Source organism: Haemaphysalis longicornis, unplaced genomic scaffold (genome assembly GCF_048455015.1).
Source record: "Haemaphysalis longicornis isolate Haplotype H1 unplaced genomic scaffold, Haemaphysalis longicornis Haplotype H1 scaffold_7, whole genome shotgun sequence".
Lineage (NCBI taxonomy): Eukaryota > Metazoa > Arthropoda > Arachnida > Ixodida > Ixodidae > Haemaphysalis > Haemaphysalis longicornis.
The window spans coordinates 135,977,066-136,121,244 of record NW_027526422.1 but is presented as its reverse complement, the minus strand read 5'-3'; the positions used below and the strand labels follow the sequence as shown (position 1 = coordinate 136,121,244).

General features: G+C 47.3%; 3 protein-coding genes across 3 annotated transcripts; all 3 read right to left on the bottom strand.

Annotated features, from left to right (window-relative positions):
* Nucleotides 1-24,239: 24,239 nt before the first annotated feature.
* LOC144147045 (uncharacterized) lies at nt 24,240-27,277 on the bottom strand. The gene is made up of 3 exons (XM_077679074.1): nt 27,226-27,277; nt 24,790-25,561; nt 24,240-24,374 (listed from the first exon to the last, which is right to left on the bottom strand). The coding sequence occupies exons 1-2, from the start codon at nt 27,226-27,228 to the stop codon at nt 25,265-25,267; spliced, it is 300 nt and encodes a 99-aa protein (XP_077535200.1). The 5' UTR covers nt 27,229-27,277; the 3' UTR covers nt 24,240-24,374; nt 24,790-25,264.
* Nucleotides 27,278-44,756: 17,479 nt separating this feature from the next.
* Nucleotides 44,757-47,923, bottom strand: LOC144147042 (uncharacterized). Its single transcript, XM_077679070.1, has 3 exons — nt 47,906-47,923; nt 45,229-45,877; nt 44,757-44,882 (listed from the first exon to the last, which is right to left on the bottom strand). Coding segments are annotated over exons 1-3 (654 nt in total). The 5' UTR covers nt 47,909-47,923; the 3' UTR covers nt 44,757-44,880.
* A 21,331-nt stretch (nt 47,924-69,254) lies between these two features.
* LOC144146556 (uncharacterized) lies at nt 69,255-117,944 on the bottom strand. The gene is made up of 7 exons (XM_077678500.1): nt 117,816-117,944; nt 114,105-114,859; nt 97,372-97,429; nt 94,566-95,427; nt 92,349-92,667; nt 71,899-71,938; nt 69,255-69,962 (listed from the first exon to the last, which is right to left on the bottom strand). The coding sequence occupies exons 1-7, from the start codon at nt 117,855-117,857 to the stop codon at nt 69,255-69,257; spliced, it is 2,784 nt and encodes a 927-aa protein (XP_077534626.1). The 5' UTR covers nt 117,858-117,944.
* Between the last annotated feature and the right edge of the window lie 26,235 nt (nt 117,945-144,179).

Sequence of the window (144,179 nt, the reverse complement as noted above, 5' to 3'; positions counted from 1 at the left end):
AGCTAGCGCTGAACGGACATCGAGAACGGGTTTTTGACTTTTCCGAAGGTTAGTCCTTTCTCCAGTGAAATTCAGCCTTACTTTCCACCTAACCATGCTCTAAGCGCTGCTCTCAACCTTGAATAGCAACTCAACGTCCTGCACAATACCTGTGTTGTCACTTAACATGAAGTCATTTTCGTTTTACCGTTGAGACCTTTGCGTGACCCTTTCTTATACTTCCGTTTCCGGAAGAATCAGTTTATTAACCTCAGGTTATTTCTCTCCTCAAATAGCACCTGTGTATCCCCTCGACTGTTGCGAATCCCTATTCCAAGCTTGAAATGCCAGTGGATGCTGAAAGGAACTACGGGTTCATTGACCGCTGTTTGATAGGGCGAAGACACCAGGCATTCGCGCACGGGGCATTCCTGTTTAAAAAATGGCAATAAATTATATTCACCCTCTCTCTCTCTCTCTCTCTCTCTCTCTCTCTCTCTCTCTCTCTCTCTCTCTCTCTCTCTCTCTCTCTCTCCACTGACCTTTCTACCGTTTTCTTCTCGTCTACTTTTGCGTAAAGGTTGCCTATTAAATTAGATAACAGCATTACGTCACGTACCCGCCGCGGTGGCTCAGTGGCGATGGCGTTGTGCTGCTGACCTAACAGACGCGTTTCGATTCCCAGCCATGCCAGCCACTTTTCTGATGGAGGCAAAAACCGAAAACGGCCGTGTGTTCAAAATTTCGGAGGACGTAAAAGATCCTCTGGTGTGTACAATTAATCCGGAGTACTCCACTACAGCGCGTTTTGTCGCCTCTGCAGTGTCGATGCGCTAATCCTCATAATCACCGAATTAATGACGTCATGTTTAGTGAAGCGCGTTGCAGTTGCGAACGGGCGCTAAGTCGAGGACATCCAAGGTTAGTGTGGGTTAGGGCGGTTAGTGCGGTTAGTCAAAGTGCGGTTAGTCTAAGGACAATGCGGGTCACCATCACCATCGAGTCGGCGGACGTTATTACAGCAATTCTGAGGGCTTATCGTTAGCTCCTCGGCAAAGACATTGCGTCGCAGCTCGGAACCCTAATAACATAAATGTTAGATGGCAGCTAAACAGCCAATACTGCAAATAAGACATTGACAAAGGACGGACCCCGCCGGGAACGGACAGCACTCCGGCGATAAAAGCAAAATATGGATGCAGTTCCACTCAACGCGAAAGCTGTCGGAAGTATAGCAGTGATTTGCCAATGTGTTTCCCTAGCGTTATTGGGGTGAGTACCTTGTGTTTATCTTCTGTTTATTTGTGCTTTGGTTTTACTTTTTGGATTTTTTTTGTAACATGGGAACTGTTTAAGCATGAGCGCTGTCCGTGCGGTTCATTAGCAGCAACCTAGCACAAATTTAAATCAGATGGTGTGATAAGATGCCACACTCTTGTAGCTCCACCCATAACGTTTGTGAACTGCCTATCTTTTACTTCACAAAATGCGTTCACCCAGTGCCCAGCTGTTCGTTGATATCAAAAAACATGGGGAAACTGAAGACCCAGCTTGCGTGTGTGAGTACTAAAACGTTCATTCCTTTATTTTCTTTTGGCTTAGGACAAACCATATTTAGGCGTCCCCGTCCCCCCCCCCCCCCCCTCCCCTATCTTCAGAAGAACAGCAGTGAATTCCGCATCTAGTTGGGCATGGTGCGTCCTACATAGCTTACGTTTAGACGACCGTCCTTATCGTTTCCAAATTGCACACCGTTTATTATTCCGTGTACAAAGGTATTCTGTTTCTTTCCGAATTGCACTCCATTCATAATTCCGTGGTTTTATTAAATTTCCTTGCTTTCTGCTATGAGGCATGAGTGTGCATATATTTAACTACGCAGAGCCTTGCAGTATGCTTAACATTTTCGAGAGGGTTACGTTCCCTTTAAAGGCACGAGGCTTTGTCCGTTATTGGGATAATCACCTCCCCGAAGCACATTTTCTATGACTTATATATTTGAAACGAAGCCGCATTCGCTGACCCCGCTGCATGAGGAAACCAAACTATAACTGCGCCAGTATCACGTTTAAACAAGGGTAAAATAAAATTCACTGTGCCTCGAGTGTTCGGAGGGGACAGTGGTGATATGCTGCGGCCGTCGTTAACAACCATCAGAGTGTTCAGGATGCGCGCCGAATCGCGTCCTCGGGAAGCTTTTGCTGGCGTTGGAGCACTCTACCAAGCCGCAGCTGCTCCTTGAAATTACCGAAAGGTAGGATTTGCTTACAGACATGGCCATAAAAAGTTGCTCAGGACGCGGAAAGCCAAAAAGAAGTGTACGAGAATCCAAACTTTGCATGAGCCTCTATCAGCCACCCAACGCTCGTCCCGTAAACGCGGCGGTGAAGGTGTGGCAGGCCCCGCAGCCATCGCGAAGCTCGAGGCGTATACGATCGGGCTATCATCGCTTTCTGTGAGTACACCATGTCCTGTGGGTTTGTAGAGCGGGCTTTGGCTTTGGCTGTCGTTTGAGTTGAAGGGGACTTTGGCTTCGCATTTCGGCAATTTGTATGTGGGTCTTTTGGAGCCTGGATTTGGGATTTTCATTTACCTCAGCTTTCTGGAGAAATCTTCGCTTAAATCAATCTTTCTCTTCGGAAAGGTGCGCACCTAAGAAAGGCCAAGTTAAATCTAGTCAAGACCCCATGGATTCGCCGTTTCCTCAGTCTCTCCATGCCAATTGCGAAGGTCGCCGAATTTTGCTGTGTTTTGATGTTCTTTCTGTCTGTGCTGCTCTTTATTTCTGTGTTTTGCTTTTGTTTAACGGTTTTAATCAACCGGGTACAATTGCCCCTCATGTATCGCACATACGTATACGACGCTAATAGAGGAACGACAGCAGTAATCGGAGAAGGCTGCTGGAAACTCGCCTGCGACGCCTGGGGCTGCCATGGTCTCTTCCAGTGATTTTGTCTTTCTGGGGAACAGGGAACCTGGCCGACTGCCGCGGAAATGTGTGTCACGCCGTCGACTCATTCGTTGCAGAGGCGGCTAGGATCAGATTGACTTTTCTGATCAGGTTGACTTTTCTGATCAGGTTGACTTTATTTTCGTTTTCTCCTTTCTGGTTCTTTTTTTTTTCTCTTTTGAGCTCACTGACTGACTGATATTTCATCTGCTACCAAATTTTGTCTTATCTAATTAGTGTCAGGACTAAAAAATTATTCTTGGTCAATCCTCCTAAGTTGGTATGCGGCATTTGACTTGCGGGATGCCCAACGGCATAGGAGGGACGACATCGCGGCAATACTCGCCTCATCAACCACATGGACTGCGCAGATGTCTATCTGGACTGATGCAAGGCAGCAATACGCACCTCTTCATGAGATTGATCCCAAGTGCACCTTCAGAATGCCACCTGGACTTAGCAAGCACGAGGAAGCCATTCTGCATAGGGTGCGCTTGAATGTGGCCTACACGGGACATTACCTGTACAAAATCCAGCAGGCATCTTCACCTCTTTGCTCCAAATGTGACTCACGAGAAGACATCCATCATGTTATATGCGTGTGTCCAAAGTACACCGTGCACAGACAGAAACTCATATTATCTTTGTGCAGGCAGCTTCGTGCGGGACTTGAGCTGAGGGCTGTTTTGGTTCCGTGGTCAGGTCCCAGTCAGGCTGCGCGTGCAATCAAAGTTCTTTTGGAGTTTCTTCGGAGCACAGAACTGGACAGAGTTTTGTGATTGACAATTTTGGCCGCATCAAATGACATCCTTTCGTTTTCACATTTTTTTTAATCTTTTTTTTTCATTTTTTTGTCTTCTCTCAACTAGCGTAGCAAGCCAGCCCGACGGCTCGGCTAACATCGCTGGTTTTCATTAAAGTTGTTCTCTCTCTCTCTATCCCGGGCCCCTAAAGTGCGCCGCACTTAAAACAACGTGATGATTTCTATGACAGCTTCACTATAATACATTGCAGGCAGAACATTGACAAGGCGCTCTCAACGATTGATTAGTTACCATCGGCGACAAAAGCAACAACCTGATTTTGTTGCTAACAGCCCCAGAGAGCAGTGCGAACCCGGATTTAAAAAGAAAGACTGTGCATTAAGGCACCAATGAAGAACGATGAAAAACGCTTAGAAATTTACTAATGCTCCCCCGGTTCTGTCGGCTAGAACTGTAGCGTTATTGTGCTGTTTTTTTAATCTACTGTGTGCACGGAATAGCGCAGCTGTGCGTCCTTGTGGTCAGTTCAAGGAAACGCGTCCCCCGACTGCGTGCAAGCCATGCGCGGAACGGATGGAGGCGTAGAAATTCTTGAAGTGCACACGGGAGCTACGTGGCCTGCATCCTGGAGCAGCCCATGAGATTTTCAACGCAAGTCACGCACCGGGGGTGTCAGCGATGTTTACGCTGAAAAGAAAAATGTACTCGGTGGAGTTCATTCACGGTCGTTACCGGTCGTTACACACGTTTCTGTGCTCCACCCGATTTCTATGATTGTAGGGTTTAACGCGCCGACCGAACGCAGGCGATGAGGCGCGCCGTAGTGGAGGGCTCCGGATTAATTTTGACCACCTGGAGATCTTTAACGTGCGCCGAAATCTCGTACACACGGGCGTTTTTGCTTTTCGCCTCCATCAGAAAAGCGGCCGCCGCGGCCGGGAATCGAACCCGCGAACTCGTGCTCAGCGGCCTCAGCAACTGAGCCACCGCGGCGGGTTTCTATGTATGCGCTGCGATCGGCGTATGCCATCAGCTGAAGGTCTTGTGGCTCCGCAGCAGACGCCGCCTAATAAAGGCGAAGCTGCAATTGTTTCTCTCGTTTGGTGCTAAAATTGGCGCTGTCAAACATCCACGAACCATAAGGGGTTAGAATGGCAAATTTGAGCACGCGATAGAGACCGAGGAGAAGTACGTTGAGCTATGTAACTCTTTCTTTCTGATGATTGAACAGACAATATGCGGCGCACTTTTTTTTTATTGACACGTTGACAATTGAGTTTCAAAGAAAAAACACTGTCCCTTCTTCAGTGCATCCTCTGGAAGATCTGCAACTGTTGCCCAGTTTGTTCACATTCACTGTACTGCCCTTAAATGGTTTTTTTTTTTAAACTCAAGAACACTACACAAGAACTGAATACTATCACCTTCCAATAATCTGTAAGGCCTCGCCCGCCCCCCCCCCCCCCCGTTATTCCTTTTTCCCCGCCAGGGCTTCTTGCCTCTTTCTGATTAAAGTCTATCAATAAATCGATCATCATTGACACGTCTACCCAAAGATAACGGGAGTGAATTAGTAAAGGTAATGATTGGGGCTCCGTTGCGCAATTTCAATGACGTAGTCTGCTGTTGTTGGCTTAGGTTATTATTGAGGCGAACAACAAAAAAACACATTTCCTTAGGTCTGCTAAATCTGTGCTTTCAAGGGGAAAGCCTGGTGATACTCACGAAGAATCCGTTGCTTCTCTGTTGCTCTTTAGTCTCACGTTTACCTTTGGTTTCATGGGCTTTTGGCGCGAATTACCATATTTGCATGATTTTACGGCGCCCCAGGTTGTAACGCACAGGTCTGTTTGCCTAAGAAAATTTGAAAAAAAGTTATTTTACGCTGATTCTACCGCGTTTATTTAGAACAGGGTTTTCGGAGGAGTTCGTGTACTTGGCAACGCGGCTGTCCGAATTGAAACCGATTTCGGCTTTAAGCCCGATTATAACACACATAGTCCTGATAGCTAATTGTAGCCAAAATGGTGCAGGTTAGAACCTGCACATACGGTAATTTCACATCTCCCTTTGCAGCTGTATGAAGGTTGCATTCATGTCTTCGGTTTCGTTTCTTTATCTCATGGCGCGAAATTATTAAACAAATTAACTGGTAACACGAGAGAGCCTCCATGGAGTCAGAGTTGCAGTGTGCCGTTGTTCTACTCAAGCGCCATCACATATTACGCGGCACGCACTAATATTAATTTTGGTTCCACTGCTGTGAACGTGCGCAGATAGCGCAATGGTTATGCATTTGGCTCCTGCCGTGATGACCGGGTTCAAATCCCGTACGTGTTTTACTTTTATCCCCAAGGGTGGCCGTTTTCAACAGCGAAGCTGTTAAGCAAGTCGCAATTTTTCGTGTCCGCAGTTAAAAATACCAAGAAATTGCCGAACGCGCGCTCTTGTGTGCGTGCCTCGGGGCGATCGTCCAGCGTCCCCGGCACACGTTTGTCAAGCCAAGTATACCCACTTTCGGCGATTGGCCAAAATTGGCCAAAAAAGAACTCCAGCGTTTTCCGTATCGCGGCAACACTTGCTCGGAACGAGAAAGACACGTGACAGCGTACGCCCCTCCAAGGTGATGTCCAATGATTATCACTTCCGAAAAAATTAATTAAGCTCACACTTATAGCAACAATGATAGAGTAAAAGTTGTTGCCGCGGTGAAGAAGAAGCAAATCGACTGCAATCGTAGACTTAAACCGACTCGATGGTCGGGAAGGTTGTGTACAGCTTCACTAGCTTCAAGTCTTACGCGTTAGGGTGAGCTCCCCTGATCTTTTTTTTTTTGTCGTTGTTTTCAAAAGCAGCAACCTCACCTTTTCGCAGGAAGGGGTACTTAGAGCTTTCGACCTAACATATCTGCTAAACAGTGCTCCGATTGGTGGCACAAGGGCAAGGTTGCCAGCTTAACAGGGCGCTGAATGCATACTAATTGCCTTGCTGCGGAGTCGTATGATGACACCACTGGGAATGCTTCCGATGAAAATGTGGCTTCTGATGCGCATTTTTTTTCCAGATGCAAGGCCGTGATTTCGGCTTTGTGGAAACTAAAGAAGGAGAGAGGCTTATCCACTGTTGTGAAACGCGAGTACTCTCGATCGCATGCTGTGAATAACATTACGCCAGCAATGCATTTGCTCACAACAATCACTTCAAGTGTATATGAGAACAGTTTACTCCCTACAATTACCTTCTTGCTCCATCCAATAGTTCGGACGCAGTTAATACATGCAAATGTACGCGGTATGGTGTCTTCAGGCATTGATGCTGCTAAATGTTTCTCCTGTTACTCAGCAGCACACAAGCAACAGTATTCGGCATTCTTGCTTAATCTGGAACATCGCTGCCGAAAACAAATGAGCAGTACTGGTTGAAAGGTGCGTGAAATAAACGTATTTACCTCAATAAATGTTGGAACGATCTGAAACGCATGTCGGATTCCCACGCTGCAAGTGAAGTTTTCTCCGTAAAGGAGTTGATGCAAATAGTGTGGCTGGGGCTAAAAAGGCTACAATGATTTCAAAGAGAGATAGCAATTTTGAGCCCCGAAAGTAGAAAGAAAGAAAGTTTACGAATTTGCACATTCTATAACGGCTCAGTTATGCTCGCTGGATGCCGTGCTCCCTCCGCAATAAGAGTTCCTGATCCATGTAATTGCTTTCGGGAACTTTTTGTTATTTTTACAATTCAAGTCATGAATGGTACATGGGCGTCAGTTATACAACCCTCGAAACTTCGTACTAATTCCATTTTCTATCATCAGAGCTTTTTCTAAGCTATACAAAAGCAGATGTGAAGTTATACCACAAAATTTGTACAGAAATATTTTCAGAACAAACACCAGCCCACGTCCCCCATATAGTTCCGGTGTAAACATTGAGCTACAAGTCGGCCATGATATTCACATCGGTGGAGAATATTAACAAGGGGGAGGATATGAAAAATCGGAAGAGATAGGAAATTCCGGAATCAGAAATGGTTTCAGTGAGAAACAGTTGGGGAAAGGGGTAAAAGAGAGAGGGGAGGCAGCGAGAGAGGGAGATGAGTGAAGTGCGAAGCAGAAGGGGGGGAGGGTGCTGGAGAAGGGAGATAGAAAGAGTGCAGTTTAATTATTCTGGCGAGGTTTGTTCAGCGAAAGGCCTAACAGCATTCTCCTGGCCTACAGGAAACGATGTAGAACCCCATCGCCATGCCGCAGAGGGGGCGTGAATTTCGCATATCATTCCTTTCCTCCAGCTTTGCAACTTCTCCATTTCCGTTCTTTTTCCCTGTGGCGACATGTCCTAGTGATTTTGGAGTCATTGCGATTCCAGAGAGGCAGCTCCGCAAACCAACGAGTGAACCCAACATTGCACCATCGCGAATGCGCCAGGAACGATGTACGTGACATATACTTCCGCTTCTTTAGGGTGACAGTTGTATGGCATTTTTCTTATGTAGGGATCGTGCGCTGGAGCTTTGACTGACAGGTAGCGCCACCCAAGTGGGAGCGCCATTTTATTTTTGGTAGTACCTGCAGCAGACCCTTAAAACTAAAGTGGCTGCGAGCGCTAGCGCCAGCGGCGGTGGTCGTGACGTTCCCCGCAGAAAGCCATGTAAAGGAAGGTACTCCTGTGTCTACCAGTGCCACAATCAGGAAGGATTCGATGCGAATATTACGTTCTACTTCTCTCTGTCGAAACCGCACGAGTTCGAGCGGCGATAGCGCTGGATTCAGGTGGTCCGACGGGCGAGGCAAGCAATCGGACTTCTCGTTGCAGCGAATCTTGACGTTGCGAGCTTTTGCGCGGATAAGCGCGGATAACAACGAGCGTACGAATATTTATTAAATCCGTACCACCATGGCAGCCCACATTGAACACCAGGATATGCAGTGCCCTTTTGGAGGACAACGCGAGGGATAAAGGGGTGACCATATGCGCCGGCGAGTGATGCAAAAATCCCAACTAATCAGGTACAGCTAGCAGATAGTGCGCGCGACTGCGACAGGCTAAAAAAATTCCCGCGCCTTCCCGCGAGGGGAACAAGAGTAAATGCAGAGCATTGGGGCCTCAGTACTGTAAACCAGTGTTGCTTCCATCGCTTCTTCCGTGATGCTGGAGTACCAGACACGAGTAAACGTGGGAGCGAGCGTCAACAAAGGAAGGAAGGAGCAATGCAGTGACTGAAGCACGAGCGACCGCTAGCCGCTTTATATTTGCAGCGCCCGCAGTAGAGGGAGAGCAGTACGGGGGGAGAGCGCACATGCGCAAGCAGCGCGCGCCCTTCCACGCCCCACCGCGCTTCTATCACGCACCTGTTACGCCGAGACCGCGACGGAGCGAACGGGCTGACTACGACGCATGCGCGCGCCAGCTGCTGTTGAGAGAGAGGAAGGAAGGAGGAGAGGTGCACCTGCGGCGGACGCGGCGCTCTGGACGACGTCCGACGCAGGAAGAGGCGAGGCTAAGAAATGCTCTGCATTTAAAATTATACACAGGCCCCCGGGGTCGACGACAGCGGCAGGCGACGGGCCGTCGCTGTCGCTCGTTTTTTGCCGGTCTGGAGCGGCCCACATGCGAGCGGCAGTGACGAGCGATGAGGACGAAAAGCATTGGCGGCAGTCTGATAACTTTTTTTCGCTTGTCACTTTCGCCCACTCCCATCATAAGCAAATTACCCCAATCCCGCATCTCCGCCTTGGCACGCATTTTATCTACCCTTCAGATTACACCACATTCCTAGGAGTGGTCCTCGATAAACATTAAAAATTTCACTTGCACATCAAGTCACTTATTAGTAAAGTTGCGTTTGGTATTCGTGTACTAATTAGAACTCGCTCATATTTTCCTCTACCTGTTCTCCGTTCTCTTTACAACTGTTTTGTACACAGTCATTTAACATATTGTTTAGGTTCGTGGGGAAGCACCTATGATGTTCATCTATCACCGCTTGTTTCTTTGCAAAACCGAGCCATCCGAATCATTAATTACAGCCATCCGAGAGACAGTGCTCCGAATTTATATTTTTACCTTCGAATCCTATCCCTTCCATTTGAATGTAAAATGAAAATGTGCATTTTCTTCCTTCGCGCTAGAAATAATGAATCCATGCACAGCTGCATCGACTAGTCGTTACTTTTTAACGTCAACAACACCCGCTTTTCAGAACACAATAACCTAATTCTACTAAAAATTCGCTCTAACTACGGCAAACAAACTGCCGTATTCGCAGCTATTTCAATGTGGAATGAATTACCGACCCCCTCAAATCAATTCACTCTCCCAATTTTTCCCGAAACCAATTAAAACTTTTCAATTATCTACCTTGGCCTAATGTATAAACGTGTTTTTGTTGTAGCGCCATTTTTTTTTCCTGTGCTACTGTTCTTCCGTCGAATCGTTTTTACTGCAATTTTTATGTGCATATGTTTGTATTCTTACAAATGAATGTATATGTGTACGTATGTATGTATATACATATATGCATTGCTTTCTGCCTGTTTTTGCTCATTTTCGTTTAATGTGTTTTTTACTTGTTGCCTACTTTGCCTACTCTACGCTGTTCCGTTGTACACTTTGTCACAGGAGGTCCCCCCGAATAAACTTCAAACTTCTACTGTGTGTTGTACACATTGAGTTGCGTACGTTTTTCACGTCGCTTCTCACCGTAACTGCATATGGTTACCCGTCCAAAATAAGCACCGTCCGGCATACGTTTCATTGTTTTCCTCATCGGCGCACCACTGTGTGATGCTTGATCGTCGGTGGAGCGATTCGACAGGTCAGCCCTCAGTGCGCTAAATGAAGTCGTTGTGTTCGCAATCTGCTCGACCTTTGTAGTGTACCCACTGCTGTGCGAAACCCCCTCCTCTTTTTTTCAGGATCTCCCCATCGTGACTACAATGTGCGGTGAGTGGCCGAACGATGGCGCTACCTGCGCGGAAGAATCAAAACAGGCCACGGCAGCTGCCTTAGTCACCGATCGCCTCAAAGGGCAGTTCTTGCGAAAATAAAGCTCTACATGCGGGAAAGGGGATGATAGATTAGTAAAAAGTTGTGTTAGGGTTTGGCATTCGCAACTGTATAGATAGCGGCGATCAAATATCCCAACACCCGAGCCGACCCGAGCAACGTAGGCTGATTGCGGGTTCTTGGGGAAAACTCACCGCGCGCAAGCCCGTTGCGTTTGGTGCCGGATTGCCCTATTCTAAAACTGCCTATTAACGCATTTAGCCGCTTATTTCGCTCGGCCAGATGCGAAGGCTGCACCCTCAAAATCATTCTATGGTTGTTTATTGCGCTTGATACCATATTTGTTTTTTCTTCGCTTTTTTTGGAGAGGAGGGGCTTTTTGCGTTTGAAGGAGCTCCTTTCTGTCTACTTGCAGAGGTGGGCAACAAGAACTCGGAGCTGCGCAATCCCAGCGGAGCTCCACGTCGTACACGTACCTTGCTGTACACTGCTTCCGCCCTTCATCCGTCAAACGTTCTTGTAGAAAGTCTGAGGGTAATGGTAACAATTCGCATATCCATACCGCGAAGCGACCGGTGCCATTCTCCACTGGGAAACACGACACAAAATATGTTAAAAAATTCCCCCGCATTTCCCCGAGGGGGAGAATGTGAAAGTGCGAATGCACGGTTGTCGGCCCGCTTGCGGCGCTTGCGCTCGGCCCCCGCAGCCCACCGCCTCGCCGCCTTCTCTTGCATCTCTTCCATCGGGTTTGTAGTATCACGTCTACACCACGCAGTTATCAAGCCGCTATAACGCCGCTGAGTCGCCAACGCACGCCGCTGACGACGTAGTTTGAATGCGTTAAAGATATAAGGCGCGTTACTCACACTGATATCAGCGTGGCGTCCGTGGCTTAGTCGGTAGAGCGTCGCGCTGCGGCCGCAAAGTCCTCGGATCGAAACCTGGCGCCGGATGCTGTTTCTTTTTTAAATATAGAGGAGCACTGCGGACGCCGCCACCGCCGACGCCGCCGCCGCCGCCGGCGGTGGATGGTGTGGGGTCGCTTATAAAGTGCATTCGCACTTAAAAAAGCACATGCGGAACCCGCGCGCAGACCGATACACGCATGGGCACGGGCGGATCGTCTGCTTTCGAACTACGGAATGTTTCTGCACCGCTCCCCTAGGCGGCGCTCAGTGTACGTTGTTCAGACGCCTCCTACCCAGCGCAGGTTCCCTATACTCCACCAGCGGTAAACCTAACCAGAACCTTCGCTCTCCTCGTTCTGCGATCAGGGCACGGAGGAGTAGCCTGTCAAATGGGATGCCAACGCATCCTCTCTTACCAGGAGCGGCTTATGCTTCCATACTGGTTAGGAGGGCGCCGTAAGGGTGATAACGAGGCGTTATTATGTATGTACACGCTAATTCTTGCGGGGAGCCGTGCACGCATTATATGAGTTGAGACAAGAAGAATTGCAATTACTGTGCAGGCACATAGTCAAGATAAACGGTTCTGCGCCTTCCAAAAACCAGCAAGGCGCGTTACGCAGTGTGAGTGTTTTCCTATGTAAAAGGCGTCAAAGAGTCTTTGACCTTATTTATTGTTGGGCTACTAGCAAACATTTGGGTTATATAAAGGCTTAAAGGCTCTAATCGTCCAATGGTAAGACTAGCCCCTAAGTAGGAGGTGGAGGACGAGCAGATTGATTGATTGGCTGTTTATTGAATGAGGTCATAAGACAATGAAGGGGGTGGGGGATAGCGAGAAAAGGGAAGAGGCATATGAATAAAAGTTATCAAACACACATTTGCACTTCTTGTCACATTATAGGGCCAGTTCGCACTTGTCACAGAATCGCTGACCCGTGCTGGGCAAGGAGAAAACTTTATTTCATTAACAGTGAGATAGAGCTGGTAAGCGGGCAGGGACCTCAGTCCAGGCCTCCGCTGGTGCGGCCTGCCGTCTTCGCCCTTTCAGCTAGCCAGAGCTGCTTACTTAAGAACGACCTTTTAAGTTTACCCTCTCACTGCTCGTATGAAGGTCTGGGCGTAAATGGCCTGGGTCTGGGTTTAAATGGCATGTCCATACCATATGGTACAGCGTTGCTAGGCTGCCTGCGCAGGAGGTAGTATAAACGAGGGTGAATGGCGTGTAGCCGTGTGGGGTGTGGAAAAGTTGTCGGACGGCGAACTTTTTCTGTTGGTGGCGGGAAGGTGCTTCGTGGGAACATGTAGTGGTGGGTGATATCATTTATTAAATTAGTGAGAGCCTGACCCTCTCGCTGTCCTCTTGTGTTGCCCGGTGAGCACGACCTCGGGCGAGAGCGTGAATCGCTGCATTGCCGCGAAGGGAGTAGAGGGCAGGCGTCCAAACTATTCTGATTGTTCTTTCAGCAGAGGTTTGGTCTAGGAGTCGTAAGGCTTTCACTGAAGTTCTTCCGGCTTGTCGTTTCGACACGACGCTTGCACGTCTGTGATAATGATCTTGGCCTGGGTATAGCCCATGACTAGTGCGAGCGCCGCTTCTTCCACTTCGAGGAAGCCTCGCGAAGGGTGATATACTTGTAATAAGAGCAGTGGGGTGGCGCCAACCGGTGTTTTAGTATTTGCACGTGGGTAGTCTGCTGCGTCTGTGAATACTGTTGTTCTCTGTCACAGTACATCCTTTTTATGGTTTAATGGTTTGTGCCTCTGTTCGTCTTCCTTCATAGTGCTGAGTGCTCATATTTCATGGGAGTGTGGTAATTTTTATCTTTGATCTAATTTTCAGCGGTATGCCTTCAGCAGTCTCCATTTCCATTAAAGAGGCGTATCCAAGGTTATTTAGTACTTGCTGGCTTCTTGGGGTAGTGCTTAGTCGCCCTTTCTTGGCGTTCAGGTGAGCCTCTGTCAGCTCGTTTATAATATTGTGCACTCCTAGCGCCATCAAGCAAGAAGTAGAAGTGCTTGTTGGAAGTCCGAAGCCTTGTTTAAAGGCTTTTCGTATAATGGTGCCGACCTTCATCCTTCTGGGGTCAGTAGGTTGGCGTAGGGGGTGACACGTACGTAATTCGTGAAATGATGAAAGCGTGGACTAGACTCAGCATGTCCTGTTCCTTCGTTCCGTGTTTTTGGCTGGCATTGCGCCCGAGCATCCTGACGATTTGAACGGTTGATAAGTCCAATTTCTCGTTTATTTGCGGATTTTTACAATTTTACTTTGAGACGATTCCCAGAAGTTTGATTTTTGGAGGGAGGGAAGTGTTGATGACGTCCAGCTTCAGGTGAATGTCCGTGATGGGATCGCAGTGACGTTTTTGCACCAAGAGAAGCTCCGCTTTGTGACGCGTGTAGGTGAGGCCGCATGGCTTAGCCTTAGCATGGACTGATCTGCGGCCTGTTGGAGGCGGTCCTGCATGGTTCCAATAGACCACTCACTCACCTAAATCATTGTATCGTCGGCGTAATTGCCGTGCTTGATGTCTGGAAGTTTGTTCAGTTCTTTCGAAGGTTAATCAGGGCTATGCTGAACAGTACTGGGGATAGAACCGCATTTTGCGGCGTACCCATACTTCCGCACGAGAACACGTCTGATCGTACGCCTCCCATCTTGGCGAAAGCTAGGTGGTCTGTCAGAAAACAGCGGACGTATCCGTACATTCTTTCGGCGTAGCCGAGGTCGTTGAGGTTCTTCAGAATGGCGCTGTCAGCAACGTTCTCGAAGGCCCATTGAGGTCTAAGGGGAGGACGGTCTTCGGCGTGGTCGTACTGGCTGCTTCGAAGTCGGTTTTAAGTTGAGGTAGGACATCTTGGGTGGATAGGTGCGGGTGAACTCTGAACATTGTAGGCGTTACTTTTTCTGTAGATTCTGAGTACCTTGGCAACCTGTATAGAACAACGTGTTCTATGACCTTCCCGATGCAGGAGGTGAGGGAAATTGCGCGGAGGTTGTCGGCCATTGGCATCTTGCCCGGTTTGGGAAGAAATCTCACCTCTACGTCGTTCCATGCAGTCAGGAGAAAGCTAGTCATCCAGCAATCGGTCATGTAGGCGGCCAAAACCACGATGAAAGCGTCGTACAGGTTTGCCAGGGCTGTGTTAGTGATTTTATTCAAGCCCGAAGACGTGTTCCGGAGAATCTTGGCCAGGGCCACGCGCACCTCAACCGGTGTTACTGGCTGATCTATTGTGGCATTAAGTAGTCCACTGTATGTTGTTACAGCTTCCTTGAGGGCGTCCTGGAAATACTTGTTCTTGAGGGTACACATGAGGTGCTCTCAAAAGTCTTGGTATTGGTGTATTATAGTCTGCATTGTCCTTAAGTTTCTCCTTTGCTCTTCCTGGGGTCTATCAGATATCTAAAAATGTGTCATCAATTCGAAAGGCTGCGTCTTCCATGTAGGATGTTTCATATATGTAGCCAATTTCTGGCGGCTAAGCGGCGCCGCATACTGGGCTGCTTCTATGTTGAGTTTGACAATACTTAAGGGGAACTTTCAGTTGTGCCTCTGAGTCTTCTGTCTCCGCAGTAAGCTGAGCCGAGCTTCACACATGTGGAGTCAGCGATTTTCCTCCGCTGGTGTTTGATTAGAAATTTAATTTTCTTCGTGTTTCATAAAGCGGCATTGCAGAGGTCCTAGGTCCATGCGCGTCTTCTATTGTGTTGGTCGGCTCTTGATTTCTGTTTTTTCTTACCACATCCCAGTTCATAAGTTTCGCTTCTCCTATTTCTCTTCTGTAATACGGGCCATACACTTTCGTCTCAATAATCATGGGATCACTTCTTAAACTTTCCTCCAGATTCCTCCAATTCAGGTTGGAGATGTTCGCTTTTAGGGTGAGTTCCGCACAGGTATCTCTCGTCGTGGTGGTGCCGACTCCAGTAGGCGTGGATGGGTCTGTGATGAGGGCGAGGCTCTATTCGTTTATAATGTTGGAGAGCTGTCTTCCTTGTTTGACTTGATACTTCTAACGCCAGGCTTGGTGTACGCGCTAAGGTTCACCGCGATGACAAAGGGATTAGAGCGTGCTTTTCTTTTTGCCCGTCGACCGATAGCCGCATGTTCAGGGGCTTTATTTTTCGGCCGGCAGTAGATGTTGAGGATCAAAATGGTTCATCTCCTTTGTTTTTTGAGGAACTAGTTCAGTTAGAATATTATCGTGAGTGTTTTTTCTCAAGGAGTGCTGAATCCCAATGATATCTTCCGTAATTAGCGTGTAGGATTCCCTTCCGTCATGAGTGATGTGGGTAGCGTAGCCGTGAATTTTCGTGGGCAGAGTCGCTTCTTGCAGAGCTATTACATAGCGGGGGGGGGGGTCAGATTGGTTAGCTATACATTGTTGTTGTTCACCTTTCCTGAGTTTAAAACATCGGCAATTCCACTGCCAGATTCGTAGCGGGGATGACAGACTGTTTGAAGTGAGACTTCATTTTTCCTAGTGCAGCTCTCGGCAGTCGTGCCTGTCTGTCCTGGACAAAGGTACGGTTTCTTGCTTCTCGAGTGGCGGGCGGTGCTTGTCGACTCCTGAAGTTCTAGGCACTCGATTCTGGTCTGGGTGCCCTACATTTGTCCCGATAGCTGTGTTACGTGACCCCAAACGTGTCCTAGGTGGGCGGAGATCGGTCTTTAGCTGGTACTGACCGAGAGTGGTGAGTTGCTCGGGACTTCGGGACTGCTTTGGAATTGTTATTGGTTTATGTAACTTAAGGTACTTTCGTCCTCCATTGGTGACGCTTGTTCCCGCCTTCGTTTTTTCCCATTACGGGTTTTCTTAGAGGTGTCGCAGTGGGTTCTACTGAGGCAGCCTCGGGGAGTGTTCCCGGCTGTGTTTTGGGGCGTGTGCGGGTGTTTTTTTTTAGTTTTTGTATTATGACGGCTTTAAGTGATAAAATTTCGGCACAGAGTGCCTTGATTTCTTGTTGTATTTTATCCCATTCGTTACACTGTGGGCCGGAGGGAGGAACAGTGGGAGAGAGAAAGGATGCCCAGCTCACATTGTCGCGCTCTGCATTTGTGGTTGTCCTGCCGCTCTTGCTTCCCCTAGGGTTGTCTGGTCTTTGGTCGGCACCCTGAGCGGCTCCCCTGGAATCGGACGGCTCGTCTGGAATTTGAGCGGCCGGCTAGCCCACTGTTTCCCCGGGTGGCACTGCTGGACCGGGGGAGATTCCGTCTGAGTGGAGGGGAGGTCGGATTCCGGTTTCTTCCGTCGGAAGACGTACAGATTCTGGAACCGCATCCTGCGTTCCTTGCTGGGGGTGAGACGGTCCCCATGGCACAACTCACATTTGGGGTTGCGCAGGTGGTTACGCTGTGGCTCACGGGCACCACTATACTCACATGCTACATCTGACGTGGGGCACACAGTGGGGCGGTGACCTCTCTTGAAGCACTTGCACCAACACAGAAGGGTTGTTGTATAGATAACGAGTTTCTAATCTTTATAGTAGACATAGTAGGGGACTAGTAGACCCAGAATGTAATCAGCACCGAGCCCGATGGTCCAAGTTGTCGGCATTCCGCGAATTGGTATCTGGGCCTCCGTAAATCTTCGATAATTTCTTGTGGGGTGTAGTCAATTAGTATGTCCTGGAAGACGCCTTTACTTACATCCTGGGGGAAGAGGCCATAATTATTAATTTTGAAACACTTGCCGTGGATGTTTAGCGGTGAGTTGTCAAGTTTCCTTGCTGTGAGTTCGTGAGGTGTGCTGGCAGTTGCGATGTTTTAGTCTTAGTGTATTATGATCCTGATGCTTGCTTGCTTCCATGAGAGGTAAGCGGCTTTGAGTATGCAGTCGGAGATGTTTGCCGCTGGGTATCTCCGAAAGTCGTGACCCTCCGTGGGTCTGGTAACCTCTTTAAAGCCATCTTTCGGCAGTGGTAGTGGCTTCGATGAGACGCGAGGCTTGGCTGCTGTTGCTTCCTGGGCTGTAGTTGTGGTGGGACGAAGCTCTGCTCTGTCTTCCTGCAGTCCCTTCTTGCTCTTCTTTCTGTTAGACTTACCAATTACATCTATCCAGTTCCCTAGGGAAGCGCCCTCGTCCTCATTTTCGTAGTTTTGCTGATTCATCTCCATGCGCGTGTCTTGTAGTCGATGGGTCTCCGCCGCCGTGGAAGCTACTTAGTCCATGACAGGAGCTGTCAGCGCCCTCGGGAGCCATGCCTCGGCCGGCCGGTTCCGTAGTAGGCTTAGCTCCTGAACTCCCGCTTTGAAAGTTCAGATGGTCAGGTCATGAAATCTTGGCATACAGCAACAATGTTGGATTACGCGAGGTCTTCGTGGTATTGGCGGATTGTCACAGTGTTTTTCGGGGGATTTCAGGATTTTTCCAGGATGATGATGCGTTATTTGCAGAATATGAACGAAGCCAGGCTCATCGGTGACGACGATAATGATGTATCCCCGAAGCTCCGAGTCGGCGCTGAGCTGTCCGCGGCCCTCTTCCGGAAATACATTATTATTTTGAAGTCCTTACCAATTTAAATATGATTTAGCCCTGGCCAATCTGCCCTTGCGGTTACATGCCAGAAACTTTGAGGGTATCATCATCATCATCACGTCCGTCGAGAGAACGAGCTCCTGCTTCTTCTTCAAAGAGGTTGGTATGCGGCTGCCACGAGTTCTTGCCTTTTCTTTTAGTTCTCTCGCACTGCCTATTCTGTGGTCCAGACCATAGAGTTATGTTCTGCTGTGAGCTACTGCTATAAGGACTACGCTTGTCGGCTTCCGTGACGCAGTGATAGAGCCATGGGTTTTTGGCGCTGATGCCTCCGTTCCGAGGCAGAGCAGTTAATTTTTTTTTCTGTAACGTCTTCTCATAAGTCAATTCTACACATTATTTATGCACATAAGTGTGGATTAGTGTCTTTTAGGTGCTTTTGAGCCGGGGGTTGGAAGCATTCGGCCCCCAGGCCACATGAGTCCTACCGGTCAGTATATGCGACATCCAGCACGTCGTTAAAACCCCCCCCTTCCCACTTTGGCATCCAATCTCAAGGCCAACTCGGAGGTTTTCACCTACGGTCAGACAGCAGACAATAAGAAAGAACTGATCTTCAAACTTAGCCAGGTTTTCGTGGATTAATGTCCAATATTGTTAATTTGCTGAACATTATCTCTTTGCCTGCAAAGCACCCACGCACCCTCCCCCCCCCTTATTTACCGTTTACACACGGCTGTTTCGGCTTCATGCAACCCGGCACTACACCTCAAAACGCTGCCTACCCCTGCTTTAGACGAATAAAGATCAACGTTACCGTGTTACGGTCCCAGAGAAAACCTGAACATTACCCTGTGATATGGTCCACAGCATAGTTCAGCACATTATCCTGAGTTCATGATCATCATCATCCACTGTTCCATAAAATAGGCACTGCATTTTGTGTGACCGTGCTGCTGATGCCTTGTTCGGCACACACGTATTCATAGCGAATAACCTGCGCTTTCTCAAGTTCTCGATTCTTTAAATAATAATGGTGCTGGCGACGGTCTTTGTTACAGTGGACATAAAAAGACTGAGTACATCAATGCTTCTGTGGGTATTGGTGCGGCTGAGAGAGCGAGCTTCTGCGGTGTGTTGCTGAGTCAGTGATTGTGCGAGTAAATCTTTATTCCCAATGGACTGTTGTCACGGTCCCCGGAGTAAGATGAGCATCTTTATATGGGCTTATCTTGGCGTGTGTTGGCAGTCCTCACCCGCGTCTCCAAAGTCTGCAGGATTTCAGTATTGGAAGGCGTCAAAATGCTTCACATTAAGTGTTTATTCTGTGCGGGTCCCCGGGGGCCGTCGCTTTCTTACCTGGCGCCATCCATCGCATGTCAGAAAGAGTGTTCTGTGGTAACTGGGGGCAAAAAATTTAGAATGGTATCCTAAAGTGTATTTATCCATACATAGACGGTTTCGCTTATTATTATTGTTTTCGCTCGTTTGTGTTGGTAGTCAAGACGGTGCCTCTTTTTTTTTAGAGTTTACTTTTCATGAAGGACCACTTTCCTGCGACTGATTGTAGCTGCAGGCGAGAACCTTCCTTTCCGACGGCGTCTTGGTCATTACCTGTTGACAGTGATGACTTGTTTTCCCGAACTCCTAATAAGCATGGCTGGGGACCCCGGAAGCTGCGGTAGATTGGTGTCCACACAAAACCGCTCAATGAGCCTATCAATGTTCTCGGATTAAAAATGTGCCAGTGATTTTGCAGCACAGAGAAGTGCGTAGCTCGTATTGACATGTGTCCCTCAAACATACTTGGAAGTAATCTTTACCTGGAGCCCTGGTATCAGGGATGAATAACAAAATAGAACGGATCCATAAAACAAGCTCACTAGGTATTTGTACCCTTGTCGATGAGCCTTAGGCGGTTGAAGCGCGTGTGCATTTAAGACGAAGACAAGTTACCTGTCCGTAGCACTTGCAACATCAAACCAAAAATTTTGCAAAAAAACGGCCAATACCCTTAACTTAACTAACTTCACTCCTGTATCCTGGAACGTATCGGCAGAAGCATGCCTTTTTTCTACCGCAAAGGCTACTAGCACCTGCAAATATTTCCAGTCTGCCCCGGGTATTCTTTTAGGCGGCTATAATAACTTAATCCAAGCGCGGAGCCCTGTAGATCCTGCGTGTCACCGCTTGAACATTGTAAGGCTAGCTAGGCTGACTGCCTATGGCCAAAAAAAATTACTCCCACCTCCCCTCGCGGGAACCCCCGTGTAGATGCGACGCATAGGGAGTTCCGTTGTTGTTTCCGTTAGGTTGCTTCTCCCATCCGTGAAACGTGCCGTGAACCCCCTGCCGCGGCTATGACGCAACGTGGCGCGGCTATGACGCAACACAATCCAACACAATCCACTATAACCCACTCCAATCCAATCCAAATCCAATCCAAGCCAAGCCAAGCCAAGCCAATCCAATCGAATCCAATCCAATGCCCCTCGCGAGAGAGCTCGCTATCGGAGAGGAGAGGGAGTGAGCGGCGGAGAGCGCAGCTCGCGCGGCGAGGAGAATGGGGGAGGGGTGTGGACGGACAACGACAACGCCGCATGGAGGGACAAGGCGAGTGAATGAGATGCCGTCGCATCTAAAACACCGTCTCTTCCCACTTGGTATCAATATCGCATCGTCCCTATACGCCTCGAGCTTCGCGATCGCTGTGCCGCCTGCCGCCGCTTCTCCGCAGCGCTTACGGGATGTCCGCTGGGCAGCTGATAGCGGCTCATGCAGTGTTTTGGTTCTCTTTCGCTTATTGTTGCCTTTCCGTGCAATAAACAACTTGTTATGGTCATGTGTGTAAGCAAATAGTACGTTTAGGGCACTTCAAAAAACAGCTTCATCCTGATTAGAGTGCTCCAACGCCAACAAGAGCTAACCGGGGACGCGGTACTGCCGCTTCTTCGCCGCTCTTACGGGCGTCGGTGACGGCAGCGGCGTATCACCACTGTCACCTCCGAATATCTCAGGCGCAAGGTAATTCTATTGACGCCTCGTTTAGACCTGATATTGGCACAGTGAGAGGTTGGTTTCGTTTTGCAGCGCTGACCACGAATTCGGCTTTGTTTTGAATGTATACGCCGTAGAAAAATATTCGGGGATGTGATTACCTAATACCTGATAATAACTTGTGCCTTTCATAGAACTAGAGGCCACACGAGCATGTTAAGTGTATTCCAAGTCTGTGGGTGAAATATGTGCCCACTTCTGCCTGATAGCATGGACCGAGGAGAGAAACCACGGAAAAATAAATGGTCTGCCAAGTCCGGAAGCAATGTAGTAGCGCGTGCGGGAATGGAAAAAACCCACTGTAGCTTCGGAAACCCTAGGGACGTTCGTCTTTACTTAAGCAAGGTTGAACTCACTAGACGAACGAGATGCCAAATGCACTGATATTTTTCAAGACAGGGAGGAGGAGGAGGAGGGGGCGCTTAACTATCGTTGTGTACAAATGCGGAGCGAAGTTTAAAAAAAATGACCGTTTTGGTAATCACACACACACACAAGCTGCACTTTCACCTTTATTTTCTTTTTCTACTGTAAGGAACAGCTGATCAGTCGGCGGACACATTTCTGAAGTATACAGTAAGGAAGTTCACAAACCATAAAAAGTGTCGTTGGAAGAGTGTGGTATCTGAAAAAGGCCCTCTGGTTTCACTTTTGTGCGAAATTCTGCGGGCTCCCTGTGTCATATGATGGATGTTTCGAAGAAGCGTTTAGTCACGGCCGCGGATATAAATAACCAATGGCTGTTTGGGAAAGCTCACCTCGCGGCAAGACGACCCAGCCGTAAATTTTTTGTGCTGAATCCCGCGTGTAAGTTTGCATTATCCATCGTACTTATTGGGTAGAATGTCCGTGAAATGTAGGCCACATTGGCTTGTTCAGGGTAGTGATAAACGTCTGAGATTTGAAGCGTAACTGGCGGGCTGTCAGGTATGAGTGCTCTGGTTGATTATGAAACCACACGAAACCGATTTGCATCGTAGTGTATAGCTGTAGCATGAGCATCTGAACGAACGCTGCTTATGGAGGTACTGTTAGTAAATTTCAGGGCAGTGGAATTACAATGAGCTCCATGCCGGTTTCGCTACGCCGGCTTGCGACACACACCAGGCGCTTATGCGGACCGAATGTACCACAGTAAGATCGCGTGAGAACCATTTACACTTTTGTAAATACACCACATTTCCGAACAGAGTGACTGCTCCACCTAAATATGTATTTCCAACGCATACAAACGAAAAAAATTGGGCCCATCTCCCCGCGAGGGGGACTCGAGTAAATGCGTAGCATAAGGGGTGGGTGTATTGCGTTAACGTTTAGTGTTTGGGGAGTTGGTGGTAGTGAATACGTTGTATCAGCAGCTTCTTGACGTAGTTTGAATGAGTCAAGGATATAAGGCGCGTTCGTAGCCTCTGATTCTGTGTTGGTTTTGTGGCGCAGTGGGAAGAGCACCATGTACCTCGCGTTCCGCCCACAGGTAGTGAATGCGTTGTATCAGCAGCTTCTTGACGTAGTTTGAATGAGTCAAGGATATAAGGCGCGTTCGTAGCCTTTGATTCTGCGTCGGCTTTGTGGCGTTGGGAAGAGCACCATGTACCATGCGTTCCGCCCGCAGGGTCGTGGGATCGAAACCAGGCGCCGATAACTATTATTTTTTTTTTATAGTGTAGGGGGAGGGGTGCGGACCTGCGCCTCGCCGGCTGGCTGCGGACAACGCCGAGGGACGACGGGTGACAGTGCGAGTTAAAGAAATGCTCTGCATTTAAAATATCAGTCGCGACCGTGCCTCAAAAGCAACGGCGACAGTGGTGAGCGAGCCGGCGACTCCCGCGACTGCTTTCGAAACGGCCCGCTAGGGGGATTTCAGTGGCGCCCCTACAGGCAGCGCTCGAGGTGTATTCCCTGCTGTTCAACCCACTTACTCACTCACTCACTCACTCACTCACTCACTCACTCACTCACTCACTCATTCACTCGCTCACTCACTCGCTTACTCACTCACTCACTCACTCACTCACTCACTCACTCACTCACTCACTCACTCACTCACTCACTCAATCATTCACTCGCTTACTCACTCGTGTTAAAAGCAGAACGAGGAGGCGAAAAGCGAGAACGCCCTTGTTTTGAGGCATTGGCGAAAGCAAACATCCACAAATTGTCAAAATCAATCCAGGGACATTCATTAAGACGGGCGTCATAGCCTAGGTGTACATTCGGTACGTCAAGCCCCACAACCAAATCAACTTAAAACGGAACGAACCATTACCCTAAACGTCTAAGTACTGCGTGATCTTTATGTGCGGCAAATATCTGCAGCTTACCAAAGAAGTAGAATAAAAACTGAATAAATTGTCCCAACATCTCGATCATAGAATTGTAGCTATATCTATGTTCTCGGTCCATAAATAAGCATGTCATACTTGGATTTCCTCCTCCCTTCTTCTTTCTTTTTATTATGAAGATGACAACGTTACGAACTGAAGTGAGTCATGTCCTACTGTACCCGAAAATCCTCTGTGATGTGTAAGCCCCGGAGATGGCACTGAAATGGCCAGCTGAAGCGGCGGCCAATAACAGTCGCGAGGAGTCGCATGCGAAAGTAAGATGGACCACTTTTTTCGTGGGCAGTCATGCATCTGGCTCTTCAAGCAGTAAAGTGGCAAAATGGCTACCCCTCTCGGGCTCATTCGCCTTAATATTTTAGCTACACTCCTTTATGATGGTCAACCCTTGATAGAAAAAGAAGCGATGGCATCATTTTTGTAATCGAAACAACATTTTGGCAAAAGTTTTTCGAAAACGTTTGTCCTGCCTACGTGCGTTACATTTACATTTTCCTACGTAATATATTTATGCAGAAAAGCACTTAAACAAGCCCTACCAATCCCGTTTGCCGTTCGCAGTTACTAACGGCCCAAACTCAATTGCAGAAACATTCATAAGATGTTTAGCTAATTTTGATGGAATTAAACACATGCCACCGCGAAAACTCGCAATTTCAATTCTGGAAATGCAATGGACCTACGCTGGACAACCGGGTGGAACATTCACAAGTAGGTGGGAATCAGAAACACAATGTACGAGCCAATTCAACATCGTAATTTTTATTTTCGCCACTCCTTCATCTCGCGGTAACTCCGGCGATGTCGGTGCTCCGGTTAAACTGCTTAAATATCGTAGTTCTTGAGGATGCTTGAGCCCCTTCTTTGAAAAACGATTTCTGAAAAACACAACAAAAACTTTGTATTAGCCTTCTTTAGACGTTCTGCCGTGGCTGGAATATCTCGTCAGTAGCTTGCATAGTATGTAGCTTGCACAGTAGCTTCCACAGCATAGACGAAACATTGTATTTTATGTTCTCAGCATCTACAGTCTTCATGCTTAGATCTGTAGGTACACGTCCAGCTACAACCAAAGCAAACGGGTGATAGGAAACAATGCCGGCCTCAATTTATCTACGTATACATTGGAAGCTGGAAAGTGAAGTCACCCTTACACGATGGGCGACAGGCAGAAATACACATGTGAAGAGAAGCCTCTAATATTGCAGGCTTTTGTTCACAATCAATGCATAGAGAATACCCCCTCTGTCTTGGGGAACTGCCGAAAAAACTCACTACTGAAAAAACACTTACACTTCTTCTTGCGGAGGAGGGCGGTGTAGTGGAAGGGAGAGCCAAGACCATAGCCGTAGTTCAGGCCATAGGCACCGAGACCATGTCCGAATCCGTAGTGGCCAACACCATAGCCGACGTGGCCAACACCATAGCCGTAGACTGGGGCAGCGTGACCGACACCGTAGGCGCCAACAACTGGGGCAGCGTGGGCGAAGCCATAGGAACCGACGACTGGGGAGGCGTGGGCAACGGTGGCCACAGCTGGAGCGTGGTGGACAGCAGTGGTGGTGGTGACAGCTGGGGCAGCAGCCACGACTTGAGCAGGGCGGACAACACTGGTCACGGCGGGATACGTTGGGTAGCCAGCGGCGTAAGTGGCCACGGCTGGAGCATGGTGGACAGCGGTGGTGGTGGTGACAGCTGGGGCAGCAGCCACAACTGGGGCAGGGCGGACAACACTGGTCACGGCGGGATAGGTTGGGTAGCCAGCAGCTTAGGTGGCAACTGGGGCAGCGTGAGCGACAGCGGTAACGGCTGGAGCAGCGGTGTAGGTAGACACGGTCTTGGAGACAGCTGGAGTGGCGACAAGGTAGCCGACGGCTGGGGCATAGCCGTAGCCGAGGCCGAGACCAGAGTATCCGACGCCATGGGCAAGGCCATAGTGGGACAGGCCATAGCCAGCGTAGCCGAGGCCACCGTAGCCAAAGCCGTGGCCGAGGCCGTAGCTAGGGTATCCGGTGTAGCCAGCGAGGGCGCTGGTGGCCAGGGCAAGGACAATGCATGTACGGATCTGTAAATCAAATAGAGGAGGAGACATCTTGGATTATATCAAGATGAGGAAGGTATTTTTAAATTAAGATTCGTGTGATCCGTTGAGTACTAGGTTTTTTTTTTAATGTAGTGGGACTTATCATAACAATAACAATGAAGACTAGGACTGTGAGCGCTATGCTCCCAATAAAATGCCCCACGAAAGCTTTTATTCGTCCTTGGATTCAAAAGTCCAGTTGCGATATTGTCTATGACAATTGTTTTTCAGAAGCGGTGCTTCGAAAAGTAAGTTTATTGCTGTGACATTAACAGAAAGTACGTTTCCGAACTTACTCGACTTCTGAAATCTACGGAACTATAACATTGGGTTAGAAGTTTTGATGCCATTTATAACATTATTCCAGTATACTTCACTTCAATAGTATACTTCACAGTATACTATTTAAATTGAATTTTGAGAAGAATAAATATTTAGTAAACAAATGGCATCCGTCTGGGTAACCTCTAAAACTATAATTAACAACGACTTGCAGTTCATAAAACGACGGCACTGCCAAACTGTTTGGCGGTTGATCAATTATGAGGCGAAATTAGAATTTTTTTCAGATGTTTTCGGCTCGAATTTTTTCCTTTGCATATTGTCCGATCATTTAGCAGTATTTAAATGTTCAGTGTGGAGCACAGTGCCATGCAAATAATCTATACTTTCGCAACAAGCAGATCATTCACTCGAATTACAAATGTCAGAGACTGCAAACAAACTCACGCGTTGTACTCCAAAAACCAGACGGCAATCATACCGCAGTGTCTGGCGGCTGCAGGGACTGGTATAAGTCGAACCACATTTTGAAGCAAGTAAAATAAAGATTCATATAATGTACACATAGAAATCGTAGAGCACTGCAAGAATGATAAATATTGCGGCAATACCCAATAGTTCAAATGATGCAGGAACGGTGCTTGCAAATACTAGCCTTGTCTTTGTTAACAATTTACTCTATAGATGTTATTCTACTTGAAAAATTCGTACCTGAGGTTTGTACTTGTTCAATTGAGGATGCGCACAATAGGACCGTTCTAGATTGGCCCCAAGAAAGAGTTTAGGCCTAGTTCCGGCCGTCTCCATATAGGACATATCTAGATAGTTGGTATTCCAGTACGATTATTCTTGAGCTCCGCTTTTAAGGCACACTCGCACCAAATGTTACCTCTTATGCGCTTTGTGGCACTAAACACGTCCCCTTAGATGATTGAACTACCCTTTTGCAGGAGTCAGAGTAGCTCTTCGGGAATCATGGTACTTGACCGTTGCACGCTGATGGACATCCGGAAGTCAAACTGTATAACACTAACCGCGTGTTTCAATTCCCTTTAAAAATACGTTAAGGTTATTTGGTAACGAGTTAGTTCTCCTACTATAACAGTATTTTTTGCTTAGCCGCGGCAAGTTAGTTTTATGGTTTCTAACTATTCAATGAAGCAGATTACAATTCAATTAGGCTTTCGAAATTGTGAGTTGATAAGATACTGGGAATAATAATGAACTTTCCTAGTGCTAACTCTGCCAGCGGTCATATTTTAGAAGCTTCGCAAAAAAGGCACTGTGGCTGTACTGCTTGTGAAGCTAACAACAGGTTTCATGATATCTAAGCGGACTAGGGTATCGTCAGCAGGAGTTCTTACCATGGTCTCTTTTCAGCTGCTGTTGGTCCAACTGCTGCTTTCTTAGGCGTTTGACCAGCCTTTTATACAAAACAGCCTCCATGGGGTGCAATGGTGATTTCAGAGGGAGCCGAGAGGAAAAAAACAAGACTGAGGGAAAGAATTCGCAGCCAGCCAGAAATAGCAATAACAACTAAGGCACGCTACAGTGCCGGTACCACCCTGTGCTTCATTAACATAGAAAATCAGCGGCAATATGTCAGCGGCCGGAGGCCTATTTACTGCCCAGAAACAAGCGAAGCTCCACACTGACCTTCACAGCTTTACGTGCAGCTATGTGCACCCTCGTACCTCTCGGCAGCTGATTCACTCTTGCGAGGACAAACTTCTTCTCACGCCGAGCAATAAAACGGGAGAAAACCCCGCAACAACTACATTCTGGGCCAGAAAAACATCGCACATTATGTCATCAATTCACTAGTGTTAACAGAATCCAGTTAACTTGGCAAATCGGTTAATGAGCCTAATATACGTTTGAGTCGGACAAATTCGTTTGGTATCGCATTAGAGCCAAGTGGGGGTCTATATGACGAACTTACCATTAAATTAAACATGCCCCACCTTTACGAAAGGAGATAAAATGTTCAAACGCGTCCCTTCTCTTTTGAAGGCCAATACCACTGATATTCCATGAAAATTGATCATACGGGTTAAGGGACATGCAATTGCTACAATTGCCAGCCATATCGTTGCTGCCATTACAGGTCGCAGTTGAGCGTACTGCACATAATTGGGATTTTGTCGCGGATGTTCGAAATAGGCTCTGTGTAATGTTCTTGGCTGGGCGTAAATTGCAATACAGTATGCTGTGCTCGCGACAAATCCCAATTTAATGTTTTTTTAAGTGGTATACCAAAGTGTATTTACCATATGTGCTTCAAAGCGATAAAAAGTGATAACAAGCACAGGTACTTCAATGTACCATTTCCTCAGTGTTTTCGTGATTCTCCTCAAAATTTAAGAGGCGCTTCACTGGAAAAAGAAAACTGTCTCAGAGCTTCATACGAGTGAAGGGACTATTACAGAGGATTAAGAGATTTCAGAGGCATTCAATAAATTCTTTACAGGTGTTTTCACACAAGATGATGGTTCACAAACAGAACTTAGCATTACGTGGGAAATTTGTTTTGCTGCTGATTAGGCGTTCTCAGAGCAGGGTACCTTCCTACTTCTTAATCTTAAAACCACATCCGCGATCGGCCCAGACGACATTTCTTATTAATTCCTCAAAAGATACACAGAAAGGTGGCTAACTACCATTATTATACCACGGTGCGTTTTGCGGTGTTTTACGGCTAACTGCAATCGACTTCGCGAACTCCGCCTCTGTAGCACGAGCTTTCCTGTGCTTTCCACTTGAGACGCAAATGCACGTGAACTGGCGAGAACAAGAGCAAGCGAGATATCACGCCACAAATGCTGGCAAATTGTTCTCAAAGGTTGAGCAGTTGTGACTCGCGCGACGGTGTGATCGCTCGGTGAGGTTTTCCTGCGAATATTTGCAGGCCCAGTACCAGCTTAGACAGCATCGCCCTAACAGAAATTTCTCAGCGATTCTACGGCGTAAATGGGGATGATCAACGAAGCTTGAGTCGGGACTATAGGTGACGTCGCCATTGCGATGAAGGAAGAGAACTGGAATTCAGAGTGGAGGACGCAACTTCTCTTGAAGATGTAACTAATGGGTCCAGTGTTCCGAGGCAGCGGTGCCTTCGGCGGTGTAGGAGCCGGGCAGATGGATGGGTGGTCCTACATGTAGGCGCTCCCTTCGTTACCGGAATGGGTCGCCGCATTGGATTACGCAGCCTTTCGTTGTTTTCGTCGTCTTTGTTTGGCTGTTTTTAATGTTTAGGTGTGGTTAAGTTTTTAGATGCAGGTGTAGTTCATAAGTTTTTAGATGCACTAACGACGACGGAAAGTGGTCAGACGCTTATAAGGTTGGACATTGGCGCTTTTGCGGCGCCGTGCGCCTGGCTCTACTCGATTGGAGTACGACTAAATTATTTGTATCAGTAATAATTTCCACCGGTTTGAACTATTTTCACTGAATTCAGGGACTACAGTCTCCACGCCAGCCTTAACGGTGGGATACCTCGATGAGTGGGCTTTGAAGAGAAAGGCACTTACGTACTAGATCGATTACCATGTGGCCGTGGAAACGTCGCGCCAGTTTGCAGTTTCGTTCTGTAACCGTGAACTTTGTGGCTTAGGTTTCGATGAGTGACAGCACAGGAACCTGAGAGGTGGAGCGGAACTGACACGTTTGTAGTGGCTGTTTTATCGAGAACCACAGAAATATAGGTTGAGGCGAAGCAAAATAACATAAAATAACTAACTCTGCCCGCACCACTATGTATCGCAGGCTTAACCCAATAATAATATAAAAGAATAAGCCTAGGGGCAAAAGGTGTTTTTAACCACCGAAGGGGAAATAAATAAAAGTGGGAAAGAACTACTCAGCGACACCACAGCCAGGAAAGCGGGCCCGGGGAGACTCTCCTGATCTCCCCTGGGAAAGTAGCCGGGGGGGTTGGGATGAAAAGGTAGGGAAATTGGTGAATAGGAATGGGTTATGGGAGTTTTGGTGGGAATAGGGACAGCAAGATTTTTTATCTAATCCTTCGAAGTCTTACTCCTATAAAAGGCCTGATTGCTCAGGGTGGGCATCAGACAGCCAATTAGAATTTGGCAGACCCCACAGTAGGTTCCGTATTAGCTAAGCCCCGACCATCGAGGACAGGGAGAACCTACAAAGGAGTGGCGACACTATTTCCTCCAGATCCATTTCGAAACCAGCTGCTCGACGAACACCCGCCAGATCACCCGATTCATCAAGGAGACGCCCCACTTACCTCAGGTACTAATCCTCCTCGTTTTTTCTCGGTTTCGGGAACCGGTGATCTTGTCCTTCAGAAATGGTAAGCTGTACCTTAGAATAGCGGTCGATTACTATGAACACCTGAATCACTTGTCTCCGAAGGAAAGGCCTTCGGGACTTAGGCGAGGTAACCCAGGTATGGGCGGACGTGTTATGTTCTCTTGGTGCCAACTGCTCACCCACCAGCGAGCCACCCACTCCCCATACGGGCCGCAGTCATCAGGCATCTCTAAGAGGAAAGAAACCGACCCGACTTCCAATACTAAGAACGAGACGCTTCCCCAAGGAGCGGACTAATCCCCTCTTTCCTCGGTCCTAACAAGTGCGTGCTTACTAGACTGGTCGCTACTAAAGGCCAGAGAAAGTGGCCACCTTAAGCACCTGTTGAAGGCCCTCAATCCTGTTAGTCCAGGATCCTTCGTGGCGGCAGCGAGCAGTCGTGCCCGCGTGGGGTGAATGCGGCGTTCCCTTTATTAAAGGAACTTTTGCACCGCTTTTTGAAAAGCTCCAAGAGCCACCCTCGGTAGCCACCCAGGCTGCCCGGGCATGCCTCCGCGTCCAGCATCGGCTCTGGTCAGGAACTGGCCCATACAGTTCCAGGGAGTCGCTGCCACTCCCTTTGGGTTTTGCATCCCGGGGTGAAACCTGGCTCTCACCCACCGCTGCCGTTAGCAACCGACCAAAGCTAGGCAGCCGAAACTGCCTTTGCCCAGCTAGCTGGCAGGAGGGACCACGAGCAGGTGGCAGTCCGATTTCCGCCCCATCGAGAGCCGCAGTAATTCAACAACCCAGTAGCCCAAGCTACAAGCTCTCCCCCCTCTCTTCCCTATTTTACCACCTGTGTGAAATAAAAGCTCGCTCCAATATACGGTCAAGGCGTTGAAAATGTGGAGGAGTGTTAACGTCAGCCTGTGTTTTTAATCCATAAGCATTCGTTGCTGAGTACGTCACCGGAAACCGCGTAATGCCTTGTCAATAGAGTTATGGTTATAAAAGTAACCGTAAATCACTCAAAGAAAAAAACCAAAATATAACCAAACAAAACAAGTCGCCCAATTTGTATAGTGACAGCGAAATTTGGCTACTACCGTGTCTCACAATAAACATACAAAAATAAAATATAATAATAAGTCGCAGTTCTACGTAATCGTGTGCTTTCATGCTTGTTTCAAAACAAAAAAAAAGAGAACTGAGAACGAAACGACGATATCCACGTGTATTCCGATCCCGCGCTCTGACGTGATTAGCTGTCTGGCCTCAGGCACTTAATGCCTAGGAGAAGACCAAAGGTTGGGGAAACGGAAAAACAGCATAAGATTTTTTACGCTTTAATAGACGTTCTCAAAATTTCTGCAATTTTGTATGGCGTTTTGCTTGTTTGGTCCTACAACTTCGGACAGCGGGTCAGTGCACCGCGAGCAACGCAGTTTTTGTTTATTCAAGCGTTGATGGCAACTTCTGCTTTAACGCGACCACAGCATTCAGTTGCAAAACGGCGCACAGGCTTTTCGCACCCTCATGTCTCTCGTCTTACACAAGCACGCAGCAATTGTTCTTTGAAAAACCATTAATCAAGGCATAAAGCGATGCTTTTCCATGTCAAGCAATAATCTAGGGAACGCAGCGCAAAAAAAGACAAGGACAGTGAGATATACACCACAGGCACTGCACCCAATTTCAGCGCAGTCCCTGTCGTGTATGTCTCTCTGTCATTGTATTTGTTTGCGCTGTTTTGCCTAGATTATGTACCAACACGCCCAGTTTTTTTACGTTAGCCAAGCAATAACTTTCTACTATCATGCGCTATTTACTCTGGATACAGTTGCTGATGGCTGTTGTAGACGTATTTCTGCGAAATTAACCACGCTTCTGCCGTAAATAACCAAGTTACGTAGCGTCGTCCCTAAGCCTTTTTGTTTTGAGGTAAATCACTGAAATACCCCCTCCCCCCTTTGTCTTTCGCTCGAGCACGACGCCGTTTCTTCATCAACTGCACAAGGCGAGCGCCGCAGCATACCTGCATAGGCGGTGCATGCTGGCTTTGACAAAACATTTGGCTGCAATATATTCGTCGATGCACCAAACACTGCGCAGGCAAAAATACTGCGTAACAAATTACACCATCTCCCCGAAGGGAACTATGTGGTGATGCAAAGCACAATTGTTGGCGTCCGTTCAGCTCATCGTACGGTACAGCGTGTCTCAACCGAAGCCGCAACTGAGAAAGCGGCGCGCGGACCGGGTTTATTATGTACAGCAGATAGAGTGGAGAGGAGGAGATGAGAGAGCAGACGCGCATGCGCGCTTATCACGCAGCTGGCGTGTTGCCGTTATGTTGAGTGATCTGGTGTTTAGTAGCGCCAGAGGGAATTCCACGTCCGGGTCCACACCGGTGGCAAAGGCACGCAAGTACTGTTGTGTTAGGGTGAGTAGGCGGTGGAGCTCGAGGCGCCGAAACCCGTCCATCATGTTCTTGTCGATGTTGTCGTCTCTGTGGTAAAATCGGTAGTCTCTGTCAGCGTTTGTGAGGTAAAGGTTGTTGACGTTGGTGCACCGGCTGAGAGCAACGTACACGCCCTCCTCTTCGCAGCTTTGTCTTCTTCTCCTTCTTCTCCTTCAATGGTTCCCCTACGGGAAGATGGCGAGGCTGTTTTAACGGGAAGCTATCTCGTGATGGATTCTTTGGTTGGCCAATCCCTATTGGCATCCTGCCGAAATCATCATCAGAAGAGCTGCGGACGGGGTGAGAGCAACGTACGCGCCCTCCTCTTCGCAGCTTTGTCTTCTTCTCCTTCTTAGTCTTCAGCGGTTCCCCTACGGGAAGATGACGATGGTGGTTGAACGCGAAGCTATCTCGTGATGGATTCTTTGGTTGGCCAGTCCCTAGGGGCATCCTGCAACAATCATCATCAGAGGCGCTGCGGACGGGGCACGGACACGGGACATCCCCCCGAGCAAGAGACGTTAACATCCTCCTGTAAACTTTTTAAGTTCGTCGTTTCTATTGACGTTCAGCTTCGCGTGCCTTCGTTGTATCAGTAGCTTCTTGACGTAGTTTGAATGAGTCAAGGACATGAAGCGCGTCCGTAGCACTTGCTCCTGTCTCGGTTTTGTAGCGCAGTGGGAAGAGCGCCGCGTACCTCCCGTTGCGGCCAGAGAGTCGTGGGATCGAAACCGGGCGCCGCTAACTATTTATTTTTATAGTGTAGGGGGAGAGGTGCGGACAACGGATGGACGCGGACATAGCCCCCAGAAAGAGATGATTTGCATCTAAAACGTTTTCACGGAGGAACGGACTTCCATTTCCAGCTCGACTTTCAGCTTGGCGCATTGGGTGCCGTCTGCGATTTGCAATTACGGAGTATGGGCATAAATCATACATATGGCATGCCTCGTAAAGGTCGCCTCCTCCTTCACGATTTACTGACCTGAAAAAGTCCTTGTGATTATCTACGCTTTGCAAGGCACACCTCATCAGAACGACGGAAAGCCATGCACAAATACGCTGCGTGGACCGCCACCGGCATTCCACAGACAAGCGGTTCGCCACACGCGGCGCTGTTCGTTGAAGCGACGGTGCTGCCATACAACGGTCGCGCGGTCCCATACGGTTGCTTCGTGGTGCGCGTTGGCTTTCTTGATTCGCTCTATCACCCTGCCTTTTTAGGGGAAAGCTAGTGTCACTAAATAAGCTACAGAGTACCGTCACTGAGGCACGCAAGTAAGCAACGGTGGCCATTTTTTTGTTTATCAGTGTTGCCAGATTGCCGCTTCAGCGGCCTCACCGCTCACTTTGACGAGGTCATTTGTATACAACCCTGCCGAAGACGCAGAAACACGGCATCTTCAGACACACTTCTGCAGTTGAAATGCTCTGAAGCGCGTTATCTTTGATTCACGTTCAGAATGACGCCAGTTGCGCGCCGCCGCACAGCTGGGAGTACAAGCTGAGAGTACCACAGTTGACCGACAGAAAACACACAAGAAACAAAATGGCGGTGCTCATGAACCATCGCAGTGTAAACAAATGTCACGTGATGTGAACTGACCAATGATCATTGCGGCGGCACGGAACAATAGGAGAAAAGAGTGCCGATACTCTGTAACCTTATCTAGTGACACTAGGGAAAGCTTACGATCGACACGAGCGGCAGTATGCGTTTGCGTTGCCAAAGGGATACGCGTTTGGTTTTGTTTTTGCCTCATGCTCGCTCACTTGGCTCTTTCACTGTCTTTTTAAGGGAAAGCTTTTTCGCGCGGGATCATAAAAATCCCATGTGTTCGCTGAAGCGAGCTTCGCGGTGGAATGGTCATTTGCAAACGAACCCTATGAGGCTTCCATCCTATAGATTTTTATGTCCTATGAGCAAAATGTCCAGCACCCAAAAATAAAATAAGAAGACACGCCTTGCTCTGGGTGGGAATTGAAACTGGGTCACTATAGATTAGAAGCCGAGTGCCTTCCCACGGTTATAACCCTGCCCAATGTCCGTGTTGGAATTACAGTTAACCTACTTTGTGCACCGTGACGAATAAACGTGATGGCACGTGACTGAAACAAGTCTACTCCAGCCACAGGGAGTACTGACTCTTGAGACGCTGTCGCTGGAAGTGTATTCACTCGGTATGTGCGTGAAATTCGCACCAAAACACGATGAAAGGAAAGCGAACACAGAAACGCAAGCACGATGTAGTTGTTAAAGAACACTTTAATAACTATCGCTAGAGGCGTTGTTTTTCCGAATCACGTAAGCAGACCGAAGTGACCGAGTAGTAAAGCAACGGGAGGGAAGGAGGATATCAGAAACAAGGGCACCGAAGTACAAATAAAAGGATTTACTTCGGAAGGCACCTGGGTAGGGAAAGAGAATAAGACACAAATAAAAAAAGAATAGGAAATCAAATAAACTATCCCTTTCGGAAACAAGTGCACCTATGGCCTGCTAACACTTGCGCCTGCGCGTTCCTCCAAAGAGAACGCATCGAACATCACGCGTGTTCGGCGGACACTGTAGAGCTTCTGTACATGACACCGCTCAAACAAGAGCCTGAACGCGATGAAGTAACACCGGCGGCAAGGGCGGTGCCAGTAACCACTTGATAGCACACGCATGCTCACGAAGCCGGATCTCCACTTCAACATACAAGTCGCCGCAGGAGAAGGGACTCTCTTAGAATAATCCTTATCGTGGACTACCTGAAACGCCTTATTGTTGCTCGTATTGCGGTATGGATCCCCGGAGTTCACCTTCTTGCACAGACTAAAAAGCCTGCTTGACTCTGGATCACACTCACTCCAACACGCTCAACAATCCTTTTGAGTTTGTGCATGACGTCGAGAACGTGTAGGAGGACCATCGTCCCCCTCAAGCACTCGCTTACTACAGGGCGCGTTCCTACCATACCTTCTGGCAGTGACTTGATGGAAAAGCAGCGTGTGAGGTAACCAAGGTATCCCGACACTGGATGAGCGAATCAGTGTATCCCGACACTATAAGGCGTTGTAGTTGGCTATGTAACATGACATCAACCTGGTTGTTGCTCGCCGTGAACGGAGGTTCTTCAGAATGTCTGCGCCAGCTTACAGTGGTCCGATGACTACGACATTAGAGCCTTCCGAGATCCTGGAGCATGCCCCCCACACAGATGCTCCTGAGTCATCTCCAGCTTCTGGTTAAGAAACTTCAGATATCCATCTACTCGCAGCTCTCTGGTGGGAGAACATTCTTGAAGAACAGGGGAGAAGGTTCCAAACAAATCCGGAGTGTCAGGATTGACGACGTCATGGAAGTAGACAAAATGTTCGTGGGCGAGCGTTCCCACGACTTACTAGGGTCTGCGAGTGGGCGTAGAAAATACGCCCGCAAATGTCGAATGAAGTTGGCGGTGGTCTACTCTCAAGTGTATGGCTCTGGTAGTCTTTAGATTATCGCCACCACACGGCTGGTGGATTTTCGAAGTTTTTGTCAAGATTCTTCTACGTCGTGTGAAAGTGGCAGATAACACAGAAATTTGTTCTGTGGTTATCTTTTTGTTCAGTATTTGTACCTAATTTTTGGGACCATTCATCAAAGTGGAGAAAGATGTGTGTATGAAAAAATGCACGAAGGTCAGTAATTCAACATTCCTCACGAGCCATCATTTTCAACTCAGGGCCACAATCAAGACGTTTTATTACTTCCTACAAACAATTTCACCAAACGTATTTGCAGCAAGAGTTTGGTGACGCCTTTTAAGAGGTCTTTCTTTCGTAACAAGCGGAGACTGTGTACAACTTCGCTTCTCTAGACTCCCGCTCATTTCTGAGCAGGGTGTTGTTCAGTCTCGATTTTTGGGAGTGCTGCAGGGCCTTGTTGTGTTATCCTAGCTTGTACAAAGATTTGAAATTTAGATATGGCCGTTGCTAAATGGTTCGCAGTGGCTTCAGCGAGCTCTCTTGAGTGCCACGTGATCGCCGCGTTACAAGGCGCATTGCCCCAGGGCGGGAAATACTTTTTATTGCGTTAGTGCACTGTGCGGGATAATCTGCATTATGTTAATTAGGGATGCCTCCACAGCGGTTACATAAAAAAATTCACCATCTTCCCGTAGGGGAGCCCTGAGTAGTATGCGAAGCAGCCATGGGGTCGACTCAAGTTCCCATTAGTTTTCAGTTCGATCACGGCGTTGCGGGAGAATGAGGGGAGCGGAGCGCGCGCGCGCGTCATTTATACCGCGGAGCTACACTGTCACCCCCAGCGGAATATGCAGCGGCTACCGTTGCGTCTCCAACCCTAAGCTGCTTCGATACTCTTGGCGATAGAAGGCTCGGACATGTTCCCAAGACGAAGGTCAAGGTGTACTCCTGTAGCGGGTACTGTCGGAGAAACACATCCGCGGAGCTCGCGTCCTTTGAGGTAACCTAGTTCCTGGCGTTAAACCGGTGCCCAAGCGAATTCTTCGAGGCCTTAACTCCTCGTGGCGGGCAAAGCTGGGCCCCGAATACCGTACACACGCGGCGGAAGAAGGCCACGCATCGAAAACCGAAAAAAAAAGTCTTGCGAAAGCGAGAGTATCGCGAGAGTATTCTGAATCACTCGTAAGAGGGAGAGAGAGAGTGTGTGAGAGAAAACTTTATACGAGTTGAAGTCAGCTTTCTCTAGGTCGAGGTCCTCCATCTGAAACTCCGTAATTGCGGCCGGTCGCCCCCGCCCTGTCCGCTCGCAATAGCGGCCTGTTGGGGCAACAGCTGGCCAGCGTACTCTCTCACACCAAATACGCTAGCGATGCAGCGACCTCGCGATGACTTTGAGGTTGCCTTCTACTTTGGTAACTCCAGGACCGCACACAGTAAACAGGGCCTCCTCAGTTACGGACGCACAACCAACGGTGGGAAAGTTACATCCTGGATGTTACCATCCACAAGCGGCGACAGAAGTCATTGTCAGATTTTGTCGCTCCTTCTCTGGCCGAAGAGTGTGGAAGGTGCCCGGCGGTAGGTAGCTAATACAAACAAAGTCCAAGCACGGACAGGAAGCAAGCGAGTGAACACAAAGCCCTGAGTAAGGAAAACTGTCTTCCCCGGTTTTCTTGGTGTATCCCGTTTCTCCATAGTTATCGCATTTATATGAATTCTGCGCACGCACGAACGCCCCTGTCGGTACTTGTTGAGATTTCAAGGAAACCGAGCTCTGCCTTTCTGTACATTCGATGCCACCATCCCTTGCAGAGATAAACTGGAGGAAATTACTTAACGTCACGCGGGTACTACACGCCATGCATTCATAACTATCGGTGAGGTGTTGAACGGCAATCACATATGACGTACTTTCAGCGGTGTGCACGCCCGAAAGAAAAAAAAACAACTACTCGACGGAATTCACTCCCCGTTGCTGTCCGTATGAATAGTGACCCGTTTATCACAACAAAAGAACTGATACCAATTATTATGCCCGGCGTACGCTGCCTTTACCTGCAGAAATGTGGAGCCTGAATAGAAAGTACGGAGAAAGCAGCCGAGCAAAAATGTAGGAAGCTCACACTACCACGTAGGAATCGAAGGTAGCGAAGCTTTACGCAATCTTCATGAACATCACGACGATTGCACCCATCTGCGTGTTCCTTGCTGCAGCGACCTTTGCTTCATCTTTCTACTGAGAGAAACGCAAGTTGAACCGAGCGTCGGCTCTCGTTACCGACGGACCTTCCAGCTGCTGTCGAGCGGCATCGGCTGGACGTTGCCGGTACCGCTACCACACATTCGCCTGGTTGCGTTGAACGGATACGGTGATTTCGGCCCCCGACGTCTCTTGGTAGTATTACTGTGCGCACGTGGTCCACGTTGGCTTTCTGGACTCGCTTCCGTTCTCGATCCCCAGCGCGATGACCCTCGATGTGAGCGGTCTCCTCACTGGGCATGCGGACGACCCGTGGGTGACCCAACCCTCCGCCTCAGCCGGCGCACTTCTAAGACGCATGCGAATGACGATCACAAAGCCATATATATTGTGAGCGGTGCCATCGAGTGACGCGAGCAGTGTGATTGGGATAGCGAAATTGTTGCCGCGATTGCGCTGGAGTTTCCTTTTTGGCCAATCTCGGTCAGTCTCTCAAAGTGGATATGTTTCGCATGAAAAACGTGCGCCGTGGTTTGAACTGTGGGCGGTCGTCGCGAGGCCCGAGTTCACGTGCACGCGCCGGGCAATTTCTTGGTGTTTTTAACAGCGGCCACAAAAACTTACGATTTTCTGAAGAGCTTCGCTCATAAAATAAGGACGCCGGTTTAATGCAATTTATGTTTACGATTATTTATGATATACGATCAGTTATTCCGGGCCATCGCCACGATATGTGGCTAAGAAATTACCCATTTCTAGCAAAGATTGAAGAAGAAGGCCGTGTGCGGTAGTCAACAACGCAAAAAGAATGACATTGTTCATGGTAACGCAGTCTGGGTGGTGCGAAATTTTAGTGTTGCTGGGAAAAACATTTTATACATCCCTCGTGTGCGACGTCTACACAGCCCTTCCTGGGGCACTGCGCCCAGATTTCACGGATTTTCTCGAGATAACAGCGGCCGATAAGTTTCCAGCCGTTCACTGTGGAAGCAATGCTCCAGGATGGGCACTATCAAGAGACGTTAGCTATGTATGGACGTATGCACGCGCAGCAAGGCTTTGCACACTTACCGACAGGATCGTTATTGAAAATGGGTTCACGGCTTGTTTAATCAATGCTATCTCGAAACAAATTTTATCATAGCCGGTAAGGTGAGTCTAACGGTACGCCGATTATCATTATCGTTTTGTATAATTTTTTAGTTCGGGGGGAATTCGTAAGTGTTGTAAAATTGCGGTCTGATTTTCATACCTGCGCTCCTACGGCAAAAGACGGGCATCCCCATGGTTGTCCGCTACTATAAAACTCTACTTCTACGAAGTTTATTCCGCTAGTCAAGTAGGAAGTACGCCCAATCAGTAGTTGCAACAAATGTGTTTTGTTTCGTGCACTCCGTAGACTGCGCCCACCTGCGCCGGTCATCCTTTTTACACATTAGAAGGGCACCCTTTTTTTACGACTGGCTTTCTAAGGCAGCAGCCGGACCTATTCTTTTACATTTGCACGTTCCCTTCTTACTGGCCTTTTGAAAAAAAATCCCTACGCAAACACCACAAATACAAAGATAAGCACATGAGCTTGTTTTTCCTGCAGCTGTCTTGTATGTGTTTTCTATTTACACCTCCACCCCCTAGAAGGCCGGGCCGACCTTATCGAGAATGCTCTGCACAAGTGCTCGTACGTTGAAGTGGCGGTACGTAATAACCCAGAAAGATGCGATGGCTGCGACGCTCCCAGCGACCCACCGTACCCCTTCCCGTACTGCAAGTTCTCCTCATTCAAGCAGGATATCAGGCACATCCTGTGGGGCTGTGGGGGCATCCGTCAACTCCGGGCCCGACACACCAAGCAGGGGCCACCCTATGAAGAGTGGACGACGCCCACGAATCCCAGTCACTCCAAGGCGACGTTACTCTCCCCGTAGGAATTGGAAAAGAATCAGGCGCAGCCCGAGCAATTTAGGGGCTAGAGGAGTTCAACACCCCCCACCCCCCCAAAAAAAAAAAAAAAATTCCTCCTTAGGACACGACCAACAGACGTCTATACATGCATACATTTACCCCCCCCCCCCCTTCCTACGTTCTCTTGGTACTTCTTTACATGTACTTACTTCGCCATTCTTCTTGCTATGTTTTCGATATCACTGTACTTTTTTTCTTTTGGAGACTTCTTGCCACCTGATTGCGCAACTTTTTATTCTTCGTCACATTTTTATGTGTTGGCTTCGTCATTTAGGATTTCTGTGCCTCAGTTTGTAATAGACTGTCCTTTATTAACTAACATTTACTAAACGTCTGTTGTCGCAGGAGCCGTTGTGAGAGTATTTGTCATCGGTGTACTACATTGTGGCTTGTTACTTTTGCATTTTTTTTTCAAGAATAACCGTAACCAGCTTTTTACACGCGCGCGTGTTGCTACACTGCATATTAAAACCTTTCTTTGTGTTTAATTGTCGAGGGACGCGTCGCAGTCTGGAGCTTCCGACCACGTCTCCGATACCGTACCTCTTGTTGTTTCCTGCCGAAGGATAATAAGCTTGATACGATTTAGTTTGAGATTAAATCCACTTTCTCCATTAAAAATTTCGTGGGCCACAAACAGAAAAGTGGAAATAGGTATCATGAGGTCATAACAAAGTTCGGGGTGTTGCCATTCTTGGCGTTAATTTGCAACTTATATAGCCTCGAGTGGTATACAGCAAAAGCCCGTTAGTTAGAACTTCTATATTTACAGTTCAGTAACAGATTGTACTGTACGATTTCTTTCATCCAAGTTTCCACCGAAGTCTATATACTACAAAGAAGCCGCTTAATTCGAACTGAAGTAAGTCCCCCCTCGGAGAATGCAGAGCCACTGAGCCAACGCGTTCGGGCTTAGCACACGGCCAGAAAAACGCACCTTGTGCCTAGGAACCAGGCTGTGTAGAACCAAAACGAAAAAAATACGGCAAAGCCAACCTTATACCAAATAGCGGACGGTTTAGAAGATCCATTCTCTGCGGACAACGTTGATGTGGACGCAGTAGCGGGAGTGGTGGGCTGACATATGAGGGAATCAGATCTATGGCCGGAAGCGCGGAACGTGCTTTGCCAATGAGAAGAAGGCGGATGGGGACGAAGTATCGGGCCGCCGTCTGCACATAATTCATTGCCGGCAGTAATGCCACCCGTATCTTTTTCAATTTTCAAGAAGGCAGTGATGAGAATTTCCGCTACATTCGTGTTGTCGAGCCCGCATTGTTGATTGTCGCCGTTAAGAACAAAAGGCAGACCATAATCACGTGCTTTTCCAAACGTCAAAGCGTTGAAATGCCCTACACTATCTTAATTTTTTTAGGAATAGTATTCTTATTGTGCACGTTCATTAGTTAGAACTTGCAATAACTGAAACTGAGACGGTGTTCGCTTGCTGTTGGAATAGGGTGCTTGAATAATGTCAATCACGGATGTAATTCCAGAAGGCCTGAGATTGAGCGGAACTCGGGAAACACGAGCTCAAGCGACGCCCCTGTAATGTAATGATAATATTTCAATTGCGAGTTCAACCGCTTTAAAAAGGCAATTTATGGTATTTGCTGATTATTGGGGTCACGTAACCGCTCCAGAGCGGCGCGTTCCAAGGGGGCGTGACTAAGGCGTGGCGCGTTTTTCACATCGTTCTCTCTCTCCACTGCTGCACTGGTGGCTACTGGGGGCAAGCAAATCCAGCTACATTACTTCATTGTGGTCCTATTTTATCAATCAGTATTTCACTACATAGTTCATTAGTTCGTTTTTTTTTTTTCATTTTAGGCGTTCTTATGAGCTTTTTCTTTGAAATTTGCCATCCTAGGAAGCAGTTTTTGCCCATTCCTACCGTGGGGTTCGACAATACAGTCACGTGACTAAGGCCGACTGGCAAAAAAAAGTGGGCGATGGAAATGCGCCACATTCAAAGTAATTGCTGATAGGTATTATCGAAACCATCCGTCCGCTTTCAGATACAAAATTTCCTCTAGGCACTTAAGTCTGCTCGCGCGATTTGAAGGCGAAAGCTTGGCGATACTTAACAACAACAGATACATTGTACTTGCGATACTTACAACAACTTATAATTGTACTTGCGATAATTCTTAACTGATATATTGCCCTTGCGTATTTTTCCTCGCTTTCAGTTCGCTGTCTTTCGGCATTAATTTTAATGTTGGCATTACTTCGACCGGCTTCCTTTCTACTATACCATGTTTGCGTCAGTTTCTTCTCTTTCATTTGGTAGGGACCTCGTCAGCAAGAAGACTGGCACACACCACGGTATCCCTATAATCGGGGTTCTGAGCGGCTGGTCTACAGCAAGCAGTCCGTCTCATGTGTTGTCGCGTTCACGTCTCACGCCGCTCGAATTATTCTACAAATTTTACTTTTCCGATTCACAGATTAGCGAATTTTCAAAAACCGAGGACATTCGCTCTTCAAAGGAGTGAAAATTTCATTCGCTCCTCAAAGTTCATTCGCTCCTCAAAGGGGCGAATGACCGCAAAGCTATTGCGGTCAATTCACCCAATTGGGCATGTGCTACGAAGATAGGAATAGCTGCAATCACAGGTTGTCAAATTTGCTTCCTTTATTTCACTTGCCCTTCACAGCTCTTGTTCGACGAAGCTCGCTACAGTCGTTTTTGTATGGACTATACTTTCACCCTCCTTCTGGTACCACTGTGTTTCTTTCAGTCTCAGTCATTCCCTTCGAAAGCTCTGCGTACCTCGCTTCCTGCCAGACGGCAAAGACGCTGGAATAAACCTGTTCAAATGCGTAAATATCACCTCTGATAAGAGACACGCTCCGTTGATTACATACGATCCTGCGAGTACAGTTTTCGCAAGAATGGTGTGACAGGCAACGCTTCAAGAGAAACAGTCTACCGCGCTGACGATAAATGAATCGCACAGTCATGCAATGCCACATTCGAAAGTTTTGCTAGCAGACGATAACTTAAAGCACACCCACTCGATGGAAATCTTTCCATCGAGCGGTCGCCAGTGAAGCGTACGCTCCGGCTGCAGACGGATAAACGCAAGGTAGAACCGGAGAAACCATGTCCGACGAACCACTTAAAAAAAGGCGAAAAATATGTCTGTAGTAATATAATTGCGCACACCGGCTGAATTTACACTGGGGGTGGTCGCTAGTGCGGTAGCTACCAACGAGGGCCTCCGTGGAAGGTGTCCGTGACGTAAAACCGCAGCCCACACATACGACACTCGCTTCTCGGCAGTCATGGAGGGAAAGCGTCCCCACCCAAAAAGTCGTCGCAACGGTTGCTGGGCGCCAGATCGATGCATAGCCAATGCATAGTACTTTCGAGAGACGAAAATGACCTAAATTTCTTCCTCCGCTAAAGAACAAAACTCTGTCGGGATAGTTATATGCCTGCCACGGCGACCGTAAACAATGAACCACGCCGCAGCCGCCGCCAACACGAGCGCCACGTGTTCAACTCGGCCGTGTAATGTATATCCCGAGTGTCATCCGAGTCCTCGTGTCAATCACACACACACAGCCCATTCGTGGGCGTGGCGTAGCGACCGAAGCCCGACCCAAACATTGTCATGGTGTCCACTTCACCGGTTAAGGTAGCGCCGCAGCCACTCAGTCACTTGCATTTGATGTTCCGGTAAAAAAGCTTAGCCGCAAACAATGAACGGACGAAGTCCCCAGCCCAGCGTCAGTCAAATGCTGCCACAGTAACCGGGTGGGTTTCGGTCCGGTCAAGGAGTTCGCTCAAGGCGGAACGATAGGAAGGGCCAAGACGACGAGATTTTCCCATGACGGCGTATTCAGACACTGCAAAAATACAATCGACGAAAGATGACACACTGTCAACGTCTAAAGCGCACTCATAAAATGTTGAAATACGCTCATGACAGGCCAAATTGGGGTGATGTCTGCTACTACACCCGCCGTCCGCTCGTAAATGAAGCCGGTCACGTTAGACAGTGGGGAGAAGGACGCGTTCCTTACGCAACAGTGAACTGCTTCGCCGGCTTGGTTTGTTATTGCTCTGGGTTGCACTGGAGCCATCCTCAAACCATGTAGCAAACACATTTCAGTGGAAGAATAAAACACGGAGAAAATCGGAGCCGCCCCGCGGCGCTTTTAGAGGGCGGAGCTTTAAAAGACGGCTGGGTCCAGGCCGGAGTTTTGAAAGGAATAGCTGGGTTATCTTCTTTACGACACGGAGTGCATATTGCAACTCGATTCTAGATGGCGCTGTACGCGGATTTTCTTACAAGCTGTGCTTTCTCAACGTGAGCGGCCTCCTCTGGGCGCGCTGATAATGCCAAGCGTGTTTCCCGCGATTGCGCGGGTGTCGCTTGAGGTTTATCGAATGCTGTACTATCACTACTTTGTTAACTCCAGCGGCTGGAGACTTGGCAGTGAGCTACCTCCGGCCTTCTGGAATAGCGCCCCATACCAATATTCTCAAATGTCAGTGTTCAGTTAATACGAAGAAATAATCAACCAACGACAGCAATTCGGGATGGTAATGTTTTATTTTCTCTGCATTTCTGGGTGTTTGTAACGGTAGTGACAACGGCGCTCGAGATGAGCGGTCTACACCTCCTAGTTCCTGCAGATGATCGTGGTCGATAGAGGAAAAGAAATTTCTGGAAAAAAGATACAAGGAAACATAATTATTACTCATCGGTAATCTGTGCATAGTATGGTTGAGCTGCTGAGATCCAGATAAAGTGTTTTTTTGGAACAAACATTTGCTGTGCGCGTTCACATTATTTGGCATTGTCGCTGCTTCATTCTCTTAGGCCAATCAGACACAGTGGCGCAAAGGAACAATCCTATTGAAATACGTTTTTGCCATCAGATGGCATCGAGTTATCGAAGAGCTTCTGCACTGGATAGCGACAACGTAGAATTAAAGGTGACAAAGTTGTCCCTAACTTGGTTTCGTTTTTTGTCATTGGTCATAACAAAACCAAGACTTCAATTACTTACACTTCTTCTTGCGGAGGAGGGCGTTGTAGTGGAAGGGAGAGCCAAGGCCATAGCCGTAGTTCAGACCATAGGCGCCAAGCCCATGGCCGAAACCGTAGTGTCCGACACCGTAGCCGACGTGGCCAACACCGTAGCCGTAGACTGGGGCAGCGTGGCCGACACCGTAGGCGCCGACAACTGGGGCAGCGTGGGCGAAGCCATAGGAACCGACGACTGGGGCGGCGTGGGCTACGGTGGCCACAGCTGGAGCGTGATGGACAGCGGTGGTGGTGGTGACAGCTGGGGCAGCAGCCACGACTGGGGCAGGGCGGACAACACTGGTCACGGCGGGATAGGTTGGGTAGCCAGCAGCGTAGGTGGCGACTGGGGCAGCGTGAGCGACAGCGGTCACGGCTGGAGCAGCGGTGTAGGTAGACACGGTCTTGGAGACAGCTGGAGTGGCGACGGGGTAGCCGACGGCTGGGGCATAGCCGTAGCCGAGGCCGAGACCAGAGTAACCGACGCCATGGGCAAGGCCATAGTGGGACAGGCCATAGCCAGCGTAGCCGAGGCCACCGTAGCCAAAGCCGTGGCCGAGGCCGTAGCTAGGGTATCCGGTGTAGCCAGCGAGGGCACTGGTGGCCAGGGCGAGGAGAATGCAAGCACGGATCTGCGAGGCAATATAGCGAGAAAAAGCTTGACCTTGTGCCACGAAAAATTTATAGTTCGGTTAAAAATAATGCTAGCCGTTTAGTATTGAGGCGGTTCTTGTAATGTCTGCCAACCGAGTATTGCAAAACCAATAAAGGAAATACCATGGCTAACGTAATGCTTCTTATAAATTCCTTGCGAAGGCAATTGCGCCGTCGATTTTTATCATCTAATCTAAACTACGTCTTGATAAATTGTCTATGACTGTGATTTACCCTAAACTCTGTGTAAATAGGGAAAGTGTTTCCCTGACATGAACAGAAACTACGCTTAGCAGTTTACTTCATTGTGGAAATCACCGTACATAATGCTATTGTGCTATGAGCAGCAATGCCCCACAAACAATGCACATAGCAGCTGCCACCGTGGACTGCCCACTCCTGAAATGCGTATTTAAGAGGTATAAACCATAAACTGAAACTCCTCGGTCTAAAGGCGGCGTTGGTTGAAACGCGAACGTTTCATGTGGGTGGAACTCAAATGGCGAAGTGCCACCGTCCAGGCTGCCTTAATCAAAATCAAAGCGTCCACAATCAAAGTGCAGTCCTTCTGAGAATCAAAGTGGAAGCGTCACCAATGAAATTGCAAAGTTCTTGCGAGGCAAATCCACAACTCAGACGACATCAAACGTATCTTTTACGGGAAAGCTTAGCGTTCGTCCACTACCAACCCGTGACTGCAGTTCGATAAAGGCCGTCATCCAACATCCAAAGTGCCTAAGTCGAAAGCCAACGAGCGCAGTGAACCGAAATGAAATGCTAAGTGACGCGAATGCTGTGATGGTGTAATCGGATATACTTTGGCTTCATAACACGACGGACCCAGGTTCGATTGTACCCAGGAGAATCTTCATCATCATCACAATGCTCCATTTCATTGTCTAAGCTTGGCTTTCCTAAAGGTAGTGTTGTGTAACGACACCGCCATCGGTGAGACCAAGAAACGATCGCTATAAATAGCATTGAAATGGAATAAACCTGCACAACCCCTAAAGCTGCAATTGACAACGATTCGAAGCTGATAAAGCGAGTTCCTGCAATGCAGTGCTTCGCTCGACTCCACTGTGTAACAAAATTAGTATTTTTGTCACTATGTTGCGATTCGAAATTTTTACTTTACACCTGTTCCTGCCGAGAGGTGGTGCCTATGAAACAAAACAGGAGAAAAAGATAATATAATCAGGTAAAAAGACCCATTTTCACCTCACATTATGGTCCCAGGTCACTCACGAGCGAATATGTTGTATTAAAATAACAGACGCCATTCTGGGGCAGTGTCTGGTGGTTGCCGCAGCTGGTATCTGTCCCACCTCATTTGAAATCAGAGGGAGGATGGTATATGAGATGATGAAGAAAATGTAGATTACCGCAATGACAATAAATACTGGTGCATACCCCGAGAAGGTCAAATAATGTCTAATGGTACACGAACTAAGCTTCAGCAATGCTGGCTGCAGCTTTACTTTTCAAAGTTGCTTGTGAGATTTATTATTCTATTGACACAACAAGTCGCACTAGATTTAGTGATACCCCAAATGAGGACTCCTAATATCTGCTTTACTCTGAACAACCGTGAATTTACAGCAGTCGCAATGTAAGTTGGGCTTACTGTGCTATCATTCTTGGGATCTGCTATTGCGGCGCATTCGCCCTCAATGTTCTGGAATGACCGCATGACCGTCAAATGAACTTTGCTAATTCACACGCCCCGTGACCCCCCCCCCCCCCCCCCCGTTAGATGTTTGACGTACCCCCAAGCGTGTGTACGAGCGCTTCTTCAAGGAAACTATATATAGCAGCAGTATCTAGGGCTAGTACGCTGGTATGCACTATATTCTGAAACTTCCTTCTGCCAACTCGGCTAGCAGTCACACTTTTCTAACTGAGCAAATTAGGCCTTTCCATGCGGTCGCCTATTCAGCTAACACCTATTGCAGCGTTCATGACACCTAAGTGGACTAGAGCACAGTCAGTAGAAGCTTGCTTACCATGGTCTCTTTCAGCTGTCCAACTGCTGATTTCGTGGGCGTTTGAGCAGCCTTTTATACCACGCGGCACGTGTGTGACGCTACGGGGATTTGACAGCGAAACGAGGAAAAAAAAAGCAAGAGTGAGGGGAGGAATTCTCCGCTTGCAAAAAAACAAGTAGCGCATGCCACAGTGCTTGTGCCGCCCCGTGCTTCATCCGCATAGCGAATGAGCTGCGATGTGTCAGTGTCCGAGGGATTATTTACTGCGAAGAATTAATCAGGGCTCCACACTGACCTTCAGGACTTTTCGAGCTGGGTGTATGCTTGTAACGGTTGACGCCCGATTCCTCATTGCGAAGACGACATTTTTCTCACGCACAGCAATGAAATTGGGGAACACTTCTCAGCTGGTACGTGCTGGGCCAAAAAGTGTGTTTTCGCACACAACGTTATTGAATATTTGATGCAAATGTAGCCTTATGTACGGTCTATTCGCATAGAATGTTACAGAAACTCTTAAGTGAGAGGGATGTTACTGTTCCCACAAAGGTACAACTGAGAGACTTTCTATCAAGCCTACGGATTAACTAAACGTGGCCCTACTTTCCCAAAGGCGGAAAAATGTCCCATTGCGTGAATGCTTATTTCAATGGTAATATTTTCGGTGATATTTTCTGAAAAAGAAATACGAGCTACGTAACATTCAATTGCCTGACTCGCTAGCGATATCTTAGCTGCCATTAGATATCTCAGGTGAGAACACTGCGCAATATTTCGATCTTGGGGGGAATTTTCGAGGCAGCCTGTGTTCAGTGTTGTTGACTGGGTTTGATACTGCACATCAATATGCCGTACTGGACACGTTAATTATATGTCCCAGTCCAATTTGTCCTTAGTGATACCGAAGTGTAATCGCAAGTTTTTTAAACCAGGTGTATCACAGGAAATACCGAAGGCAGAACGATATAGCTCGCGCATCTCACCACAACCAAAAACAGAAAATTAAAAAAAAATCCGAATGTCACTCTTATTCCAGAGCCATGCCCCCGCACACTGGGCACATGTGTACACAGCGGATGTACGAAATATAGTAACCTCAATTCCTAGCTCGGTTTAAATAAAGAAGAACAGGCCAGCCCGTGTGCAAGACGCCGGCATTGGCTCACTACAAACGTGATTGTTCCCCGCCTATAGGGGTCAAATAAATGGCGCTGCTTAGATTGCTTACAAAATTCTGAGATTTTTGTGCCCAAGTAGGAACACCTGCCACTCTCCGAATTAAGCGGGGGTGACCGCTTTTGAAGGTTGTTTTATTTGAGGCGAGTGACCAGAGTGGCCCTTTCTGCAAAAAAAATATGGATACTGTCTCTATTTTCGGGTGCCGAAAATGACTGCCGCTGTAAAGAGTAAATAAAAAAAGACATTTCAACTCTTAATAAAATCTAACCCGGGTCCCCCAAGCGCAAGTCGACAGCGTTACGATGATGTTCGTCAGCACATTTCTAGTTTCGTTTTTTTTATTGCGATAGTATGCCCGTTTCTGAACAAGAGTTATCCCAGTGCGTGTGTCGCTAACGTCATATCGCATGACCACCAAAGCAAGGGAGGATCCTGATTGAGGAAAATCTGTGGGAGGAGGTTCTTGCAGACCGCCATATCAAGGTGGCTCTCGCCAACAAGACGAAGAAACAAAAAAGAAAAAGGTCACAATCATCATGTAGGTTTAAAGTAAGTGTCGGAAACGTTGCGCCATGGGCACCCATATTGCTTTTATATTCAAAACAGGTGAGCATACTTACGGTCCCGCAGAACAAACTGGACATCCCGATTAGTTATACGTACAAAACTGCCATAGGCCTCCCATCCACCAAATAGTTGATGGCCTTAAAGCTAGTAGTCTTCATCAGGTCATCTGAACTCTATGCGTCACCTTGCACATCTCATACGCGGTGTCGCGCCTTCCCGACCACTCAACGCCGACTGCTTACATAACTCGGTTATCAGCCTCAAGTCAAGCAAGACATCAAAATCACTCCCGCCCCACTTTTGTTTAAAACTCCCAATAACCCCAATTCAGCGTGAAATATACTCCACTATATAAGCTGCTTGCCAAGTAGCCCGCAAAGGACACCTTCAAGGAACATACAGCCACGAAGACGCCACTAGAGTCACCGACGCCTCCCCCTGCAATGCAACGCAACTGATGTTGCCACAGTGACAGACCTCCAGGAACGAAAAAAAAACACAGCTGCCGCTATCTTAACTCCACACTCCGAGAGACCAACAGTCGTTATAGTCATCCGTGTCACCACACATCACAAGTGCATCACAAACGTCCCAGACTATAAAAGAGACTGCAGTAACTACCTCTTTAGCCGCTTATCAACGCAATCACTCCCTATTGCCCGACACCTTCACAGCCCCCCACCCTCCCCCCGACATCTCATGGACCCGTGACCACACCGACTTGCAACGGAGCGGCCCATGCTGCGTGCTGATAACACGTCCACCGTGCAGTTAACACCCCGAGCTACACCTAACGTTTTTCCTCGTAGCTACTGCTTCCTTCCGCACCTACATAGACTTCCTGTCGCCCTAACGGCTACCCCACCTAACATTCTTGCTACATGATCCAAAAGCGTCTCCGTTTGACGGGCATATTCTTGTCAACACTTTTTTGCGTTCCAGCCAGGTGCATTTTTTCGGACTCCTGCCGCAGTGCGCGCTTTCGCCAAGATAGCGAAGTAAGGCTTTCGTGCGAAAAATGTACAGAAATTGAGAGGAGCGGGTATTTTTGCGTAAACGCTCCTGTGTAGCTTTTTTCAATTTCTCTATGCACTTTCTACTAGCGATTACTAAAACTGCCGCAGTGATCAGTAAAGACCTTGGAAATTATACACTTTTTTCAGAAACATAGAGCCAGTACGTTGGTTGCCTTTAAGCGCGAAGCCCCCTAGGGCTGGGGATGTCGGTGTCTCCTGTCGTCGTCGTCGTAACCGTCTTTCATGTAGTCGCAGTACCAAAACACCAGGACATCCGTTTGCGCCTCGCGCTACAACGTAACGCGCACTAAAAAAAACACCGGGACACTGGTTTGCGCTTCGCGCTAGAACGCTTTGTTCTTCAAAGACACGAGACTTGTCCAGCAATGCGGTGTAGATGTAACCCCAATGGTTTCATCTCCGTTGGATAAAACGCCCAGGTGCCGAGAATACACCTATAGACTGCATGCTTCGCCCATTCCCTGGTATCACGTTCGTGGAGAAACCCGGGATTTTTTAGGGGCGAAGCTCCTTAAGTCATGGGTCTGTCCATCCCTTGTGTCTCGTGGTACGTGACCGCCGCATGCTTTCGGAGATCTCGCAAAGTGGGCCGCGTTGCACGCGCAAGAACCGGCTGCAACCGGCAGCGCAAACTCGGCACCGGGAGCGTGAGCTTGTCTGTGTTCGCCAACGGAGGCGCGAGCGCACGTGCACTGCGAGGGGGAGATCACGCAAGAGATCACGCCACGAACGCAGGCAGTCGTTCTCGGAGATCGAACGAGACGCAAGGACCTTTGCTCGTTTCCTCTCCTCTTGTTCGGGCACAAGTTCGCCCTAAATAAAAGTTCTTTCTTTACCGTTGTGTCCCTTCCTACGTGACAAATTGTGGTGAGGGTGCGGGGTAGTCCTCGATGGCGCGGGGTCTTTCACCAGGTCTGGGCTTGGGAGCACTGACTCCGAAAATAAAAGTTGATTTGTACAATGTACGCACACAGTCTTACGTCTTTCTTAATGATGTAATGGGCGAACTTTCACGGGAAAGTTACGGTTACCGATGATCTCCCCCTCTCGAGCTTCGCCCCACTTATCATCATTCATTCCGTGGATATGGCGTGATTTTTTTTTAATATTGCTGTAGGCTGAATATTGTTTTGTTGTAACTGAAAGGTATTGCGTTTCGCAGTTATCTCGAGCTGTTCTTCACTACAAACGATGTCTTGTTCGCTGACGAATAAGAAAAATTAGGTTCAGGTTGTCTCGGGGTTCAGTGTAGTTTTTTTTTTGGAGGTTAAAGAGCATGTCACGAAACGCCAGCGTTCGCTGGTACCCTATTCTCAACCTCAGCCGAACGTTTTCATCTTACTGAGAGCATGCTCGAATCAGCTTTCCTTTTCGTCGCGCAGTGGAAAGCCAATAAAGTATGATGAGACATTTCACTCTGCGAAAATGGCTGACCAACGAAGCTTGAGCATGGACTATATGCGGCGTCGCCATTACGATAAAAGAAGAGAAAAGAATGTCTTAGCTGAGGGCGCAGCTTGTCTTGCAGCAGCGGTTCACGGGTCCACCGCACTGAGGCAGCGGTGATAAGCGCTCGGTGATAAACGCTCACTTAGGCGGCAGGCGTTTTGCTTGTGTAGTTTCGTTTTTTCACTGTCACTTTTTAGGGGGTAACCTACGCTCCGGCACTAGCGGCACTACGCGTTGGTTTGGGTGATATGTGCTTGGTTTTGTTGCTCGCTGTTTCTGTATGATTTGGCTCTTTCACTTAGTGAAAGCTTGAGTTCCAATCATCTCGAGCATAACACAAAAATCGGCACAGCAAAGTGGGGCGACGGAAAATGCTAGGCAGAGAAATGTAAGGGGTTTGGCGAGGAGGTAGCAAGGCGACGAGCAGGTGTGACACTTAAGTTCGCAGCGCAGATGTTCGAATTTGGAGGTGCGCGTCGGTGATTGGCGGCGCCCAGAGTTACGTGTTCGCGCGGCGCTACCATGTGCTCCCGCAAGACAAGTTTAGTGCAGTACGGGGAAGTTTTTCTGTGTTGCAGCGAAGCCCACCCTCCTCAAACAAGTTACGACAAGCCGAAGCGTGTCTGCCGCGCAGACCCTCGCAGGCAGCGATTCACGCCCGCAGCAGTTGCAAAATACAGAGCAAACTGGTTGTAGCGGGCTCATGTTGAGACTTAACCCTATGAACAGGTACCGCTCGCCGAGATTTTCCTTCCCCCTTCTCTGAGGCTAAACGGGCGCCCTCTATCACGAGATCACGAAAGGGTGTTCACGTGTGTTTGTACTCTGCTGGGAACGTGTGTAAAGCGCTGGGAGGCCGTGGAGCTATTGGCGCTGTTGTGCATAAACTCCCCTCTTTGGGTGACCCCATCTAAGAACGCTTCGGGCTCCCGCAAGGACTGTTGCTCTGCCCAAGTAAATGCTGTAAGCTCGTTAGCATCGTCGCTGTTCATCACTCGCGATGAACTAAACCAGTTAAGTTTTGCTCTCGGCTTTTTGGCGTCAACACCGATTCTGCACGTCTTCTGCTGGGCGCTCGTCCACCACGCTACCATTACATGACGGAGGCAACGTAACCCGCTACGGGAACGGCTAGACGATGTAACACTAGTGATGACGTGAGCCCTAACTTGCAGTTATTCTTCTAGTTTAGAGCGACGGCGTGCGCTTGGCGGCATCAGTGTCCCATCTACCGATATGATGGGCCGACAAGAGAAGGCCACCAGCTTCGCTGTTTCCTCAGTCTTTACATTTCAATTGTGAAGGGGGACGAATTTTGAGGGGGTAATTTTCGGTGTGGCCAGAAAAAATCCCTGATATAGAAATAGACTACTTCGCTATAAAATGGTCCTTCGCGCTGGAGCCGTACTATGCAACCTCCCAATATTTTTTTCATGTTCGTAGCCCAAATGTCCCCGCGATTAATAATGAAATAAAACACCGATAAGTTCGACTGAGAATTGAACATGGATTTCTATAGATTAGATGCGGAGTACTTTACTACCGCGCTTTCTCAGGTGGTTGGGAGTGGTGGTACGAGTGGCTACCGCGTGCCGCACACAAAATGAACGCGAGGGCACATGAGTGAAGTAACTGTACGCCATCAACATGGCGCTCTGATCCTTGAGAAGCTGCCGATTGAAGTGTCGTCACTTGGCCTGTGGAGGTCATTCACACAAAAAGACGAAGAAACAAAAGCGAACACAGAAACGCGAACACTCTATAGCTGTAACAGAGGAGTCTGTGATAGCTATTTATAGGATTTCGCTTTGAGAGTTATGTCACAAGATTTTAGTGACAAGGTCGTAAGCCATAAAGCTTAGCTGGTCGATCAAAATCTCGGAGAAAAACAGCTCAAAGACCGTGACGCTGGAACGATGAAGAGACAAACACAGGCGCTGCTTTGCAAATAATGAATTTATGGCGCGCTGGCAATAAAAAAACAAGCGGAGAGAACACAAATGGAAGGAATTAAGTTCAGAGATAAACTATCCTTTTCGACGACAGGTACACGGATGGCCTGCTGACCCATGCACTTGCGCGCTCATGCATAGAACAGGCTTCAAAATCTCGCCTGTTGTTTGGTCGTTGTAGTTCTCGAATGATCGCACGGGCATAACGTAACACGTCCCATAATGGCATTGGCAGTAGCAGATTTCATGTTACACGCGTGCTCGCAATGCCGGGCGTTTACGGAGCGTCCGGTACGTTCCACGCGACATGTTCCTACACTCAATTCCGTAAGTTACTTGTACAAGATGAGGATGGGGACATCACCGTATCCGAACACTAGCAGGCGATGTACGTCGTGCTGGAACATGGCATCAACCTGGTGGTGGCACGCCCTGATCAAGGCCTAATTCGAAACGGCTGTGGCCGACCTGCGCTGCATGAGAGTGGGCCGATAAATGCGGTAGTGGTGCCTTCCGAGATCTTGGCGCGTATGGAATACCCATAGCATATCTCCTCCTTTATTCACATCCTAAGTCGAGAACCTCAGCTGGCCATCTAGTACTCGCAGATCCCTGATTGGAATAATTTTTGAGAGAAGAGAGAGAGAGCGAAACTTTAGTACAGAAGACCTCCAAGCGAAAGAGGGGGAAGAGGGTGGCTGGCAGCCGGAGCTGTGCAGTGACCTTCGTATACGGCCCAGAGTTCCTCGATGCGTTTCTTGTCACAAAACCTCCGTAACGCTAAGGGACACCTTCATATGTTGACCAAAGCTTCTGCATAGCGGAGCTGGAATCCGGTGCAGGTTGGTGCAGGAGGCTTGGACGGCGGCGGCCGCTTTGGCAGTGCGTTTGGTCACGATCTTGCTGTGGGTTTTTTAAAGACGATAGTCATTCTTAGGCTATTTGAACGGGAAAATTTTTGTCTGTCTGTCTGTCTGTCTGTCTGTCTGTCTGTCTGTCTGTCATTCGATTCAGCAAGCCGGCCTTATATATCTTATATATATATATATATATATATATATATATATATATATAAGAGTCATATATCCACGCCCAAATCATAATCGTCGAAGTCCGGTCGCAATGTTCCCACTTGGCAACATCGTTGAACAAGAACAAAACATTACGCACATATGAGGCAGAAAATCGATACACAAGGGATATTTGCAGCGTTCCTTTATGGATGATTGATTTTTGCAATAGCAAATGAAGTAATATGCCCACTGCAGAAAAACGTATTCACTACGTCGCCTGCGGTCTCCCGTGCCACTATGAAGTCAGGCGGTAATTTAAGAAAGAAATGGAAATACTTACGAAAGGTTCCACTAAAAATGGTCTACGTTCCGCTTGGAAAGCACGTGAAGTAAAGAAATGTGCTTGTATAAATGCTGAAGTAGGGCACCTCGATCCACGCGCGTCTCCGCCGTACGGCAGCGCTGGCATAGAGGCATCCGCCCTGGAGAAGTCGAACGCTGTAAATTTAAACTCACTTGAGCAAACCTCTAGCGTGTTTAGTTAGGGAGTACTATGACGGGAGAAAAACAGCATCAGCGGTGAGCGGGAAAGCAAAGGGAGGAGCAGGTAGAAGGCTAATTTTTGTGCTACATACCTTTGTTTTACTCATCGAGAAATGCAAGGCATCTAAAGCCGAATGCATCAGATGTTCTGCGTATGGTCGCCGCTCTGGCTGTCAAAGTGCTTAGGAAAAAACTTCGCTGTTCTTTTTCTGTAGCGACCACTTCAAATATACCACCCAATTTTCTGCAAGGCGTAATCCCAAGACGTCAACCAAGCACTTTTATTTTTTCAAATGAAGAGCGGCACAAAGCCAGTGATTTGTGTAGCGTAAATGAGAGAACAGCTTAAAAGATAGCTTTACTAAAAAAATTAGTGCCTTTCCACTCTGTGAAGAAGAAAGACCTGCAAAGCTGGACGCAGTCCACGGAGGGGACTGTTTATCGCAAACACGTTTACACGTTTATCGAATTTGCGATGGAGCATATTTCCTAGGCGATTAGCTGAATGAATCTCAGAAGGATCCAAGCATTGTTGTTGCAGATAAACATGCAACTGCCTGTGTCTCTCTCACGTCGTAAGCATCTTACTGTTTGTCTAGGCCAGGTTCAGACGGTTGCCGCAACAGTCGTAATAACCTTAAAGAATGAGGTCAGTTCACGTCTCACACAACTGAACTGCGTGACATGGAATTTTTTACGTCCATAATCCGCGGTACAGTTTTGACGTCGGTAATCTGAACATAGCCCAACACACAAACCCTAGCCGCACTACACTAAGGACTCCGGACAGGTTCCATTGGGCCCTTTAGCGTTCATGTTTAGATCTCTGTCCAGCATAAGGGACATGCCATTGATCAGGACGGGCATGAAACCTATAGCTGCGCGTGCACGCCTCTGCTCCTCCCTCCCACTATTCTCCACTACAAACCTGCGCACGCATAAACAGGCAATCGGTCCTGTGCGCGTTCTTAGAAGTGACAGAGGCCGTCGAAAATATTCCATGAAAGCCTTTTGAAGAAGTGATATTGGCTCACGCCGGCATTGGCTCACGCCGGCGTTCCACGCGGGAAAGTTGCTCTTCATCCGGGAGAGATTCGCTGCTACTCGACGAGCTCAACTTCAGGCGTTAACGGCGGCGCCTGCAGTTTACCGTTGTTTTTGCGCCAATAGACCTTATGCGAAATTGCTTGGTGATCTAGCAACACGGATGTTAACGAGACCGTCGGCCATAATGGTACGGGCGCCGATCGGGAAGTCTCGTATTGTTTACTGTGGAACAGTAGGTGATGGTAACGCGGTATGGCTCAAACTGGATGGCATTTTCCGGCTTCCGACCGCGGATTGTGGACGAAGTACTTGTCTGCGCTTCCTACTGTGTCTGAAAACTCATACCACTCGGGTCGCCGCGCCAAAGACCCGTCGGAGCGGCAGCGGAGCAGGGCATGCCGCCTAGCCACCGAGGCGCATTGCTCGCCTTCATCGGTGCGGACAAACACGTGCGACTCGCAGTAAGTAAATTCTTCTCCTTGACACGAGTTAACCGACAGGAGCAGTTGTATAGCACTTTGTTCACCGTTGTTTACCATGCCAATGCGTAGCGGCGACCCTGTTGCAATAACCCTGAAGGAGGAAAGCGACAATCGCCAGACCGTGCCGCTAGTGGGTGCATTAGGTATTTTCAAATGCTGTACATCGAATATAGGGGATGATTTTTGGCGAAGATGTTTACGGAAAGGTTGCGGCCGTTTTCCGTGACGGTCGTCCGCCCGCGCGTTTGCCGCAAAGCAATTGTGCCTTGCGGCGAAGTCAACTACAAAAGCGCACATACGTCTTGAATTTTCTTTTTTTGTGTGTTTTATTATTTATTGCGCATGTTCTGCCGCAAAAATCTGTTTCTGTGTCTTTTTTCTCTTTTTTTGGTGGTGGGGTGGTTGTGTTTGTTTCTAAAGCGCATGTTTTTGGTGTGCACGAACAGATAAATTACAGTAAAACCTCGTTAGCTCGAACTCATTCAACTAGAAGATTTTTTTAATTCTATGGGTCATCGGTATAGCCCGAACGTTTACCTGTTTATCTCGAAAGGTTCTGGAAGTGAGTGCCAGATAATCATAATATTGCTTGCTTTAGTTATGACGAACGCGATTATGCGGGTACTGGTATCATTACCAACGGCGAGGTTTTTAAATGTTAAACTTCCTTCTCTTGAAAATGCATTAACAAAGCATGCAGAGATACTTGCACGCTCGAACTTGAAAAACAATTTTGACATCATTGCTGTTTGAGGTGTAGATTATTGCACTTGCAACAGTGTTAAGCAAGACACAAAATCTCGTCATTTTGAGTCTGTTCCTTGCGGCCACTGGTTTCTGCTCTGTCCCTTCACCATAAACTGTAGCGGACTAGTCCTGTTCTTCCCTGAAGGCTATTTACTGTTACTGTCTCTGTTCTTGCAGGTTGGGCCTCATCCATGCGCTCAGCAGCTGCTTTCGCTCCCAGAAGAAAAATGGCCGGCCCTATGTTGTGTGCCTCACCTTTGAGACGGACAGTGTGGCAATTGTGGAGGCAGCGTGCGAGTGCTTGGCGGGTTGCAGTGGAGCATGGAGTCACATCCTGGCTGTTGTGCACCTAGTCGCCCTCTTGCAAGCCGAAGGTTTTAAGAGGCGCCACCGGATCTTGCGTGCAATGAGCTGCCTTAACAGTGGGTACGTCCGAGACAGCAGAGCATTAAGCCAGCGACGCAGCAAACGACTAACATCTCTGCGACGTCCCAAAAAGATCCGAACGTCTATGTCCCAGCAGTATCTCTATTAGACATCCGTACAACGGGCAACATTTTAATGAAAATTGTTGGATGTTGACATGGCGTTGCTGGTAGCTTAATGTCGGACGTTCTTTCAACTTTGCTAAAGACGTACTCTCGATGTTCCTGCTGCTTCATTTGGGGACGGTATTTAGACATATTTTGCTGACGTTGTTCAGATGTTGCTGGTATGTCCGTTTTTTCCTTCGAACATGTCTATCACAGTTACATTTATTTTACCTATATCTGCTATACTTTATTTTCAAACTCTCCGCAGGCGTACTGTATTGAAGTTACCGAGGGGTTTTGTATATGTTTTGTAAGGGTTTTGTAACGAGGGGTTTGTGCAAGTATTGTAATCCACCACTGTTGCTTTGAACCTTTGACCTTCAAAACAGTAGCCCAATACGGAACCTCACGGAAAGAGGCAGGGACTTAGTGCAGAATTCGTTTACGAGCGACGTTGCCAACGAGCCTTGTAAGGTTTTTTTTTTTTTTTTTTGGGGGGGGGGGGGGTCATTAACGTCAAATCTGAACAAAATAAGATAGGAGGATGAACGAAGACGCAATTAGCACAACTTTACTTGCTACTTGATTTAACCTTGATGTTACGTACCGGCTGCAGCTTCATGAATTCAAAGTGTGAGCAAAGCAAATTTCGGGGCTGCCTTGATACAGAGGTTACCGTCAAACGTCACTTGTAGGTTAAACGGCAAGGTACTGTGCCTTTTTTGCCTTGAAAAAAATTGGATGACAGCCTCATTGCAAAAAAAAAAAAACTAAAAAAATCCGTGAGGTCTTGCCAATATTCGAACCATAGACTTTCAAAACACAACACCAGCACCTAAGCTCCAATCCACACGACCACGTCGGAAAACTTGGCGTGGACCCAAGAATTTGGTACCCTAACAGAGGCTGCCAGCGAATATTGTCGGGTGATATCTTTTGGTCGTATTTGACAAATTTCGGCAGTGCTAACGCTTGTTTCTTCCACACCGATCTTGGAGGCGAGGTCAATTATGCTAATACTGCAAGTGATGTAACCAAAGCTCCCTTACTTAAGCCAAGAAAAGTTATCGCGCTTCATCGTTCCCCCTGTGCAAGCTACGGTAGCCGCGAATGAAATTGAATGCACCGCTAGATTTTTGGCGTTGATAAACTTTGTTCGTTACGCACCGATCTTGCAGACAAGCCCATCATGCTAACACTACAAGCGATATAGCCAGAGCTCCCGTATTTAACTCGCAAAAACTCTCCCAAACCCCCGATCTCCCCGATGAAAGCCAAGCTAGCCACGAAGGAATGCTCACTTTCGAACAGAAATAGCTTGTAATTTGCCGCAAGGCACCAAATTACCGCACGTTAAAAAAATGGTTGTTTTCTGCGAACGTAATGACCCCAAACCAGGAGATGGACATGGAATCCGGACGATGTCGCCGGCTTTCGGATGCTTTCTGGCGCTGCGTCGACGCTGATATCTGGCGAACAGCATAGACACCGGCGTAGCTACATAGGAGCAGTGGGAGAGTGAACTTGCCAGCTCGGATATAAGTAAGCAGCTTTGGCTCGCTGAAAGGGCGAAGACAGCAGTCCGCACCAACGGAGTCCTGGACTGAGGACCCCGCCCACTTCGAAGTTCGATCTACCTCTTCAATAAAGTTTTCTCCTCCTCCTCCTCCTCCTCCCGCGTCGGCTCACGTCGCCGTACATTGTTGCCGACGCCGTCAACGGTAAAGGACGAATTCATGCCGTTCATTTGGAAAAAGGGCAAGAATTGAAGCGTTGGCCTGAACACAAACGCGAATATACCCTATGCAAAATGCGCCCCGCCATCTCACGCCGACTCCAGTAACTAGGTCCGCCATTTTGGTACGGTCCTTTGAAACCGAAACCAATTATCAAAACATAGAAGGCGGGCATTGACCGCTCTTGGTGATGGACTACAATGCCGGAGCATTGCTTTGTGCCGCCATGCACGCAATGCGGAAATACCGGTCCAAATAGAGAAAAGGTACGTGAAGTTCCACGCTTTTGAACGAACTTTCTGACGCGAACTATGCCGGCGCGAGCAACCTTTGTGACACGTTGGGCGCGGTGCGCTGGGAGTGAATATTTGTCGTTGGTTCGCTAAGCGCGGGATTCTGTAGTCGCTGTCCGGAGGAAAAATACAGCTGCGTTGGAGTTCTGTGGTCCAGCCTTTGTATTCTAAATGAAGCCTGAGCGTGCGCCACCTATTTATGTGACTGACAGCGGCGCTCGACCGGGAAAACAGTACCACACGTTGCCAAAATTAGGCTGTTTCTTCACTCGTCCCTGTGGCTCTGCGCCCGCTTCATTTCATTGTTAAATGGTACCGCTTAGCCCCTACACGAGCCTTTATCTTACCTAGGGCTGTAAACAAACTTTTCTTGCCGCACAACGCCGTCACGGCGCCGTTGAAAATTTCCTCTGTGGCGGGCGCGCACGGTATGGGAGTGTGTTGTTGGTTTCTTTTACGTTCTGTTTAGCCGCGTGTCGTTGCAGTAGTGGCGTACGCTGTTTTATGATGATCTAACGGTGGAAAGTTCGAGCTTTTGCACTTGGTTCCCGATTTGCCGGGCTGGAAGGTTTGTTGTTACGTCAAGTTAACTTGGTGCCTACTGCCATTTCAGCCACGATGTATTTACTGCCGAAAATTTTGCAACTAAAATACACACTCACTACTCCAGTTTGTTACATGTTGCATGCATGCCTCCGACGTAATGATGTAGGTAGCCGAAACAATTTTGAAGTTTTATTTAAAAAAAAGAAAACGGTCACAGTTGCATCAGCCCGCTACGCATCAGCTTGAGTGCTTTTGCTTTTTTTTGTATCCACAGTGAAAATCCCAGTAAATTAAACTACTTCGCTGATTTATAGCGCATGTAGTATAGCAAACTGTGGATATAAATGGAACAAAGGGAAGCATTCGCGCACCCCTGCATGCCACGGTCTAGTAAACACGACGTTTCCCAGCCTCTGCGTGCTCGCGAGATGCCCACGGCGAAACGTGGCATGAATGCTTGCTGGTAGCTCATAGGTGACCCTTCAGGTGCCATGCCAGTCACTGTCGGGACAGTCACTGTCATGACAGTCATTCTGTCACTGTGGGGGGTGAGGCCAGCACAACTGGGGCAAAAAACCCATCCCCAAGGCTATCACGTTTTCTCCCAAGCGCCTGCACGGAACTTTGTTGCTGCTCGCATTGCTCCTGTACTCGACGTGCATCGAACAGATGCATCGGCAAGGGAAGGGAGGGGCCATTTTCTTGCGGGCTTCTCCAGTCAATGCCTTGGACACTTGGTGGATTACAAAACTTGCACAAAACCCCTCAGTACAAAACCCATAGAAAACACATACAAAACCCCTCGGTAACTTCAAAGCAGTACGGCCGTAGAGAGTTTGAAAATAAAGTATAGCAGATATAGCTAAAATAAATGTAACTGCAATATACATTTACGAAGTAAAAAACCGACATCCCAGCAACATCTGAACAACGTCAACAAAATACAGTAGAATCTCGATAAACGGAAATCGCTTAACCGGAATTACCACTTAAACGGAACATTAGCCTGTAGGTTTGTTGGTTTTGTATTCAGGTAACATAAAAAAAACTCTGGGTAATTGGAACTAAAATTTCCGCGTCACCCTATAAACGGAGCTTGAAATTGAACTTCTTGTGAAACCCATTGTCATGAGAATCAGCTTTTTACGGCTCCGGCTGTTTCGTTTTTGTATTGTTTTTCTTCCTCCATGTTTTGTTTAGCCTTGTTTAGAGGCCGCCATAGCACTGGCGCTAACGCAACCTGGTACAGCCACAATTCTCACGGACTCGAAGAAAGCCTACAACAGATACAGAACCGGATCGATCTCAGAAAGTGCCGCCAAAATTCTGACAAGCGGGACACCCCAGGAAACAAGAATTCAACTCATTTTGGTCCATGCGCATTCCTCGATCGAGGGAAACGAATTATCCCATCGACAGGTCCGAGACGTAAACTCCGGGCGACAGAGCAAACGGAAGAAGGGATGCATCCAATAACGAAATATGCAGAAATCCCCAAACATTACAGGGAGAACAGAAGAAGCCTTCCGCGCCCTCATCCTAAACTATCCAGTGAAGAACAATCATGTGTCTACAGATACAGGCAGCCTCGTTCCCACACCCTTTACCCCTCAACCGCATTTTCCCAATTAGATACGCAAAAGAATGTTCCCTATGCTCAAAACCAGGCACCCTAAAACACACCATCGGAGAATGCACAAAACTCAAGTCCCCTCCTCCCCCCCCCCCCCCTATTCTTATTGACTCCGTCAGCATAGAGGGTGAGCGATGGGAGATCTTGCTGAGAAGCCCCGCCCTGGAAGACCAACTTCGGCTGATCCACAGGGGCCAGGAGGCTCGGGAAGCATATGGGAACGTGTGAATAAGGAACCACTCCGACTTAGCTAAAATAGCTCCATCGTAACCCTTTTGCTAACAATAAAGTTTATTCTCTCTGTCTCTCTTTGTTGGCCTCGTAAGCCTCGTCTCGTTAGTGGTCAGGAGTGCAACAAATGCAACATCGCAGTTGTTCTAGTCGTTCGGTCTCGATTCAAGACGCCGAGGTTACAAGGCTCAGCTCCTGCCATCTCGTTCGTGCCATCGTAGTGCTATTCGCACTTCATTACCACGTTTCCGTCTTCGAAATTCGGTGGCTCGTAAGCACTCGCGAAGTTGAGGTCTCTAGCCTCCGTGGATATGCAGTTGCAAGGGCCCGAACAAAAATAATTGATGTATTTAGAGTGAACAGCGACTCATTGTTGCCAAATCAACTTTGTGAGTGCTGTGCCTGAACCTCTTGTAGTTTTCTTGCTTTCTGAAAAACGATCAGCTACATTCACCTTCTAGTGCTTAGAGTTTCATGAAATGGCATTAAGAGTGTGTACGCACATAAATTTGTACTTTTAGACATATATATCTCAGTAACCGAAACTCCTGTTAAATGGAACTAACTTTTTCGGTCCTCTGAAGTTCCGTTTATCGAGAGTCGACTGTATGTCTGAATACCGTCCACAAACGAAGCAGCAGCAACATCGAGAGTACGTCTTTAGCATAGTTGAAAGAACGGCTGACATTAAGGTACCAGCAATCTTATTTCAACATCCAAAAATTTTCATAAAAATATTGCACGTTGCACGAATGTCTAACAGAGATACTTCTGGGACATAGACGTTCGGATCTTTTTGGGACGTCGCAGAGATGTTAGTGGTTTGCTGGGCTCTGTGTCTACTGGCGAAAATGTGGCGCCCCAGGTTGTACTCGAGGCCCCTCATGGGGAACTCGTGGCGACAGAAGGCTCCGTCATATTCTCAATAGGCAGGCCAAGGTCTCTTCCAGTAGCGCGTACTGTACGAGAAACAAATCCGTGGAGCTCGTGTTCTTTGAATTGCCGTAGTTTCTGGGGTAAAAGCCGCGCCCACACAGATTATTCGAAGATCCTCGCGGCGGGTAAAGCCGGGCCAGGAATACCATACACGCGAGGCGGAAGAAGGCCACACGTCAAAAACAAAAAACAAAGTTCTTGTGAAGTTGCAGAGTATCTTCCGAGCACGCCGTATTCGTGTTAAACGAGACATAGATAACCGCAATTAGAGATAAATCAGCTTTTATCGAGGTTGGGGTATTCCTCCTTAAACTCCATAATTGCGGCCTGCCGCCTGCATCCTTTCCACTCGGAAAAGCTGCCTGTTGGGGCAACAGCCGGCAAGCGTCGTCTCCCAAATCAAATCCACTAGAGATGCAGCGTCCTCGCAAGGGTTTTGAAATTGCCTGTTAGATTGATAACTCCAGGACCGCACACACCGAACAGGGCGTCTTCAGTTACGGACACACAACCAGAGGTGCGAAAGCTACATCGGTGAGTGAAGAAACAAGAGCGGTACACCGTTAGAGTCACGCAGACGGGCATGATTGCAACATGCCTTCAACTAAGTAAAGAGGAGGACAAAACGGCGCTTGGCGTAAGCACGCACTATAAAATGGCCGAATTCGTTCGATCTTGCAGCAAAGTTTTCAGCCTCTTCAGTGTCTGTAGAAGGATAGTTTATAGTTCAATTGCCTGCTAATAAGTCCTTGCGTAGGCAGACAAAGTGGCATGACACTGTGACTTTCCATGACGTTTAGCCGAAAAAGAAGGTGAAGGTGTCTGTTGCATATGACAAATCGGACAGACCAGAGAAAAAATCGCAAACTATTCAAACAAAAATCCACGGAATGAATCCTGTAACATCTTTGTCCTTGAAAGTCACCGGCGCAGCTTTTAGAACAGGCCCCCACGAAACATTTGGCTAGCAGCGGCTATAGAAACCGTCGTCAGATTTTGTCACTAAAATCTCTACAGACCAGTGTGAAAGGTGCCCAGCGTTTGGTAGCTAGTACAAGATGTAAAATCCACGCACGAACGGAACAAAGCGAGTAACACAATGCCTTCAGTGAGGAAAATGGTCTTCGTCATATTTCTGGGTATATCCCACTTCTTCTCAGTTATTGAGTTTGTATCAACGCTGCGCACAAACGAGAGCCCGGTTCACGCGTGCTGGGAGTTCAAAGAAGCCATGGCTTGCCTGTGTGTAGTACATTCGATCCCACCCTCCCCGAAGAGATGAACATGCGGAAATTACCTAACGTCAGGAGTGTGCTACAGGCCCTGCATTTATAACAGTCTATGATGTGTTGAACGCCAATCGCGTACCACATACTTTCAGCAATGTTTACGCAGGAAAAAAACATTCAGGGAAGCACATTCACCATTGCTGTCTGTATTAATAATGAAAAGGTTATAATAACCACCCTATCGCTACGTGTAGGGTGCTGTACAGCTATTATTGCCAGTGTACGCTGCCCTTACCTGCACAAACGTGGCGGCTGAATCGAAACTGCACAGAAAGCAGCCGAGCAAAAAGAAAGACGCAGGTTTAACAAGATATATGATATCCGATCAGTTATTCCAGGTCATCGCCTTAAGTTCTGGCCGAGAAACGCACCATTTCTAGCAAAAAGTGACCAAAAAGGCCATCTGCTGGGGTTAACACCCCAATAAGAATTACATTATCGAAGGGAATGCAAACTGGATGATCGCCAATGTTGCTGAAAAAAAAATTACACATAGCTTGCATGTGACGTTTCCACAGCCCTTTCTGAAGTACTGCTATCAGCTTTCACGACGCTTCTCGAAATAACAGCGGCAGGTAAGTTTACGGCCTTTCACCGTGAAAACAATGCTGCAGGATGGCCGCTATCAAGTGACGTCTGTGCACGCTATGTACACACGTATGCACGCGCAGCTAGGCTTTGCACACCTACGTATTGAATCTAATCGCGAAACAAATTTTATCCCAGCCGGTAAAGCGACTCTAACACTACGCCGATTATCATTATCGTTTCCTAATTACATAGTTCGGAGGGAAGTCGTAAGTATTCTAAAATTACTGTCCTCTTTTCATACATGTGCTTTTGTAACAGAAAACGGACAGCCCCATGTTTGTCCGCTACAAAAATAACTCTACTCCTTCCAAATTCATTCACGAAGTCAAGTAGCAAGTACGCTCAATCGGTAGTTGCAACAAATGTGTTTTGTTTCGTGCACTCCGTGGACTACGCCCAGCTGTGCTGGTCATCCTTTTTACAGATTAGAAATGCACTCCTTTTTTACGACTGGTTTTGTAAGACAGCAGGCAGACCTATTCGTTTACATTTCCACGTTTCCTGCAAATGGCCTTTTGCAAAAAATCCTTACGTGAGCTCCAGAAATACAATGACCAACACATGAGCTTGTATTTCCTTCAGCTGTAGTATATGTCTTTTTATTTAAACCACCGCCCTCTGCAAAACCCGAATAGCCGCCGCCCTGACCTAGGATGTTCTCCTCAACTGGTGCTCATACGTTCAAGTGGCGCCACGTAATAACTCATAAAGACGCGATGGCCGCACCCCTCCCTCCGACCCACCGTACCCCTTCCCGTACTGCAAGGACTCCATAGTTAAGCTGATCCGACACCTCATGTGAGACTGTGGGGGCATCGCTCAACTCCGGTTCCGACACACCAAATTAGTGCCATCATATGAATAGTTAACAAGGCCCACAAATCCCAGTAATTTCAATGAGACATTCCTGTCTCCTTAGGAGTTTGGAAAAGAATCAAGCGTAGCCTGAAGAATTTAGGGCCTAGAGGAGCTCGGCTCCCCTCCAAAGAAAAGCCGTCCTTTCTTAGGCGACTGCAACCCCTTTGACCAATAAAGATTTATACATGCATACATATAACCCCCCCCCCCCCCATGTTCTTTTGGCATTTGTTTTCATCTACTTACTTCACTAGGATTTTTACTTCATCTTGGAGAACAGCGCGAAATAACAGGGACCCAAAAAAGGAAGAAGTGAACAGTACAGCGCTGTCCTGTTTCCTTCTTTTTTATTTGTGTCCCTGTTAGTTCGCGCTGTTCCTCAAGATGCAACTACACCACCTAGCCCAACTCGCCACCCTTTACTTTGTATTTTCGATATCACGGGTACTTTTTTTGGGACTCTGTCAGCTTATTGGATAACGTTTTGTGCTTACTAACATTTTCGGTGTTGTATTCCTGATTTAGGATGTTTTCACGAAGCCAAAGACGACGCAGCTGTCTTCAAGGAAAACATGTTTATTGGAGCTAACTCGTGCTCCACCAACAACTCAAAGAGTACACTGGTCGCGAAGCAGCAGTCAACAAAGTCGCGCGCACAGGCAAGCGTCGGTCAGTCGAAGGTCGCGGCGTCTGCTCTGCGGGCATTTATCTCTGGGCGCGAGGGTTTCTCGAACAGTCGAATTGCATCCAGACCACTGTAGATCAAAAAAGAATATTCGAGCTTGGAGAGGTTAGCTCGAAACACTCTCCCTATCAAAGGAGATAATACGTGCTGCATAAAGAATGGGACATGCGCTTCACTTGGGCCACGGATAACACCGATAACATAGACCGGAGCAGCCGGTCGGCAAAAACAAAGCATAAATAAAGAAACCCAAAACTTGGTTCATGGAAATATTTCTCTCTCACGTTCTAATACTCTGTCCCTTATTACCTAACATTTACTAAACGTCACTTGTCGCACGAGCTTGTTTGAGTATTTGTCATCGGTGCATAACATTGTGAGCTGGTACTTTTACATTTTTCCGATTACTAGATTACCTCTTTTTAAACCCGCATATCTTGCTACCGTGCATATTAAAACCTTTCTTTGTGTTCAATTGTCGAGGGTCTGGTCGAAGTACGGAGTTTGCGAACACGTCTCCGAAACCATACCCCTTGTAGTTTCCTGCTGAAGGATAATGAGCTTGATACGATTTGGTTTGAGTTTAGATCAAGTTTCTTCATTGAAAAATTTGTGGTCTCACAAACAGAAAAGCGGAAATTGGTACAAGGACTTCATAACAAAGATCATGGTTTTGTCATAGTTGACATTGATTTGAAACTTACAGAGCCTCGACTGGTATACAGCGAATGCCCGTTAATCCGAACCTCTATATTCAAAATTTAGTTACAGATTGTACTGTACGATTTGGTTTATCCAAGCCTCCATCTGAACCTATGTACTATAAAGAAGCTGCTAATTCGAACTCAAGTGAGTCCCACAGCAGAGAATGCAGCGCCACTGCGCAAGCGCCTTGGCGCTTAGTACAGGGCCATAAAAACGCACTTTGTGCCTAGAAACTAGGCTGTGTAGAATGAAAAAGAAAAAAATAGGGCAAAGCCAACTTAATACCACAAGGCGGACGTTTTAGAATACGCATTCTTTGCGGACTATGTCGTTGAGGAAGCAGTAGTGGGAGTGGTGTGCCGACATATGAGGGCATCAAATCGCAGTCCGAAGGCGCAAAACCTGTTTGTGCCATGAGGACAAGGCAGATGGAGACGAGGTATAATGGCGCCATTCGCGTATAAGGTATGGCCGGAAGTAATGCCAACCGCATCTTTTTCAATTTTCAAGAAGGCGACGATAAGGCTTTCCACTGCCTTCGTTCTTTTTCAAGCAAAAACTGCTGATTTCCGGCATTAAAAACAAAAAGCATGCCGTGATCACGTGGTTTTATAAACATCGAAGGGTTGAAATGTCTTACAGCGTCCGGATATCAAGGTAGTGCTGTCATTCTCCACTTTCATTAGTTCGTACTATCAATAATCGAAACGGAGACGGCGTTCGCTTGCGGCTCGAATTGTGTACTTGAATAATCCCAATCAGACAAAATCCTCAAATGTCAGCGTTCAGATAAAATTAAGAAATCATCAACAAATAATAGCAATTCCAGATGGTAATGTTTTATTTTCTCTGCATTTCTGGGTGTTGGTAAAGGCAGTGACAACGGGGCTCCAGATAAGCGGCCTACGCCTCCTAGTTCTTGCAGATGATCGTGCTCGATGGAGAAAAAGAAATTTCTGAAAAAAAGAAACAAGGAAACGTAATTACTACTCATCGCTAATCTGTGCATAGAATGGTTGGACTGCTGAGGTACACACTAAAATGGGTTTTGGAACAAACATTGGTTGTATGCAATCACATGATTTCGCATTTTCTTTGGTGAAATAGATTCTCTTTAGAGTCAGTCACACACAGTGGGGCAAGTGGGGCAAGGAAGCAATCATGACGTAATTTATCGCCATCAGGTGGCATGCAGTTATCTGAGAACGGCTGTACTGGATAGCAACAACGTAGAATTGAAGGTGACAAAGTTGCCCATAACATGTTTTCGTTTTCGTAAATGCTCACAAAAACACTCGAAAAACCACAACTTCAATTACTTACACTTCTTCTTGCGGAGGAGGGCGTTGTAGTGGAAGGGAGAACCAAGGCCATAGCCGTAGTTCAGACCGTACGCGCCGAGGCCATGGCCGAAACCGTAGTGGCCGACACCATAGCCGACGTGGCCAACACCGTAGCCGTAGACTGGGGCAGCGTGGCCGACACCGTAGGCGCCGACAACTGGGGCAGCGTGGGTGAAGCCATAGGAACCGACGACTGGGGCGGCGTGGGCAACGGTGGCCACGGCTGGGGCGTGGTGGACGGCGGTAGTGGTGGTGACAGCTGGGGCAGCAGCCACGACTGGGGCGGGGCGGACAACACTGGTCACGGCGGGGTAAGTGGGGTAGCCGGTGGCGTAGGTGGCGACTGGTGCAGCGTGAGTGACAGTGGCCACAGCTGGAGCGTGGTGGACCGCAGTCACGGCTGGAGCAGCGGTGTAGGTGGAAACGGTCTTGGAGACAGCTGGAGTGGCGACTGGATAACCGACGGCTGGGGCATAGCCGTAGCCGAGGCCAAGACCAGAGTAACCGACACCGTGGGCGAGGCCGTAGTGGGACAGGCCATAGCCGGCGTAGCCGAGGCCGCCATAGCCGGCGTAGCCGAGGCCGCTGTAGCCAAGGCCGTAGCCGAGGCCGTAGCCGTGGTATCCCGTGTAGCCAGAGAGGGCGCTGGTGGCCAGGGCAAGGACAATGCAGGCGCGGATCTGCGACGCAATGTAACGAGCAAATTTTGAGCTTGTGCCAAGAATAATACATTCTTAGGATTAGATTAATGTTAGCCCTTTCGTGCTGAGTTTGTTCTTTAAGGTATGCTACTCGAGTCTAACCAAAACAACAAAGAAAAAACAAAGGAGAACAACAAAAGAAGACAGTTACGCGGTGTATTTTTATCATATAATCTAAACTTCATCTTGCTGAAGTCTATGAGTGTGATTTTTCCTAAATATTGTGTGAAAAGGGAATGGGTTTATCTCACATGAATAGACAGTCCACTTAGCAGTTTACCTTACTGTGGAAATAGCCGTACACAATGCTATAGTGCTAGGCGCTGCAGTGCCCCACAAACAATGCCTATAGTAGCTATCGGCGTGCACTACATATTTCTGAACTGCGTATTTGAGAGGTATAAAAAATAAACAGAAGCCCCTACGCTTACAGACAACGATGGTTGAAACGCGACAATTTGCTGTGTGCGAAAATCAAAGGCGAAGCGCCACCGTCGAAGCTTCTGTAATCAAAGTCAAATGTCAACGATGAAAAAGCAACCGTCCTGGGGAGTCAGAGCTGAGGCGTCTGCGATCAAAGAGCAGAGTGCGTGCGAGTGAGAGCTTCAGCTCAGATGACAGCAAGCGTATCCTTCACAAGAAAGCTTCGCCGTCCTCCACTACCCACGCGTCACTCTAGTTAGATAATGGCCGCTTTCCAACATCCAAAGTGCCTAAGTGGAAAGCCAACGCCCGCGCAACGAACCTAAAGAAAATACTGAGCAACCCGAATGCTGTGATGGTGCAATCGGATATGCGGCGGCTCATAACGCGAGAGATCCAGGTTGAATTGTTGCCAGGTGAAGCGTCATCATCATTATGGTGCTCACTTTCATTGTGTATGCTTGCAACGTGTATCATGAAGTTAGTGGGAGGTAACTACTCCGCCACTGGTAAAACCAAGCACGGTTCTCTTGAATTAGCAAATAAATTTCTAAAGCTGTAATTCAAAACCATTTCGATCTGATAAAACAATTGACCTGCCAAAATGTCTTGGCTCTGCTCCCTCTGTGACAAGATTAGTATTTTTTCTTGGGAGTTTTCGACTCTAAATTGATTACTTTACACCTGGTCGTATCAAGAGGTGTTGTCTAAGCGATGGTTCCGAAACAACGCGGCAAAAAGACAAGAATTTAATAAGGTAAGAAGACTCATCTTCAGCTGAAATTATAGTCCCATATCACTCACGAGCGAATGTGTTGTAAGGAAATAGCAGACGCCATTCTAGCGCAGTGTCTGGCGGTTGGCGTGGCTGGTATCAGTCACAAACCATTTTAAATCAAAGAGGGAGGAAGGGTGACCTGACAGGCTAGAAAATGTAGAATATCATAATGATAATAAATACCGGTGCACATCCTAAGCGGATCAAATATTGCCTAATGATACAGGAACTTGTGCTTGCACAATGCTAGCATTCGCTTTAATTTTTCAAGGTTTCTTTTGAGAGCTATCCTTCTACTTGCAGAACGAGCTCTTTCAAGTTTCGTACTAGTCGGAATAAAGGGGCTTGAAATCTGGCTTAAACGAAACAGCAGGGCATTTTCAGCCACTTTAGCATTATTCCTGGGCTCTGCTAATATCGCACGTGCGCCCTGCATGTTTTGTTTCAGCACCTTTTGCGTTTTAACGCCTCCTTCCATATGTTTAAGATACCCGCTTGGATATGTAAGAACGGCTCTTCAACAAAAGACTACCGTAGCACCTAGTGCTTGTACGGTGCTATCTAGTAAAACTTCCCTCTGCTTACTCGGCTAGCACTCATGCTTTACAAACTCAGCAAATTGCGTCCGAGCAGGCAGTAACTTATCGAGCTTGCTCCGATTCAATGGTTCATCATACCTAAGGGAACTAGAGCACAGTCAGTAGAAGTGCTTACCATGGTCTCTTTCAGCTGCTGTTTGTCCAACTGCTGATTTCTTGGGCGTTTGAACAGCCTTTTATACAAAGCGGCGGGTGTGTGGCGTGACGGAGATTCCAGAGCGACACGAGGGAAAAAAAGTTAGACTGAGGGAACGAATTCACCGTTTGCAAAAAACAAGTAGGCATGACACAGTGCTTGTACCGCCCTGCGCTTTCTCCGCATAGAAAATAAGCAGCGATGGGTCAGTGGCCGAGGGATTACTTACTGCCAAGAATCAAGCGGGGATCCTCACTGACCTTCAGAGCGTCACGTGTATGCGTCATATGTATGTTTGTAACGGTTGGCGCCTGATTCCTTCTTGCGAAGATATTCTTGCGAAGCAATAAAATAGGAAAACACTTCTCAACAGGTACGTGTGGTGCCTAGAAAATATTCTCGCACACAATAACATTGAAAAATTGGTGCCAACGATAGCCTGATGTGGGGCCATTGGGCTAACGATTCCCACATAATTTTGAGTCAGTGGGATAGGATTGGTGCACAAAAAGATACAAATAGGAGGCTATCTAAGAGGAGAACCGGTAAATAAGGTGGGCCACCTTTACAAAGGCGTAATAATGTCCTACCTTGTCGGTTCTGTTTTGAAAGAAACAAATATCACTGATATTCGACAAAACCTGGTAATATCGGATAGTTAACATGCGCTTGATATTGGCAGATCGGACGACAAGAATGACCGCCAAGAACGGCGTATCATAGGTAAGCAGCCTGCTGAGGGTGGCTAGGCTTGGATTTGGAATAACGACAACCTCAGCATGTTCCTATCAGCTAATAGTAAAAAACTACGCCGAAAGGCGCACTCTTCCGAATTGTAAATGGAGAACACGAGCGCTGTTTTTGTTCGCCTCGTTTTTTGGCTTCTATAGCCAGGAGGAATGCCTAATTATAATGTCCGCAATTAAGGTAACCCACAGCGTCAAAAGAGTGGGCAAATTTCGCGGTAGCAGGATAATCTCAAAGTTTTATCTAACGCGCGGCGGTTATACCGATAAGTACTGTCATTTTGAGGGTTCGTTGTGTCTGTTTTTCCTACTGTCAGATTCCATGAAAAATTGATGTTGCGTACACCGGGAAGACTTGATACGAAGAGCTGTGCGTAAAAATCTGATTTTGAGGGAATACAAGGCAAAAAAAGCTTCGTGGCAACAATGTTGTTGATACCATAATGTAAGGAACGCTTTATTGCCGCCTCGGTACTCTCCACCCGCAGGAAAGCTACTTACGAACAATTTGTAATGAAGTTAAGAGAAAAAAAACGAAAATTTTCTCACATACACATTATTGGCAGGTGAAGCTGTGTGCGCTGAACGCACAAAATACCGCCAAGTTCACTCTCTTGGTTCACTCTCTCTTTCACCGCACGACCACTAGCTTCTGGGCCATGGTTGCATCAATACATTGAATTCATGTCACGGCACTGGGGATGGCACCTGCGAAGGTAGGCCTAATATCACGACCGGAAGTGTGCCCGATTCCTGCCATAATATTACCGGTAGTGTACTGTCCACCATTAGGTATTCGTGTTAGCCATTTCGACCGAAGTGAACACCACCTAATGCAGTGAGAGACAGACCAAAAGAGACAGAGAAAAAAGCAAGAAACTTTATTTAGAGTTGAAGGCGGCGTATTTGTGGCCGGGATATCCAGAAGAAAACTTTGCATGGGCGGCCGGCCGCCTTCTCCCATACCGCGAGCAATAACAGCGCGTCGGGGCAAGATCTGGCCAGCATACTCTGCCACATCCCAGCCACTAAGCATACACCGTCCTGCCGAGAACTTTGAAGTTGACTTGTAAATGACTAACTGCACGTACACACGCGGAGAACAGAGTCTTGTCAGTTGCGGGCGCGAAACCAAAGATGTGCAAGTTGCATTGGCGAATCAAAGGATAATGAGTGTCACCGTTACAACCACGTAGACGAATATGATTTCAGCAATAGGGTAGTTAGAGTAAAAAAATTTCGTTCTACTAAGCACCTTTGTAGGCGTACAAAAACGCCGTGACAGTGGTATTTCTTAACGTCAAATCGACCAAAACGGTGACGATGTTTGTAGCACACGACAGACCGGACAGACAACTGAAACAAAACGCAAACAATAGAAAAAATTCTTCAGAAATTCAGACAGTTTTCTACTAATGCATACCATTGTTATGCTGCTTGTCTTGAGTGTGAGTTTTTTACAGCGAAATTTTTTGGTTTTTCTAAATCCTGTCCGACCAATTATCTCTATGTACGCTATAATAATGAATAAAAATGGAACTTTCGCGAAATATGCATTATTGTGGAAATGCAAAACCTTCCACGGTTCGCCATTTTCCGTAATTACTTTATATTTTTTTATGTTCGGAATTTTAAAAATTTTGTTCGATCAATTATAGCCATCTACGCTACTTTAACGATTTCAGGAGGAACTTTTACGAAATCTGCATTATTGTGAAAATGTAAGGGGTTTCATATTTCGCCATTTGCCGTAATTTTAGTTTTTGTTTTCTTATTCATAACTTTTTGAAATTTTCGAGCGACAAGTTATCTTCATTTACGCTATTATAGCGATTACAGGTGGAACTTTCGTGATATCTGCATTTTTGTGGAAATGCAAGGCGTTACATGGTACTGGCGGGAGGCGGGTATTCCGCAAAGAATGCTACGCCTTCAAAAAATCTACGGAGTAAACACTGCGACAGCCACGCTGTAGATGTCACCAACGCAGCATTCACAGCACTGAAGCACTGCGAAACGAGCTACTAGCGGCGACAGACGACGTCGTCAGATGTATTCACCAAAATTCCTGCAACCTGCACCACAAGGTGCCCGACGCTTGGCACATGATTAAAAGCGTAATATTTACCACACACAAAAGAAGACAAGGGAACACCAAATGCTCGGTGAGGCGTAAAGCCCTGCCAGTGTTCAGAGTCTACCCCGTTCTTTCACAGTTCTTGCGTTCACATTAACTTCATGCACGAACGAGCGCCGCCGTCGTTATACTGATGATGAATTCGAGGAATCCGAATTCAGCCTCTGTGTACATTGGAGCCCTCACTGGAAGAGATAAACTCGCGGAAATTATTTAACGTAGTGCGGCTGCTACACGGTCTGAATCCATAACTATCCATGAGATCTTCGACTCCAATCACGTACCACGCAGCTTCAGACATGTTTACGCCCGAAAAAAAAAAGCGCGTCGAAGGAGTTCATTCCTGGTCGCTGGCTCTACAAACGAAGAAACGCATATGAGAACAATGGAATTGCTAGTGTACCATGGGAACCGCGTAAGATGTCTTTCCTGGTGTACGCTGCCTTTATCTAATAAAACGGACCAGGCTAACTATCGCCCCATATCAGTTTTGCCTGCTTTCTCTAAAGGGTTAGAAAAATTTATACTTAAACGTCTGTCACCATTTATCGACAGCCAATAAATTCTAATTCGTGTTTAGTATGATTTACGCTTACATAAATCTACTGAATTGACACTTCTTGCTCAAGAAGTATTTTTATTACATAATTTTTCGTCGACCAAATGGATCGGGATTGTTTCTCGATTTCTCAAAGGCATTTGATGTTATCAATCACAAAAGTTTACAATAAAAGCTCAAATATTACAGTATTATAGGCGTCACTCATGCTTTTATTTTTTCCTATTTGAAACATTGGCGCAATTTGTAGCCATTGAAAATGAATCTTTGAATGTAGAGGCACTTAAATTAGCTGTTCCCAAACAAGGCACAATAGGACCTTTTCCTTTATACTTTACATAATGGCGTAGTGTACATTGACAAAACTCCAAAATATAGGAGGTGCCCTAGCTATCATTTATCAAGATTTAAAAAAAATAACAATGGTGCTACTCGAAGAAAATTCAATGCGTAATGCTTCCAGTACAGCCTGGTAACAGTAAGTGAGTAGTTTTTTGGTAATGAGATTATTTAGATACTTTTTATATCAAACTCGAGAAGTGCGGTCCCAATTATTAACGTGCCAGTGAGGAATTCGTAGGTATCTACGAGAGACATCAAACCGCGGTGTCTTCAGCGATGAACTAATTGCGTAGTAATTTATTCTGACTGGTAAGGAAACGCCGCGCTATATGAAAAATACCGCGTGGCGGAGCTCGCACCCGCTTCAAAAAACCGGCGCCCTCAAATGAGCGACTTGAGAGCAACTGCTTTGTCTGTCACAGGACCGAAGAGACAACGCATCACCTTGATAACGGCATGCCTTGAAGGAGCAGCAACACCAAGTTTCGCAAGGCGCTAGTGGCAGATAAAGCACAAACTCGGTCGCAATTTCTTGTTTCTTTTATTTTTTTTTATTTCAACCTGGCCAACTCAGAGGAAGCCTGATCAAGGGCATTGCTTCATGGTACGAGAGGGATCACCTTTACGTGCCATTTTTTTCAAATTCGTGGTTTTTTTATCAGTCAGCATAAATGAGTACTTGAATGGTACGTCGCTGAACATACCGCAGTTATGTGCCTCTCGTGGGTAACTACAAGTGTCTCATTGACATTTTATTGATCGGGAGAGTACTTCTTGAGTTAGACATATAATTAAAATGATATAATTAAATCTCATTGTGAAAAATACTGGCCGATACACCAGTGTGCTAGAAACATTGTGCACCATGTTTTCATGGAGTAACGCCATTGCTCTTCTCTAAATCTTGGTGCACAATCGCTGGGACAACCTGTGTAATATATGCGGATGATAGCAGTGTCTTCCTTCAATGTAGCTCTAGTACCGCTCTCGCAACGAGCGCAAATGAAACGCTAACCAAAATTCATCATTGGGCCGCCGATGATTGTTTCAGAAAACTGTCACTAAAACTAAGGATATTCGATTTCACTCAGGTAACAAAAGCCTCGAGTCACTTCTTGTTAATTGGAGCGAAACAGAAATATAAGTATTAGGATATTGTAAAGCAGCTGGGACGTACTTTAACGAAAAAATGATCTGGGAGAACCATATATAATATCCGTAATAGCCATATTACAAGTGATTGGGGAGCTTAGAGTAAAAGCAAAATCGCTTGACAGAGCTCCCACCAACCTTCCAGCTGAAAGCGACAGCAACCCGCTATGTAGAGCAGATTTTGGCATTCTACTATGTCGATAATATATTACATATAGTATGGGCAAATTGTTTAAAACAACCGGAATTATACGCCGCCACTGTTTGAATCTTCCAATTTCAATCAACGTGCTTCTGTATAATTCAATTTTTTTGTCTTTGATTAACTATTTTTGTTTGGAGGACTACCACGAATAAAAACTTGCACAAGCTCACTATTTTGCAAAAACGAGTATTCGTTTGTGTTGTAAAGCTCATTATTTTTGTCTTTGATTAACCATTTTTATTTGGAGGACTACCACGAATAAAAACTTGCACAAGCTCACTATTTTGCAGAAACGAGCCATTCGTTTGTGTTGTAAACTCCCTTATCTCTCACATACGGCTGATGCTTTTGAAAAAAAATTACACCATTTTCCCGTAGAGGAACCCTGAGTAGTACGCGAAGTAGGCATGAGGTCCATTCGGGTGCCCTTTGTTTTCAGTTCATCGTTTCCATGAGGTTGAGGTACGTAGCTAGCGTTATATTTACCGTTTGGTTTCCATGGTAACTACCACACGTTTTACTTACCGTAACTACGAAATGGCAAATTGCGTTGACCAAATGGCTGTTTCGCATACTCTTCAGAGTGAAGCCAGGTATGTAGGGCAATACAGCAATTTTCGCGCGTTATTTTTCAGAGGATGTGAGCTGGGTTGTACCACCTTTCCTAATGTTCTGAACTTGCTGCCCGTCTCGTAGTGTTTGATCGCACGTGATGACTTATGTGTGGTGTGTGGACTTGTCCGTGTAGCCCCAGTACCCAAATGGCTTCGCGGAGGCATATTCTGCGTCCAAAATGCAATCACAACGGCACCAGGAGCGCAGTGACAAGTTTGCCAACGAATTGTATATTTGCCTGCCGATCATGAAGACGAAGCGGTGCAGAGGGTAAGTACGCTTGCTTCGTTGTTTTTTGTACGTGCTTTTAGTTGGAGCAAAAGTTCTTATACGGTGCCTAGAATGCATTACATCAACTCCTGCCCTAAAACTTACCCAGCCATCGACGCCGCCGCTTGCCAATCGAAGTTTTCAAAGATCAGTCGCGTGGGCAACCGCAACACGCGCGTTTCTTTTCACTTTATGTGCGTTTCTAGTTTAATGCAAAAAAATATTTGGATTATGGCTCTTGTGTGTTCAAGTCGCGCAGGAGGTATCGCGGATTGGCAACAGTGTGTTGCATCTCCCGCATAAAAGAGAGAAAAAAAATCGACACGTCCTCGCTCTTTCACGATTCAACTTTGCGCTTGTTCTTTTAACCGCTATATTTGGTAGTTCGCAAAAAAAGAGAAACGAAATCCTCTGTTGTCTAACAAGAAAAATAGCACTACAGTGCCGCACCCAAGTGCAGAGGGAATTGCCAATTGCAAATCGCTTTGCAAGAAAAAAACGAAGGAATTCTTGCCCTGATACTGAATGAAATACCTAGGCGCAGAGTACAAACGATCGAGCGCCATTGGTATAGAATTCAAACTGGTTTTCATCGAAATATCGCGAAGGACTGTGTGTTGGCTCTGTCCCAGAAAAATATATTTCCGTACGTCTCATGCGCAGGCGAACTGTTTGTGCCAGGGACATTAGTTGTCATGCAAAGCTGTTACTGAAAGTTCAGTTTTATAATCGTGACAAGTGATTCAACCACCTGCCAACCTGTTTATTCCCAAGGATTTGCATTAAATGCCATGTTACAATGTAGCAAAATTAGAAGCTCTGAATTCGCGCTCTGCTCCCTGCTCTTAATTTTAAGCGCTTATGTAGTTTTTAAACAGGTAATGCTTCTGTCTCTGTATTTAATTTACGGGTTTGTTCCTTGGTTTTAGTGGCTCTGGTCCTACTGTTGCTGCGCGTTGTGCCCGTTACCGGAGCCGGAAAAAGAATGCAGACCTGTACACTGTGAACGTAACCTTCACAATGACCCAAAAAGTGGAGCAAGCTTCTTTTAACAGCGTTATTTTTTTGCGCTCGGCGTGCTTTCTGTGCTCTTCTTGTCTGACTCTACGAGATAATCGCCATTCATTGCAAGAACAATCCCACATGAAGCGATGGGTAGGGTTTGGCATGGAGTTTGTTTACGCGACCGCTCGACCATATTATGCATTGCATTTGGTGCGAGCAGAGAGTGCAAAACTTGTCGCAGGATATCTTCTTCATTCTGGGACGTAGAATATTTCTTGATAAGAGTACAGAAAGTATATTAGGCCATAGAATGCAGCGCATACGTTTGCTTTCAACTCGGAAAGCGTGGAAACACAGGTGTTGCAGCCTCTCCGTTCGAACGCCAGTTGACACTTTCGCCTTCCGAAGGAAGAAATAATTTTAAACACCAAGCAAGCAAAAACTAACGCTAACCTATCAGTATTCGACACGCATGCGTTAGCTGTTTGTTTTTGTATTCGGGGTAAATTGTTCCAGAGCCTCGATCGCGTTCGCACCGATCACTGCAGTAGCAGCCCGAATTCTCCCCTACATTAACGTGAAGTAAATGACTGATTTAAGACATGCCGGCAGTTCTTGGGTAACACCTCAGGTATTACACGGGTTGTTATTGCCATTGTTACATGAACGGAGCCAACACAAATACCATTCGCAGCGCACGCGACACGCATACACCATAAATTAGCAACGCGCACTTTTGTTGAGGCACCTGCATTGACACCACAAACGACATAATACTTTATTTTCTAGAGTTCGTATCCTTCTCCCTTGAGCATCTTTATTCCCACTTTGTGTGCACATAGCAAACAACAGTATGTGGGCGTCCTTTTGAACAGAAAACGTCAGATCGCCGAAGCCTATCCGCAGTCAGATGCTCCGCTTTCAGGTTGGACCATTGAACATTGCGGAAGTGCTCGCAGCGGCCTCCAAATAGCAGCAGATTTTGCATAACGTGTGTCGCCATTACGATAAAAGAAGAGAAAAGAATGACTTAGTGGAGGGCACATCTTGTCTTGGGCACCGCGTCATGTGTCCACCGCACTGAGGCAGCGGCTCGATCGCTGATAAGCGCTCGCTCTGGCGGTATGCGTTTTGCTTGTGTAGTTTGGTTTTTTCACTGACACTTTTTAGGGATAACCTACGCACCGGCACTAGCGGCACTATACGTTGGTTTGGGCGATATGTGTTTGGTTTTGTTGCTGCCTCTTTCTCTCTGATTTGGCTCTTTCTCTCTGATTTGGCTCTCTGATTTGGCCGAGCGTTCCTCAAAAGTCGGCAAAGCAAAATGGAGAGAAGGAAAACGCTAGGCAATAAAATGAGGGGGGTAGGTGGCGAGGAGGTAGCAAGCCGACTAGCAGGTGGGAGACGATTCAGCGTCTAAAGGTCCAACGAGACGAAAGATCCAACGAGACTAAAGGTCCAACAGTGGATATTCTGTCTCGTTGGATCTTTCGTCTTGTTGGACATTCAGGCTCGATTGGACCTTCCGTCTCGTTGGATCTTTTGTCTCGTTGGACATTCAGGCGCGATTGGACTGTTTGTCTCGTTGGACATTCAGGTTCGTTGGACATTTCGTCTCGTTGGACATTCTGGCTCTTACTATTAATGTCCGGAGCACTCTAAAAGTGCCTTGAATGCCCTCTACCGCAATATAATTGTGGGACCTTCTGCATTTTTAGATGCAATAACTTTTACACCATAATATGAAGTGAAATGTACACCTGGCACCTCTGATTTCCGTCGTAAAATTTGGGTCTCCTTGCAACGCGACTGACGAAAGCAAGCTTGGTCGCCAGTACGTTGTTGAGAGTGCCTAAATAGGACTTCAGTTTTTTTCATTCGGACCTGTTTTATCATTAGTGCAAACTGTAAGCGTTTTTGTCAGTCTTTTTTTTTGTTGTGCACTAATATCAGCGAAAAAATAATGTTCCCGACCTTCATGCTCATGGAAGGCACGTCAGCGCTAAGCAAACAAGCAAACAGTCACGTGCTCTTCCATCCAAAAAAGGAGGGTGCTACGACTGTCGCCTGACACTCACTGCGTACGTACGCGAGTGTGCGTCAACTGTTCGCAGTCTGTAAGAAGCGGTCGATGCCAATGAATGAACGAACGTTCATCATAAGGTTGGATAATCGTTGGATGAGGGTTGTATATTCTCAGTTCGGTCTCATCAAGGTGTTAGTTCGACGTGTCATTAATTACACTGGATGACTGGATGACAGATTTATGACAGTCTTCTCATCCAGGGTTTCACATATTAATTAGTTATTGAGATATAACATCCAACTTGAATATCCGCCCTTCTGTTACTTCGTTTAAATTCGCGTCCACTTATATAAGCGATGTTATTGTGTTTCACGCTGTCACAAGAGCAAGCCCAGATACAAACTTCAAGCCTTGAATGAACATAGTATTGACTTTTCAGACCTTGAAACTTTTCAAAAACCGTCTTCTTTTCATCGATTTCCTTTCCTCATCCGTCCGCAACACTAGAAATTTGGCTAGTCTTCTGTCCGATGCCCTCAGCAGCATAGACTCAGCACCAGGACATACACGGTGTTACATTGATAAATGGGACACTTTAAGAAAATTCCTGAGCGTATCGCTGCTCCGTTCGCCCTCAAACTTCACACGGAGGTCGCATTTTGTGGTCTACTTTGTTTGGCACCGGAAACAACGGCAGTAGATACCTGTTTATTCTGCAAGTAAATAATATCGATTTTCGACTATGGCAAATGGCGGCCATTATGGACGGCCAAACTGTTCTTGGTTCGGCAGTGCCACCTGAGATATGCAAAACGAAACGTGCTATGACGATTCACGGTAGGAAGAAGCCGAATGAGGTAGCACACGATCAGAAAACCTCATTTGTCGATAGAGTAGGATGGCCCCATATAATTACATAGAGGCTAGTACAAATTATAACACTGTATTCCTGCGGTTCATTGTTGTCGATACCAGTCATCTGGTTTCAGATCACCTGTCGTCTGCTGTGCCAGGTTACCCCACTTTCCGATATAAGTCTTACGATTCTTTGCTCACGTTTGTTGCTTTGTTCTCGTTTTACTTCTAGTATTATTCTGTACGTGGGTGTCTGTGCTTGTGACGTGGATTCACGAGATAATTCACAGCACACGAAAAGGCATATCCTGTTCACCTGTAGTGAATGATATCATGGCGTCATGTCACAAGCACAAAATGTTCGCCGTTCGGCTAGCTAGAGAGAGAGGTAAGGGGTGCCGTACATAACATGCCTTATGAAAAAAAGCTTAAGTCGGATAACGTCTGGTTTTTTCGCTCCGGCCCGTTTGGCCTTGATGCGGTAAATGAAGTTGGTGAGCTGAGTCATGGTGCATTGAAGTTGTAGTACTGCATGGGAGCCTGATCCATCCTATGGGATGGTGGGCGCGAGTAGGCTCAAAGGTTAACTGCACTCGAAATTTCAACCTCCTAAAACAATATTTCCGCAGAGTCGGCCTAAAAAGACGGCATGCATGCTTTGGCAAAAAGGACTAAAAGTTCGTCTTCTCGGGGACTACTTGACTTTGCCCCAGTCATTACACCAGGAACTAAATGTTAGTGGACGAACGGTTAGTCCGCCACATGGTTGGTCAGTTCCGATACTCCCCAAAGGACGAACTGGTGAAAAGAATTCGCGAAATGATAAAAAAAGAAATGAACCTAGCACCAGCAGGGATTGAAACTCTGACTCCCGCAACAGTAGCCAAGAAGCAGAATACGCTACCACGCCGTGAGACGGAATTGTCAGTAGAAAATGTGTGTTGAAGTGTACACCCTGCACCATTGTGCACAACGCGACAGATTCATTGCAAGTTGCGACAAATTCATTGCAATTTCTATCCGTGCGAGCGAAGGCGACCGCGCTTTGCGCTTTGCTTACGATAGGGACTAATTCTCAGCTCTATTTTAAGTATATCCTCACAGCCATAGTTTTTTCTTGTAAAGAAGAATCAGCTGGTCGCCTAATTGCGACGGGTGGCTGGGTGATGTTGCGACTCAGTTGTTACCGCACAAATTAGCGCAATATAGTAAGACAACAAGAACAGTAATCCCTTGTGAACTCGAACTCGCATATCTAGAAATATCAGTGAAGTCGAGATTTTTCTCGTCGTGCATTTTTTTGCCATTGCTGGTACGCATTTGCCACCCTCTATCTCGAAACGTTTAGGCGGCGGCCCGTTTCTTTTTTTTTTTTTTTCGTGTCCGCAGTTAACAAAACCGCGACAATGCCTAGCGCCCATGTGTGCATGCCTCGCGACGACCGCCGAGTGGCCCCTGCCCACGTTCATCAATCCAAGCATACCCAATTAGGGAGATTGGCCAAGGTTGGCAAAGAAACATTCGTCGTAATCGTGGCAACACTTGCTCGGAACGCCAAGGACGGCAAGCAGCGTTCGCCGCAATTCTGACAATACTTGCTCGGAAGGGCACGTCACAGCGCACGCCCCTCCAAAGTGATCCCCAATAATTTTTACTTCAAAAAAAAAGAAAAAACAAAGAAGCTAACACTCATATGGCAACAATGGCAGATTAAAGGTCGTTCCGGCAGCGAAGAAGCAAACCGGATGCAATCGCGGCTCGATTTAGGCTCGATTCGACCTTCAGACTCGGTGGATCGTTCGTCTCGTTGGACATTCAGGCTCGATTGTACCTTCCGACTCGGTGGACCTTTTGTCTCGTTGGACATTCAGGCTCGATTGGACCTTTCGTCTCGTTGGACATTCAGGCTCGCTGATCACGTGACGAATTGGACCTTTCGACTCGTTAGACCTTTCGTCTCGTTGGACATTCAGGCTCGATTGTACCTTCCGACTCGGTGGACCTTTTGTCTCGTTGGACATTCAGGCTCGATTGGACCTTTCGTCTCGTTGGACATTCAGGCTCGCTGATCACGTGACGAATTGGACCTTTCGACTCGTTGGACCTTTCGTCTCGTTGGACATTCAGGCCACAAGAGGTGGGAGACTAGAGTTCGCGGCGCAGATGTTCGAGTGGGGAGTTGCGCTGCGGAGATTGGCTGCACCTGTTTTACATGTTAACGGGGCGCTACGCTATGCTGACGTAAGACAAGTTTGGTGTTGTACGGAGAAGTTTTCCTGTGTTGCAGCAAAGCCAACCCTACTTTGAAAAATTACGACAAGCCGAAGCGTGTCTGCCGCGCGGGCACTCGCAGCCGGTGATTCACGCCCGCAGCAGTTGCAAAATTCCAAACTGGTTGTGCGGGCTCGTGTTGAGACTTAACTCTATGAAAAAGCTCCGCTCGCGTAAATCTCCATTCCCTTCTTTTTGGCTAAACGGGCGCCCGCTATCACGGTACCACCACTGGGTGGTCTCGTGTGTTTCTAGTCTGTTCGGAGCCTACGAAAAGCGCTGAAAGGCGGCGGAGCCGTGTCGCTGCTGTGCATAAATACTCCACTTTCAGTGACCCCATCTCCGATCGCTTCGGGCTCCCGCAAGGAATGCAGCTCTGCCCTAGTCAGGCTGTAAGCTCGCAAGCAAGGCTGCTGTTCCTGTATCGTCGCTTTTGTTCTCTCGCCATCAACTAAACCAATTACGTCTTTCTTAGCGTTTTCGCGTCAACACCGAGGCAGCGGTTCCGCTGTCCGCTGGTCCACCATAATACTACAACATGACGGAGGCGACGGATCTCGGTACGGAGACGCGTTCGCCAATATAACATTAGTGATGACGTAAGTATTGACATGCAGGTATTCTAGTTAGGAGAGACGTCGTGCACTCGCAGCATCAGTGTCCGATCTACCGACATGATGGGAAGACTAGTGAAGACCACGAGCTCCGCTGTTTCCTCAATCTTCGCATCTGAATTGTGAAGGTAAGCGAATTCTTCAGGGGGTGGGTTTCCGTGCGGGCGCCAGAAAATCACTCATTTTGGAATAGACTACTTTGCTGTGATATAATCTTTTGCGCTGGGGCCGTATTAGGCTACCACCATTATTTTTTCATGTTCGTGGCCCAAAGGTACCAGCGCTCATTGATAAAAAAACACTCATAGTTTTGGGTGAGAATTGAACCCGGAGTTCTATAGATTAGAAGCCGAGTACTTTACCACGCTGCTTTCTCAGGACGTTGCTAATGGTGGAATGAGTGGCTGCTGGGTGCCGCGTAAAGAGTGAAAGAGAGAGAACATGAGAGAAATAACTGTCCGCCGCCAACAGGGGGCTCAGACCCTTGAGAAGCTGCCGCTTGAAGTGGGGTCACGCGGCCAGGGCAAGTCATTCGCACAAAAACGCGAAGTAACAAGCTTACGCAGAGAAGCGAACCATATATAGCCTTACAGAAGACGTCTGTGATAACCATTGCTAGGCTTTAGCTTTAAAATTTATCAAGCCAGATTTAAGTGTCAAAGTCGTAAGGTATAAAGCTAAGCTGGTCGTTAAAAATCTCGGAGAAAAAGAGCTCGACGAAAGTGAAGCATTGACGAGGAATTCACAAACAGGGCCGCTACTTTGGAAATAAAGAATTTATTGCGTGCTGGCAATACCAAAAATAGCGGAAAGAACACAAATGGCAGAAAATTAAGAAATAAAGTATCTCTTTCGGCGGCGAGTTCACGGACTGCCTGCTAACACATGCGCCTGCGCGCTCAAGCATTGAAAAGCTTCAAAAATGTCTCATGCTTGGTCGATGTAAGTCTCAAATGATCGCGCGGGCACAAAGTAACATGTGCGCTATTGGTGCTGCCAATAGCCTATTTTAAAAACCTTCAAAAATCTCTTTTACTGTTTGGTCGATGTAATTCTCAAAGGATCGCACTCGTACGAAGAAACATGCGCTCTAATGGTGCTGTCAGTACCGTATGTGATAGTACACGCCTACTCCTACTCCCCAAGGCGAGGATTACGAAGCGTATGGTATGTTCCACGCGACATATTCCCACACTCGCTTCGTTCGGTAACTTGTACAAGCTGAGGATGAGGACATCAGCGTATCCCAACACTTGCAGGCGTTGTACATTGTTCTGGAACATAGCCTCAACCTGGTAAGGGGGGCGCCCTGATCAAAAATGGATTCAAAACGGCCGTGGCCACCGTGCGCTGCACGAGCATGGTGGGACGAGGAATACGGTAATAGTGCCTTCCAAAATCGTTTTGCCTATTCACAACGCAGATCTTCCTCATTTATCCAGTCGAGAAAATTAGTCGAGAAGCCTCAGCTGGCCATCTACTCGCCTCTTCCCTGGTGAGAATACATCCTTGAGAGAAAGAGAGAGAAACTTTAGTACAGAAGACCTCTAAGCGGAAGAGGGGGAAGAGGGGTGACCGGCAACCGGAGCTGTGCAGTGAGTTTCGTATACCGGACCAGAGTCCTTTAATGCTTTTATGCTCAACAAACTTTTGCGTGGCACTATTTGACAGCTTCTTATGTTGAACAAAGCTCCCGCGTGGCGGAGCTGGAGTCCGGTGCAAGTAGGTGCAGGTGGCTTGGACGGCTATGGTCGCGTTGGCAGTGGGTTCGATCACGTTCTTCCTGTGGGGTTTTTTGTGCGACATACTTTCATTTTACTCATCGCGATGTGCAAACAATGTAAAGCCCTATGTCTCAGATGTTCTGTATCCTCGTTGCCGCTCTGGCTGTCGAAGTGCATAGCAAAAATCTTCGCTGTTCTTTTTTTTAGTGACCACAAACAGCGCGACAGGTGGAGGCGAGCCATTCTACGATAGGAAGCAGAATTTTTCATTGTTGAGTCGAAGCACGTGCGCGCGTGCGAGAATGATTTCGAATCCCCTGAGGTATTTGAGCACATGGGTTCATAAAAAGCGGCTAATCTGTGTCTCCCCCACTCTCGAAGCCCAAGCTACATTTAGGCGCCATCCCTCGGATATTTCAAAACCTGCCGGCATAACTGCCAAACCCGGAGACACGGTCGCGGTTGCAACGAGTAAACCCAAATATTTATCCACATGCATTCCACTGTTGCCACAAACTTCTATAATTGAACACGTGCGCAGCACAGTTGTGGTGAGATTGTTTAGTCTCTTTTGAAAGTGCTTGGGAGCTGGCTGCTACGACCAGCCAGTAGACAAAGCTTCCACTCACCTGTGTTGGGCACCCATAATCTGCGATGGACACATCTTGATTATCAATTCAGTTATTTGGAGATCTGAAAAGCCGGACGTTGCTGACTCTACCTGCTTGCTTTGTACCAGCGAAGGTGTTTTACCAACCGTAAATCCACCGTTGCAGGAAAAAAATACCAATAAAATGCCGCGCGCTTGTGAGTGCGTGCGTAGCGACGATCTTTGAGCACCCAGCTAGCGGAGTGGCTTAAGCAAGAAGATGAACTCCAGCACCGTCGTCTCACGCGCTACCACGCATGTAATGCTCGACATGAGGAACACAACGAAATCGAGGCATGTCATGAGGACTGCTACTAGCACAGTGCAAAGCAACGACCAAATACATGAATAAACAATTTCAAACCTGTGTGAATGTGTGCTGATGTGTCCTTCAGTGTTCACGCGTATAGAAACCCTGCTCCTTCGCTATGGTTCAATCCTTGAGTACTCAGTGCAATCTTGGCCAGTGGAGCTGGTGGAAGTCTAAAATACTGAGGATAACTTCGCACCCACCACTCGCCACGAAGAATACGAAGACCTCTTGGATGCATAGACGACGATTACTAGGTCTGCAACTATGCAAATAATCAATGACACTGAAACCAAACTATGTGCTTCGGAATGCGCGTGAGCGCAAGCTTCCCTGAATTTTCTATCTTGCCCTTGGTGTGGGTGGTTGGCTGGAGCTGCTCTTGTGAGCTGTTATCTGTTAGACAGCCTACTTATGTGCTAAGCCTAGCCGTCACCCAAGGCTGTAATATCTAGCGCTCCCCCTCCGTCCACGTGCCAATTGTCCTGCTTCCATTTCTTTAACGCTTTTATTCCTGCTGTCCATGCTCGCTTTCAACTTCCGATTTTTATTTTTATTATATTATAGCCTTGCTATAAAATCCTGCAGATGCACGGCTAAACTAATGGGTTACGTAGGCCACACCGGGCTGTATACTGCTTTGATTCCTGCGCTAGTTTTTTTGGTATCACGGAGGCGGCAAAGCATAGGCTACTCAAAACCCGAAAACACCAAGTGACCATCCCTCAGACCGAAAACATAGCCGCGCCTGTCGCAACTAGCGAACACGGCAACTGCCTCTGTTATATGCGTGATTTTGTTATATCTCACAACTAAGCTAAGCGACAATGACTGACACAAAAATATGCAGAGTTTGTTCGCATTTTTACTGGTAGAAATGAAGGGCAAAAGAACGTAGGCGCAGGGACGATGGAGAAAAAGCCGGCCAGCGAGAGTAGTGGAAGGCCGGCGCAGCCTGCTCATTGACACAAGCGATCCTAGCGGACGTTTTTGTCCGTTAATGAAACTTCACCCGACTATCCTAACCAGTAAAGCATTAAAGACCTCTGCTCGGCTATGATGGCCTTCTGTCTACCCGGTTCAGATCAAACGCTGCCAGCCAGAGCTCCGAGGAATTGACATGGGGCAGGGGATCATATTGACATGCCATATATGATATTGTACCGTAATCTTGTCTCAGCATTGTGGGAAAAAAGGTAGAGGGAAATACTGAGAGAGTACATGATGAGGATAGGCCTACTTGGAAGGGATTCCGCCTGTGTGAGCTTCCATAGTCGCTGTTCCGTGTAAGTTCGTGAGGGATAGTCCTGGGATTGGTTGAAGCGAGAAGTGTGATAATAAATATTGATTTCATTGTAGCTCCTGCGCAAGATGCTGGCAGACGGGCCACCGCCAGGATGTGGGCCTCAAGAGACAAACTGCTCCTCGCTGTTCCCGACGTGACATCAACGACACCGTCGGAAAAGACCCACGTACTCCCCGGTGCATAGTATGTGGAAGAGGTCAAGTAACGGGTTTAGCGGACTGCTCTTATGTGAAAAACCTAGGTCCAGAACATTTCCTAACCACAGGTCGTGCAAAAAAAGCCCTCCAGCACTTCACTCCTTCCGAGAGCTACAAATTCCCGAAAACAGGTGCAAAGTCTAGAATCATACAGCACGTTAAGACTGACGCCGTAACAGAAGTAAAAATCTGTCCATGTCTAGCGTTCAAGCGACGTACTGCTCTCTGGGAGTTGGTGCAGGAAATACACCCGCAAATGCACCCGTCGAATTAGGTTGAGGGCTGTCTCGTTTCTATTCGATCGTGCTAATAATCTCCAGATACAGCACCAGCCGATGCTTCTTAACCATCAGGTACACCATCCTGCAACGTTCTATCTCGATAGAGGAGTCCCACAGCGGTCCATTGTGGTTCCTGTCCTCTTTAATATAGCAATGAACCGCGTGAGCGAACTCTTGAGCAGGACACTGCCACCTGATTCGCGCTTTATGTATACGATATATGGTAGGAACCGATGCCCGGGATTATGACTCGAAAGAAAGTATGCAAACAGAGTTGGAAGCAGCAGTCCCGAGCTTAGAACATACGCTGTCCCAGTTCCGGCTATAGCTAACCCACTCAAGGAAGGACTGCTCAGCATTGATGGTAAACGCATCACAAATAAGGAACAAATGCACTCCCTTCAAGTGGAGGATATGCTACTCGAACCCCGCAATGGGCGTCCCCGTCAGCAGCTGTAATAGCCCAAAACTGTCGATAGCCTCCCTTAGGAAGACCTGGTGGTCCCCCCTACACCTAGTTACCCGGATATCAGATAAATATGGCGGGGCGCACCAAACACGCTGCGTTATGGTCGCCCGTGCTGTGGCGCATGGGCGCTTCTCGTACGGTGTCTCCCTTATGACTTATAACAGTCGCATATAAAGGCTCTACACCAAATGAATCGGCATCTTCGTGCGATTAGTGGCCTCCCCACCCTTACCCGGGTGGGAACTCTCCACGAAGTAGTTCCCCTTCCGCCTCTCACTAACGTCACAAAAAAGAACAAACTACGCTTCCAATATCATATGGACCATTCACCATAAGAAAAAAATACTCCAGAAATGGGACCACCTAAGTTGTAACTCTGAGAGCACAGATTTACTGACAGCATTCCCTACGTGGGAACGCCCTTCATCGGAATTATACGCCGACACCTGGTCCACCGAGATAAAAGGAAAGTACGCGAACATCGCACTCTCTTTGGTGGCAAGGCAGGCGACGAAGGTGACATCTATAACGACGGGGCTCTGAATAGAATGACAGCGGCCATTTTCTGGATATATGGGGACCTGCCAGAATTGAATGTATCCATGTACATTTATAGCACACACGCCCTTGTAAAACGGTACAGCTTCTACAAATTCTCTGACCCACGCGGAAAGTTTGTGACCACCGTAGAAAGGACAATTAAGCTAGTTGGTAGCTGGTAAATAGTTGGTAAAAATATTGATGACCATTCCAGCCATCTCCTTGGCAGCCACATTTGCGGCAACAAGTAGCATTCGCTAAGTGTGTCTCATACACCCTCAGGTAGTTCATTGCTATCTCCACCCCCCCCCTTCCCCCCCCCCCGAGTTGCTAAGTCATCACTCGGCACAGTTGTGAATTCCATGCGCGCCTTCGCCGTATTTCAGTGTGTGCGCGTCAAGAGGTTACCACCACGAGGCTCTGCTGTGCCTGCACCGTATGCAGCCTGCTGCGTCTGCGCCGTCGGCTCATCGCCATCACCGAAGGTGTTCAAAAAGAACGCTCAAGGCACCGCAAGGAGCCGTTCCGGCCACAAGCACCATTCGCTAAGTGCTCTCTGCTCTTTGCCGCGGCTGCTTGAAGCCCTGTGTCCTTATGTCTTCTATGGGCTCAGTAGACCCAACCATGCCTACAACAGCGCAAACCGCGAAGAAAATTGCCGCTCTTTGGTCCCTACTCGATCAGCAATTCGAGGGTACGGTTGAGGAGCTTACCTTTGAGGTAAGTTGGAAATGGTGGGCCCTGCAGAGTAAATTTGAACTTGCCGAAAGTGTGGATCTTTGAAGCAGAATATATGAAGTGATGAAGACAAAGCAGGAAATACTAATAGCGTAAGGCAGACAGCTTGTGACGCGGAACGCAGCTCTAGAAAAAAGGGCGGCTGAGCTTGAGCAATACCCGAGACTTAACAACATTGAGATTAAACAAATCCCTGTAACCGAATGCCAAAACCGCGCCGCCATTTCGAAGAGTGTATACAACGCTTTCGAGTGCCGTGTCGAGCCTTGTGAAATCACTGTCGACAACGGAGTCCCCATTATTGCGAAAACCAAGAATAGACAGGGCATTATGGCACGGTTGTTCTCGCGGGAAAAGATAAACGGCTTTGTCAGAAAGGCACAGAAAGCGAGGATCAACACAGACGACATCGGTGTCGGACCTTGACACTGAACCACCGTATAGAAACACCGTGTACTACACATCCGTATTGGATCCTGACAAGTTAATAAAAGCCATCAAGGAAACTAACTGGTCGACAGTTGTTTCCCTGAGTGATGCTAAGGAAGCTTTGGAGCAGTTTCATTCGTTATATTTAAGGGCTGCGTGTCTAAGTATGAACGCTATCAAATGTAGCAGGAAATATAAGCACCCGCATAGCCCATGGATGACTAGCGGACTTTTAAAAAGCCTCAGAATAAAAGCTAACTTTTACAGAAAAAACAAAAAGACAACCCTGCAACTGTAAACTTCAGTACCGTTATAAAATGTACTCTTCCCCTTTCAACGTTCGAATAAAACACTGAAAAGAGCGCTGCTATGAATCCAAACTCGCTAAACATAAAAAACAATCCTAAATGATAGTGGGATACATTAAACAACTTCCTTAACACATCCACAACCAGCGCTAATGTTGCCAAAAGTATCTTATTGGCATAAATCTGAGTCTACCCATTTGCTTTGCTAATGCGTTTTGTGAATAATTTGACTCTTGTTGCGCACACACCCGTAAAAATATAAATGGGGGTCGCGCCATCCACCCTGCTAGCCAGTCATTCTTTCTTTCACCAGTTACAGCCAACGAAGTGTTGCCACGCTTTATTCTCGCCAACATACAAGTGCTGGCCTGGATACGATGTTTTTTACGTCATTTAAAATTTGTTGCTCATCTAAATCGCGACACGCTCAGAAACATATTCAACCTTGTCTTCGAAACCCGTGTTTTTCCTTCCTCTTTTAAAAAAGCAAAGGTCATACCCATCCTTAAAAAGTGTCACCGGCCGTTAATTTCTAATTACCGCCCCATTTGTATTTTCCCCTATTAGTAAATTAATTCAGAATCTCTTTGCTAAACGCTTTAATAGTTATTTGAAAAAAATTCCCTCGCACTTCCCCGAGGGGGAGAGTGTGTAAGTGCGAATGCACGGTTGCATTCGCACTTAGGCCTCTCGCCGCTTGGCCTCGGGGTCTGCTCGACGTTGGCGTTTGCGAGCCGCGTCTTTCCGGCGACCTTCCTCGGCGTCGTCGAGTCGACGCTGCCGTCTCTGAGCCGCTTCTTCGGCCGCTTTCCCCACTCGACGTTGGCGTCGGGCCGCGGCTTCCCGCGCTCGCATTTCGGACTCCGCAGCTCGCCGTTGACGTTGGGCCGCAGCTTCCCGCGCTCGCAGTTCCTGATCGGCAGCTCGCTTCGCCCGCTTTCGTTCGGCGTCGCGGGCCCTCCGCTTCGCAGCCTTGTCTTTAAAACTTGCTGAGAGGTATCTCCTGATAAAAAGGAAGCGTTTTACATAGTTATCTCAGCTTTGAAATTTCGTGTCAGTACTCCTTTAAGCGGGTGCATTAGCCCTTCTCACGCCCGATTCCTGGTCAATCCCTCACGTGGGTATGTGCCATGAGGAGGCGCCCAGCACCCGCAGTCACTGAGCGGAGAGAGGAGGAGGAGAGTAGCGCGCGCCCATCTCCCCCCGTTGCTAGGGAAGACGAGGAGGAAGACCAGGAGCGCGCGCACCCGCAGCTGTTGCTATGCGGACTACGGCGGCGGACGATTCAGGCTCGCTTAAGAAGTGCATTCGCAATTAAAATCTCAATATGATCAGTTATCGCCACTTTCGTGTCTGATCGAGGCGTTCTTATAACCTAGCGTAACTTTCCTTACAGAGAATATAAAAAAATCTATCGGCACCGGAAATGTGCCGGGTTCAGTTTTTTAGATGTCACTGATCCTTTTGATAGGATTAATGAAGATGTTTAGTTCTAGAATTTATATCTCTATGGGATAACAAGGCCACCTAGAACATTATTAAAAATTATATGCTCAACAGGCAGTCAACAGTAAATGTATGTCAGTTATACCTTTACACAAACCAAAGCATTGCATGAAGGTGCACCCCAGGGTTCTGTTTTGTGTGCGCTGCTTTTTATTTTGTATAGTTATGACCTTCCTAATTTACATTATTCCTTTCATTATGTTTTATATGACGATGACACAAGAATATTGTTACGACGAAGAAGGGGTGGCTGTTGTGCAGCCTGCGTGCGCTCTGTCATCGCCATCGTTGACGTGGATGGTAGGCTATGGCACCATGGGTCATTTTCTGCCATGTCCCCTGGCAATATCTTTATGCGCTCATTCGATAACTTCTCTCAAATCGTCTTGAATCTTCTTGAACCGACAATCTTCTTGAACCGCGTTGTATGTAAACTTCAACAGACCAATGTCTTTTCATGTATATCTGTGTGTATAATGGAAAATAAATCATTTGTTAGTTCGCGCTTCGCCCCGTGCTTGTGTGCTCTTCCATGTCTGATGAAGTTTTAATACAGCGCGGTTCAATAAGATGCATAACCAACTAACCCCAGTTTTAGCCTTGTCGACACATTAATTCAATGAGGAAAACGGACTTCATCTTAATAACTGTTAATTTTCGGCGTTAAGAAGAAAAAGCAGGCTGTTCTCACAGGCTTTTCCAAACATCGAAGTGTTTAAATTCCTACGGCGTCCCAATTTCATGGTACTGTTGTTATTGTTCAGTTTTTTTAGTTCGAACTTACAATAACTGAAACTGCAACGGCGCTATCTTGAGGTTCCAATAGCGTGCTTGAATGATACAAATCAGTCCAATTTTCTCAACCGTCGGTGTTCAGTTAAAATGAAGAAATCATCAACGAATAATTCCCATTCGAGATGGTAATGTTTTATTTTCTCTGGGTTTCTGGGTGTTGGTAACGGCAGGGAAAATTGCGCTCCAGGTGAGCGGTCTATACCTTCTAGTTCCTCCAGATGATCGTGATGGATGGAGAAAAAGAAATTTCTGAAAAAGAAAACAAGGATACACAGTTACTACCCATTGCTAATCTGTGCATAGTATGGTTGAACTGCTGAGATACACGCGAAGATAGGTTTTGTAACAAACATTCGTTGTACGCGATCACATGATTTCGCGTTGTCGCTGGTGAAATTGATTCTCCTAGGGCCAATACATACAGTGGCGCAAGGGAACAATCATGCCATACGTTTTCGCCACCAGGTGGAATTGAGTTATCGGAGAACGACTCTAATGGATAGCGACCATGCATAATTGAAGTTGTCCATATCATGATTTCGTTTTCCTAATTTCTCATAAAAACACTCGAAAAAAAAAACAACTTCAATTACTTACACTTCTTCTTGCGGAGGAGGGCGTTGTAGTGGAATGGAGATCCAAGGCCGTAGCCGTAGTTCAGACCGTACGCACCGAGGCCATGGCCGAAACCGTAGTGCCCGACACCGTAGCCGACGTGGCCAACACCATAGCCGTAGACTGGGGCAGCGTGGGCGACACCGTAGGCGCCAACAACTGGGGCAGCGTGGGCGAAGCCATAGGAACCGACGACTGGGGCGGAGTGGGCAACGGTGGCCACAGCTGGGGCGTGGTGGACAGCGGTGGTGGTGGTGACAGCGGGGGCAGCAGCCACGACTGGAGCAGGGCGAACAACGCTGGTCACGGCGGGGTAAGTGGGGTAGCCGGTGGCGTAAGTGGCAACTGGGGCAGGGCGCACAACACTGGTCACGGCGGGATAAGTTGGGTAGCCGGTGGCATAAGTGGCAACTGGGGCAGCGTGAGCCACGGTGGCAACGGCTGGGGCAGTGGTGTAAGTGGACACGGTCTTAGCAACAGCTGGGGCAGCGACGGGGTAGGTTGCAACTGGAGCAGCAGCGTAGGCGGCGACTGGGGCAGCGTGGGCAACGGTGGCCACAGCTGGAGCGTGGTGGACAGCGGTCACGGCTGGAGCAGCGGTATAGGTGGACACGGTCTTGGAGACAGCTGGAGTGGCGACGGGGTAGCCGACGGCTGGGGCGTAGCCGTAGCCGAGGCCGAGACCAGAGTAACCGACACCGTGGGCGAGGCCGTAGTGGGACAGGCCATAGCCGGCGTAGCCGAGGCCCCCGTAGCCAAGGCCGTAGCCGAGGCCGTAGCCAGGGAATCCAGCGAGGCCAGCGAGGGCGCTGGTGGCCAGGGCGAGGAGTATGCACGCACGGATCTGCGAAGCGGAGTAGCGAGCAAAAGTTTCACCTTGTGCCAAGAAGAATGTATAGCTAGGGTAAGATTAAGCTTACTCGTTTTGTACTGAGATTGTTGCTTTTTTTTATGCTAACTCAATATAGAAAAACAACAAAGAAAATAAATTGGGTAACGTCATGCTTCTATAAAATGCTTATCGAAGGCAATTACGCCATGTATTTTTACATCGTAATCTATGCTTCAGCTTGCTAAATTGTCTATGGTATTGACGTTTCCTAAACACTGAGTAAAAAGGAACGTGTTTATCGGATATGAATGGAAAGTACGCTTAGCAGTTCGCTTCACTGTGTAAATAGCCGTACAATAAGATATTGGGCTATGAGCTGCAATGCCACAGAAACAATACGGTCAGGCACTATTGGCGTGCACTGAATTCTCCTGAAATCCTTATTTGAGAGCTATAAACTATTAACAGAAGCTCCTCCGTCTAAAGACGGCAATGGTTGAAATGCGAAGATTTCATGTGTGCGAAAATCAAAAGACTATGTTAAAGCCCCAACGTTGCTGCAATCAAAATCAAAGCTGCAATGATGAAAGTGGAACACTTCTGAAAGTCAAAGTGGATGTGTCAACATTCAAAGTGCAAGTTGCCTTCGAGTCAAAGCCACAACTCAGACGACAGCAAGCAAATTCATCACGAGATAGCTTAGCGGCCCTCCGCTACCCACCCGTGGCCTTTGTTGATGGTCATCGTCCAACACCCAAAGTGCCCAAGTCGAAAGCCAACGCGCGCGCTACGAACGAAAGGGAAATGCTGAGCGGCTCGAATGCTATTATGGCGCAATCGGATATACGTAGGCTTCATAACGCTAGGGATCCAGGTTAGATTGCATCCAGGTGAAGGGTCATCACCATTATGATGCTCCCTTTCATTGTGTAAGCTTGGCTTTCCTGAAGTCAGATTATGGTAACAACGCCGCAATCCGTGAGACCAAGAAAAAATCGCTTTTATTAAAAAAAAATAGAATACGCCTGCACAACCCCTAAAGCTGTAGTCAACCCCGATTTGGAGCTGTTAAAACGAGTGCCCTGCAAGAAAGTTCTTCGCTATAATCCTCGCCTTGATAAAATCAGTAGTTTTGTCAGGAATTTTTGACTTAATATTTTTTTACTCTAGACCTGATCGTATCAAGAGGTGGTGTCCGAACGATGTTTGTGAAGCGAAGGGGCAGAGATAACAGAATTTTATCACCTGAAATTACGGTCGCAGGTCACTCACTCACGAATGTGTTGTAATGCAATAACACACGTCATACGACCGCAGGGTCTGGCGGTTACCACGGCTGGTATCAGTCGCACCATATTTTAATTCAAACACGGAGAAAGGCTCTAATGATCTGGCAAGAAAATTTACATTATCGCAATGATTATAAATGTTGGTACATATTCCGAAAGTATCAAATAACGTTTAATGGTACATGAATTAAGGTTGCGCAATGCTAGCAGTCACTTTTCTTTTCAAAGTTACTTTTGTGAGTTATTTTACGTGCAGAACACGTTATCCTAAGTTTTGTAGTAATCAGAATAACGGAGTTACAATGGGGCTTAAACTTAACAAATGTGCATTTCCTGCCACTTTAGGGCTATTCTTTGGCTCTCCTAATATGGCACATGCAAGATGCATGGTCTGTATTCAGCACATTTCGGGTTTAAACGCCTACTTCCATATGTTTGTTGAACCCTCTTGGAGAAGTAAGAGCGGATCTTCAACAAAAAACTAACGTAGTACCTATGCTTGTGCCCTGCTATCTAATAAAACGTCCCTCTGCTAACTCAGCACGAGTGATGCTTTCCAAACATAGGAAATTACGTCCTAGCAGGCGATCACTTATGGTGCTCACTTCGATTCCATGGTTCTTGATACCTAAGTGGACTAGAACACGGTCAGTAGAAGCTTGCTTACCATGGTCTCTTTCAGCTGCTGTTGGTCCAACTGTTGATTTCGTGGGCGTTTGAACAGCCTTTTATACAAAGCGGCCCATGCGCGGCGCTGCAGAGGTTTGAGGGTGAAACAAGGGAAAAAAATACAGACTGACGGAAAGAATTCGCCGATTGCAAAATACAAGCAGCGCATGCCACAGTGCTTGTACAACCCTGTGCTTTATCCGCATAACGAATGAGCTGCGATGTGTCAGTGGCCGAAGAAATGTTTACTGCCTGAATAAAGCGGGACTCCGCACTGACCTTCAGAGCGTCATGCGTGTGGGTCATATGTATGCTTGCAACGGTGTACGCCTGATTCATTCTTGCGAAGACGACATTTTTCTCACGCCCAGCAATAAAATAGAAAACACTTCTCAACAGGTACGTCCTGTGTTTGCAAAGTGTTCTCGCACACAATAACCTTGAAAAATTGATGCCAACGATGGCCATATATGCAGCCACTGGGGTAACCATTCCCACATAAATTTGAGTTAGCGGTATGGCACTGGTACCGCAAAAGTAACAAATGGATGAATATCTAACGACAGTTCCCGTAAATAACGTGGATCACCTTTACAAAAGCCGAAAATATATTCTACCGTGTCGGTTAACTTTTAAAGAAATGAATATCTCTATATTCGATGAAAACTGGTAATACCGGATAGTTAACATGCGATTGCAATTGGAAGACTGGGCGACGACAGTGGCCTGCAGGAACGAGGTATGTAGGTAAATACCCTGTTGACTGTGGCTTGCTTGCATTTCGAATAAGGACAAACTCAGCATGTTGGTATCGGTTTATAGTAAAAGGCTGCTCGGAAACACAAACATTATAAAAATACAAACGGAGAGGGAGAGCGCTGTTTTTGGTCGCTTCGTTTTTTGTCTTCGAAAGCAGGGAGGATAACTAATTGGTGTGTCGGTAATCAAGGTAACATATAGCGTAAAAAAGTGGGCATGTGGCAGCAGGAACTGCGGGAATTGTTATGTGACGCCCGCCGGCGATACCCATAATTACTCATCTGAAGGGTTCATTGTGTTGGTTTTTCTACTGTTAGATTCGAGGAAGAATTGATTTTGCGTACACCGGGAAGACACGATAGAGAGATCTGTGCGTAAATATCTGCTTTTTAAGGGAAACTTTAGGCAAAAGAAGTTCCGTTACATCATCGTTCTTGCTCACGTAATGTGAGGGACGCCTTATTGCCTTCTTCGTATTCTCCGCTCCGCCAGAGTGCTACTTACTGAAAATTCGCAAGGAACTTAATGAAAGAGAACGTGGAAATTTTCAGACATAAACGTTATTGGCGGGTGAAGCTGTGTGTGCGGTCAACACACAAAATGCGCCCATGTGCACTCTCTTGTTTCACTCTCTTTTTCGTTGCCATGGGGCCTACATGGGCAAGGAGCATGACCACTAGCCCCTGCCTCACGGTTACATCACTACATGGAAGAATTGATGTCACGGCCCGGGCCTAATGTCATGTGCGAAGACAGGCCTAATATCACGACTGGAACTGTCTTCAATTCCCGCCATAATATTGCCGGTAGTGTACTGTCCACAATTAGGTATTCGTTGTAGCCATTTCGACCAAAGTGAACACCATCTAATACAGTGAGAGGCAGACAAAAACAGACAGAGAAAAAGAGAAAACATTAGTAAGTGTTGAAGGAGGCGTATTTGTGGCCTGCATGCGCGGCCGGCCTCCTTCTGTCATTCTGCGAGCAAGAGCAGCGTGGTGGGGCGAGAGCTGGCCAGCATACTCTGCCACATCCAAGCCACTAAGCCTACACAATCCTTCCGAGAACTTTGAAGTTGACTTATAAAATAGCAACTGCGCATTGACACACCATGAACAGAGCCTTTTTAGTTACAGACGCAAAACCAAAGGTGTGTAAGTTACAGTTGCGAATCAACAGATAATGAGTGTCACCGTTACAACCATGTAAACGCATATGATTGCAGCAATACGGTAGTTTAGAGCAAAATTGCCTTTTACTAAGCCCTTGCGAAGGCGGACAAAAACGCCGTGACAGTGGTATTTCTTAAAGTCAAATAGTCCAAAACGATGAAGGTTTCTGTAGCACACGACAAACCCGAAAGGCAACAGAAACAAAATGGAAACAAAAGAAAAAATTCTGCAGAAATTCAGAGTTATCTACTGATGCATACAATTCTTATGCTGCTTCTCTTCAGTGTGAGTTTTTTACGGCCAGTTGTTTTGCTGTTTCTAAAGCCTGCCGGACGAATTATCTCCATTTGCGCTGTTAAAGCGATTACAGGTGGAACTTCCCTGATATCTGCGTTTTTGTGGAAATGCAGGGCGTTACACGGTCCTGGATGGCGGGGGGAGGGGTACTCTGGAAAAATTCTACACATTAAAAAGTCTACCGAACAAACTCTGCGACAGCGACGCTGTAGATGTCACCACCGCAGCATTCGCAGCTTTGAAACACAAATACGGAAAAATCAGCTACTAGCGGCAACAGAAGCCGTCGTCAGATTTGGTCACTAAAGTTCCTGTAAGCTGTTGTAGAAGGTGTACGACGCTTGGTAGTTAATTAAAACCGTGCACCTTACGCCCAGACAAAACAAGACAAGGGAACACAAAATGCTCAGCGAAGGGGTATAGGCCGAGCCTGTATTCTGAGTCTACCCCGTTCCTTTGCACTTATTGTGTTCATATTAACTCCGTGCACGCACCAGCGCCGCCGTCCGTATACTGATGGTGAATTCTAGGAATACGAAGTCAGCCTCCACGTACATTCCAGCCCTCTCTGGAAGAGATAAACGGGCGGAAATTATTTAACATCGTTCGGCTGCTTGCTACACGGACTGCATTCATAACTGTCTACGAGATGTTCGACTCCAATCACGTACCACGCAGCTTGAGCGATGTTTACGCCCGAAAGAGAAAAGGCGCTTCGAGTGAGTTCATTCGCGGTCGCTGCCTCTGCAAACGAAGTCATTGAGCATATGAGAACCACTGAAGTGCAACGTGTATTGTGTTGTCACCGTAAGATCTCTGTCCTGGTGCACGCTGCCTGTATCTAATAAAATCGACAACACTCGCCCCATCTCAGTTTTGCCTGTTTTCTCGAAGAGTTTAAAAAATTGTACTAGAATACCTATTCACATATACCGGTTGCCATAAAATCCTGAGTCATGCCCATTACTGTTTTCCCTAGCAGAAATCCACTGAATTGGTCTTCTTGCTCAAGAAAAATTTTTATTACGTACTTTTGAAGTGAACCAAATAGAACTGGGATTGTTTCCTGATTTCTCGAAGGCCTTCGATCTTATCTATCAGAAAATTTCACCTGAAAGATCAACTATTACGGTATTTGAAGCTTAGCTCATGCTTGAATTTCTTATTTGAAACGTCGGTGGCACTTTGTAGCCATCGTAAATGAATATTCGGAGGTAGACACAGTTGAATCGGGTGTTCCCATATGATGCTTTTAGCATCTTTTCTCTTTATACTTTACATTATAGGGGCCGTAAACATTGACAAAACTGCAAATTATACCGGGTGCCCCAGCTACGTTGCGCCAAGATTTTAAAAAAGAACAAAGGCGTTAATCGAGGAAAACCCAGTGCGTAATGTTTCCAGGACAGTAGGGTAGCGGTCAGTCAGTCTTTTTCTCTTTAAGCTGGCTTAATTAAATATTTTAATCATACATTTAAATTAAAAAGTGGTCTCCCAATCGTTAAAATGTCAGCGACGCATATCTAGGTACCCACGAGAGGCACCAAACTGCGGTATTTGCAGCGACGAACTAATTGCGTACTCATTTATAAATTTCTGAGTGATAAACAAACCCCGCGACGTATGAAAAATACCATGTGACGGTGCTCCCATCCGCTTCAAAATCCAGCACCCTCAAATCTGCTCATTGAAGGTAACTGCTTGACCGGTCACACGACCGAAGAGAGAGCGCATCACCTTGATAATGGTTTGCAAGGAAGGAGCAGCAGCAGCAAGCTTCGCGTGACAAGAGTGACAGATACGCCACAAACCGGATCGCGATTTCTTCTTTTTTCTTTTCTTTATTTAAATCTGGCTAACTCAGAGGCAGCCTGTTCGAGGGCTCTGCGTTATGGTTTGAGCTAGAGTTCCTGTATGGGGCAGAGTTGCGCGTCCACCCGCCATCTTGAGTTCCAGGTCATACGGCTCTGGAACGATGGAGCGGAGCGGCGCAGGCACCGCGTTTTATAGCGCGCATAACAGTGAGGGCACGCGCCCGCGCCAGCGCGTCTGCCGCGGCTATGACGCAACATAATTCAACACAATCCGCTTTAATCCAATCCAATCAAAGCCAAGCCAAGCCAAGCCAAGCCAAGCCAAGCCAAGCCAAGCCAATCGAATCGAATCCAGAGCCCTAGGGTCCTATTCTCGGCTGCACAAATTGCCGGCATTTCGCCCATGTTTTTTTGCGTAAGCACGACGTAAGCAATCAGTGACGTGCTGCACCTATAGCTATGACGACATGAAGTGTAATTTGACGAGTCACTCATAAAGATAGCTACCAAGGTATCAAATATTGTGCAAGAAAGATATAAAAACAATTGGCATGTACTATAAAAATTAAGACGGTAGCTGAGGCTGGCGAGAAAAACACATTTCTGGAGGTCAAATTTGGCGCCAACACCACAAGGCGATCGAGTAACGTTGATCCAAAAGCGAGCGAAAGGCGGATGTCGAGCTAAAGAACATCACACAAATTTTTTGATCGTCTATATTTATTTCTTTCAATCGCTTTTATTAATATAGCTGGGCTCTCTGCTTCAATGCAAGCTTTGTTGCGTTATCACCTTCCCTGCCGCCATCGCCGCCACGCCATCCTCTGCTGCTATGTTACAAGTTTATGGCGTGATCACAGTAAAAGACGGCCGCGACCATCGCTTCTATGACACATAACAGCAGCGAAGCGCTACGCCTGATAACCGCGGAGAGCACCGATGCCGCCGATTCACTCATTCGTCAAGCTCGACTGCAATCAGCGTTGTAATGAACTAAATTGTCACTTTTCATTGTTATTTTTCTCTTGAGTTCGATCATGTGACTAAACAGCTTACTAGGACAAGTATGGACAAATGCCAGGCATTGGGTTCTCTCTGTCATGGAGAGACTTCTACTGCCCTCTTATGTTGCGGTTGCGCCAAACAAATAATTTTTATTTCATTGCCAAACATAAAAGCAATATACTGCATGTTATTTGTATGTTCCATGATCGCTGACTTGGAAGCAGTTGAAACTATAATTTGTTTCGGTAGGAAACATGCTTTAAACAGCGCGCAAGCGAAACTGCGCCTGCTGCAAATTGCCGCACATTTCGGGGCGCCGTAAGGCGGGGCAATATTTTGCCCTAATTTGCTTGTATTTTGCGACAAAAACAGCCGCCATTTTCAAGCTGTTACGTAGAATTAAGTCATTTTTACGCAAGCTGAAGTTGCCAATGCATAACGTAATCTTTCCCGCCAACTGTTTAAATTACGTCACTCCTTCTCAACCAATCACAGAGGGGGTGTGTATTACAAGCAGTATTGTTGTTGAATAGCAAAGACAGGCTTGCGTTGTCATGTCCGCTGCATTTAACCTGGTTTTTCATTTCCGGCAAAGAATTATGCGCCTTTAGTAACGAGAAATAATGCAAACATTAGAACTGGTGTCCGTAAACGACATAACACGTCAAAATGACGACAGCACACTCAACCGCTTTGTCAAACAGAAGCACGTGACCAAAATTAAAAGCCAATCAGAAAAGACTTCCGGAAAATTGCCTGAATTGCCGGAAATTTGTGCAGTCGAGAATAGGGCCCCCAATCCAATGCCCCTCGCGAGAGTGTTCGCTATCGGAGTGGAGAGGCGGTGAGCGGCGGAGGGTGCAGCTGGCGCGGGGAGTAGAATGGGGGAGGGGTGGACGCCGACAACGCCCGATGGATGCAGGGACACGGCGAGTGAATGAGATGCGTTCGCATCTAAAAAACGCGCACGATAGTCGGCTGTTTTCAGCTGACCGGCCGCCCCCTCCGCCGCTTCCATTACCGCAAATACTCAGTGAAGCAGAATAGCGTCACTAAATAAAGGCTTTTAGAGTATCGGCACTCTTTTCTCTCATTGTTATGAGCCGCCAGGATTTTCATTGGTCGGTCGGCACCACATGATGATTGTTTACAAATGGGCGCACCCATTTTGTTTCCGGGGGCCTTTCCTCTCTCTCTCTTTCTCTCTCTCTTTCTCTCCCTCTCTCTGCTGCGCGGACGTCAGAGCGGCTGGTCACATGAGAGCGAGTTCCTGCTTCGGTGTGTGTTTTCTGTGTTTTCCTACGCCTGATCAGCCTCTCGCAATGCCGTCTTATGGCGTCATCGACTGCTTTAGCGAGCTCGACGATGGAACCTGACGATTTTGGACGTCACAAGGTGTAGAAGTGAGGGAATAATTGGATACCAGTGACCCCGTTGGTCTGACGCATACTTTCCTGGTCATGGACTGAAGGTCACGGTGAAATCTTGCAATTTCTCAATGATGTGTACAGGTTTGGATCAAATTCTAGTTATTGAAATCGTTTGGACTTGGTGTAACGCCACTCTTACTATAGTTACTGCAGTTACAAATTCACTATTTAGTAGTTCGCTTGAACACGGTACACTATACTGTTATGTCGCTGCCGAATCACTTTTTGCAAGGGGACTTGGTGGTGCTTCGAAAAAAATGGGTTTAAAGCTGTCTGATGTCCCATTTATCTCCTCATTTTACCTCAAGGTGGCTAGGAGCAAGTGGTGTCAATTGCTCTAGGACTTCTTAGCGTATTCCCACTCGAATTCAATCGATTCGCTTTATTGTGTATATCAGTGCCTTCTCTATTGTATTACGATGCTTGTAATGATCGTTGCTACCCGAGCTTGTATGCGAAAGCAAAATTTCCATCGCAGTACTGTGTTGTGCTGCTCTTTCCTGCTATGTGTTTTTACTTACTGCCTTTGCTTTCTTTTGCATTGATCAATTTTTTTCTCTTTTTACTTATCTCTTGCGACACTTGTTTAACCAATGAAACCAGGAAATTGCAGTCGTGAATCCTGGGTGAAGTTCTGTAGAAGCCCATGTATACTTGATAAGACGCCGGAACAGCTGCGGTTCAGAGTGGTGTGCTCGCTGCACTTTCGTGAGTCGGCACTCCTGTGGCCCGGTTTTATGCGTCAAGATGCAGTGCCTAGTCCTTTTCTCTTGTTTCGAAGTAGTTCTGCTGTTGAGGCTTCCATTGCTCATAATGCTATGGGTTACAGGGAAAGTCAATTTTTCTGTGCGTAAAGAATATCTTAATGCATGTAGTGCCCACGAAAATTTTGTACTTATTTGTATATGTGTTCATTTTGTACAGTGTGATAAAGTTTGACGTTTATCCCGGAATAAAATTCAAATGTCTTGATTATAGCACGACTACGTGTTATTTTTTTCTCTTAGAACAGAAGCAAACAAACCGAGCAAGCATTATATAACCTTGATATACACTTAAGACACGCACGCAACCTGCGTATGTGCGACGCAGTTAAACAGCCCGGCAGTGCATTGGTAGAAATTTGTATCCGGGTGGGGAGGGGGCACGTTATTTACATGAAGGGTGGGGCGGGCAGAGTGGTCGAGTGTCATTTTGTGCTCTGTATCCCATGGCAGAAAAAAAAATTCCGAAAGGGGGAGGGGGGGGGGGGGGGGGCGTACGTGCCCGGTTTCCGGTTTGCCACCCACTAAAATCATGGTAAGACTGATTGTTTTTAAAGCACTTGAAGACATGAATACAGAAGTTTCAGAGAAAATACAAGATGTTTTTATCAACACCGGGGCGAATCATACGGCATTATGCTTAAGCACGTTTCTCTATTCACGAGTCCGTAGTTAAGCTGGCGTGAACTTGAAGCACACTCTTCAAGGGATTGCGAACTTGCGTCGGGTGGCAACGAGATCAGCCTTCAGCGAACAGACGCCTGTTAAAGCTATTTTAAAGTAAACTTTTCGCGCTAATGCCACCAAAATGACGCCACTTTTTCATCGGATCTTGCGTCACATTCGGTTTATATTTTTGTTCCGCCAGAAGTGTTCTTTCCTCACAGAGATGGCGCTAAGCCCCACGAGCAGCTTACGAGCCGCCATTTTCTTAACGTATGGGCTTCTATGGAAGCTTCCCTACCAGTTACATTTACATTGGCAGTACTCTTGGGTGTAGCTTATTTAGTAAAGCTGGAGCAGAACTGACTATATACGGGGTCTTGTGCACAGCACCGAAAGCGGGATTTCCTATCAAACTGGAACCCGCGGCATGTGGCAGTCAGACTAAGCGACTTGCGCTAAGCGATATACAAGAACTGGGGAGCTATATACACGAACTGTAATTTGGGAAGGAACCTCGGGAGCGCCGTCACGTGGAACTTTTCCTGTTTGGCGGGGTTTCTTTGTCGGTCAAAATAATTGAGCACACAATTTGGACGTCGCCGGAAATATCGTAGTTAGGGGCGACTGGTGAATGCCTACAAGTGCCTCATTGACACTTCATTGATTGAGACCGTACTTCTGGTCTAAGAATTACAAAAATTATAAATCTTAATATAGAAAAATAGTGGATGCTATTTCACGGTACTGGAAAAATTAGGCACCATGTTTTCTTGGAGCAACGCCGTTGCTCTTTGTTAAAATCTTGGTGCACGATAGCTCAGACACCCTGTATAATATATGCAGATGATAGCAGTGTCTTCTTTTCAGGTAGCCCAAGGACCACTCTGGAAGCTTGCGCAGAGGAAACGCTAACAACAATAATAAATTGGGTCGTTGACAATTGTCTAAGAATAATTTTCAGCCAAACTGCGGTGTTTTAATTTCATCCCAAAACAAAAAAATTCAGTCACTTTCTGTTTAATAGAACGACACAGATATTGAAGTATGAAATTGTTGCGAAACCCTTGAAATATGCTTCAATGAAAAAAAAAATGACTCCAATCCACGCTGTGAAGGTAATTCGAAAGCAAAACTTTAAACGACACCGACAACAATTGGCCATGACACATCACTTGAATTACCACACGTGGCTCTACAAAGAGCGAAACCAGACATTCTGCCGCCCGTTACCTGTAATCCGCGGGGGCCGCGTCCCTAACGCAGCAGCAGCATCGGTCATGACCGGGGTAGAGCGGCAGACGCCGCCGCTGTAGCCCGGCCGTGATTTGGGGGAAATAAAACGGAGAGGAGCGTCTTTCGAAGGGTGAGACAGCGGAACCTAGCCATCCTGATGTGCTAGCTTGGGCCTACACCACCGTGAGACACAAGCGCAGACACCGAAACAATTCCACATGTGAATTTACTCATTCCCATTTATACCAGTTTAAACCAGTTAGTTTAGTAAGTTTGACATTAGTGAGAGCGCTGTGGGAACTTTTATGACATCAATTTATCAGAACTCGTTGCTACTTTCGTCCTGTGTAATACCTCTTAAAACCCAACCGAATTGGTATTCACCAATTTAGAAAACGGAGTCCCATTTGTGTCAAGCACTGCCCAAAAGGTAGCGTTTCTCTAGAGGGCAGATGTATGTGGTGTCTACATTTTGTTTTCCCGCCCTGCAAACTAATCCTTAACGTACGTTTGCCGTATGACCACATAATTCCGTCGGGTGCGGGTGACCCGGGAGGTCTTGTAGAACAAGTTAATCAAGCCGTGCGAAGGCAGCGCGCAAGGGACGCGAAGATGAGCCCCGACAGGCCCAAAACAACCGTCGCTAAAGCAGACGACAAAGCCGTACCGCCACCGCCGCCGCCGGCGAGCAGGCAATTCCGCTCGGGGAACGCTTTGTAAATTCGCCACGCCATTTACAGTGTGCTCCGTGAATGAAACCCTCCGCACTCTCTTCGTCCCCCCCCCACCGCCGCCTCCGCCGCATCGGGATATTGTTGTCCCGCACTCAACGAAAGAACTGTTGGCTGGCAGAGCTAGAAAGCTTTGCTTTAAAAATGATGTAGGGATACCAGATATAATATTCTTTATTTACATCAATCCAATTGAAGGAGAGGAGAGAGTAAAAGCGAAAGCGCTTGAGGGAGCTCCCACCACCCTTACAGCTGGCAGCGACAGCAAGCCGCAATTGAGGACAGATTTCGACTTTTTACTATGCTGATAATATATTACATATATCTTTGGCGCTGAACGCCCAGCAGGAGGTACCTATTAGCGCCCTACACCCAAAGCCCAAGCGTTAGGCGTACGGAGTGCACACCCGAGAGTTACAGTGGGTATTCCAGAAAAATGGTGTGTACATCCACAGCAGAACATACGCGCAGTGTGGTATTGGCCAAACAAAGAATCCATCACGGGAAAGCTTTGCGTTCAACCATCGTTGTTGCTAAGCAGAGGGTCCATGATATTTCGTTAACCGGGCAGTGGGTCACTCCTCCCTCAGATCGGCCATAGAACGCCAAAAAAACCTACCATGAATAATGTATGACTATACTCAAGACAAACACAAATATCCCCTCCCTGACAAATGCTTCAACAATATTCCCAAGCTACCTGGTGGTAGCTCCAAATTGAACTAGTACAATTTCTAACCCCTGTAAATTATCATTGATTTATTCAGGAGCTTACAAATTCTAATATTCCCTGTGTAAAAGCGAAAGAGAAGATTTAGCTCATATATTGTTCAGCTGCACCGAGGACCCCCCTCCTAGCAGTCTGCAATGACCTTAATCAGAGCTGTGGGTGGGCGCGGTGGTCAGCACCGAACCATCGATGCTAGTTTTGGCCGTGACAAGGACGCCGGAAAATGCTATAAGCCACGGTGTTGTCACCATCCTCTGTTTTTATTTATTTACAGAAGTTTTATTTATCCACCCATTGCGTGCTCCCATACACAAGACGCTATTGCTCTGCCAACAAAGTTTATTGGGTTAAAAAATTGAAATTTAAGTATTTGGTTATGGCGCTATGTATGAAAGTAAACTACAATATTATGGAAGACACTTATTAAAAATCTATTCCTTGTTATTTTAAAGTCTATTTTGTACGGAAGTAAAATGTTTGCATAAGTAGCAGCGAGACCTGTACCACCTGGAAGCGCAAAGCCTATATTTCAAATCGCCTGCATGGAGTCGAGTGTGATATCTCCTATGCGCACGACCAGCAGCAACCAACGATTGCAATACGGAGGGCGTTGATAGTGTTGTGATTGATCCAAGGGTAGAAGGCCGTGTACGATCATGAAGCTGATTGTGTGTAAAGAAGAAAGCTCCCCGAATGACACTCACCGCCCCATATCAAGTGGAGTTTCGAAACATCTCTTCATAAACCGGTAACCGGTTTTTATTTTTTTTTTCGGTTCACCTTCGCTTCAGTTCAGTGTGCTACAAAATAACTGTCCGTGATCGTCCTCAGTTCCGGACAAAATATCGGTTAGATTACGGTTTCGGTTCGGTTCGCGGTACCGGTTTGACCCTCCGGGTACTTGTGTTATAAAAACTTCTCATGATACAAACCAGTCAGCCTGGTGCTTAAAGTTCGTCTTAAAGGGAATCTATTCTTCATGCAAGAATTCTTACTCTTCTTGCGCGCGTAGGTCAAGGGTTGGTCTCCCATGGAGAGGAAGAGCGTCGTTTTCTATTTTATGACTACTTTCGTCGTTTCACCAAATACTCCTGCTCTTCCCTCACTCACTCACTCACTCACTCACTCACTCACTCACTCACTCACTCACTCACTCACTCACTCACTCACTCACTCACTCACTCACTCACTCACTCACTCACTCACTCATTTGGCACTCACTCACTCAAACAGCATATGCTCTCTAAAGAACGTAGTAAAACTTACAAAAACAACAATGAAGACGGCAGCCGCAAGGTACTCATGTCAACTTCTTTCGTGGAAATGGTGTGCACAATTACTTGAAAACTCCACCAAAGGCTGCATACCGTTTTGCTTTAACAACGTGATCGTGGTTTTCGTAACTATTGAGGTTTTGGTAGTAGTACAATTAAAAACTCAAGCCGACAGTCTCGTCAATTTCTTTCTTCGCTTTCTTACATTAAAAACACCGAGTGATGTCCCGCCAGACCGACGGAATAATAAAACATGCTTCTGGGATTTTTGGGTTTCAGTATTGCTATTAGGTTATTTTGTACATAAGGCTCGTTTATTCATGAGACATCCCTGTCTGTCTGTCCTGTGTTTTGTCTCCTGCTGTTCCCACACTTGCTTGGAGATGGACAGAGAACGGGCTGGAAATAGCCGCCTAATAAAGCATGGTAATAAAAAATTGAGCTGAAAGAAAAATGACATCGGAGATACTTTTAACGCTCATATATAACGTTTTTTTCTTGCAGCTGACGGACTTGTATACCTGTATATTGAGGCAGGAATATTCTTTCACCAGCGCAAGACTTTCGACTGCCATTCTTTAGTAAGGCACAGCATTACGCTTGCCGTGTGCGTTAGTGCACGCGGGCCATCACTCGTGATTCAATGGCTGCCTGGTCATTCTGGAATAGCAGACACTACTACATCTGATGCGGCCGGTATCGCTTGCCAGTCTCTACGTAACACAACACTGCTTCCTTTCTCTCGCGAGGATGGCTGTGCCCTTATCTATCAAACTGGATGGACTGAGCAAGGGGCAGGTTCCTCGCGGCGGATATCTGTCTCTGCGTTGCCTTGACCCGCTCTGTAAATGCCATTTTCCACCGTACGTAACCAAAGCGTCTGAAGGTGTGTTGCATCGTCTGTGTCTCAACGTGGCATACATCCGAAGTTCAAATTTTAAAATTACGTGGGAAGATTCACCACAGTGCCCCACGTGAGCTGTGCGCGATACTACCGAGAACTTGTTCCGTATCTTCCCGCGATTTCCCGCTGCGCGAGCAATAGCGGCTAGCTAGCTGCCTGTCTCGTGTACAACCTGGAGCAAAGCTTCACTGGTGTCCCTTTCTTGTTCGCTGGGACAACAACAATGACTCTTTTGGGAAAAAAATTCTCCTGCGTTTTCTGCGGGATTCTGGACTAGAGAACATTTTGTAATTCTTGAATTGTGTCCATAGCTATACCTGTGTGCGTTTGCGTCATCATGTGCGTTTTTTGTGCTTTTTGTTGCTAGGCACTTTGTGCGTCCTCTGTAACATTCGTTCAATTTTTTACTCAACTTTATATACAGCTTTATTTATTGCATTTCATTGCGTGACATTTCTTAATTGTTTTCTCGCTAATTGTTGACTTCCCAATCTCTCACATTTACCTAACTGCCTTGTAACCCACATCTGGCGTAACAAGCACTGCCGCTAGCAGAGCTGACCTCTCCAGCACATGTTAAAGAGTTCTCTCTCTCTCTCTTTCTCTCTCTCTCTCTCTCTCTCTCTCGCCGTCTTCATGAAACCGATATGTACGGTGTGTTCAGTGGAGTTTAGTTCTTTTTTTGCTACTGTGCTTTCGAAAGCAGCAGCGGGATTAATTTACGCGCCCCCATCTTGCTCATCTGCACAAGAAATCTTCACACATGCTCCAGAAATTTAAAGGAGCCGTGAAGAGAAAACGTAAGTTTGGTTCACTCAAAAGACGGCCTTGTTAGAATCATACTTACACTAGTTATAACGTAAACGTCGCTCAAAATAAGCTATATAATTAGTAAAAAAAGGGATCGGCCGTGCGACCCACTCGCTCCTTTCCGGCAACACAAGTATGATGCCCTACCAGCCTGCTCTGCGATTGGCGGAGGCCAGCAAAAGCAAACACAAATTAGTGTAACCTGATAAGCTTGCAGAACGAGCTATTTAAACTTAAATGTAGGGCACATTCTTTTTAAAGAAATAAGAATGGTGGGACAAACAGTGGAAGTTACGAAAGCAAGTGTAAACATAGAAGTGCTGATGCGTACTGCTGTTGGCACTGCGCGCACTATGCTTGGTTTAGCAGCACAGCACTGCGGGGCTTTGGAGTGGTCTCAGACGACACTGCCGATTGACGCAACCAACAGTGTCTTACGTGACCATATTCGCCGAGCGAGCACTATGTTTCACGAAACGGTTTTCTCCCAGAACAAAAACAAGCCAGGTTTAAATACGGTCGAAAACAAACCAATGGCAGAAAACGGCTTGTCACGGTATGGTGGTGCCATCTAGGTTCAGTAACGTAAACAAACGCGCGAACGCCGCCGCAGGGTAGCTCGAAGCCAGCGCCGCCGTACAGGAAGCAGACATCCTTTAAATGTTCCCGCGGTTCCGCAGTTGGGTCAATGTGCTCAACGCGTTGTTCTTTTCGTGTCCCACGAGACCCAGCAACGCGAAAAAGATAAGATGATTCAAACTTCGCCAGTAAACTGCATTGCGGCGATACTTTTAGCGCGGTTTTAATACAATGACTTGCTTTGGTGGCGAGCGTGTGACCCAAAATGGCGGCACCAGCATACACGTCTCTCCAACCGGTACGGTAGACGCGTTAATCAAGGCATTCTAGGCTGCAGAGCGGTCAGCTCCTGTGATGTAATTGCAGACCACGAAAACACGGGTCAGCGGGAAAAATTATAATTTTAAGTTAGGATGAATAATTCATCAGCGAATAATGCATCGTATGTATCCGGACAAGCACTGGGGGCACTATAAAACACGAAATCTTTCGAATTAAACCAACTTGTGTTTTGTTTTCATGGCTCCTTTATGGCTGCGCAGATGAGCGTGGTTTATTTGCAAATATGTTTCACATGTTTTATTAATTATTCCTCCAAAACCCCAGTGTTTTCGCTACTCATGTTTAGATCTATTTAGGTAGTGGCTTTTCGTGCTTCTTTCAATATCAATTCTACTTTTCTGCTTTTGCAGACTTTAGTTACCTGCTTGTGCATTCTTTTACGCTTTGTAACATTTTATGGCTTGTTTATTTCACGTACCACTTGCTTCAAGTTTTACGCAGTTCTATCATTATTGCTCCTCATTTACTAAATCTATGAATACTTGCGGCACTGTTCGGAGGGTTTTTCGTCCAGGCGTCCCACTATAAATACTTATAGGCGAATGTTTGCTACAACTGCCGTAAACACCGTTTTATATCCGCATTTGTTGCTTTTCTGCATGAAGCAACGATTCTGAAAACGATAGTGTTTCTTGGGCTACGCGAAATGTTTCGTCTGTTTGTCTGTCTGTCTGTTCCTCGATTCAGCCAACGGGCAAAAACTCCGCAGAATTCCTGAACCAGACGCTTCTATTACCAAAACATTTCCAAGCCACTAATTCTATGCACATTTAATGCTTGTCAACGTTGTTCGGGGGAAACAATTTGGCACATTTAAAGCAATACATCCATACATTAGTGGTATTAACTGTGTTATTTTAAATAAAAGTACGTGGCTTTTAGGTTTCTTCAATGGCAAATAATGAAAGTCGCGTGGAAAGCATTGTTCTCAGCAAAAATACAAAATCCGCAGGCGCCCGAGCCTCGATATTGTAGTGGCATTCCAAGTAGTCCCAAAGGAATAAAAGGCTCTCGGGAATGGAGCGCTAGCAGTGGAACATTGGATAATTGAATTTGCTTCAGTAAACCGTCACGGTACTTAGAGGTGGGCGTGAAAGACTGGAAGAGAAGAGCGTGAGAGGTGGGAGTGCGTGAGAGAAAGGTGTGTTACGTGAAAAGGGTGACAGAAGACTTTCAATGGACGACACTCGTCGTTCCTGACATCCAGGCACGCTGGCATGAACTCCTGACGCGTATGTGGGCATTTTGGTTGGTGACGTCACAAAATCTTGAAAGGAAAACGGATTTCAAGTAAAGTAAAATAAACGTTATTAACTTCAGCAACAGAGGCCCAACAGGTACGGTTTTGTAAAGAAAGTCGCACATTCAAAACTGTATTGTACCATCAATAAACGAACGCAAATGTGAGTTCCATCGTAGTATAGAATTTGCGGACTTGGTTATGAAAAGCCTAGCGGTTTGGATTGTATTGCTAAATAATAATAAGTTATCTTTGTATTGAGTTGGAATCGTGTTTCTCGATTGACGACTTTGTGACACCACACGCACAAATGCTGAAATTGGCGACAGGAGGTCATACCATCTTTCCTGGATGTGCCATTCGTGATGCTGGAAGCAATATATAAAACGCTGGCTTGCATATTTGAATTGGGGGGGCTGGAACCTAATTATACCAGGCCTATCCTTCTCACTTTTCGCTGCTCAATTATACAACCGAAAGAATTGCACAGCGACACTAACTCAACATGGTAATTTTTTATTTTCGCCTCTTTTTTATGATGTGGTAACGGCCGCGAGAACGTAGATCTTGGTGAGCGGCCTTCACATCTCATTTCTTCCAGATGGTCGTGGTCACCGGAGGCAGAGGAATTTCTGAAAAAGAACGAAGGTTCTTTATTACTACTCGTCCCACCTCCATGCACGGTATCCGCGAATTACTTAGAAAGAACTGAATATAAATTTCTGAACAAAAAATTGGTTTTTACGTTACACATTGACATTGTATGGCTGTGTCGCTCTTGGCATGGCTTCTCCCTGGCCCTAATAGACCATTACGCAAAGTAACGTTAACTACTACAGTCTTTCCCATCAAATGACATTTAATTATATGAGAACGCCCCTACTCGACTGCGAATACGTAGAATTAAAAAACAGGAATGGTGTTCCCTACTCTTCTATCTCTTTTCGAATTCCTAATACTAAAACAAAAAAAAATGCACACTTCAAGTACTTACACTTCTTCTTGCGAAGGAGGGCGGTGTAGTGGAAGGGAGAGCCGAGGCCATAGCCATAGTTCAGGCCGTAGGCGCCAAGACCATGTCCGAATCCGTAGTGGCCGACACCATAGCCGTAGTGGCCAACACCATAGCCGTAGACTGGGGCGGCGTGGGCGACACCGTAGGTGCCGACGACTGGGGCGGCATGGGTGAACCCGTAGGACCGCACAGCTGGAGCGGCATGGGCAACGGTGGCCACAGCTGGGGCGTGGTGGACGGCAGTGGTGGTGGTGACAGCTGGGGCAGCCGCCACGACTGCGGCCGGGCGGACGACACTGGTCACGGCGGGATAAGTGGGATAGCCAGCAGCGTAGGTGGCGACTGGGGCAGCGGCGTAAGTGGACACAGTCTTAGAGACCACTGGGGCAGGAACGCGGTAGGTGGCAACTGGGGCAGCGTGGTGGACGGCGGCCACGGCTGGAGCAGCGTGGTAGGTGGACACGGTCTTGGAGACAGCTGGAGTGGCGACGGGGTAGCCGACGGCTGGGGCGAAGCCGTAGCCGAGGCCGAGACCAGAGTAACCCACACCATGGGCAAGGCCGTAGTGAGACAGGCCATAGCCGGTATAGCCGAGGCCGTGGTAGCCGAGGCCGTGGTAGCCAAGGCCGTGGCCAAGGCCGTAGCCGAAGCCGTATGCAGGGAATCCGGTGTAGCCAGCGAGGGCGCTGGTGGCCAGGGCGAGGAGTATGCAGGCGCGAATCTGGAAAAAAAAAAATGTGATACGGAAAGAACTTTAGTTTCAGCTGTAGATGTGAAGGTGGTAGCTAGAATGAGATTCGTGAAGCTGGTTTGTATTTGTGTTGTGTTGTCAAGGTGGGCGAACAGAATACAGGAACTACTTGAAAGTACATAGTCCGCTTAGCGTTTATGCCCACAATGTCCTGGGAGGATTTGCGTGAGTCTGTTTCGTCCCTTCGGCAAAGCGGTTTTATTTAAGTCATCTTGACTGTCATATTACGTAAGGCGGTCTCTTGATAATGATTCATTTATCTGTAATGTAGGAAAGAATCTGCTTCGGTTCAGTCGCACGCGGAAAGCGCCCTTGTTTGGGTTTAGCGCAACCCTCTTATTCGCACCTTTTTCATGTGCATGTGCGGTTCTAGCGCACCTTTTAACGTGGTGTACAGGAGAATGTGGGGCGCGAAACAAAATATCTTTTAAGTGTAAGCCACCCACAGTGCTACATACTTGTCACGGGAAATATCTGAGCTTAAATGTTTGAATTCTCGCTGTACAATGGAATGCATGTTTTAGCATTGAAGATTCTTAGGTCAGAAGGCATTTTCGCAAAATGTCGGCATAGAATTTGCCAACCATTAAAACGCAATTTTTGTTTTTGCGGCTGCAAAGACGCTGTTATAAAAGAGGCTGTACCGAGTCTAAAATATGCTGACGCAGTTTGTTTTTAGTACTTCTCACCGTACAAGCGATACATATCGTACGAACTGAGTTTTTGAATGTAAGGCGAAATAATCATAAAACCAGTGTTCACGTAGCATCCGTCACGGCGATTATTATACGATAATTGGTACCGCAAATGTAAATTACCAAAATGCTGAAAACAATTGTTGGTCATTCTTCCTTCTGTTTACAGTGGGAGCTACGTAGTGGAATACCATGTTACGACTCAAAATGTTAATGTACTTTTAATTCCCGTTAGTAGCCATGCCACTTGAACTGGTGTAGCATTGTTAAGGTTGTCGTTAAGCCTGGGATAAATGGGTAAGTCAGCAACATTTTCTTGCTGTATGCTTCTCTAATAACTTGTAAAAACGTTGCAAAACATTTCGGGAGAAATTACAGATATATATGGAGCGGTCGCCAACCACTACTGATCTATAGTAAAGGAGTTAAGATAATTTTTTGCCATGTGCATTTCTTAATAGCAGGCTACGGCACTGTTGCACAAATATGAAAGATCTCTCCAGCGTTAGCGGGCCACAACCTAACGATGCAGTGTATTTGCCAATATTAAATATGTTACTCTTGCTCTAACAAAAAATTAAAACAGCACTTTGCGCCCGAGAAAATTATAATTCTTCGGAGCAGCTCAAATGTATGTGGAGGAATTAGGATTTTTTCCTAGATACTTTTTGGATGAAATCATTTACCTAATAGTTCGCGTTCCATGTTTCTCGAAAAAATGTAAGGAATGACTCACTGGCTCGGAAAATGGTATTTTATTGATCAGCAAGACTGATTGCCACCTTATAAAACTACCAGGGAGACCCACGTGGAACATGTGAAACCCAGTAACAGAATTGCACCATAACGCAAGGTTTGTTGTTTGGCGCGACTGATACGTTACAAACTACGTTTTAAACATCGTACAAAAGTGGTTCATAAGTGAGACCCATAGAAAATTTTAGAATGCTGCAAAGCTGATAAATGATAAAGCACGACCCGGCACAGGCACTTAGAATCTCATACGAAGATGAGAGAAAGTGCATAGTTTCGGCATTCATTTGGCTAACCTTTTTTCTCGCTGGTGGCTCTTCCTCGCAGGGTTTGTGGTTTGTTTTTCTACTGGCAGAATGAGTTGCATGAAGTGTTGCATTAAGCCGAATGCGGGCACATTTTTTTAGGATAAGGAAAGAATTCCCGCAGTTGAATCTCCAAAGTAACAACACTTCCCCGGAAATTTAACCCAATGGACGTAACCTCGACACACCCCGTCGCTTCGTCTGCTGGGTAATCACGCCAAAGCAAAAGGCTTTTACTTTTGCCTAGACCAGCAGTAAACTACTAGCCTTGGTTGTGCGTGCCAATAGTTACCACTGCTCAGCACTATTTACGGCAGCGTTTTTCGGCTATTTCAAATGCATCAGTCGTACCAAAATTAAGAGGCCCTTGGATGATAGCTAATCGGAAAATATGAATGATAGGTACGTGTGGGGATGTAATAGGTGCTAGAGTCTGACCATTTTCCCCTGTTTCCCCATGCACATAGTCTTAAATCTGCATATATACAGAAAGCTTCGAATGCGTATTTAATAATTACGCGGGGAACTCCTCGTCTAAACCCCACATAGATACACAAAGTTTCGAATGCCTATTTAGTAATTACGCGGGTCACTCGTCGTTATGCCGTGACATCTTCAGCTGGCATTCTATCTGCGGTCGACATGCGTGATGTCTCGGCTGTGGTTTGACGAGAATATGCTTTGGCTCTCCTAATGAAGCATATCGGTTGGAAGTGGTAGAAATTAAAACTTCAGAAAAACATCTGCTTTTCTATGGATAATGGAATTAACGATATGACGAAGTGACGTTGTTTTTCAACGAAGACTTTAAATACGATGATTTTCTAGGTATACCCTGCTTGGAAGAGGGAAAACTGAAATGTTTATGTGGTGCTGAACACGTGTTTCAGTGGAAAACGCGCCAAACCGTAGCCAAACCTTATAATAAAAGTTGCCTGGTCGCTGTGTGCCACAATAATATGGAAAATAATGAAGGTTGTGGTCGAAAAGCCCTTGGATCATCAATAATGCATTTGGCATTTTATGAAGAGTTACCTATCTGAATTCAAACAAAAACGTTCTGTTAGGTTCTTTGCAAACTACGTCTCTCGCTATATAACTAATTAAAGGAAACACCTTTCGATAGTTTGGGACTGAGAAAATGACTGGGGCTTCGCCAGTTGACGCTCTTACCATGGTCTCTTTCAGCTGCTGTGGTCCAACTGCTGATTTCATTGCCGGTGGAGCAGCTTTTTATACAAAACGACATGGGTCTGGCGCTGCGGGGGTACTAGAAGGATTGGAGGAGGAAAACGAGAGACGGAGAGAAAAAATTCTACTTTTGACGAAAACAACAACTAAGCCTGCAACCCTGCCGGTACCACCCTGTGCTTCAGCCGCATAAAAAATGAGCTACAGTGTGTCAGTGGCCGCTGGGTTTATTTCTGTCAAGAAATACGCCGGACTTCGCATTGACCTTCACCGGAGCACGTGTGTCTATGTGAACCGTGATATCTGTCTACGCTTGATTACATCTCACGATAGCCAAGTCTTTCGCGCCCAGCAATAAAAGGGCAAAGAACTGCCCACACATTGCTCCAAACGAAAGCCATTTGCGGAATACATTGGGTTGAGCACCTCAGCATAAAAGTGGGTGCAAGACAGATCGCATTGGTCGAAAAAAAAAAAGCAAGCGGAAGGCCACCTGAAAAACGGCCAAGTACATTAAACAAAAGCCGTTTTGCCGAGAGGCACAGAAATCGCAAACAGCGTCGGTTATAGCTGCTTCATTCCTATATGAGAAGCACAAATATTTGAACGTAATTGTTAATATGCGTTTGTGCCCATCCAGTTGTCTGTGTGACTAGGTAAATTTTCGATAGCCGAAAGAGTCACAGCCAAACACGGGGGTATGGGCGTACCGATCCGAAAGCCATGTGACGCCTTGACGTGCAGGTTCGAGAGGGCCCTGGCTCAATGTTCGTCGGGCCCTTAATATACTGGTTCCATATCAACGTGCCTTCATGGTCACAAATCTTAGTCAAATGCCTCCGATTGTATACAGGCACAAATATGAATGTTTATTTCGAAGATTCAAGCGCAGCAAACCAAAGAAACTTTAGTAATGACTCCAATAATTTGTCGCCACTGGAAACACTTAAAAATAAAGGAGATTGCTGTTGATACTCCTGATCCACAGCCCCTAATAGGGCATTTATCTATGCTGCGTATTGAAGAAAATGTTTGGGGTTCCTACGCAATTCTTATGACTGTGTGAATGCGAAATTCCTAATGTATATAACCGCCGCATACAGTTCATTGTAGGCTTTCGCTGCGAATTAAGTTTTCTACTTCGGCGGGCGTATCTGCGTGGTACTGACATACATAGCTACCTTTCTCTACTTGGTTGGTTGGTTGGATCCGGAACAAGAATGGCGCGTACCCACTGTGGGGGATTGGCCAAGTCTTATTGGGATGTCACTGTTGAAGAAGCTTAGTAATTAGTTTCAAACGAAGGGAAAATAGGGTACAGTGATGCTAACAATTATGGAACCAAAAAAAAGCAATACTACTGCACCAAAAGGTATTTCAAAATAAGATTAAAAATTGGTTGATGCGATTGATTAACAAGGCAAGCGACCTGTTTCGGCAATAAATGAGTGAAGAGCGCGAAAAACATCCCCGTTGCGCCAACCAAGCCCGACTGCCCCAAATGACAATAAAATAGGAACCGACAATGCCAGACCCAGGCGCCGGAGGGGAACCTCCAGGTAACGATTTCGGAGAGAGTAGAACCGCCGGCAAGACAACAACAGGAAGTGTTAAAGTGTACTTGCGAGATCACACAGCTGGATATTTTGACGCGCGTGGGTGGCTGAGGTGTATTTTACGATGTTGATGTTTCAGACTCTATGCGACACCCCACGTACTGCCGCGCAGAACGGGGCATGGATCTCGTCACAACCGATGGGACGCATAGGAGCCGTTTGGCTACAGACGTCGCCCGCACCGGCTTTTTTGTTCGATGGGCCACATAACGCTCTCGCACTCGTATGGACATACATCTCGGCGGACATGTGCTTCATAAAGGGACCCAGATGCGTTAATGAATTCTAAAAACTCTGTAACGCCCTTAAAACGGTGCTCTAGATGGCGACGTAGGTAAATGTATGATTAGTACAAAATATTCCATTTATTTTGGGCCTAAATATTCGCAGAGGCGTGCGTTCGGGTTAACGTTACTTGGTGTCAATTGTCCACACTAGATACCGGCATCTAAATTACGTTTTCTTTTTAAGGCATTACGGGATATAGCTACGACTATTTCAAAAGAAAATTATTCTATTGTAGGAGTCTAATCCAAAAAACCATGCCCCCCTTCGTCTAACGACGAAAGTGGCTGAACGTAAAGCTTTCTCGCGACGATCTCTTTGGATGTTGTCTGAGTTTGGACTGTGTTTCAACCATGTGGAATTTTTTAGATGCGACTGCATCTCATTCACTCGCCTTGTCCCTCCATAGGGCGTTGTTGTTGTCCGTCCACACCCCTCCCCCATTCTCCTCGCCGCGCGAGCTGTGCTCTCCGCCGCTCACCCCCTCTCCTCTCCGATAGCGAACACTCTCTCGCGAGAGGCATTGCATTGGATTCGATTGGGTTGGCTTGGCTTGGCTTGGCATGGCTTGGCTTGGATTGGATTGGATTGGATTAAAGTGGATTGTGTTGGATTGCGTTGAGTCATAGCCGCGCCACGTTGCGTCATAGCCGCGGTCGTTCCAGCACCAGCCAAAGAAATAAAGAATACATCACACGCGTTCCTCACACGTTTCACGCAATAAGAGAATCAACCCAACGGAAACACCAAGTGAACCCCCAAGATGCGTCGCATCTCCACAGGGTTCCCCTCGCGGGAAGGTGGGGTGATTTTTTGTAATCACTCTGCATGGTTTACGCAAAACGCGATATTGGATATGCATGCTGAACCTATGGTTTTTCCCGGCGCACACTTCTGCGGTATGATCATTACTCTTAAAGACGTCTATGACCAAAATTGTTGTCGCCCTGATTAGTGTCCCCTCCTTCTAAGTTGATTGATTGATTGTGGTGTTTAACGCGCCGACGCAACGCAGGCGATGAGGCGCGCGGTAGTGGAGGGCTCCGGATTAATTTTGACCACCTGGGGATCTTCAACGTGCGCCGAAATCTCGAACACACGGGCGTTTTTGCTTTTCGCCACCATCAGAAAAGCGGCCGCCGCGGTCGGGAATCGAACCCGCGACCTCGTGCTCAGCAGCGCAACGCCTTAGCCACTGAGCCACCGCGGCAGGTCCCTCCTTCTTAGTTGTTCAATGTTGCCCCCGTTTTAAAATAAGTGTACGTACTCGTTCATTGGGTTCAGTTTTCTTTTTCAACTTGTAATCAACTCATTTGTATGTGTACGTAATGAACTCATTTGTATGCAATATGTGTTGTAAATATCGTTTCCTACATTGACATATACTTTAATATACACATGGAGCGAGAATAATATAGGAGGGGAAACGAGGCTTCCTAACGCATCCAGATAATGTCACAACCGCTCGTCATACGTTAAGCTAGCGGCATCTGCCGTGGGTGAAGAAACTGCAGGGCTACCGCTTTTGGAATGGCACTGCACAGCCACGGAAAGAAGTGCGGCCGCTATCGTTTCGTACATCGGGTGCCGTTGCCCTCTCCTTCATCGTCGCAGGGACGAAGCTTTGCAGTCCGCCTTGGTTTTCGTAGTGACATTATAGGGTCGCTCGCCCGCGCTTATCGCGATAAGCCGTTTCGCCTGCTATATATTCTTGCTCCGTGAATATATACCATGTGAAAAAAAGGAATGGAGCATTTGGGCGATGTCTGTTTCATAGCGTGAGGGATACTGGTTCAACTCCGGCCACCAAAGCGTTTTTTTTTTTTTTCATTTCAGCACGATCATTCATCGTCATCAGAGAAAGTTGGCTTTCCTGCAAGGCGTCTTCTCGTTACCGACGACATCAATGAGAGACCTAAATCTTCGCATTCAAAAATCAATGATTCAAGCTATTTCAAGCACATAAGCGATGAACTTTTGGCAACAAAATACTGTCCTTTCCTTTGAGACTAACTCGTTAGATGTCGCTACTTACATTACAGCCGCCGGTAAACCGTAATATGGAAACCTCAAGCTGAGTGTTAAAAAGATGTCCTTTCTTTTTCAGTGGTAAAGAGCTAATGTCTGCGTACTCACTCGGGATTAAACTCATAAATACTCGTTTGTACTCACTCAGAACTGTGTACGATAATGAGAAAGCACACACCCAGATTAAAAAAGTGAGTGGGATAACAAGTGAGTACACACGTAAGTGCAGTACTCCTTAGTACAGTACTGATGAGTATAAATACTGATGAGAACAGTACACATGAGCAGGAATGCTCATGAGTACAGTACTCATGAGTACACAGCCCTCATGAGTACACAGCACTCATGAAAAAGTCGATGGTTGGACGGCATACCGTCTGGTCAGGTAGCATACTACAAAACAATTAACACAGGTTACTGGCCAAGTCAAAAATAAATTGACGTTTCGGGGGCGCTCCGGCTCCCTTGTTCACAAAGAAAACGGCCACTGGAAGACGCCGAAATATGTAGCCCGCAGTAATCTTTTAAGAGATTAGCCGTTGTCAGGATTCATGCAGCCGTCCGTCCTGTTGATTGTGTGCGGAGTTGTCTGAATAATCAAGGACTCCAGATTCAGGCGTGCAGATATGTTTCGTTCCGTCGTCAGTACCTTGGAATGTTCCCAGTTTATCGCATGTTGAGTATTCGCCACGTGTTCGGCAATGGCGTTGGAGACCATGTTTTTCTTTCGCACGTCGTACTGGTGTTGCTTTATGCGGTTGAAAAAATTACCGATTCGCCTATGTATACTGCTGGGCCTTTGGCGCAAGCGATCCGATAAACAACACCAGGAAATTTGCAACGCGGAAGCCTGTCTTTCACATTCACCAGCTCATTTCGCAGCTTGCCTGTTGGTGCGTGCGCCAGTTGCAAATTGTGCTTTCGGAAAACACGTGCCAGGGCCTCACTGATCCCACGTACATATGGCACCACGGCGCGTTTTGGCTTCTCTGTGTTCTGGCTTGTTACATTTTCCTCGAGTAGAGGGCACTCCGGAACCATTCTTCTCTGCGTGTTTCTCACGAACGAAAGCGGGTAGCCGTTCTTCTTTAGGTCATTTTAAATTGTTGCCAATTCCTTCTGGAGCACAACTTCATCGGAGCAGGTTCGTCTGACCTGATTTGTTAATGTCATGACAACTGACCGCTTGTGACTGATAGGGTGTGCTGACTTGAAGTCCAGGTACCTTCCAGAATGGGTCGGTTTCCGGTAAACACGGAAAGTAAGACCTTCAGCCCTACGAGAAACTATGGCGTCCAAAAAATGAAGTGAGCCACTGGCCTCCTCTTCAACAGTAAATTGAATTGAAGGCTCCACGCCGTTAAGGTGCTCCAGGAATCGTTGAACGTGCCTCCGGTCCAGGACGCAGAAGCAGTCATCCACCTTTCTGACAAACAGTTTTGGCCGTGGCTGGAAATTATCCAATGCCTTGGATTCTATGGCCTCCATTGCGAGGTTTGCCATCGTCATGGATATTGAGGCCCCCATCGCTGTCCCGAAAGTCTGCTGGTAGAATTCACTGTTGTAGCTAAAGTAAGTGTTTCCCAGGCAGAAACGAAGCACCTGGCATAGTCCCATCACGTCAAAAGGGGTCCGTTTTTCTAGCGATGGATCCTCGCTTAGACGTTGCCTGCAAGTTTCAATTGCCAGTTCAACCGGAACGCTTGTGAAAAGGAAGCAAACGTCAAAAGACACGAGGATATCATTGTCCTCCAGAGTGACAGCCTTTGCTTTCGAAACTTCCCCTGCAACGGAAATAAAAGATCCGAGTACGCCTAAAGTCATTTGTGGGTTGTGAATCGGACAGCATAATGGCATCTGAACGCGTGCGACGCCTTGTATCGTCTCGCATTGTCGAAGAGCTCCGGCATCTTGCCGCTGCATGAGCGCTTTGCTTTCGAATGGCTTTGATCTGTCTCCTACACGGTGCGGTGATTATCGTTTAAGCCATGTTTAATGAAGAAGCTGACGACGACGGGGAATTTCGGTAGTTGTTCTTTCGCTACCTTCATCTGCTGTTTCCCAGCACGGCGACCACAGCTCGCTAGCAAACAGTGCCAGGTTTCAGCTCGCACAGTGGAAGGCCTTGTGAACGGGCTGTTTTTTTTATGAGGAACGCCAACTCCAGGAGCCGGATTTTAAATGCGAATGCATTTCTTAGTCGACCCGCCGCGGTGGCTCAGTGGCTAAGGCGTTCTGCTGCTGTGCACGAGGTCGCGGGTTCGATTCCCGGCTGCCGCGGCCGCTTTTCTGATGGAGGCGAAAAGCAAAAACGCCCGTGTGTTCGAGATTTCGGCGCACGTTAAAGATCCCCAGGTGGTCAAAATTACGCCGGAGCTCTCCACTACGGCGCGCCTCATCGCCCGCGTTGCGTCGGCGCGTTAAACCCTACAATCAGTATTTCTCAGTCGAGCCATGTCAGGCGCCGTGCGGCGTCCACGCGCCCGCAGGTGTTATCTCTCAGCTCTCACCCCCTCTCCCATAGCAACAGCTGCGAGCGCGCGCGCTCCTCCTCTCCCCTAGCAACCGGAGCAGGTGGTGCGGGCGGATCAGCGGCGAGTGAGTGGAGTGGAGGAGCGCGCTCGGGCGTGTGAGGGCGCTCGCATCGCGGGAGCTCGCCGGAGCTTCCGCGTGTGTGGGAGAGCGTAGGCGAGGGTAGGCGCGGTGCTTCGGTGCTTCTCTCGACGCTCGCCCCACTCTCCCGTTGGCTCGGTCGATCCTCAGGTGAAGAGGCGCGACGCCGAGACCAAGCGGCAGCGGAGCCGGGCCGATCCCGGTGCATTCGCATTTCCTCACGATTCCCTTCGGGGAGGTGGGGTGAATTTTTTTGTTTAAGCTCGCGTCGTGGAACGTATCGTAAAATATGTGGCTGGCGCATAACGACGCCACCGCACATTTTGATCGATAGATGTCAGCTTCATCAGCGCTGCTCGAGATAAGAGACGAAGATATCTACTGTGCAACCAACTCGTCTGCGAACTTTGTTTTCGAGTGCACAAAGCACGGCGGAGCAGTTGGCCAGTGTTGTAATGACTGCCACTGTAACGCCAGCACTGGGTGCACTACGGCCCTCTACAGTGAGCGATACCGCCTCGACGCCCACGTCGCCACTGCCAACCCCCACACACACAGTGGCGGTGCTCACACAAGTATCAACGCCGAAGTAGCCGCTGACTCTGAACTTTGCAGTTTCCAGCGAAGCAAGCCCAGCCGTAAAATAGATCCGGGTAATATCGCTGCCACACAGGGATTATAATAGTTCGCCAGTACGCCCATCTGCAAAAGGACGTCACTAACGCAAACAGGATAAATCGACTACACCCAGCCGGACCCGACGCATTTGCAAAGTGGTGGTGGTGACGGAAGTATCAACGCCGAAGTAACCGCCGCTCTCAACTTTGGAGGTCGGTGTAAACTGGGCTGCCCCTCTGTACCTTTTCTATATATTGTCACCACTGCCACTGCAAATGCGCTATTGCATGTACAGTCTGGGACTTAATTTCGCAGACCACACGAGCGCGTGGCAACAGCCACCGATGCGCGCTCTTGAGGCCCGGTGCCTGTTGTCGAGGTCGGCGTGGCGCGCATGCGCGTCCTGTTTAACTCGGAGGCACGCCGATTTTCTCGCTTCCACCAGCGGTGCTGCAATGGTCACTCCAGCACCGCATAGCGACGCCTTTGTAGCATTCCTTTCTTCCCGACGGCACATTTGGGGCCTCACGTGGCCATTGCGAGGGCTTAGGCGCAAGTGCTCCTCGCGTCCGGATAAACAATTGCTGGGAATGTTTTATTTGTTTTTTTTTGTGCTTTATCGTTTATAGACGATGAGACTAGCGGCTTGCGAACGGCGTCCCCGAATGATGCGCGTACGAAAAACAGTCTCACGTTCAAGTTCTCAAGTTCTCAAGTTCAAGATCTCGTCTATCGCAACAGAACCCAACAACCTTTGGAAACTAGCAAGGACTATCGTCGGCAACCCTTCCGCTTCAATCCCATCTAGGCTCACGTTTGATGACAGAGAATACAATACCAAATTTTTTTGCTGAAAAATTTAATCAACATTTTGTTACGTCCTGTGTATCCGAAGCAGTATATGTCCCATACGTTGATATTGATCACACCATTTGTCTGTTTCCGATAACACTTTTTTTTTTCTCTCACCATGCACGGAAGTCGAAATATATTCTTTTCTGCAATCTTTATCTAATAACACGTCGGCCGGTTACGACGACATTAAGGCTCAGCCTATTACAGCGGTCGCGAATTTTTCGTGCATGCCTTAGCTTCGTATTTGGAATTAGGCGTTCACTACTGCCACCTTTCCGAATGCAATGAAAATTGCCCGAGCAGCCGCATTGCATAAAGGTCGCCCAATGGACACAATGGACAATAAAAACAACTACAGACCAATTTCAGACCTAGAAATTTTCTCAAAGTTACTACTATACTTAATAAAAAAAAGGTTAGCCAAGTTTCCAGATTCGACTGGCGCGATTATGCATCAACGATTTGGCTTTCGTTAACGTAGTTTTTCCGAAATGGCATTGTGAAATGTTAAAAAAAGGATACTCAATAATTTTGAAAATAAAGCATATACCATTGCACTTTTTCTAGATTTTAAAAAGGCATTTGACTCCATTAAGCATAACATATTGTTTGATAAGCTTCCCTTGTATGGGATCCGAGGAGTCGCCTTGAATTTGCGCCGTAGGTATTTATCCGAACGGTTAGAGTTTACCAGCATCAATGGCTACCGATCGTCGACAAAAGTTATTTCCTGTGGTGTCCCTCAAGGTTCAATTTTGGGCCTACTGCTGTTTATTTTATACAATAATCGCATTGTAGATATCCCTTTCACTCCTTTTCTACGCTCTATGCCGATGATACTAGTGTGTTTTTTTCTGGTCTGTCTTTGCGTAACTTAGAAACATAGGTTAATAACTGGCTCAATGATCTATCAAAGTGTTTGAATCTAAATATACTTAAATTAAACGCCAGAAAACAAAATATGTTATTTTTAAACCCAGAAACAAGCTCGATGGTTATGACCCTTTGGTAGAATTTCGGAACTCTTCTATCGAACGAATGCCCGCTTTTAAATTTCTAGAAACTCTCTTTCATGAAAACCTCAGTTGGACTCTTCATATTAGCAAGGTACACGCCATTGTGACACGGTCTGTTGGTTTGCTTTATAAAATTAGATGTCTGGTACCGATCTGGCTCATGCGCCAAATGTACTAGGCGCTAGTGCAGTCTCATCTTCATTTCTGTTGTTTTTTTAGAATGGGGAAGCTAGACGGCAAATTTTTTTAAACAGAATTCTAGTACTACAAAAAAAGAGCTCTTCGCTGCATTGAGAATTTACCTAGTACGCACCACTCAGCCTCGTTATTTCTGCAGCACGGTATCCTTCCAATACATCAGTTGTATGACCTTAACCTTCTTAGTCTTTATATTCGTAGGGGAATATCAAAGAACTCATTATTTCTAGAAATATATCTACCCGTGAATGTGCATTACGATCTTTGGCCGAGTTGTTTTAGGACCCCAATGATCCGAACAAACTATGGCATGCAAAAATTAGACCAACAAATTCCCACCTACCTAATAAGCACCCAGCTGTTGTGGAACTACTGCCATGCACCACTTCTTGGCTCACGCTAAAGAAAAAAAGAAACATTACTTAACGTTTGAAATTATGTAGCGCTACTCCGTGTAGTTTGTATACCGCTACTCTGGTTGTTTTGTTATAATTTGTGTTGTGCGCCGGCTGTGCTTGCTGCTATGTTACTTTTGATAAATGTACAGTTTTTGCGTTTCCTACATTTTCCCGCAATTAGGTCTGGAATTGTGTAGCGTTACCCTGTGTTGTTTGTAATAATTTGTTTTATGCACGTTTTGTAATTGCTACTAGATTAATTTGAAAATATATAATCTTTTTTCTACAGTACCTTTGTATAGCTAGTTGTCATACTTTGTTTCCTACCATTGCTGCGCAATGTTGCAATTTCGCATGTACGGGGTTGATGGCCCCCGTCCGGCAGAGTTATTCTACGTTTTGCCTCTCCTCCCTAGACATGATTTGCCTAAATAAAGGAGCTGAACTGAACTCTGTTGAGACTGAACCATCTCAGGTCAGTGACCACTGTGGCGACGTTGCTTGCTCTGTCCGCTATCGACGCGGCCCAGAGCAGAGCGAAGAAGCTTTCGAGCGGACGGTGATTAGAAGCTCCATTTATATACAATATGTACTAAGGTAGCAAGAGCGATAAAGGCTCGCACAGAGGCGATACCACTTCTTAATTCAGTGCCTCCGATGAGACGCCGGGCTGGTTTTTAAAAACCTGGGGTTCCGTTACAGCCAAGAGCAGTTCGAATCTCTCCAATCAGGACTTTTCCTGGCCGCAGTTTGAATCGGGCGAATGGAGGCAAAACAGTTGCGTCAGCCGAGCCACCCCGACACGGAAAGGGAAAGCGACTCAGCGGCGTCACCTCCAGGTGGGACTTGCAGCGTGTCTGGCACGGGCCGTTCGTCCCAGGCATGATTCGGGCCAGCCTTGGGGCAGGGAAAAGGAGAGCAGACACAGTGGCGCCGTTTCCTACCGATTGCGGCACGTCTGCCGCGGGCAGTTTGACAGAGGCGCGAATCGGCCCTGCCATCGGCCCGTCGCCAGGTGCAGCGAATTTGTGTAGGAAGTTCTGGCACAACATAAACATGAATACAAAAATGAGTGTTCAACTCAGACAAGTGTAGGTTTTGGCCGGGCTCTTAACAAAAATAAACATAACGATGCGTTCCGCCGCTGTCCTGTCCCTTTCTAGCGGCGAGACCTCCTCCTTGGGTTCTCGCGCGCTCGCCGCGTTTTGTCTTTGTGTTTTTCCTTCTTCGAGTGCCTGCGGTGCTAGCGAGGGCGACGGTTCCGAAATGCTCTCTGCATGCGTAAGTTGCAGCAGCGTCTCTTTGCACCTGGTTTTAAACACGATAGTTCTTCGTCGGCTACTCAAGCGCGAAAATATTGGTCGGTCTGTCTGTCTGTCTGTCTGTCTGTCTGTCTGTCTGTCTGTCTGTCTGTCTGTCTGTCTGTCTGTCTGTCTGTCTGTCTGTCTGTCTGTCTGTCTGTCTGTCTGTCTGCCTGTCATAAAGACAATCTATTATTCCAACTTAGATTCAGGTCCCGCTGTATGCACGGGAACTGCAGGGTTCGCGGCCACGTACTTTATGTTTACAATGTGCACTCTCTGCAACTGGGCAACTCACTGTTTCGCAATTGAGCCGCTCGGCCAGAAGTAAAAAAAAATTCTTCAATGAGGGCTTCCTATCAGAAAATTTCCATAGGTAATAAATCTTTAACGATATTTTCTTTTTATGGGCGTTGTTCAGAAAAAATAAAAGATACGAATATTTGAACCCAAACATAAAAATGATAATGCTATTCGCCTTGTTTCTTTAATGAAGAATAGACGTGGGCGTAACGTTTGCGATCGCAAATAAAAAAGCACGTTAAATCCTATATTTCAACCACAAGCACAAACATTGGCGCAGCTTCTGTAGTAGTGCAAGGTCGGAGAAACAGCAGAGTAGACACCCCTTTCCATTCGGCGGAGGCCCGGCTGTTGCAAACACATAGATTTTAGAACTTGCCGCAGAAAGTTCTTCATGACTGGCAGTCCCAGACGGTTTTTTTTTCATAGCTTTTCGCATCTCTCCCGAATTGGAGTGCGTTAGCATGCGCTGGCACCCACGGCAACTGGCTTCGCGAACTCGGCGTCTGTAGTGCAAACTCGGCATCTATGCTCCCATTTCAGACGATAACGCACGTTAACTGGCAAGCTGAACAGCAGGCGAGAGACGACGCCACGAACGATGGACAGTGTAGCCGAACGTCGGTCCGGTTAACGTCGGCCGCTTGTCAGGATGCGTAAGCTCAAGTGCCCTCGTTTTTTGAATTTTTTACAAGCTCCTCATCGGGCCCGAGCCCACGCGCAAGCCTGGAAGATGCCAGGTGCTCTACACGAGGTGCACGATCACCTGCCCCTCATGAGAAGCGTTACGCGGCAGGGACTTCAGAAGACTATCGTATTTCGATGACATTTAGATTAGCGGATTCGCACACAGTTTTTGTGCTGATCAATCTCCTGGTTGTTGCCATCAAGTACCTATCATTGTATTGAAGTACCATATTAGTGAAGTACTGAAGAGCCCGCTGCTCTGACACCGAGCCAGTCGACGACAGACATCGCGCAAGTGCAGGTCTTTCCAGCGACAAGCAACGAGACGCGCAACGTACGCAGCGTGTATGAGCCAGAACGCTGCACGTGCCTGGCACCCGCTCTTCCGGTCCAGACCTACATGAACGAAATGCTCAAACCGGGGAACGCAACGGAGGCAGTACGCACACCTTTTCCACACGTGCTATCCCAGCGCCGGTCCACGCAACCAACGACATCGCACCCGGATTGGTACACATGGCCACGACAAGCGAGGGTCATGGTGCACGAAGTGCACCATACGTGACGAATTACTTCGCAACAAGGTTAAGAGAGTGTCAAACGACAAACGAGACGCACAGCGCCCGAAACGCACAAGAGGTGAGAAACAACATCTAACCCGCACCGGTAGCGCTGGCAACGGCGAACGAAATGCACAGCACACAGAAAGTGACGACGACGGCAAACACAAAGGAAGCGCTATTCACGCATCCTCCGCTTCCACTGCTGTTATCCTGACTTGGCCAGCGAATGTCACAACCGGAGAAATCAACCTTGCCACAAGCAACAGAAGTCCCAGCGCAAGTGGCTCAACCCAACCTGAACCTACGAGCACTCGTGCACCCGCTATTCCAACCCGACTTCAGCGAACGAACTACATCACACTCGTGCAGGTAGGTCCGTGAACGAGCCACCACGTGCCCAGCGTATGCGGCAAGTCCAATCCGTAAAAAAACAAGACCCCCGTCACCCACTGCTCCTATATAGACTCCCCCGAGAAACACCATTTTGTACAGGAGGATGCAACCGCGAGCAAGTGGACTCGGAACGAACGGGACGCTTTCGAACCTGCTTGCAGGGGAGAGACACCGACCTCAGAATTCTCGAAACAACGGGAAAAAGACGAGAACTTGAGCGACGACGCTGACACGGCATGAACGAGAACGAATGAACCCGATACAGACGAAGGTATCAAATGCGCTAACGATGCAGTTACGCTTACGACGCCAAGGAATGTGGGACCGAATGGACTAGACGGACTACGTCCGCTTCCCCACCTTAACGGCTTTACTTCCGACGCAACTACGGCAAAAATAAGCACGTAGCCGCAACAATTTTGACCGATCAGCCACGCCACCCAGCGACAACGCCACGTCGCCGCACGCTAAATGACGAGACAAACGGCCACACCATACGCAAAGCACACCTCAATCGAAGCAACGTCATTACGCACTCAACTATGCCACCCCTGCACACCGCACCTCGCCCCCGGACAAAACGGTCACATACGCTGCCACATTCATCAAGCACGCAACGAGCTACACGAACACAATCGCTGACAGAAGTGATGTGACTAACGCAAAACCGTAAACACTGTCATATTCAAGTCGAACGGAGTGAATTCCACGGTACGCAAAAAAATTCAAGCGATTTGAAATTTACCGAACCTCGTCGAGTGGAACGCCCTCCCAATAAACTTATAGTATCCGGAACAAGGCATCGAGCAACTGTGAATAAGCGGACAGTCATCCGTATACGAACAGACGCCAATGTACGCGCACTCTTGATTGTGCCTGGGGGCAGGCATAATTCGGACTCGGAGCATAATTCAGAGAATATCAGCGCGTCGAGCAACGAAAACGGACGACAAAAGCAGCCGCCTGAAGACACGAAAAAAAATGCAATTTACGGACACGGCCGTAACAACAAGCCTCAAGCCCCCCAAAAGCCCGACGCGGCCCAGTCTTTGTTGTTTTATTACTGAGAACATGAGGAGACGCCAGACGCAGCGCGAAGGCTTACGTTCAGTTTCGGTCTCTCACGTGTACGTGCCTTCGAGCAGTTAGTCGCCATACGACGATGCACCGCGTTAAACGTTTTCTTCCCGTGGTCGTATGTTCTGATCTATATGCAACCTCAGTTTTTCTAAACAATTAAGCATATTAAATTCTTTCTATTCAGTCCTTTATTCGACCCACGAACTAGCTTATAGCTAGCAGTACAGAGAAGTTGAGTAATCGTGAGTACGAATTTAGTAATGAAGAGTACAGATTGAGTTCGAGTACCCATCATGCAGATTGAGCACTAATGAATACAGATTGAGTACTCATGAGTGCAGATTGAGTGCGATTACTCGTGTGTGCAGATGAGTTGAGTACTTGTGAGTAGAGTGGAGTACAAATACTCGTGAGTACGAATTGAGTATGAGTACAAGGGAGTACAGATAATGTATGAGTACAAGAGAGTTTACAATTGAGTACTCACGAGCACAGATTGAGTATGAGTACTCGTAAGGGCAAATGCTTATGCGTAGAAGTACGATTACAAATGAGTATGTTATGAGTAAGTACCAGTGGTTTCGAGAACAGGCGAGCTTTTTGAGTCTTAGTTTGAGTGAGTACTGCGTGAAAGAAATAGGCCAATTTACTTTTACACGGTCCCGTTAAGATTTTTATGATAGCGAAATTTAATTAATTGTGTATACCACATATCATTTTTTTTTGTTTTGGCAAAATTTTCAGAATAACCCATGGTATACGAATCCAATTTCATGGTCGAAGACTTCTATGAAGAGAACGGTCCTCGTACAAGCGTAAAAACATCCCCCTCGCGAGAGGCACGATCAAATGCAGAGCATTTCCGCGGGGGGCGTGCCTGCAAGTCTTATGGATTACGTATTTGTTGTTGTTGTTGTAATTGTTGTCTTCCAGCGTAGACATTGTCGATGAAGTCGATGGTGAAACGTGAAACGTGCCGTGAACCCCCTGCCGCGGCTATTACGCAACGTGGAGAGGCTACGACGCAACGTTGCGCGGCTATGACGCAACACAATCCAACGCAATCCACTTTAATTCAACCCAATCCAAATCCAATCCAAGCCAAGCCAAGCCAAGCCAATCTAATCCAATCGAATCCAATCCAATGCCCTTCGCGAGAGAGTGTTATAGCGCCGAAATCGCGCCACCACATGAACGCGAACCGAACGTGGCGAGAGAGGGTGTTGCGAGCGGAGAGAAGGCGAGGAGGACGCGGGGGAGAGGGCGCACTTGTGACCGACGGTTGAATGAGTCAAGGATATAAGGCGCGTGCGTAACCTTCCATTCTGTGTCGGCTCCGTGGAGCAGTCGGTAAAGTGCCGTGTACCTTGCGTTCCGCCCGCAGAGTCATGGGATCGAAACCTGGCGCCGGAAGGTATTATATCTTTATATAGTGTAGGGTGCGGACTACGTAGTGATGCGGACTACGGACGCCAACGCGGGTGACATGGTGAGCTACTAAAATGCTCTGAATTTAAAACAGTGTGATTTAGTTTGAGTGATTTCAGTCAGTTTTGCCGACCTATGGTAAACGGAAGCTTGTTTCTGGTTACGCGGCAAACACAGAGGGTAGACAACACGGCTCCCCAAGAAGGCCGAGCGCGTCTGACTACGTTTTTCTACGATCATGACTCGATTTGAAGCGATGAAATGAAACTCCTTTACAGGAGTGGTCGTTGCCACAACCCGGAGCTGCGCATGTACTTTTCCCCATAAGAGAAACATTGTCATGGCTGCGCTTGAAACAGATAATCACAAAAGAGGGTGCAAAGAACCGTTTCGGGCACAGCAGCCGTAAAAACAGTGAAACTCGTTTGACGGAAATGAAGCGCTCGCTCGCGCATCGTTGCACCTGCACTCACTTTGTCCTTTCGCCGAGAACAAGTGAGCGTTTAAATGGTGTGTTATATCTTCACACTCCATCGCAGGACAAATATCTGCGACTGCATCAACGCAGATAATCAGCAAATATGTATTCGTAACTTTGTGGTTTTTCACTCGTAGAAAATTTCTTTATTCAACGTCGCACTTCTACATCACGCTACAGATAAATAAACAGCCGTTCCATAGCCATCCCATACACCCTTCCCCCCCCAAAACAAAACTATTGTGAGGCCCCTTTAAGGGGTCATTGAAGTGATTTGTAAACGTTGTGGTATTACTTGTGCAGTATGAATTCTCGAGTCCTTAAGCCATGTTTCTAGCGTTCTGGGTGCGTTTCCGCGAATTTACTTAGTGAAAAATCAACTTGAAAGGGCTGTTCTTTCTGCACCCTCCTTGCTGATTACCGTTGACGTTACCTGTGACGATTACAATTTCAGCTTACATTACAAACGATTACAAACGATTACGATTACAAACCGCGCCAACTGCGCGGTTTGGCGACCAGGTAGAGTCAGTCGGCCGGCCGGTCATCACAATTCAATCGCTCAGTTCTAAGCCGCAAAGTTATTTGTGCTCGGAAGCCACTGCGCGAAGTTCGTTCCCAAGGCCTCGGGCCGGGGACGCCGGGTGGTCGCCGTGGGAAACGCGCTCACCTGTGCTCGGTATTTTTTTGCTAAAGCCAACGCGTGAAGCTTGTGCCCGGCGCATAGCGTCGATGACGCCGGGCGGTCGCCTTGACCAACGTCATCTCGTGCGCTCGGGGTGTTTTCCGCCTCCAGGTTTGTGTCGGCGTAAACCGATCTGCCGTTAAAAACCGCTGACACCGAACATGTCACCGCCACCATTTCAGCCTCGAATTTCACGACATGTCGGAGCTACGAATCCCGCCCATATGGAAAGCAATTTGCCCGCTTGTAACGCCAAAGTGACTTTCACAGGCTTTCCGAACAAAATTTTCACCGGTGTAGTTCGCGCATCAGGACACGTACTTGAGTGGTTGCCGTTTTATGTGTGCATGTGCCGGGGGTGGAAAGACGGATGAACACACAGAGCTATGCTTGATTCGCGTGTTGATGACAGGCCCGTCGTGCTGGTTGGATATTTAAACGTGAAGTTCACGGCTCAATGTAACCTGTCAGCTGTATTCCGTGGTCGATCGGTTTGGGTTTGGGTCGGTGTGTAACACTCTCAGTTTCCCTTATACTATGTGGGAGGGAAACGGACAGCCGCAAGTTTCTCCACTAAAATTACTTTGGCGCCTCGCCTGGCTTTAACTCTGCATGGGACGTTCGCATGTCATTCACTCGGAAGAAAAACAGCGCGAATTGAATGACCGTCATAAGCATGAATGGTCGCGAAAACAACAAAACCCCGCTTCAGCCACCGTTGCCGCCGCAAGTTGCAGCTCGTCGAGTAGAATAAAATCCCTCCCGGATGAACAGCAATTTGCCCGCTTGGAACACCAACGTGTGCCATTATTTCTTGTTCATCTCGAAGGGCTTTTAGAGCGACATTTTTTTGGTGTCTTTGACTCTAAGCTGGCGCACGTCACCGGTTGTCGGTTGATGCGTGCACTAGTGCGGAGTGGAGGAAGGGCATGGCGCGCGCGAGCATTTCCAGGCCTTGTGTTTTCACTGATGACATGACCTGTGGGGTGGGGGAAGGTTTTATCGTGGACGTGAAACGGCAGAATGCGATCTGTCCATCGTCCTCCGTTTTCGAGCCGAGTGGATTGGTGTGTTACAGAGACAGTAGGCTGCCTACAACGCGGGAGGGACACAGACAGCGCCATGTTTCGCCTCTAGAAAAAAGCATGACTCTCCGAAGTTGTGTTCAGTAATTGGCTAGTGAGTAATCTCCATCGCAACGTACGAACGAACTTGTTTTGTTGCGTGCACTCAGTGGAATGCGCGAAGCTTCGCAGGTCCTCTTCACACTGGAAGGGCTATAAAACAGCATAGGCCACACGTTACCAAGTGGCACCCAGGTCTCGTAAAGGGCCACCAAACTAGCTGTACTGTAAATTCGTTCATAGAGCATTGTGTTGTGTGACTTTATTCAAGACAGAACCAGACGTTCTATTTCAAAGCTCAGACCTGTTCTTCAGTCTTGTAAGTCCTTTTACTAGTAAAAAAAACATGAGCGATTTCCCGCGTCGTTATCCTGCGGGAGTCCTACAGCCGAAAAAGCAATTCTTCATGGTTTGTACTCGTTGCATATAGGAGAAACACCTAAATGTTTTTACCACAACTGGGCAAACTTGCGTTAAGTATGTGGGAGGGTTCTCCGCCAGAGTGCACACCTGCATCAATTTCGCAGCTGAGTAGCTCCGCACTTTCATCGCAACGGCGCTCCTCCTATCTCGGTCTAACAATGCGCTCTCGCATCGGAATTATACCGGCTTTCTCGCCCCGCATTTGCCTCTGCCACCATCATCATCATCATCATCATCATCATCATCATCATCATCATCCTGTCTACACCCACTGCAGGGCAAAGGCCTCTCCCACAGATCTCCGATTATCCCGATCCTGCGCTGAGACCAATTTAGCACCCCAAACTTTGGTGTTATCGGCCCACCTAACTTTCTGCTGCCCCCTGCCACGCTTACCTTTTGTAGGGATACACTCTGTTGCCAATAATGACGGCAATGCAACCCCTTAAATCACCGTCAGGTGGCAGTGTGCCACGAACAGGGGCGTGTAAAATATCACATATGTCCATGAAAGGTGGTGCTAAAGCCGGTTTTACTTTTAATACCGCCGTTATGACGCCGTAATGCGATTTACATTCAGATTTTTTTCTTCATATTAAGTTATCAATATGAGCACAACAAAGGCGCAATGAGGTACACCGCTTTCCCGTCCGATGTCCACCGGCCAACGTCACCAGGCCAGCGGTGCGTTATATACCGCATCAATTTTATTGCATAAAAAAGGAAATAACTGACAAATTATATTTTTTGGCTCAGGAGGATTGGGGGTCTCTGCTATGGAAAAATAGGCATGGAGAAGGCCGTAGGCACTCATAAATTACACGCCCCAGGCCACTAGAAACGCCCCAATAGGCTAATTTGGCGAGGCGACCGAGGGAAGATAAAGCTTTATTCGTCGAGCAGAGGGTAATAATTTGTTCGCGCACTGTGAAATGCATCTGTCTTCGTATGGGTAACAAGGTTGAGCTGGTTACAGGTTTCGACTGGCCAGGGTAGCCTTTTTTTGCGTGAACGTGTAGGGGCAAATCTACCAATCCGGATAGCGTTTTCCCTGGCGTACCCGCAATTTTTTCCCCAGTCTACTATACTTCCCAGACCAGGAGTGCGTCGTGGTCGCCACTTTATGTGACACTCACAATGGGCACAAGCGCTCGTCTCGTTCAAACTCTTCTTGTCGTGTCTTCATCTGCACTTACCATTACGAACGTACTGTAACTCGCCCAATTCGCTAACGTTTCTGTAACACCTCCGCCTAATGTAAACTGGATCTTCTTTTTTTAACGGGAATGTATTCTATGCAGGGATACCCCAAGATCTGACTGACGTCATATCCGTCACGGAAATGACATCGCCAGAAAAACGCAGCTGCTCCAGAATTCGAGTCTGGTACTCTGTCGCCTCATGGGAGGCAGCAGACGCTTTCGCAGACACTTTACGCACCATATGTCTTTCCTATAACCACCGCTATTTCGATGGTGCTGCCATCTGACGGTCTGAGAGTGGTGAAGCGAAGTAGTGCATCACGATGCTAATGACCGGCGACAGTTGGCGCCAGCTGAGCTCGTCGCGACGCAACCGTCTTCCGTATACTCCACCGAGCAGGGACGCAGTGGTCGCACATCTTCAAAAGCGACGCAATAGCAGGTTGTCACTCTGCAACCACGCCCAGAAGACAGCCCCGGAAATCATGCTTTTTCGCGGCAGCGAACCGTGAGGTCTCCAAACGGTTCGCTGGCAACCCGTTCGGTTTCGTTCTCATGGATTGCCAGCGCGTGTGGTTTCATTCGGGTTTACGCAGTGGTCCGCCGCGTGCAATCCAGTGTCTGATGTGAATACGTAGGAGGCTGCCATAGCGATGATTTATAAATAGCGATGTTCAATTTCATATCTATGCAGAATAAACATTCTACTGATCCTGTGAAGGCACATAGCACTTTTGTGTTTTACCAATTCCTAAGAAAGAGGGATAAACCACATTTTTTTAAGCAAAGCTTTCTACGCCCAAAGGGTTCTTTCGCGACCATTGGTGTCAACAGCAAACTCACACGAACAGATAAAAGAAGTTACTGGCACCGCCAGAAATCGAACCTGGAACTAACAGAGTAACAAAGCGAGAGCCCGTAGTCTTACCGATTGAGCTACAAGCCCACGCGGAGACGGAAGACTCACCAAGCACATTTGTGGGTTTACCCCTGCATTATCGCTGAACGCAACGTGATAGCGTCACGCGACCTGAACGCAACGTGTAGCGGTCGTGTGCGTGCCTTGCGCATGCGCAAAGAGTTACAAAAAATAAAGGAAGCTCACCCCATGCATGACATCTCGCTTCTAGTATGCCAATGTGCTAAAGACTGTGGCCTCCAGTGTTAACCACAAAAATCAGAAATTGTTGTCTGACTCCATCTCGCAAACTACACATCAAGGAAGACATTCAAATACTCCTTGATTGCCACGCCATCATTCCAAGCCCCATTATCAAGATCCTGGGCGCACATCTCCAGGCCAACACCAAGAGGGACGCATCCGTGCAGCGCCTCAAACACAGCATCAACCAAATCACACACATTATCAGGCGAGTTGCCACCAAGAACCGAGACCTCAAGGTAGCCGATACGTTGCGATTAATTCAAGCTTTTGTCCTCTCGAGAATCGCTTACGTACCCCCCCACCCCCCACCTTCTTGGCACGGAGGACATACAGATGCTTGAGAGAATGATTACGAAAGTGGTTCAAAAGGCACTTGGTCTTCCCATGAGTGTCGACGCCGACGCTGCTTAGGATGGGGCTCCACTACATGGTGGAAGAGCTGATAGAGGGTCATCTTTATAACCAGAAGCTCCGATGGAGCAGGCCTGCGGTGGGTCGCCGCATCCTTCAACAGATTGTCTGTGCATCACAGAATGTGACACCTGCGATGTAACCCTGTACTATTGGCGACAAGTACTAAAGAGGCTCCTTTTGCTTAGAAATATGACCTCTTCACACGACGAGGGTCGCCGACAAGCACGGTCTTAAATAGCCAACACCACCCTCGGCGGGGATCATACAGTTATCTACACAGAGTCACCTCCAAACATCGCGGGTAGTAATACGCCATCATCGTGGCTGCACCCAGAACCAACCTCCTTGTGTGTGCCTCACTCAAGACACGAGACATGACGGCAGCAGAAAAGGTAGCCATCTCCTTGGCTTTCACTCAACCTGGCGCTCGGAAGTAGTCATTCATTCCCAACAATTCTACCGGAATTACCAGTCGAGGTGGCTCTCCCGAGCTACCCTGCGTGGGCTAAAAAATTTCCCCGCATTCCCCCGAGGGGAAGAATGTGAAAGTGCGAATGCAGGAGTTGAATTTGCGCGGTTCGGTAATGTTCGCGAAAGAGAGATCACACGCACACACACAACTACAAAGAAAGAAAGATGCATTTATTCACAGACACCTATTTGTGTTGTCGTTGTACTTGATTGCTAGAGCGGATCTCAGCTTTGAAATTTCGTGTCAGTGCTCCTTTAAGCGGGTGCATTAGCCCTTCTCACGCCCGATTCCTGGCCAATCCCCCACGTGGGTATGTGTCATGCACAGACACCTATTTGTGTTGTCGTTGTACTTGATTGCTAGAGCGGATCTCAGCTTTGAAATTTCGTGTCAGTACTCCTTTAAGCGGGTGCATTAGCCCTTCTCACGCCCGATTCTTGGCCAATCGCCCTAAGTGGGTATGTGCTAAAGAAATTTGGAACTCTTCTTGCCCAATCGCCCTAAGTGGGTATGTGGTGCGGACGGACGGACGGCGGTGGACGCGTGATTCAGGGTCGCTTAAGAAGTGCATTCGCACTTAAAAACCACTCCCCAACCGACTCCATTCACCTTATCTCGACGCCCGTTCACGCTTTCATGGAGGGCAAGGAATTTGCCCACCAACAAGCCAGCGCTTTTGCCCCTTAGGCTATGGAGCTGCACGAAGACAGTCATCATCACCATCACCAGGCTATCTACGCCCACTGCAGGGCAAAGGCCTCTCCCATAATCTCCAATTACCGCGGTCCTGTGCTAACTGCGACCAATTTATCCCCGCAAACTTCTTGATGTCATCTGCCCGTTGAACTTTTTTGCGTACCCTGCAACGCTTGCCTTATTTAGAGATCCACTCTGCTACCCTTAATGACCAATGGTTATGTTGCGTTCGCATTACATGCCCTTCCCACGTCTATTTCTTCTTCTAAATTGCTACTAATAAGTCCTTAAAGGAGCCATGAAGACAAAATACAAGTTGGGTTTATTAGAAAGACTGCTTAGTCCCGATAACAATGATACCAATATCATCGCAATCTTCAAACAAACAACGGAGATACTAAAGAAAACGTGTGAAGCAGCGCGACCCCCTAGCCAATTTCCCGCTAATTTCTATGACTTCACGGAACCTTGTTTGTGCGATTAGCGGCCGCCTAACTGACGTGTTGCGACGAAACATGACTGGACGTCTGTAATGGGGCCTCTAGTTGCATTTGACCGCATCACTTGAATGCTAACATGCAGTCAATGCACTGAAAATTATGTTTTATTGTTGGCCCGTATGACATCATTCTTGGTCATAACACGTCACTGTGGCGCAAAATTTGAAAGTTTTTATATACTTCGCGCTTTTTTTCTTTAAGAAACATCTTTTGTGGCTGTAATCGAGCTGAGTGAGATACTGAATCCTAGTTCTTTCAAATAAAACCAGGTTGTATTTTCTCTTCATGGCTCCTTTAACACGGGTTTGTTCCCTGACCCACTCAGCTCCCTTCAAAGACAGCTCTTTCCCTCGCCTTACCCTGACCTTTCCAGGTAACAACTACCCTACGGCTCATACATTGCGGCTCCTTCCCACACCCGATGCGTCCTCACTTAAAGCACTGGAATCGCTATGACACTGTGAATTTTGCTCAGAAGTAGGTACACTCTGCCACATAATCTGGGTGTGTGGCATTAGCCCGGAGCACTCTTCTCTCCTCCCGTCAAATACCCAACAAGAGCAATGGGACGGTTTGCTGTCCAGTCCCTCTCTGCCTACCCAGCTTCAGCTGGTGGACAGAGCACAGGCGGCGTGGACTGCATATGGGCTCCAGTGAAAGAACCACAACCCCGCGCAGCCCTCTGGGCCATTCCGAAATCTTAATAAAAGGATTTCCCTTCCGGCTCCTTCTCCTCGTCGTCCTCCTCTGCTCATGCTCCTTCTCCTTCATCTCTGCCGCCGATCTCAGTCGCCTGCTTCGGCGGCGGCAGAGAGGAAGTCACATCGTGTAACAGCAGGTTTAAGCTTCCGTTAATTTTATAAAAAAAGAGTTTCCACTCATGTGCTGCACCAATATAATTCAACCAACCACCATTCATGCATCATGCATTGATTTAACCTTAGCAAAGAATATCTCTTTGAAGCATACCTAGCAAAAGTTGGTTGCACTCACTCACACTCACACAGAAAAAATATATTTTTCCTTGCGCACTCACTCACACTCACGCTCACCAGTCGCCTTCACCGCTCGTACTCGCACTCACGCTTACTACGCGCCCTCCACCACTTGCACCCACTAGCGCTCACGCTCACCACTCGCCGTGGCCACTTGCACACGCTCACGCTCACCATTCTCCGTCACCACTCGCACTCGCGCTCACCACTCGTCGTCTCCCCTCACACGCGAGTGTGTGCAGATCCTTAATGAGTCATGAAACCGAACGGTATTAGGGAATTACCGCGTCAGAAGGCCATTGAAACCATATTTAGAAATCAACACGCCACGAGAGAATTAATTCTAGGGTGCCCTATAGCAGTAGCTCAGTGACGTCATATTTCCGAAGCTAAAAGCATTCCCGCCATTACCAACCATCGCAGCGAGCGGCTGCTGCGACGCATAGCCTACAGTTAGTACAAGCGCAGTAGTGGTGCACACCGTGGTAAACCACGCAAATGGCTTGAGTGCACTCCCGAGTGGTGAGCGGGGCTCACAATGAGTTGCACTTCGTGCTCGGGAGTTGTAAGCAAAGCTCCCCGCGAGTTGCTCTCACACTCGCGAGTGGTGTGTAGGGCTCGCTGCGACTGGCGCTCGCACTCGGGAGTGGTGAGTGGAGCTTGCACTCAATCGCACTCATACTCGCCAGTCTAAAACGATAGTGAAGCTTACCCACCACTCACCCATGAGAGGTTAATGGGGGTTATGTGAGTGCACTCGTGAGTGAGCCTGCAGAACTATGCTTTGAAGTAATAAAGGGTGTGGTTAAGTGCATCTTAGTTGCCTCTGGTTTCACTATTTTCGTGGCACGTGAGTGAATTCGAGTGTAGTCGCATGAGTAATCGTTTTGGCTGCCGTTTACAGCTTTGCTTCCCAGCCACATTTTCAGAGTGGATTGGCGCGATTTTTTGGGGGACTTCATATTTGGAATGTCAGAATATCTTTTAGATCATAAAAATGTTTTCACAATGTTACAGAAAAGTTTTAATTTTTCTGCACCACAGGGTTACGGAGTCTAACGAGCGAACGAATCTTCGGAAGAGGCTGTCAAGTAGGCTGATTAAGTGTGAACCGGCACTCCCGCGAAGTTAAACCCAAACACCAACAAAATATTGTTACGTGTGTAACCAGCAACAGAGCGCAGACGCCAACAGGAGGCTTCTTGCGACTGCGAGAGAATGTAACGAGCTTTTCTAAGTGTTGTCGTGGCGGCGGGTCAAGGAATTAAGGGCAAGGCATCAATACCCAACAGAAATTTCTATAGCAGATAAACAGAAATTTTAAGAAGGCTTTCGCCTATTGAGGATGTTCTAAGAATATCCTTAAATATGTCGCTTCGTGCTCATGCCGATACACACAGAACACCAATAAGCCGGAATTGGAGGAAATGGCTTGTCGCATAGCTCAGTACCGATTCGGAGTTTTCAAAACTCCTTCCAACGGGAGTATCCCCTTACTCCCATTATTTCCGCAGTTTTTTCAGCAGCATATGAGTGTTTCATTTTACTGCCACATCAATGGGAGTTTTCAGGGGTACCATTGGGAGTTTATTATTTCCTCCAACTGGGAGTTTTCAGGAGGCGCTTTAGGAGCAGTGTTTACCTACATTCGAGGTATTTTTTCTGTTTTTGGGCATTTGATATATGCGCTGTAAAGGAATTTATTACTGTATTTGAGGATTCTTAAAGAGCGCACTGGCCGCATTTTTACTTTTCGCTTAGGATTACATAATTTCTAGTTTATTCCGCTTAAAACATTGAACGGCAAAATGGAAAAACTTTGTTTTCTGCACAGTCAATTGATTGCATAGCAATTACATAAATACCATATACGTGTGAACATTTTAATAACACAATAAAAACACCTGCATCGAGAACACAAGCTATCTTGGTAAGGACTTTATCTACTACTACACTCCTCAACGAAAATATTGTAAGGCATTTGCAAACAATGAGCAATTTGCAAAAGCGATCACTGCATTTAGGCCTCACGTCGGCTCTCTGGCGTACTCCGTAGGCTCGAAGGTCGGTGACTCGGAGGCGACGTTGTAGTCCGTCGCACGGTGGTCTAGGCTGGTTCCACAATGTTCGCAACGAGATTCGGTTGTCGGGAAGCACTTCAGATTCATTCTTGCGGCCGCACGTTCATACCGACAATACATTTTCGGGGACGCTAGAGCTCGCACGACACCAACTAGCAGCTATTTTGTAAGGAGGCGTAAAGGAGAAAGCGGTGAAGGAGAGGACGGAGGGGTGTGGGAGTTTTAATACCCCCATTAGGACAAACGTAGTATTCAATGCTACATACGGCGTTTTATGGGGAGGTACAGTCGTGGTAAATGGGCCTATTTACGACGGCTCGTGGCCCCCGTTATAAACTGGCAGTTTTTCCACCATCCTGCAACCACACGTGGGAGCAGGCCGCCTGCCGTGAGGAGCTTAAAAAACGCATTTCAGCCAAAAAAGCTGCCATTCAGGCTAATGTGTGTTTTGTGTGTATTATGGCAATTCTTTTAAAGTATGCGTTTTAAAAGAAGCTTTCAGCCTCTTGCGTATGGCGTGCGTAGTCCACCCAGAACGCATGGCAACAAAGCGAACTTTCTCTGACGATGGTGATGAATGGTCGTGGGTGAAGTGAAGGAAAACTACCACGTTTCCCGTGCGCGGAATCGAACATGGGACCTTCGCTCTATGAAGCCTACGTCATCTTTCGATTCCGGGACAGTCGAAGCTGTTTGGTTGGAGTATAGTTTGGTTCATTTAAGAAGGTG

What these genes read in the sequence shown, in the direction of transcription:
- LOC144146556 (XM_077678500.1), bottom strand. Translation starts at nt 117,857, where the DNA reads ATGAAATCAGCAGTTGGACCACAGCAGCTGAAAGAGACCATG. An exon ending in CCTCCTCCGCAAGAAGAAGT is followed by an intron (nt 92,668 to 94,565) that starts GTAAGTAATTGA and finishes TTTTATCAGGAG; the next exon opens with ATACCTCTCAGCAAGTTTTA. An exon ending in AGCAGCTGAAAGAGACCATG is followed by an intron (nt 69,963 to 71,898) that starts GTAAGCACTTCT and finishes ATTGCGTCGCAG; the next exon opens with ATCCGCGCCTGCATTGTCCT.